This window comes from Bos taurus, chromosome 24, assembly GCF_002263795.3.
Source record: "Bos taurus isolate L1 Dominette 01449 registration number 42190680 breed Hereford chromosome 24, ARS-UCD2.0, whole genome shotgun sequence".
Taxonomy (NCBI): Eukaryota; Metazoa; Chordata; class Mammalia; order Artiodactyla; family Bovidae; genus Bos; species Bos taurus.
Window position 1 is genome coordinate 30,497,922 of NC_037351.1, and position 136,385 is coordinate 30,634,306.

Here is a 136,385-nt window from a genome sequence, read left to right on the forward strand (position 1 = left end):
TAGAACAGGAAATAAACACACACACGATGGTCAATTAATTTATGAAAAAGGCAGCAAGAATATACAATGGAGAAAAGGTAGTCTCTTTAATAAACGGTGTTGGGAAAACCAGACAGCTACTTGTAAAAGAATGAAATTAGAAATTCTCTAACACCATTTACAAAGATAAACTTCAAAATGGATTAAAGACCTAAATGTAAGACTGAATACTACAAAACTCCTAGAGGAAAACACAGGCAGAATACCCTTTGACATAAATTGCAGCAATATTTTTTGGATCCGCTTCCTAAAGCAAAGGAAACAAAAGCAAAAATAAACAAATGGAACCTAATTAAATTTAAAAGCTTTTGCCCAGCAAAGGAAACCATCAATAAAATAAAAGGACAACCTGCTGAATGGGAGAAAATACTTGCAAATGATATGACCAATAAGGGCTTAATATCCAACATATATGAACAACTCATATAACTCAACATCAAAAAACAGCAGAAACAACAAAAAACCCAGTTAAATAATGGGCAGAAGAACATTTTTCCAAAGAGGAAATGCAGATGGCCAACAGGCATATGAAAATATGCTCAACATCACCAGTCATCAGGGAAATGCAAACTAAAACCACAATGAGATATCACTTCACACCTGTCAGAATGGGTATCACCCAAAAAATCAAAACAATCACCCAACCCACAAGTAACAAATGTTGATGAGGATATGAAGAAAAGGGAACCCTCATACACTGTTGGTGGGAATGTAAATTGGTGCAGCCAACTGGAAAAATGAAGGTTTCTCAAAAAGCTAAAAATAGAGCTACCATATGACCCTGCAATTCCACTCTTGGGTATAGATAAAAAAAAAAAAACAACCCAAAATGCTAATTTAAAAAGATACATGCACCCCAATGTTCATAGCAGCATTATTTATAATTGCCAAGGTATGGAAGGAACCAAAATGTCCATCAACAGATGAATGAGTAGAGATGTGGTATGTATATATGTATATACACACAATGGAGTACTACTTAGCCATAAAAAAGAATGAAAATTTGCATTTGCAGTAACATGGATGGGAGGGCATTAAGCTAAGTGAGATAAGTCAGAGAAAGACAAATACCATATGATATTACTTACAAATGGAAATCTAACTAGTGAATAAAAACAAAAAAGCAGCAGCCTCATAGATACAGAGAGCAAACTAGTGGTTACCAGTAGAGAGAGGGGAGGGGAGACAGGGTTATTATAGGATTACATGAAATCATATGTGTGAAACTTCTGAAAATTGTAAAACACTAAAGAACTATAGAATTGAAACTTTCAGTTAAAAAAAGACAAAAACAAATATAGGCTTTGAAAGAATGTTAAATTCACCTTTTTAAAGAGAAGAATCTTATAGATATCCTCAAAGAGATAATTTAAAAGGTCCATCAGTCATATTAAAATTAAACGAATAAAATGGTGAATTTTATATGTAAAGCATGTCCCAATAAAGTTGCTTAAACACAGTAAATAGATGGAGAATTTCTGGCACTTTGCTCTTTTAGTTTTCATCACGCAAAGTAAATATATTATGAAGGCAGAGAGCCTCAAACGTCAGTGCTTAAGGGGATCAGGCAAGGGATTGTGAGCTTGTGCCCTCACATCTAAAGTAGACAGCCAGTGGTTTGACTCCAGAAGGTCATCACACAAACGCGTACAACTAATGACTCCAGATCATCTAATTTTTCAAAAGAACTGGAAATATACTTTTGTGAATTAAAATATTGGCAGCAACATGTGAGTCACAGAGAATTCACTTAAGAGATCAAATTGGCACCAGGGCCACCATTCTGCAAACTGAATGGAGGAATACCTTGGGTCCACTGTGTTTGTCCTTTTGTGTGTAAGATCTACTCCATGACCCAAAGTTTAAAATGTATAATAAACATAAATTTGGAAAAAGGAATAGCTGTGTAAGAAAACTTTGATGAGTCAAGAAAAGCTTTTGTAATGAATATGCATAGCTTTCATTGTTGAGTCAAATACCATGCAAATTTACAACTATGTCAAAGAAAGTGATACAGGAGCTTGGATCTGAAGTGAGGTTCTAGAATGCTCATTCTCCAGAGTAACAATCCGAGCCAAGAAAGATTCACTGCCCAGCCCCCAGCTTCATGGGCGGACTTCCAGAGATGTTGCCCAAGTCAGTGATTGTGCAACGTTATTCTTATAATAAAATAATTATTTTAATGAAGTATTTGCAATAATTTTAAACATCTGATCAAGAAGATTATACACAAATATGGGAGTGTGCTGCACTTTACCAAAAAATAAAGCTAAGCATTTAAATATACAAAAACAACTTTAGGTACAGATCTCTTCTTAAAGGACTTTTTTTAAACATATACATAATTTATAGCATTTTTACATAATAACTTGCTGAAACAGAAAATGTGGCCAATTTAAAACTTACTACAGTACAGAATATGGCCATAACAGTCCCAGAGGGAAGAACAGGATGAAGAATAACATACTTGAGGTGTTTTTTTTTTTCCCCTGAACTCTTTTTCTAAGAAGCACAGCTTCCTCCCCCACCCCCTTTTTTTAAAAAACCTTCTTTGGAGGATTTACTGACTCTTTCTGTATGTGATTCTAACTACAGTTATTATTTTTTCACCAGCTACATGCCAAAAAAGTCGAATTAAAAAAAAAATAGAGGGTTTGCTTTGAAAAATGTCAGCCTCCTCTTTAGAGGAGTATACATGTAACATGCTTCTCATAATATATGCAGAGCCAAGATCTCCAAGAGTAAGATGCTGACATTACTTTTTGTGTACAGAACCCAAAATGGAATCCATTGTTAAAAATTTCTAATCACTGATTAGGATTTTTTTTAATTCAACAAGATGCTTAAAACTTAGGCTAAAAGAGTTTATAAAACTATCCTTCTTGAGATTTGAAGCAATACACAAAACAAAGAATAACTTTCTTTTGAAATACTGTAATTTGAAAATGTTTGACACATTTTCCTTTTTGGTTGGGCTGTGATTTTTGTTTTTTCCCTGTTAACAAAACATGTATGGGCTGCTTTGGAGTTCCAATTTGATCTGCCTCCTCTTAGGTGTATAAAGCATCAGTTTGGAGGCAGTACCCCATCATTCCTTCGTAAACTATCTTTTCCAATTTTCAATGAGGTATACCAGCAGCTTCAATGTATAGCATCCTTCCCTGACAAGGATGTCCCCTTGGTATCAGAGCAGCACGTAGCACGTAGTGACATGAACCAGGGAACCTCGGGCACAAACTATCACCATTTATCAATGTTTTGACATCAATGGGTCTCAGCTGACCAAAGTCACCACTGGGCCTTTCCCTGTGGCTTGTCACCTTCAACCACAGAAGGTGACTGTCATAGTTAGCTTAGCAACTTCTGATTCCAGCCCAGAAAACCTAACGCTTTGAGTCAGGTTCCGTGTAGGATGAAATACATACAGTTTTCTGGTAAGTAAAGACTCCTCTTGTCCCCCTGCATCTCAGTGCAGGATGTAACAGGGAGAGACACCTTACCTGTTAACAAGTGAAGCAGGCAGTAACAAACAAAGCCTTGCTGTAATTAAACACGTACGAAGGCAGAGGCCTACTACGGTGTAAACCGTATGTCACAACCACTTTTCAGGAGACAAAGCTGAATCCTAGTCATTAAGAACCTCATGGGATATATAAGCACGACTTAGTAAAAGTTTATAACTGTAAACAATGGTCTCCCCTACTGGTGATTATTTTCTAGAAACTGAAATGTGCAACAACGCTCTCGACATCTTCTTTGGCAGTAAGTAGCAAGGGTCTGGATGACGGGGCTGTGGTCACTTCAGGAGGGCCAGGTATAGAGCTCGGGAATACTTCATATCCCTCTCCTGCTCCATACAGAAGATCAGGTCCCTGAGGCAGATTCTCGTGATTCTTGGACGAACCAGCTGCTTGCTGGCTGTCAGACTGGACGTCCCAGAAGCAAACAGGTTGTCTTTTAAACCCTAAACAAAATAAAGGGAGAAGCAAGTATAAAGTAAGCCATCTTTCAAAGAGAAATCTGTCAGCTCAGCAAGAGGCTGCTCTCCTCTGGCTCCTGAGTTCGGTGCTGGAGGTCACATCACGATGGAGCTCAACCAGGTCCTCCAGCACTGCAGGCTGTCAGGGGAGCCGCAGCCGGCACACCTGCTTCATGCCCTCACTCTCTCTCTTACCTGGACCACAGCCAGAGCCTCTTAACTGACTTCTCCACTGCACTCCATTCTTTGCCCACACAGCAGGGCTGACCGTTCATTCAAGGTCTTAGAAAAACTTTTGGGAGTGCTGGATGTGGTCATAACTCCACTGTGGCGATGATGTCACTGGCTTGTATTTGCGGAAGAAACTTTCAGATTACACATTTCAAATGTGTGCCATCTTTTGTATGTCAATTATAAAAGTAAAAGTCTCACATGACTCAGATCCCACCACTCCATGGTTTACAAACCTTCAAGGTCCCTCTCTGTCCGGAGTAGCTATCTGAGCACGTGGTATATATACTCTGAGAGCTACACTTCTGCACAGGATTCTCATCTTTCCAACAATGCTGTGGCTAGTTACCTGGGTGCTGTCCCCACTAAGTAAATGAGGAACCTGACCTTGGATAGGTTGACACAACTGTTTAAGGTCAGACAGCAACACTGAGCAAAGACTCAATTCTTAACTTGGTCTAAAGTGAATGCTCTTGGTCTGTTCTGTGTTGTGCTGCTGCTTAGTCACTTAGTTGTGTCCAATTCTGCGACCTCACGGACTCGAGTCTCCCAGGCTCTTCTGTCCATGGGACTTCCCAGGCAAGAATATTGGAGTGGGTTGCCAACTCCTTCTCCAGGGGATCTTCCCAGACCAGTGATTGAACCTGCATCTCCTGCCTTGGCAGGTAGATTCACTGTGTCACCTGGGATACCATATCAGGTACAAACTCATTACCTGCTTCCCTTTAGCCTTACTTCTCACTGCCAAGATCAGCAAAAGGCCATTCCAGACCAATCTACCTATCCTTTAAGACTCACTTCAAATGGGTCTACTTGCCTTCTCCTTTCCTGCAAGAATTCTCTCTGTGGCAACTGCTTTACACTGTAATTTGTACATGCCATACACACTAGATTGTAAGCTTTCTGAGGACAGGAACTATTATTTCTATGTCATCTAGGGCTTAGCCAAGTACACAGGACAACATAGATCATCAGCAATACTTTCTCAATTGAATGTACTGATTTAAAATAGAACAATCTCCAGTGTGAGTTCTAAATGTCATTCAAAATAGAATGAAATCCAGTATTTCTGTATTAAGATATTAAATTCTCTTATCAGTATGTCTATACATCACTATTTAAAAAAAGACTGAAGAAATAAAAATATAGAATACTCAGAATAATTTGGCAGAAATGAAATCTTTTATTCTCTCATTCTTTTATTTATTTTTACTATACTTTGTTTCAAAACCATCTCAACTGGAATAGCAACTCTCCTTTCCCTCCTCAGAAGACTTTCTTCTAAAGGAAAGCTATATACCTAACATGGGAAGTGAATCTGATGGTTCCATTACTAAATTTTTATAACCATCAAATTTTAATTATTACCTCTTTCTGTTTTTGTTTTTTCTTCTTTTATTTTGATGGAAGGTAAAGAAATTCCCTTGAAGGTCTCTAAAACATTATGGTCAAAGCAAGTCAACTTAATTCCATACATGTTCACAGAATGACTGACAACATTTTATTTCACAAATAAACTTTCCTTCAAAGATACTATTCCCTTTCAAAGGCATATGATATCACAATCACATTTCTATGCTCATTAAGTTAAACTTATTCAGAAGCATTCATGAAACAAGTTTTGGAAAGTCCTGATTTTAAAAAAAGAACAAGATTACTCTTGGCTACACAATTGCTTGGTTACTTCTCCTGGAGACCCTCTATGGTGTAGAGCCTGTCTCTCATCACCTTTGCAGGTGTCTTGGTACAAATCTGTACAAATACGAGTGCCAGCCTCTGTAGCTCTGACTAAGCATGACAGTCAAGCACCAGCACATCACTCTTCCCTGCTTTTAGAGCACTGCTACTTAGAGGCCGTGTAACAAACATGAAATCTTAACTCTTGTAAATTATCACCGTCAAAATATTCAGGTAAGATTTTTACAGAATGGGACCACCAACTCAGCTTTGAAACGCTGGATAAAAGTTCACATTAGGACGAAAGTTAATGAAACACATGACTGAGTGGCAATTTTGTTGTATATAGGAGTTATCTGTTTAGAACTACAGCACATTTAACTAGGAGCATTTTTCATAGCCAAAGATTAGACATGCTGAAGCTGAATCTGTATGTTTACAAATGTTTCCTACCAAGAATTCACCAAAAATCACCCATGCAGTGTTTGACATGAAATTTAAATGGTTAGATGGATACACTAAGTCTTGGCAATTTCATTTCTATGTAAATATCCAGAAATATATCATGTCTTTTGATAAAAAGACATGTATGAGAATGTGTGCAGTACCATTCATAATGGCCCTAAACTAGAAACAATCCAAATGCCCATGAAGAACAGAATAAACTCTGGACTATGCACACAAATGGAATACTACATAGCAGGAATAAACAGATTAACATGGACAAGTCACAAAAATGTTCAATGAAAGGGTCTAGGTGCAAAGGAATACACACGGTTTGATTCCATTTCTAGATTTAAAAACAGGCAAAGCTGTAGAAGTCAGGACAACGATTCTCTTTAAGGGAGAAGAATGGTAACCAGAAAAAGGGGACAGGAAAGGTTTGCTGGGATTCTGGTGATGTTCTCTTCCTTGACCCGAGGACTGTCTGCATGGGTATGTTCATGCTGTGAAAATTCAGTAAGCTAACCTATGATCTGTGTACTTTTCTGCACTGATGGTATACTTCAATAAAAGAATTTAAATTGCTACCCAAAGTCTTGTGTATGCAATAAATAAAAAGGGAAGTGAAGAGGAAAAAGAGGACAGAAAATAAGGCAAAATTATTAAATAGAAAAGAAAAATGAAGGAAAACTAATCATCTGGGTAAGGAACAAAGGGGTCGCAGTTCATGTTGGTCACGTGAGCAGCCTGAAGGATCCCCGGGAAAGAGCCACATTGCAGCTGCCAGCACAGGGTTGAAAAGGAGGTCATTCCAACAGGATGCCGCAGAAGGCCTGAGGCAATGTTATAAATGAAACAAACCCCAAGGGACATGCAGTAACCCAACAGAAATGTCTTTTATAATTCACAGCTCTATGAAGGTGACAGCATTCTCTTCTCCCAAACCAGTGGCTGGCTTGGAACTTGAAACCAGTCTTTCTTGAACTTAGATACAAATATATAACAACTTTATTCTTAGGCTGATGATGTGGGAAAATCCACAGTCTGACTTGTCAGCTTCCCACTGACCTGGCCAAGAACAGTCAACTACCTCTTAATTATCCACGGTAAGGAGGGTGGAACCCAGAGTTGTAAAAACTCAAAATCTGCCCTCACCATCAGTTTTCATTTTCTTCTTTCTCACCAAGTCTTTTTGCCCAAAGTTGTCTAGGACTGATTTCTGGTTATGCTATTCAGTCAATGCCAAAGAACACAAATGTAGTTAGGAGACGAGAAGTTGTAAGAAGGAAAAAAAAAAAAACCTCTTGGGACAATGTACTATTTGTTTCTGAAATAGAAGGTTTTCCCAATCGACTTTCTACATGAAGATACTCCTTAATTTGTATTCTTCATTTAGATGAAAAGAGGAGAAAAGAGAAGATGAAATTCAATGAAGATGAAAGAAATAATTCACTTACTAAGTGTACAACAGATGTTTTCAGAAGCATAACCAAACCTAAATGTAAGCATTCTCTAAAACTTCCAGGTCAATTAAGTTAGCCTGCATTTAGTTCAGTTCAGTCGCTCAGTCATGTCCGACTCTTTGTGACCCCATGAATCGCAGCACACCAGGCCTCCCTGTCCATCACCAACTCCCGGAGTTCATTCAAACTCATGTGCATCGAGCGGTGATGCCATCCAGCCATCTCATCCTCTGTCGTCCCCTTCTCCTCCTGTCTCCAGTCCCTCCCAGCATCAGGGTCTTTTCCAGTGAGTCAACTCTTTGCATGAGGTGGCCAAAGTATTGGAGTCTCAGCCTCAGCATCAGTCCTTCCAATGAATATTCTTCATTAAGTTGTTCAATTATATCAGTAAACAAAGTTTCATATTTTTAGAGGAACTTTTTTGATCTAATAAGGAACACTTGAACACTGTCAGTTATCAATAAGTAATTAAAAATAACCAATTATGCATATTTCTCAATACAGCAGGTAGGTGCTGTGAGGTAAAACTTTTAAAAGTGTCTCTACCTATGTTTTCTTAAATGATGTTACTGCTATACTAGCGAATTCTAGCCCATGTACTAATTCAAGTCATCTGGGGGACTTCCTGGGTGGTCCAGTGGTTAAGAATCCATCTGCCAAGGCAGGGAACATGGTTTTGATCCTGGTCTAGGAAGATTCTACGTGCTGTGGAGCAACTAAGCCTACATGCCACAACTACTGAGCCTGTGCACCCCTACGGTCCGTGCTCTGCAACAAGAGAAGCCACTGCAATGAGAAGCCCGGACCCTGCCTATATGCAGCAATGAAGACTCAGCAGAGTCAAAAATAAATTAATAAATAAATGAAAAAATTAAAATACAGAGGAGGATTGAATGGTGGTGCATATAGGTTGTCTCCTCCACAGTAACCTCAGAAAAATTACTTAACTTCTCTGTGCTTTAGTTTCCTAATCTGCAAAACAGGAATAGTAACTGAGATTATAAGACTGGCCTAAGGATTAAATAGCAACAATGCCTGGCATACAGTATATTCTCTATAAATGTCATTTGTCAGTTTGGAGGCACTGTTTGTAAATTGGAAACAGTGTAACCCTAGTTCCAAGATCTTTCTTGCACCCCCTAGTTAAATCCAATTACACGTTCCTGCCTAAGTCCTATTCTTGTAAGTCCTGGTTAAAGAAATATCGATAATTTGTCCTGCCACCCCATCCGTGTCCCTCTTTGTGAAAATTTTAAATTTAAGTTGAGCTTTGAATGCTTAAAGCTACAAAGGAAACTAATGGGTATTACAGACATACAGCAAGTGGATGAAGGATGTGCCCTGGGACAGGAAGGTTTTCATGGGCTCCTCACATCAAATAGTGGAGGAGTGGCAGTGCTGCCTTACAGAACCAACCAGGTGTATCAGCGCTATCTCCACAAGCCAATGTCCATTCCTTCCATTCTAGTCTCTGAATCGTAAGACCAAGAAAAACACAAACATGTCCTTGAATCTTAACAGTTAACCAGGAACAAAAGCTGGACATTTGTACCAGAAGGCAAAGAGCCATTATATTTCTCAGACTCTCTTGATCTTATTCTAACCCCATGTCACCATGGCAGCTCTTAAGGGATGACTCTAGTCTTAAACTTTAAGGAAAAATAAGAACCAGACGTAGGGAACAGCGAGTGGAAAGCAGATCTGGCTCCAGAACAAAAACGAAACACCTTCTAAGTCTTGGAAGCAAGGATAGATAAAAGTGTCCTGGATGTCTAGCTTTCGTGTAACAAGAACACTGAAAGTCTATACTAGAAGGCCTGAGCTTCCAGGCCTGAAGGGCAACACGGAGCAGAAGTTACGGATACTGAGCCGCGTTGTTGCCTGCCCTCTGCTGGTCAACAAGCAAAACTCTTGAAGTAATAGATCCTTCACCTCTATTACATTTATTTCAGAACACAGACAACCCTGCATGTTAATTTCCACCCTAGAATTTTGTCATCTCTAAGTTTCTGTGTTTCAGCAGTCTTTTACAGAAGTAATATGTCTAAATGGACTGATGTGACACGTAATCCTGGGTTCTGAATTCTAATTCTGGACTTCCACTGTGGCTCAGCTTGGTAAAGCTGAATTCTAATTCTAGCTGTGCAATTATGAGAGCTATAAAGACAATACTGGTTGCCCTGTGCTAATAACCACTCTCATCTTTACCTCCAAAAGAACACCGTCTTAAATTCTAGACCTCATTGTTCAACTTCCTAATAAAGAATGCGGCAAATCATTTTTGTTGTTGTTTAGTCACTCAGTTGTGTCAGACTCTTTTGCGAGTAGCCCGCCAGGCTCCTCTGTCCATGGGCTTTCCCAGGCAAGAATACTGGAGTATGTTGCCATTTCCTTCTCGAGGGGATCTTCCCAACCCAGGGATCAAACCTATGTTTCCTGCATTGGCAGGTGGATTCTTTACCAGAGGCTGGGGAAGACAGCTGTAAGTCATTACTTCTCCTGTTTTCCTCTTCTCTTTCTCACTTAAAGGAGTGGTAAAACCATTCACCTCCAATGCCTAAGCCAGAAAACTGGGTGTCACCCTCAAGCCTACCTTCTATATCCAAATTATCACTTCTTATTAGTTCTACCTCATTAATAGTTTCCAAATAATCCACATCTTTCTACATTTTCACTTCCATGCCTGAGATTACTTCATCAGCCTTCTAAGAAATCTTCCTATTTTCAGTATTAACAGTGTTCACACTGCAATGAGAATGATCTTTCTCAAATAAGTAATCCGGTAATACCATTTTCCTATTTAAAGCACTCCAGTGGCTAAAAATCTTCTCCAGGACCAAGTCCAAGTATCTAACCAAGACACAGTCAACCATGAGCATGACAAAGCTTCTCTCCACATTTTCATCTCTCATTTCCTTTTTACTACTCAAACTATTGATCATGCCATAGCATGTGTTCTCCAGTTTGTTTGAGAGAGTTACTTCTCTCCTCTTGGGATTCCTTCTCCAATCTCTGTCCAACCCTTGTATCACAGCACTTGACTAAGTTCTTCAAGACTCAACTCAGGTAACATGTTTTTCCAGTGTTACAAACACACTTAGCCCTGGCTGAGATGAGGGGCATCTCCCGGGGACTTCAGTGCTCTCTACTTTACCATCACATGTGTTCAATGCAACACAACTACCTAATAACTTGCCCACTCACTGGAAAGGAAGGATTTTGGACTTGTGAATATTTTATATATATGGCACTTAGCTGCTATCCAATCAACATGTACACTTCTGCACAAAGATGACTCAATAATATCAGTTATGTGAATGACCAGAACAGTGAAAATGAGCCATACTATGGGCTTTTAAATCAAGATCCTGCTGCTATTCTTACCTTTAAGCCAAATAAATCTGGGAGAACACCTGAAAGGTAAAGTCTTTTGATGACTTGTTCTTCTACATTATTCATCCCCACAAAGCTGCCACCAGACGGTATTTACTCAAAAGGCTATTTTCTGTCACTTTCTCCAAAGAGTCAGCAAGTCTTCAACCCACCAAGTAATACAACACACAAGAACAGCAAGCAACCAAATAAATGTCAATTCTGAAAAGTGGTAACTTACTGCAAGCTGAAAAGCCTGTATCAGTAGGATTTTCCTCTTCATACTCTGGTTATTTTCTTTAACATTTAATTAAGACACTTATAAAGTCCTCCAAAAACTCAAGTAAACTATGTCCAGAAACAAGTTTTATCTATTATTCTATGAGAATTTCTTTAAAGGATTGCCAGTAAAAGATTTTTCTTTCAGAGCCAGCTTTAATTTTATCCTTTCAGGATTGTAAATGTTTAAAAAAAAAAAAAAAAAAGCTACAGTATCTGTAAGGATTGCTGTGCCTCACAAGCAAAGATAGGTTTACCAGTATATTCAAATGTATTACTAGTAGCTTTGTTTAATTGAAACTCTGGTAATTCTAGAGTTGACTAATTGCATACAGACTGACAGAAAATGATACTAGAAAGAAATGAATTTACAGGGAAAATGAAAGAGCACTAGAAATGATAAATGTTAAAAAGCTGTTTTTATTTTCATAAATTCTTTAAGCGATATATGACCAAGTAATAACAATGTACTATGGAGGTTAAAACATACAGAAGTAAAACAGGTGAAGACAAATAACACAAAGGAGGGGAGGGATTTATATAATGGAATTCTACAGTTAAAAGGTTTTTACATGGTATGTGAAGTGGCATTCATTCAAGATTGAGTGTAAGCAGTTAACAATATTTACTGTACCTTTAGACAAATCTGTATAGCAACCATTAAAAAAAAACAAAAGAGGTATAGTTAAAAAGTTAAAAGAGGATATAGAATGGTATACTAAAACAATACTTGATTAACTCAAAAGATGAAAAGAATGGAGAAACAATAACAGCAACAAAAACAAGGACAAACAAATTAGCAATATGGTAGACTCAAATCAGCAGTAGCCACAGGACTGGAAAAGGTCAGTTTTCATTCCAATCCCAAAGAAAGGCAATGCCAAAGAATGCTCAAACTACAGCACAATTGCACTCATCTCACCCACTAGTAAAGTAATGCTCAAAATTCTCCAAGCCAGGCTTAAGCAATATGTGAACCGTGAACTTCCTGATGTACAAGCTGGTTTTAGAAAAGGCAGAGGAACCAGAGATCAAATTGCCAACATCTGCTGGCTCATCAAAAAAGCAAGAGAGTTCCAGAAAAACATCTATTTCTGCTTTATTGACTATGCCAAAGCCTTTGACTGTGTGGATCACAATAAACTGTGGAAAATTCTGAAAGAGATAGGAATACCAGACCACCTGATCTGCCTCTTGAGAAATCTGTATGCAGGTCAGGAAGCAACAGTTAGAACTGGACATGGAATAACAGACCGGTTCCAAATAGGAAAAGGAGTATGTCAAGGCTGTATACTGTCACCCTGCTTATTTAACTTCTATGCAGAGTACATCATGAGAAACGCTGGACTGGAAGAAACACAAGCTGGAATCAAGATTGGCGGGAGAAATATCAATAAGCTCAGATATGCAGATGACACCACCCTTAAGGCAGAAAGTGAAGAGGAACTAAAAAGCCTCTTGATGAAAGTGAAAGTGGAGACTGAAAAAGTGGGCTTAAAGCTCAACATTCAGAAAATGAAGATCATGGCATCCGGTCCCATCACTTCATGGGAAATAGATGGGGAAACAATGGAAACAGTGTCAGACTTTATTTTTTTGGGCTCCAAAATCACTGCAGATGGTGATTGCAGCCATGAAATTAAAAGATGCTTACTCCTTGGAAGGAAAGTTATGACCAACCTAGATAGCATATTCAAAAGCAGAGACATCACTTTGCCAACAAAGGTTCGTCTAGTCAAGGCTATGGCTTTTCCTGTGGTCATGTATGGATGTGAGAGTTGGACTGTAAAGAAGGCTGAGCGCCGAAGAATTGATGCTTTTGAACTGTGGTGTTGGAGAAGACTCTTAAGAGTCCCTTGGACTGCAAGGAGATCCAACCTGTCCATTCTGAAGGAGATCAGCCCTGGGATTTCTTTGGAAGGAATGATGCTAAAGCTGAAACTCCAGTACTTTGGCCACCTCATGCGAAGAGTTGACTCATTGGAAAAGACTCTGATGCTGGGAGGGATTGGGGGCAGGAGGAGAATGGGACGACAGAGGATGAGATGGCTGGATGGCATCACTGACTCGATGGACGTTGAGTCTCAGTGAACTCCAGGAGTTGGTGATGGACAGGGAGGCCTGGCCTGCTGTGATTCATGGGGTTGCAGAGTCGGACATGACTGAGCTACTGAACTGAACTGAACTGAGACTCAAATCCAATCACAGTAATAACTGCATTAAATGTAAATGAACTCAATTGTCCAAATAAATTTTCATACTGGATACAAATTCAAAACTCAATTACGCACTACTTTAGGCGGCACTAATGATAAAGAACCCTGCTGCCAATGCAGGAGACGAAGAGATGCAGGTTTGATCCCTGGGAAGATCCCCTGGAGGAGGGCACAGCAACCCACTCTAGCATTCTTGCCTGGAGAACCCCACGGACAGAGGATATGACTGAAAGGTCTATAGGGAGGCAAAGAGTCCACGACTGAAGTGACTTAGCCCTAGCCAAGAGAAACCAGCTTTAAATAAAGACACAGATAGGTTGGAAGTAAAAGAACGGAGAAATGATAAATCATGAAAATACTAAGCATAAGAAGTGCTGGTGTGATATATGAATTTATCTCAACTAAAAATACAAACAAAAAAATTTTTTTTAATAAAAATACAAACAAGTGGCACAGTCTGATAAGTCAAACAAACAAGTTGTAGTAAACATTTCAGTAACAACTTATATTTACTGTTTTCAAAACTGTCTACAATTCTTAGTAAAAATTGCGTAAATAGAAATTCAAGAACATATTCTAACTAGGTACTGCTGCAATACTTAAGGCAGATACACTGTTTTCCATGAAAACCTGGGTTTTAACTGACAACATTAATTGAAAATCTGAATATTTTATTTAGGAATATTTCACAGAGAAATTTAGGGTTATTTTAACTAAGTAAATACTTGTATTACTGTTTTCTCTTTTCTTTATTCTTGTGTTTTTATGTTTTTTTCTCTCCTTTACTATCTTTTAAAGGGGATTTGGGAAGGATGAAAGATAAACCCATAATGTGCAATTCAACTTATTTCACAGGCAGTCCCTGAAGATAGCTGATAAAGAGTCAGCCTTTGAATCTCTGGAAAATTTTAAAGATCCAACTAAAATTCAGATTTATGTTTAAGTCATTTATGAAAAAGAGGCAGATTTGTTAATGAAAGTGTGAACAAAATTAAATGTGAAAAAATATACCTCAAAACATAAAAAGCTTCTTTATCTAAAATGATACATGCTCTCAATTCTAATGTAGCTACATGATATTTATAGAAACAAACCTGTTAAAATATCTAATTCTGTTTGTCCCCTAGTAGATTTTAAACTGCTGTGTTCCCCGAATCATTTCATGCTTAATATTTCAATTCTAATCTACCTACACCCTCAAATCATGAAAACTAGTAAATATGGTAAACAAAATAACATCTATGTAAGACTGATTGTTCAAATACCCTGAAGAATTCAACTCGGTTGTCTGTTTCAAAATACACCCATTTCTAAGGTATGAAAAAAACTGTCCATAAATTATTTTTAATGCTTAAATAAAATTTCAAAAATCCAAGTATTCTCCTTATAGGCTATCTTAGAGGTTGTTCACACTCCTGCACCATGTTCCATACATAAACAGAACCTCAACCTTTGAAGAGGGCAGAGAGAAGTGGCATAGATACAATAAATGAAAAGTTGCAGAAACTGGAACATTTTGAAATGTCTAATCACATCTGTTACTAACAAATGGATGGGAAAATAGGCATTCACGCAGTGGTGGAAACTGGCATAAACTTCTTGGAAATTAACATGGAAATATTTATTAAAATTTAAGATGTGAATATCCTTTGACCCAGAAGTCCCACTTCTAGAAATCAAGTCGGCAAAATAAATGGGTACATGATGACAGAGAATGCTAACTATTTATAATAAACAAATGAAAATATTTTAAATGTCTATCAGTGGATAACAGAATTGGCACAAAAGTATATAACCAACACAGGAAAATGTCCATATACACTGTTTCACAAGTTGTAAAATAGTACTTTTAGGATGATCCCATTATAGTGGTTAAGAGTACAGACAAACATCAAATTTTTTGATATGTATCTGGGGTTCTCTACTTACTAACTGTGGAACTCTGGAAAAGTCATCTTCCTTATACCTGAATTTTTTCATTTAGAGAAAATAATAGTAGAGGAGTTAACAAAAACTAACAAAGATAATACATTCTAAGTGCTTGATAAAAGTAAACTATAGTTATTAATATGCAATTTGTGTGTGTGTGTGTGTGTGTGTATATATATATATATTTGATCATAGGTATGGAATTGCGAATACCTGATAGATTTTCATCTATGAAAATGGCAAGTTGATAGGGTTTAACCTAATATATGCATGGATATTTCTGGAAAGGGTAACTCAAGAAACATGAGTTGTTTTTAATACTTTTATATCATTTTGACATTTTTCAACATGATCAGAGTTAACACTCCTTCTCCCAAATAAAAAGCTATTTACTCTCGCAGACACAGGAGACCTCTTTCTTACCCCCTCAATCAATAATCCACCTTTTGATTATACTCTTCTGGAAATTGTTTCTTCTTCATTTCATAAGAAACTTGTAGGTACTGGAAAGGATCTTAAGAGATTACATACCTAAGTAAACTTAAACTAGTTTAAACAATGGAAGAAAGTTACCACTGAAATCTGCCTAATATTACATTCTAAAGAGCTTTGGTTTTAATAATTCTATATAACTATCCTTATATAAAGGTGGGAGGGAATTGAGAAGAAAAGTCAAGAAATGAAAACAAAATCATATTTTCTGACAGGTACAAAGAAATCTGTGGGCACTCTGTGTTTGAGACCACAGGCCTAGTGCTTTGAAAGCCCTAGCATGCTCCGTGTTGAAATGATTCTTTTATTTTAAATTTATTTATTTATTTACTTGGCTATGCCAGGTCTTAGTTGTGGCACGTGGGATTTAGTTTCCTGACCAGAGATTGAACCCAAGCCCCCTGCACTAGAAGCTTGGAGTCTTAGCTCCTGGACTACCAGGAAGTCCCTGAAATGATTCTTGGAAAAGTAGTAATTAGGAATTCTCCTAATTCTAGTAATAAAATCCAGAAATTCCCTAACCATCTTCTCCGAAGACAAAGCAATGGAACCCATCTCACTCTGCCTCCTGATGTTTCCTCTTATCTGACAGACACACACGAACCACCATAGTTCCATTTGTTCTTGGACAGAACACTTTCTGGTACCATCATTACCTTTCCAGGATGTTCCACCTTTCCCAGACTTCACTTGTGGCTATGAGCAGGAAGTTGCTGCTAAGTCCTTGTTTTAAAAAACAGGTACATTGTTACCTGGCACTTAACTAGCTAATTTTCACTTCCTTGAAGGGGCATACCAGCAAGGAACAGAAATAATGGGAGGGGGACAGGAAATACTGTTGTTAGGATTAGCATGGAGGGAAAAAAATGGCTACCTATCACACAGATTTCTTCAGAATCTCGGAGATAGTTCTTGGGGTTCACTAAGCTATTCTTTCATTGAATAGGTGCAGGCATCCTAAGACACTGAGGTGTTGTTATTTAGTGTTGCTAAGTCATGTTACTCTTTCCAATCCCGTGGACTGTAGCCTGCCAGGCTCCTCTGTCTATGGGACTGTCCAGGCAAGAATACTGGAGTGGGTTGATATTTCTTTCTCCAGGGGAATCTTCCCAACTCAGGGATCGAACCTGCCTCTCCTACATTGGCAGGTGGATTCTATACCACTGAGCCACAGGGGAAGCTCAAGACACTGAGGATTTAATATTATATCACGAGGAAGGGAAAATGTTTGTGCCACTATGATTCTGGTAAATTTTTTCTCAGGTATATTCAAATTAGTAGAATGCTCAAGTGATTTCAGGCTATCTATGAAGTGATTCGGAGAAGGCGATGGCACCCACTTGGTGCCAGTACTCTTGCCTGGAAAATCCTATGGACGGAGGAGTCTGATGGGCTGCAGTCCATGGGGTTGTGAAGAGTCGGACACGACTAGGCGACTTCACTTTAACTTTTCACTCCAAGAACCCACTCCAGTGTTCTTGCCTGGAGTCTTCTGAAAATTCCCTTCCCTCTCCATACCCTGTTGCCCCTCAAATCAAAGTACTCTAATACTTTAAACATCAAATTGGAGCTAAAGAGAAGGGTAGGTTGCTACAATAGATACTATCATAAGACTCCCAAGTTCTGAACAAAAAAGTTCCAACAATATCTATACCAAACTGTTACGAAACACTATTTGAAGTATAGTATTTTTTCAAAAGTTCAACTCTAAATACACATAAAAATTAATATAACTTTTTCAGAAATCACACTTCTGTAAGCTATGGCATGAAACATTCTTGCCAATGGAATTCAATACCCTATTTCTCTTTCCCTTTTTTTACTTACTGTCATATTCCTAATGCTTAGAACAATTCCTGGCATATAAGCAGGTAAATATGGACTCCAATATTTCTTTTTTTAAAAATTTATTTATTTGTAATTGGAGCATAATTTCTTTATGGTATTGTCAACATACTATTTTAAAATGGTCCTTTCTCACCTTTTTTCCCCTATACGTCTACTCACAAAATACTGCAATGTGATGATTTCTATTATTAATGTTACAGAGAGACCATTAACCAATAAACGGTTAACCATACAGATTTACAGTTCTGCTGTAGAATCATTTTATAGGTTCTGTCCAAATAAAATTTGCTTGGCTAATAATATTTAAAGAATCCTTGGTTTAATAATAGTTACAAGTCTGCTTAAATGAAATGCCTTATTTTGAAGGTATACACACTTAAAAAGTACAATAAAGAAGAAATGAATTTTAGGGATGTACCTTTAATACCTGGGAGAAATAGAAAAACTGTTATTCTCTGACATTCATTTCTGAATTAGAATTCAACTGTGAAAAAAATATATTTGTCTGAAAGCAATTCTGATTCAATAAAATTTATATTTATTACTAAGCAAAGTTTCAAAAAAATCCCTTCTCTTACCCTAAAATCTTCAAAATTTTACAGGGCAGTACTCTAACCAGCTTCTAGACAGAAAGAGTATACACTTATCTATGTGGCAATAATTTCTTTGCTTTGTTTAGCAAACGAACACTCTTTAAAGAAACACATATTAGGCATATAAATACTATAAGCACCATGTAGTCGATCTGACATTTTAACCACTTAATCTTAAAAGAAATACCAGCATTTTCAAGCCAATGTGTTAGAAGGTCAAAACAAAATCTATCTTTATTTTCAACAAAATAAATATTGTTACGATGGCTGGATCATTAATAAGTTAGGTTAACTATTTGAAAGTATTGCTAACAGACAAATCAAGGGAGAAGTCAAAAAGGAAATAAAAATATGCATAAGAACAAATGAAAATGAAAACAACAATCCAAAACTTATGGGATTCAGTAAAAGCGGTGCTAAGGGGAAGGTTCATAGCAATACAAGCTTACATCAAGAAACAAGAGAAAAATCAAATAAATAACCTAACTTTATACTTAAAAGTAACTAAAAAAAGAAGAAATGAAGAACCCCAGGGTTAGTAGAAGGAAAGAAATCATAAAAATTAGAGCAGAAATAAATGAAAAAGAAACAAAGGAGACTAAAGCAAAAATCAACAAAACTGAAAACTGGTTCTTTGAGAAGATAAATAAAATAGACAAACCATTAGCCATACTCATCAAGAGAAAAAGGGAGAAGAATCAAATCAACAAAATTAGAAATGAAAATGGAGAAATCACAACCAACAACACAGAAATACAAAGGGTCATAAGCAACTATATGCCACTAGAATGGACAACTTGGAAGAAATGGATGAACTCTTAGAAAAGTATAACCGTCCAAAACTGAACCAGGAAAAAAAAGAAAATCTTAACAGACCTAACATATACACAGAAATTGAAACTGTAATAAAAAATCTTCCAATAAACAAAAAGCCCAGGACCAGATGGCTTCACAGGTGAATTAGACCAAAAATTAAAAGAGCCAACACCTATCCTACTCAAACTCTTCCAGAAAATTGCAGAGGAAGGTAAACACCCAAACTCATTCTATGAGGCCACCATCACCCTAATACCAAAACCAGACAAAGACACCACAAAAAAAGAAAACTACAGGCCAATATCACTGATGAACATAGATGCAAAAATCCTCAACAAAATTCTAGCGAACAGAATCCAACAACATATTAAAAAGATCATGCATCATGACCAAGTGGGCTTAATCCCAGGGATGCAAGGATTCTTCAAGATTTACAAAGCAATCAATGTGATATATACACCACATTAACAAATTGAAACATAAAAACCATATGAATATCTCAATAGATTCAGAGAAAGCCTTTGACAAAATTCAACACCCATTTATGATAAAAACTCTCCAGAAAGCAGGCACAGAAGGAACATACTTCAACATAATAAAAACCATATATGATAAATCCACAGCAAACATTATCCTCGATGGTGAAAAATTGAAAGCATTTCTCCTAAATTCAGGAACAAGACAAGGGTGCCCACTCTCACCACTATTGTTCAACATAGTTTTGGTAGTTCTGGCCATAGCAATCAGAGAAGAAAAAGAAATAAAAGGAATCCAGATTGGAAAAGAAGTAAAACTCTCATTGTTTGCAGATGACATGATCCTCTACATAGAAAACCCTAAAGACACCACCAGAAAATTACTAGAGCTAATCAATGAATATAGTAAAGTTGCAGGATATAAAATTAATACAAAGAAATGCCTTGCATTCCTATATACTAACAATGAGAAAACAGAAAGCAAAATTAAGGAAACAATCCCATTCACCATTGAGATGAAAAGAATAAAATACTTAGGAATAAATCTACTGAAAGAAACAAAAGACCTGTATATAGAAAACTATGAAATACTGATGAAAGAAATCAAAGATGACACAAATTGATGGAGAAATATACCATGTTCATGGATCAGAAGAATAAATACAGTGAAAAGAGTATACTACCCAAAGCAATCTACAGATTCAATGCAATCCCTATCAAGCTCCCAATGGTATTTTTCAGAGAACTAGAACAAACAATTTCACAATTTGTATGGAAATACAAAAAACCTCGAATAGCCAAAGCAATCTTGAGAAAGAAGAATGGACCTGGAGGAATCAACCTGCCTGACTTCAGACTATACTACAAAGCTATGATCATCAAGACAATATGGTCCTGGCACAAAGACAGAAATAAAGATCAATGGAACAAAACAGAAAGCCCAGAGATAAATCCACACACCTATGGACACCTTATGTTTGACAGAAGAGGCAAGAATATACAATGGAGAAAAGACAATCTCTTTAGCAAGTGGTGCTGGGAAACCACCTGTAAAGTGGTCAACCACCTGTAAAAGAATGAAACTAGAACACTTTCTAACACCATACACAAAAATAAACTCAAAATGGATTAAAGATCTAAACCTAAGACTAGAAACTATAAAACTCCTAGAGGAAGACATAGGCAAAACACACTCCGACATAAATCACAGCAAGATCCTCTATGACCTACCTCCCAGAGAATGGAAATAAAAGCAAAAATAAACAAATGGGACCTAATTAAACCTAAAAGCTTTTTCACAACGAAGGAAACTATAAGCAGGGTGAAAAGACAGGGTTCAGAATGGGAGAAAGTAATAGCAAATGAAGAAACTGACAAATAATTAACCTCAAAAATGTATGAGCATCTTGTTCAACTCAATACCAGAAAAATAAATGACCCGATCAAAAAATGGGCCAAAGAACTAAACAGACGTTTCTCCAAAGAAGACATACAGATGGCTAAAAAACATATGAAAAGATACTCAATATCACTCATTATCAGAGAAATGCAAATCAAAACCACAATGAGGAACCATCTCATACTGGTCAGAACAGCTGCTATCAAAAAGTCTACAAGCAATAAATGCTGGAGAGGGTGTGGAGAAAAGGGAACCCTCTTACACTGTTGGTGGGAATGCAAACTAGTATAGCCAATATGGAGAACAGTGTGGAGATTCCTTAAAAAAACTGGAAATAGAACTGCCATAGGACCCAGCAATCCTACTGCTGGGCATACACACTGAGGAAACCATAATTGAAAGAGAACACGTGTACCCCAACGTTCACTGCAGCACTGTCTACAATAGCTAGGACATGGAAGCAACCTAGATGTCCATCAGCAGATGAATGGATAAGAAAGCTGTGGTACACAATGGAATATTACTCAGCTATTAAAAAGAAAGCATTTGAATCAGTTCTAATGAGGTAGATGAAACTGGAGCCTATTATACAGAGTGAAGTAGTCAGCAAGAAAAACACCAATACAGTACATTGACACCTATATATGGACTTTAGAAAGATGGTAATGATGACCCTATACATGAGACAGCAAAAGAGACACAGATATAAAGAACAGACTTTTGGACTCTGTTTTGAGAAGGCAAGGGTGGGATGATTTGAGAGAATAGCACTGAAACATTTATATTACCATATATGAAATAGATGACCAGTCCAAGTTTGATGCATGAAACAGGGCACTCAAAGCCGGGGCACTGGGACAACCCAGAGGGATGGGATAGGGAGGGAGGTGGGAGCGGGGTTCAGGATGGGGGACACATGTACACCCATGGCTGATTCATGTCAATGTATGGCAAAACCCACCAAAATACTGTAAAGTAATTAGCCTCCAATTAATATAAATAAAAATTTTAAAAAGTACTGCTAATCCAAAAAAGAGATTCTTTCTAATCCAAGGACCTAAAATTAATGGAGGAAGTAAAGTTATTCAGGACTTAACGTTCCAAAGACATCACCTAAGCAATATATATACAAAACACAAACATGCAAACATTCTAAATCTTTAAGTAGGTTCTAAATTACCATATAGGTATCTATACAGTCTATATTAATCTAAGAACTGATTTCATACACTTCAATGCACAGAAGTAAATTAAGGAGAAATTAAATACTCCAAAGTAGCAAATTTTAACAGTCCCCCTCCCTTAGACCTAATAGGCTTATGGAATAAATAGTTGGTTCTAAATGATAATTGGTACTTGTTGCTTTTTGCCAGAGTAACACCCGGAGACGGTGGCTGATGCTATTCAACTCTAGCAAGACTTCTGAGAATATTAAATGTAAATCTACATAGAGGATAGTTTAATATATAAATTGTACAACTAGAAAGATTTTTGAAGGATAAGAGGGAGTTTTGCATAACAAAAAAAAAGTCTAAAGGAAGAAGGTCTAAAACAAATTTCTCCAAATTTACTTTTGTTGATTCATTATCAACAAAAATGATAAGCTATGAATGCTGAATGTTCTAAGTTTAATTCTCTGAAATTTATATTTTTAAAAATTGCCACTACTTTATGCAGCGTTCCAAACTGAAAGCTCTCCCCTTCGGTACTAGAAAAACCTGCATTTGAGCCAAGGATTTACTCCTCAAAGAGCAAGACTCCACCCCACTCCCCTCTGGGATTTTATGCTTATTCCAGCAAATTCAGACCAAACAGGTAGCATTTCAGGTTTCCATCTATAAAGAAAGAGGCAGACACTAAGTAGACCCTCAATTTTTAGGTACAGAGTAATAAAAATATAAATGGTTTCAAATATCAATTTTGTGTTATTTGTGAGAATAAAAAAATCAAATTGTTAAAGGGTTTTTAACAATCCTGATTCATGCAATTTAAGCGACTGGAGGGGCAAATCAATCAGCAGTCTATGTAAACACTGAAAGAGCATATAGGAAGGTTCTCTCCAGTTTCCCATTTTTCAAAGAAAATTGCCTTTAAAGTTAAAACACCATGAATACAAATCAACACAAAAAAGTAGTTTTCAGCTAATTTCAAAATAAGGATTGTACTAAAATGTCACCAACTCATTAAAGAAATGGACATTTTCAATTCAAGTTGGATTACTTAAAGTACTGGCTGTTTATAGTTCAGAAAAAGTCTGACAACGATCTAAGTTAAAAATACAGGAATAAAGGGGAAAATATATGTGCCTAAATTCTCAAAACTGAAGAAGCACCAAGGAAACAAACACTTCAATATATTTATAGCCAAGTTAGAACATATATCTGTTTTGAAATCTAAAAATTAAAAATTTAAATTTAAATTTCTATTAAATAAATAAAAATTAAATAAATTTCCATTTTAATACTGATATAAACTGATTTTTTTTTAATCACCGTTTTGAATATCAATAGTACATTTCATTTCTGCCCCCTGTAACCTATAGACTTTCTCAGATTCAAACATACAATAAATGAAAAGTACTTTACAATCTCTGATTATTAGAAACCAGGAAACCTTTAATGTTTCTGAGATTTGTGACAAACTCAAATGACACATAAAAATGAAGCTTTGAAAAAATTAATCAAAAAGTAGGGCAGGAACTCAGACATTCCTGTATCTTTCTCAAAGGAGTTATGATATTATAAAGAATAACTACGTGGATGAAGAAATTTACAAATAACTGTTCTTGCCAAAAAGAAAAAAGTATGCTAACGAGGCCATATTTATAGGAATGTGCTTAATGATGAAAGAGCATGCCCCACTTTTAATAAAATATTTGCACACCTTTATATACAAATAGACCAATAATAAAGGACAGTGGGTTGTCCTGTGGTAGAGAAGTAGGAACATAAAAATTTCTACTGGACTAGTTTTACCATATTTTTAAAATATACTAAGATTTGGAACCTCAAGGTCACAAAAAGACAAATACTGTATGATTCATTCCACTTACATGAGGAATCTAAGTAATCAAATTACAGAATCAAAGTAGAGTGTTGCTTACCAGGGGCTGGGAAAGGGGAAGATGGGGAGTTATTCAATGGGTATAGAGTTTCAGTTTTGCAAGATGAAAAAGTTCTGCGGGTGTGGGGTGCAGCAATGTGAATATGCTTACCACCACTGATCTGTGCACATAAAAATGGTTGAGATGGTTAAGAAAAAAGATTTGGCAGCAATACATAAATAATCATAAACAGATAAAAATAATCTATAAACAGTAGACTGGTCCCATGCACTTATATGCAGCTACTAGCCACGTGTGCCTATTAAAATTTACATGAACTTTTTAAAGTTAAAATTTCATTTCCTCAATCACAGTAGCCATAGCTCAACTGCTCAACAGTCGTTATGTAGCTGTTGAGGGCAGCTCAGACTCCGTAAGTGTTCATCACAGGAAGTTCTATTAGATAGCACTGGGTCAGACTCAAATATATACGGGAATTTGTATTTGACACAAAACTGTCTGTGATAAAGGTGGCACAACCAATCAGTGGGGAAAGAATTACCGAGGAAACAGAGTTGGGACAGTCTGCTCGTCTGGAGAACGAGGAGGAGAAAGCGAGTAAAGCTAAAAGCAGATCTCACCCATTATTCCGAGCAAACTCTGAATGAATCAGAGACTTATACTTTAAAGCTGAAATGATAAAAGGACTAACTCATAAGTCTAATTATTAAGAAAGGGCTTTCCAAACACAATGGAATTCGAGAAGGACAAAAGAAAATGACTGATTTTTTTTTTAATTTAACAAAATACAAACTTTCATATGAATAAAGCCCAGACAAACTGAAAAAAAAGTGAAGGGGGGTGTGGAGTGTTCCATTTTTTTAAATCTATTAAAAAATATAACATAGGGGGGAGAAAATAAATTGAAAGTGTCAATATACCCATGAAAAAATTGCTCAATTTCACTTGGAATTTAAACACTATTAAAAATTGCACTTCCAGTCATCGGATGGAAAAGATTATCCCCAGGGTTAATGACTGTGTGGAAAAACAGGCATGAATGGATGCAAAACCTGATACAAATCATTTAGTGGGCAATTTAAAAATATTTATCAAAAGTGAAAAGCAACAAATAATTTATGGGTAAAATGATACTGAATCTAGGATTGTGTTGAAAATAACCTGAGGAGTAAAAAACTTACCTGAGAAAGTTGGTGCAGATATAAATAAAACAAAATTTGGCATAAAATGATAGTAGTTGCATGGGGATGGTAAGTATGTAGGGGATTCATTATACTACTCTATCTTTGAATATGTTTTAATTTTTCCAAAGTTGTTCCTATCATGCACTCTTTAACCCAGGAATTTCATTTTTAGGAATTTAGCTTATAGATACACTGAACAAGCACAACAGTGGAAGTACAAGGACACTCTCTGAGGTAACAGAAGCCATCTGGAAGCAACTAAATTTCCATTAAAGAACTGGCTAAATAAATTGTTTATCTAAACAAAGTGATGTAACATACCTTTAAAAAAATGGAGGTAAATTATATGAGAGAGATTATGGAAAAGGGGAAAAGTATCAAGAGCAGAACAACAGATACAATTTGATTGCATTTGGTAAAAACAAAATCAAATGTGAATTTGTGAAGGCACATGAGATACACATCTATATTCATAATAAATTCTATGAGGATATGTGAGAATCTGAACGGTGGTTACATCTGGTTGGGCAGGGGATGGGGGACTAGAAATCTGGGAGGGGGAAACTCATCTTTTTCAAACATTTTTATACTATGAATTTTTTTGCATGTGAACGTATTATATCCATTACATTTTTATTAATAAAAAGAACTAGACTTTTAAAATCTCTCCTCTACAGAGATGACTATCATTTATCAGGAACTGTTAATGTTTTGGGTCAGCTGGGAAGAGCTTGTCCCAGAGCACATTTAAGTTTTATAGAGCAGAACAGAGGAGCCACAGTTTCTTTATTACTGACCCAACTCAGGGCTCTTTCTCACTCTTGTATCTTAGCCCCAATGACCAATCTGAAAATCTAGCATTATAGATTCATTAATCTAGAATAATCGCTCTAAAGATGTAAGATCCTTCCTTGGTGTTAATCAAACAATTAATGATATTTACTGAATATATATTAATATGTACCTGGTCCTGTGGGAGATTCAAAGGAAAAGGATTACAGTCTTGCTCAAGAAGTTCATAATCTCTCATAATAAACCGAAGAGAAAATACTCATGTGAGGAACAGAGAACGGTTAATGCCATGCAAACACATTACATGCAGAGAAAAAGAGAAGTTAGTGTGGGTACGCAGAATAAAGTCATGGTAGAAAAAAGAGGGCAGACTTGATCTTAACAGATGAGCTGGATTTAGACACCCAGCGAGGAGAAAATTATATAAAACTGCCTGGAAGAATGTACAGGAAAAATCTGAGATAGTGAAACTCAGTATGACCAGTGGTGGGGGACGGGAAGAAGTATAAAACAAGTAGTAAGCTGGAGGAAAGTTCAAGGTGATACATATTTTTACGAACAAGCAAAAATTAAGATTTTATAAAATAGGCAAAGGAGAGCTTTAACCAGCATTTGGCAGCAATAGTGTGCAAGGCAGAGTAAATTATCTGCATTCTTTGTTTCCTTTAGGCCTGCTTTTTTGACATGACAAATAAAAGGACAAACTTTGTTTCCATACCTCACTTCCAGACCCGGACTCTAGTGGTCTCTTCTTCCTTGGTCCAATAGCCGCAAGAGCTGTGAGATTAGCATCTCTCTGCTGTATCTGTGCAAGCTCCAACTGTTGTAACTGGAAGACAGAATTAAAAAAAAAAAAAATCGGTGTTTACACACAGCCATGCTCAGAGAGGGGAAAGAAACTGACCACTAAGCCCACTTCTCTGTTCTTTCCCAAATACGTGACAGTGCAAAATAAGTATCAGATCAAAATAAGTATCAGATTTCCCTGACAGCCAAGTGTACATCATATTCTGATTCCTTTCCTCTGATAAACTCTTTAGTCCTGAATCTCTAAACAGAAGAGGCAGAATTTAGGTAAGGAAGAAGTACAGAATAGAACAGAAGAAAGACATCTAGAGCTTAATCTCTCCATAAGTTTAAGCACAGATAAGAAATGCCTAAAGAGTTAAGTTGAACCGTAAACTGTAGTGAAAGCGGCCAAACTACAGTCAAACTTTTCAGATTAAAAGTGAATTACAGTTGACCCGTGAACAATGAATGTGGGGTTAGAGGTGCTATCTATGCAGTAGAAAATTTACATGTAACTTATAGTTGGCGTTCCATATACCTTATAACAAACATATAACTAAATTAAAGAATCTGCCTGCAAGTAGGAGACGGGGTTCTAACTCTGGGTCAGGAAGACCCCCTGGAGAAGGGAATGGCTCCCCACTCCAGTATTCTTGCCTGGAGAATTCTATGGACAGAGGAGTCTGGCAGGATACAGTCTATGGGGACGCAAAGAGTTGGACATGACTGAGCAGCTAATACACAACGCATAATTAAATTTACATATAACTTATAGAGGTTTCTGCATATCTATGTATCCATTAACTCAATGAACTGCAAGTCATGTAGTACTAGGTACTCAGTGAAAAGAATATACACTTAAGTGAATCCACACAGTTCAAACCTGTGTTGTTCAAAGGTCAACTGTACTTAAAAATGGATAGTTTTTATGTATTATAGGAAATAGTTGTATATGATTTACAAAGCACTTCCTTAACATTAATTCATTTAATCCTTACAATCACATTGAAAGGTATATATTGTTATAACAACATGAAAAGTATACCTGTACTTGTTTTTTAAACTAAGGGAGACAGTGAGGCTTTAAAGAGGTTGGGAAAACATCATAAAGGTCACACAAATAATAAGTGATAAAAACGGAACTCAGAGCCATAAAAACCTTTTCAATATATCACACTTTTTATGGATTTACTCTATATTTATCTTCACGTGAAAAATTGAAAGTGAGTGTACTGCTATTACTATGGTTAACCAGAATGATGAAATCTACAAGGTATAATTTTTTGATATTTGGGCACTAAGCTGTACACAGTATCTATCAAAGATGTTCTATTAAGGTAAATAATATAAGTGAGAAATAAATGCATGAAACACTGCATCATTTCACCAAGGCAAGTGTCAAACGGTATTCTTTTTTTAAAAAGAAAACAAAGTAAAGAAGTCAAAATAAAATATCACTACACAGATCCTTGGGCTTTTCCAGAAGAGAAATAATGTTCAATTCCTACCAAAAATCTTGTTACTGTGGAGAAAAAGGGAGAAAGAACTAGGTAGTGATTGCTAGATAAATATTCAAACAAGATCAGACTCCAAAATAGTCAACTGAAGTAACCTACTGGGGAACCATAAATATATCCTGAGAGTATTCTTCTAAAAGAGCACTAACCAAATTTTTAACACTGAAAAAAAAAAAAAAAAAAGACCAGATAAAAGCAGGAAACAGTTTGGGATGAAGTAGGCCATCTCAGAGAGATAACTTCAAATTACTTTATAATATCAAAGGAAAGACAAAGAACAAGCCAGTAAGCTATAGGTAACTGAGTCTAACAAAGCTGAAGAAAATGAACTAGGAACCACTTCCCTTTTACTCCACAAATCACAGGGCAGAAATCCGTCCTGTAAACTATGTATTTACGTATATATAAACTGTTAGAAGGAGAAGGCAATGGCACCCCAATCCAGTACTCTTGCCTGGAAAATCCCAGGGACGGGGGAGCCTGGTGGGCTGCCGTCCATGGGGTTGCACAGAGTCGGACACGACTGAAGTGACTTAGAAGCAGCAGCAGCAGCAAACTGTTAGAAAACTATTTTCGGGAGTTGTAAACTATCTTTTGTTGAGGCTGGTCTTACAGTTTTAGAGTCTGATGCTGTCACAATACAGAACTTCAGGGTGACAAAATACAATTTTAGCTAATCTACCTGCAGCACAAATCAAACAACAAGCTATATTTTAAAGTCTTTCCCTGTAGAGAAATGGTATCTGCAAGACAGTCACATCAAACAGTTTTAAAATTGACCTCTGTCATCAGATTCCTCTCCCTATAAAGTAAAATATTTTCTCTCTGCAAATTATACTTTGGTTTTCAGAAATCTCACACACAATGCTGTAGAAAATTTTGCAAAACTCTTAACAAAAATAGAAACTGACCATAGTTTGGTGGGTCCTGTATTTACAATAAACTCTTAAACTCAATATATCGTGGCCAGCACAATACACTGTGGATGAAGACATGTAAACTTTCTGTGTGATAAAAGCAGTCACTGAATTAGAGGTTTCCTAGTGGAAACAAGATTGCAAGCGACATGATTATTTACACAGAAAATTTCAAGGTAGTTATAAAAAACAAAATTAAAGAACTTCCCAGGACTAATAATGAGTTTAAGCAAGGCTACAAGATGCAAGTCAATACACATAATAATCACATTTCTAAATACCATTAAGGTAAAGTCAGAAACTTAAATTTTTAAAAATGCTGCTTAAAATAGCTTTCCCCCGAATGAAATAAGTATATATCTAATACATACAGATACTTGTATGCTATAAACCACAAGATGCAGATGAAAGAAATAAAAACAGATAAATGGAGAGATACACTGTGTTCATGGACTGTAAGATTCAACAATCCGTGGACTGTAAGAAACAGTAAAGGTTCAATTCTCTCCAAACTGACCTTCAAACAACGTAATTCCAATAAAATTTTTTTTTGTAGATATGTATAAATTGATAGTAAAATTTATATGGAAAGTGAAATCAGAATCTAAATCAATTTGGGGGGGGGAAGGAATAAAATTGGAAGAATTACACCATGCAATTTTAAGAATTACTTATATAAGGCTATAGTAACCAAAATAATGTGGTTTTGACAAAGGAATGGGCACAGATTAATGAGACAGGATAGGGAATCGAGAAACAGATTCATGTAAACATGGCCAGTTTATTTTTGACCAAGGTGAAAAACAACTCAATTGAGAGAGCAGTTATTTCAACAAATTGAGCAACTGAACATTCACAGGCAAAAAAAAAAAAAATGAACCTTGAACCTCACACATTATACAAAAATTAACCTCAAAATGTAAGATCTAAATTTTTAACAAAAAGTGTAAGGAAAAGCTTTCATGACTTATGGCCCAGCAAAGAATTCTCAGCCACTGACAGCCAGAGCAGGTCTATTTTTTTTTTGACATCAGATCAGATCAGATCAGTCGCTCAGTCATGTCCGACTCTTTGCGACCCCATGAATCGCAGCACGCCAGGCCTCCCTGTCCATCACCAACTCCCGGAGTTCACTCAGACTCACGTCCATCGAGTCAGTGATACCATCCAGCCATCTCATCCTCTGTCGTCCCCTTCTCTTGCCCCCAATCCCTCCCAGCATCAGAGTCTTTTCCAATGAGTCAACTCTTCGCATGAGGTGGCCAAAGTACTGGAGTTTCAGCTTTAGCATCAGTCCTTCCAAAGAAATCCCAGGGCTGATCTCCTTTAGAAGGGACTGGTTGGATCTCCCTGCAGTCCAAGGGACTCTCAAGAGTCTTCTCCAACACCACAGTTCAAAAGCATCAATTCTTTGGCGCTCAGCCTTCTTCACAGTCCAACTCTCACATCCATACATGACCACAGGAAAAACCATAGCCTTGACTAGATGAACCTTTGTTGGCAAAGTAATGTCTCTGCTTTTGAATATGCTATCTAGGTTGGTCATAACTTTCCTTCCAAGGAGTAAGCGTGTTTTAATTTCATGGCTGCAGTCACCATCTGCAGTGATTTTGGAGCCCAAAAAAAATAAAGTCTGACACTGTTTCCACTGTTTCCCCATCTATTTCCCATGAAGTGGTGGGACCGGATGCCATGATCTTCGTTTTCTGAATGTTGAGCTTTAAGCCCACTTTTTCAGTCTCCACTTTCACTTTCATCAAGAGGCTTTTTAGTTCCTCTTCACTTTCTGCCATAAGGGTGGTGTCATCTGCATATCTGAGGTGACTGATATTTCTCCTGGCAATCTTGATTCCAGCTTGTGTTTCTTCCAGTCCAGCGTTTCTCATGATGTACTCTGCATATAGGCTAAATAAAGAGGGTGACAATATACAGCCTTGACGTACTCCTTTTCCTATTTGGAACCAGTCTGTTGTTCCATGTCCAGTTCTAACTATTGCTTCCTGACCTGCATACAGATTTCTCAAGAGGCAGATCAGGTGGTCTGGTATTCCCATCTCTTTCAGAATTTTCCACAGTTTATTGTGATCCACACAGTCAAAGGCTTTGGCATTTGACATGTTTGACTTCAAAAAAATTAAAAATTTTTGCTCTGTAAAAGACAGTTAATAGAAAGAAAGGACACACTATTTTTCTCTTCAATTTATATGCTTTTTCTTTTTTTGCCTTATTGTACTAGCAATATAATGTTTCCATTAGGAAACAAATCTTGTACTAGCAATATAATGTTTCCATTAGGAAACAAATCTTTAGAAGCAAGCATTCAGACTTTTGATCATTAAGAATGGTATTAGTGGGAGAGTTTTAACAGAGGTCCTATATCAGACTGAGAAAGTCTCTACTATTTCTAGATTGCTTAGAGTTTTATTAATAATGCATGGTGAAATCTGCAAACATAGATCTGCCTCCGGTGAAATGGTCACATGGTTTTTCTTTCTTGGACAATTATTACGTTCAGTTCAGTTCAGTCCCTCAGTCAAGTCTGACTCTGCGACCCCATGAACCGCAGCACGCCAGGCCTCCCTGTCCATCACCAACTCCCAGAGTCCACCCAAACCCGTGTCCATCGAATCGGTGATGCCATCCAACCATCTCATCCTCTGTCGTCCCCTTCTCTTCCTGCCCTCAAATTTCCCAGTATCAGGGTCTTTTCAAATGAATCAGCTCTTCTCATCAGGTGGCCAAAGTACTGGAGTTTCAGCTTCAACATCAGTCCTTCCAATGAACACCCAGGACTCATCTCTTTTAGGATGGACTGGTTGGACCTCCTTGCAGTCCAAGGGACTCTCAAGAGTCTTCTCCAACACCACAGTTCAAAAGCATCAATTCTTCTGTGCTCAGCTTTCTTTATAGTCCAACTCTCACATCCATACATGACCACTGGAAAAACCACAGCCTTGACTAGATGGACCTTTGTTGGCAAAGGAATGTCTCTGCTTTTTAATATTTTATCTAGGTTGGTCATAACTGTCCTTCCAAGGAGTAAGTGTCTTAATTTCATGGCTGCAATCACCATCTGCAGTGATTTTGGAGCCCAGAAATAATAAAGTCTGACACTGTTTCCACTGTTTCCCCATCTATTTCCCATGAAGTGATGGGACTGGATGCCATTTCTGAATGTTGAGCTTTAAGCCCACTTTTTCAGTCTCCACTTTCACTTTCATCAAGAGGCTTTTTAGTTCCTCTTCACTTTCTGCCATAAGGGTGGTGTCATCTGCATATCTGAGGTGATTGATATTTCTCCAAGCAATCTTGATTCCAGCTTGTGCTTCTTCCAGCCCAGCGTTTCTCATGATGTACTCTGCATATAAGTTAAATAAGCAAGGTGACAATATACAGCCTTGACGTACTCCTTTTCCTATTTGAAACCAGTCTGTTGTTCCATGTCCAGTTCTAATTGTTGCTTCCTGACCTGCATACAGGTTTCTCAAAAGGCAGGTGAGATAGTCTGGTATTCCCATCTCTTTCAGAATTTTCCACAGTTTATTGTGATCCACACAGTCAAAGCCTTTGGCATACTAATTTTTGAATACTGAACCAGATTTGCCTTGCTGGGATAACTGCTTCTTGGTCAAGATACATTATTTTTAGGTATCACTAGATTTGTTTTGCTAATATTTTCGTGAAGATGTTTACACTTATGTTCATGAGGCATATTGATCTATACTGTTGGCTGGTATGCAGATTAGGTCAGGGTCACATATGACAAGTGTGTAGCTCGAGTGGGAACAAGAAATAAACAGAAGAATATGGGGTTGCTTTCCTGAGCTCCTCCCTTTCTACCTCCTCTTCCCGGTAATTCCTGGTTCCTTGGGGCTCACTCCTCTTTTTGTCTCTCTGGCTATAAGGCTGGGGCTTTAGTTACTCTTCTTGGCCATGTAGTTCTGTGACTGTGTCCATGTCTAGGATCAAGCAGCAAGTATGAAAACAGAAACCAAAAGCTTACTAGGCAGAATCAGAGGAGCTATCTTGCTAGTTATTAGCCTTTATAATTCAACCTCAGCTTTCAGGAAAATAGTATATTCCACATAATCTCAACTGGACACTTTCCCCCTTACACTCAAACACAGTTCTTTATATACTGTTGAAAAGAAATATAATATACTATATTGATATAAGATTAAGAACTTTTTCCCCAGTTCTTACTCTTATATTCTTTTTTTATTCTCAACCTCTGGAAGGAAACCACTCCCCCAACACACACATACAAAATTGGTATGTTAGTTAGTTTTTGGAAACAGACATATCCATGGTCAATCTCAGGCTTATATTTAAAAGCCTGATGGCATCTTTCTTAAAGGTCTCCATAGCTAATGTTTTTAAGCTACTGGTTTTCCCTCTAATACCTCACCTTTCCCTAAATTATGACAGCTTTATAATACAAGCAGAGTATGTATTGTCACATTCATTTTAAATACAAGAAAATGGGTAAGTTTAAAGAGGTCAAGTGACTTTCCCACAGTGAAATCGAGACAATGGTAGACTGAATCTAGCATCCAAGACCCCTGACTCCTACCTCAATGCTCCCTCCGCTATAATACATACATTTTCCCACAAAAGGAAAACATGTCTCTCAAGACACACAGATCCCATATTCAAAATTAAAGATGCATACTCCCTTCTGAAGAAGCTCTAAATAAAAAATAAAATGTCATCTTTTTCACGTACACCAATCCAGAGATACAACCAAAAAGGTCTCTTGTGAAAATATCCATTAAAAAACCTACTGTAGCTTTCCTGTGTCCAAAAGAACCAAGTGAATGGTAACTGGATGGGGCCTGAACTGTGCCAATTCTCAGAGTCCCCAAATCATAGTATTTAATTTAACCTTCTATGACTATGCAGTCAATGGGAAAAGAAAAGTGATAGATTTTAAAGGCCACCTTCTTTCTCCTCCTGGACCAAGGATTATAAGTGTAGTCTCCAGAGCAGCAGCAGCAATTGCAAAATCAGTGGAAATTGGTCAGAAATGTGAATTCTCAGGCCTCACCCAGGCCTGCTGTATCATAGGTGCCTGGGACCCAGCAATCTGTGTTTTAACAAGTCCTCCAGATAATTCTTATGTATACCTGAGTTTGAGAACCACTTAGACTACCAATGCTTTGAAACACGGCAATTCTGTTTCTCTGCTATGTATACAAGTTCTTTATAACTTGTCATTTTAAGAACACCTTCTCCATACTACATTAATTTGATTGCTAGAATGTACTTTTAATGACAAATTTCATTTTGCCCTGTTCAGTGTTCCATGAATTTTGACTCCTGTAGAACTAGCATAAAGTTTAAACACAATTTGCTATAATTTAACAGTTAGCTTTCACCATCACATTTCATTGACTCCATATCTTTTAAAATTTCATTATAAAAAAGTCCCTTACCCTTCTTGTACCTAAATAATATATTTTCTAACCAGTAATGAGTCTTATGAGTCAGTATTCTATTTATTGCACAATAATGTTTTATGGAGAATTGTATTTCTTATAGTTCTTCTATCTTATACAATCAAAAACCCCAAGTACTTCAGGGTACTGTTATGCATTTTAATCATTTAATACTTATTTTTGTAGTTTCCAGAGGTAGCACTGTGAGACTAATGTGCCAGTAGCTACATGTCTTGCATTCCTTTTTCTTTCTTCTATTGTCTGATAACAAATGAAAATGGGAATGCTAGGAATTGTTATACAGAAAATGAATTCTTTGTCTCACTCTGCACAGATGTACTGAACTCACATTCCCACAGGAGAAAGAAGATATTTAAAAGGAAATAAGGGTCACAATATATATAACAAATGTTTAAGGAGTCAGGCTGTTTGAACTCCAAGGTCAGATGGCTTGCTCCATAGAATTCTGGATGATGTGGTAAGAAAGGAAAACACTGAAGGCTAGATGGTAATCTAGGACACACAGCACACATTTCAGACAAGTCTGCAGATGCACTGAACAAAAATGCCCCTGCTTGTTTGAAGTCACAATCTGGCAATTAGTAATCTATTTAAAACCTTTCACAAACGGACAGTGAAATGGAAGAATGTCAGTACTTACATTTTTGTAAAAGTATCTAAGGGAATAAAAAAGCCATCACAATTTAAAAGTGACCATATTTAAAATATAAACTTGCAATAAAAAGAGAGGACACGTATAATGATGTTTTTCTAGGAAAAAATAGAAAACAGGAAAAAGATGGCCCCGAAGTTGCAATTAGAATTCAAGAGGGAAGGGATATAGGGATATATGTATTTTTATGGCTGATTTGCATTGTTGTATGGCAGACACCCACACAACACTGTAAAGCAATTATCCTCCAATAAAAATAAATTTAAAGAAAGTTTGATATCCACAGCCATTTTAGCCAGACAACAAGGTTTTCAAATAGACAGATAACCTGTCAGGTCAATAAGAATAGAATGTAGCAGGAGCTACTTCACTGGATTGAGATTAAGCTGAAGGCAAACCCAAAGGCAGCCTACTTTATTTTTATTTGGCTGCACTGGATCTTAGTTGGGGCATATGAGATCTAGTTTCCCCAACCAGGGATCGATCCCAGGCCCCCGGCAATGGGAGCGCAGGGTCTTAGCTACTGGACCACCAGGGAAGTACCCAGTTTACTCTTTTTTAATGTGCTGAATGAGAATGACAAAATTGGAAGAAGTCAACAGGAAGGATGAAAAGAAATTAGACACCTTTATAAAAACCTGCTCAATTGAACACAGTTTGTCGAGAAGGAATGCATAGATTCTAAAACTGTATTAGAGACAAGAAAACCAAGGGGAGAAATGACCAAGATCAAAACTCTAGCCCTTAACATCTAAAAGCAATCATGAAGTATAAGCCTATGTACAAAGGGGACTCAAGCTGTGCTTTAATATTTATATGACAGACATCATTGCTGAAACATTTCTCAGGATCAATAAAGCCTACAGCTTCTTTAAATAGTTTTTTGGAGTTGTATATTTGTAAGATACGGTCATTAATCTATTTCCTGTGCCCAGCTTGGTAGGTAGGTAATTACCTGGAAAAGGAGACCAAAGCAGTTTTAATTGGGAAACTGGAAGGCATCTGTACTAATTTTCGTGACTGGACAGTGAAAACTTCCTAAACAGCCAAATACTAAAACATTACAAAACCAAAGCTTTATAGTTTATACCAGTGTGATAACAATTAACACATTCCAAATGATAACCTTACAAATGACGATATAACAATTCAACTCTGTAAGGCAGGGTCTGGCATTGAACCTGGACTGGCATCTCGTTTTAGGATTTATTAGCACAATATTTTCAAAATAAAAAATACAGATGTGAAGCACGCTTCATATTTTTTTTATAATTGAAAGGAATTTAATAAACTAAATTTCTGTATTTTGTAGCTTTTCCATATTTACCTTCAAATTTATTAAATAAATATTTGAAGTGGTAAACTTCAAAAAAAAAAAAAAGACAGGGTCAATGATTATTGCAACCAAACAAAATACGGTGTTTTGCTATATTTAAAATGGATAAACAGTAAGGACCTAGTGAAGAGCATATGGAACTCTGTTATGTGGCAGCCTGGATGCAAGAGGAGTTGGGGGAAGATGGATACATGTTTTTGTATAGCTGAGTCCCTTTGCTGTCCACTGAAACTATCACAACATTGTTAACTGGCTATATCACCAATACAAAATAAAAGTTTTTTCTTAAAAAAATATGGTATATTTGATTCTAAACTAGAGGCCCTAAGAATATTAGTTATCAAGAGTTCTAGGGGGCAAAGGGATGACAAAAATGACAATATTTTACTTTTATTAAACATTTGCAACAAATACAGGGTGGCCCTGTTCTTGGAACCGGGCCAATGTATCTGATTCTTTTTTTAATCAAAGAGGATTTAAAATAGCAAGCAACCAGAAAACCTTCCAAATATTTTGGAAAGAAAATATACAGTCTTTTAAATCTTGCTAGGAAAAAGAAATAAATGGAGCCGCGAAAAGAGTGGGGAGAAAAAAGAACAGGTTTGCCACCACCTGCTCTCATGGAGAAGTTTTTTTCTCCTTCATATTTGCTTTTAGACTTTTTTTGAAAAATCCTATCCAACTATTCATCCCTCAGGGAATTTAAAACACACACACACACACACACACACACACACACAATTAAAAGAAAAACCAACCAACCAACCAAAACCACTCCATATAAATTTGAAGGAAAACTGAATCTACTCATCCAGAGGTTTGAAGGTTTATAAAGGAAGAACAGACAGGATAAGGCCTTTAATGATAAAAGGGTAAGATTTCTGATACATATTTTCCAAAAGTGGCTGGAATTGGAAGCAAGATAACCATCTAATCCGTCCTTAATGAAAACAAAGAGGACCACACATGATTCAAAGCAACCACAGAGTGTCCATCGCCACAGAATCCACCATCAAGCCAGGCTTGCTGAAAGAGTATAGGTATAGTTCTTGTGGTTCCTTTTTTCAGGTGATATTTTTAGGTAAATTTTCCACTGGAAAGAAATGAGTACCAGAAATCTTTTTGTTGTTGAAATACAATGATTCTGGTTTCAAATCAATTTTAACGTTCTCCTTTCATAGTTCTCTTCACCCCAATCCAGAAACTCCTCCATCCAGAGTTCACGTTTTCTTCCTTTTCTGTTTTAGTGAACACACACCACATTGATTGTAAGGATCTTACTAGATTTCCATTTGTTTTGCCTCAGCTCCTACATTAATCCAAACAATAAGGGCCCTTAAAACATTCATAAATAACCTGCTGCTGCTGGCACCTAGGAGCTGAGTGCAGCAATGTTAAGCAACAACAAATTTCATAGTTCAAGAGGCACAGTTAAGGAAAAAGGTTGCTCAGGAAATCACTCTTATTTAGCACAAAGATCCTTAAAAATTGCATGAAATCAGTCAAGTAACTATAGAAACCAATTTCTTCAGCTCCATATCACACGTCTCACACCTCAATTGTCTTTATTATCGTCTGCTGTCAGATCCTTAATCAGAAATGTGAACAGGCTTGATGATTTATTCAGCAGGGAAAAGAAATCTGTAGGTCAAGTGAAAAATTTCACACACACACACCCCCACACCCACACCCACACCCACCCACCCACCCACCCACCCATCCATCCACACACACCCGATCTTCAACCTTAGGTACTTTCATTTCCTTCTGTTCTCAGCAGCTCTGGGGGCAACTCCAGTGAGATCCAATATTAAGGCTCAATTAAAATAAGCTCCAATTAGTGGAGCTTTTTTCTCTGGGGCTAGAAAAGTCAGGAAATGGATATTGGGAAATGTAAAAAGTCAGCTACTGAGAGGAGGCTGCAGACATAAATGAACTTATTTGTTGATTTCTACAGTTGCTATGCAGAGGCCTCTGGGAGTAAAAGCTTAACCAGTCTAAGCTATAAACTAAAACCCCTGCAGCTAAACATGAACTGTGAGAAACAAGGGCTCCATTCCAGAACAGAAAACTGCTGGGCCCAGAAAATTAAAAGCCAGAGGCGTTTTCCATTTAAAACTAAATCCCAGTACCACCTCCCAGCCAAAGAATTATAAGCAGTATCAGATTTACAAAACGAACAATTACCCTGGAAAAATGTAGCCTATTGTACAGTCCCAGATGCTAAATCTCAGAAGTTTCTTTTTTTCTTTTTTTTTTAATCCCACATTATATTCCTCCAACTGGGCTGCTGGAGTTTACAAAGAGCCATTTCTAGACAGGCCTAAGCCTTGAAAATAAATTTTAAAAAGAGAGCACATAACTCATTGACCTCATTTGAAGCACTGCCCTTGCCTTCAGCAGTTCCTGTCCTTCCCCAAGGCTTCGGCAAATGGTATGCAACAGCAAAATAAACCCTGACCTAATTGCCAGGAGAAAGCTGCCAACCTTCCCTCCAACACAAAGACAAGCATGGTAACTTGAAAGTCCTACCTCTTTGGCTTTCTGCTTTAATCTCAGCTGTTCTGGATCTTCTTTATTGGAACGACTCTATCAAAGGAAAAGAAAATTTTAATAGAAATTACTAGCATCTAAACACCATAGTTGCCGTTAAATATTTACTAAATGACAATTTTCTCTTGTGATTGAAAACCTTAGCTCTGGGGGAAAATGCCTCAATCCAGTCCCGTGCTCCCCCTACCTCCTCCCACCTCATCATCTGGGCTGGCTGCTGCGGTTCTAGCCTGGAGGAAGTTTATACAGAAAATGATGCTAACAATGTCGGTCAGGTCCAGTTGAGGCATGACGTTGTTCTTGTTGGAACACTAAAAACTGAAAAATGGATGGTACAGAGGAAGGCAAGCAAAGGAGGATAACTGTTAGCTTAAATGAATGAAAACAATCAACACTGGCTAATCCTCAGGTGAAGCCATTTTGGTAAAACATATGGTATTTCAAAGACTATTACAATCAAGAAACTGATGGACTTTGAACTGAATTTCTCTCTCTTCAAAAGTGTAATTTTTAAGAATTAAGGAAGAAATACACCACAGTGTTTTCACTAGAATATGTTATCTTCTTTGGATTCTCTATTGCACTTAGTTGAATGCTCTGCCCAAGTAAAAGTTCAAAAACTGTTTATTGAATGTTTCTTTCCATGCTAATTCAGTTCAACATTCCAAAAATGAATAATTTTAGAAGACTGCTATAAGAAGAGAGCTACCTTCTACATGTAATGCTATGTTGGATCAAAAGGTAAGGAAGGAATTTTATTTTTGACACCTTGGACATTTGTCTGCTGAAAAAGACACTATGGACAGGTGTATCCTTTTTCTCATTCTAACAAAATTACCTAATTCCTTATAAATCTGAATATTTATTCTAAAAAGTGAAACATTAGCTAACTAAAGATAGGCTAACAAAATAAAAGCTAAATGTATTTTCCTAATTTAATAGAATTTTGTTAAAGGAAAATACTAGAAACTGTTTAGATTTGAGTGCCTTCTAATTTTAAACACCTTAATAAGGTGTTAAACACCTTAATAAGATTCTATTCAAAGTAATTTTTTCTTCACTTTGTGTCCAATCTAATAGAACAACTTCACTCCAACTGAAACTAAGAAAACTCCTTTATTATTATATCTACGTTAGGAGAGAATGAGTATGTGTATGTATGTATTCACACAAAAACATGTGTATATGTGTGCATGTACATGTTTGTGTATATAACACTTTGTCTCAGTATAAAACGGGCACATTTTGTTATCAAGTTTTTGTGAGTCAACCAACATTTACTGACTACCCACAGTATGTATCCTACTTGACTTGCCACTGTTCTAGGCCTTGGAGATACAGAAATGAGATGACAAGACAAAGTCCCTGCCTAAGAAGATAAAAATAATAAAATTCACAGAAATTAAACACAGCTGTGAAACACAAAATATTTACGATGGGGAAAAATAAAAAATGACTGAGAATGGTAAGTGCTATAAAGAAAACAGGATCATGTGATAGAAGCGGGGAGTACTTCTACAGCTAGAATGGGACAGAATCCATCGCTAAGGAGTGAAAACTGAGTGGAGATCTGAATGACAAGCAGGAGGCAGCCACACAAAGATCTGAGGGAAAACACCCCAAGCAGAAAGCAGAAGTCACTGCAGAAGCCAAAAAATGGGAATCTGGTTGGCACACTTGAGGAAAACAGGAGGCTGCTGCGGCTGGATACCAGGGGCCGCCTTGCAGGCCACGGTAAGGAGTTGGGGTTTGATTCTTGTTATAAGAAAAAGCCACTGGAGGATTTGAAGCACGGGTGTGAGATGCCACCGACAAGACACTTTTGAAAGGCCCCTGGAGGCCGTGTACAGGGTGCACTGAAGGGACCCAAGACTGGAGGCACAGGAACACAGAGCAATTAGGAGACTGTTCTAAGACAACTGTTGTGAATACAAGACTGGACAGAGATGAGGATGACTTGAGCCGGCATCAGAGCAGAGAAGGTTACAGTAAATAATTAGATTGAAACATATGTTGGGGGCAGAGCCAACCACATTTACAGAAGGACTGGACACAGGGTGTGAAGTAAAGAGAGGAGTCAGGGATGACGCCTAGGACTGCGGTCTAAGTAACTGGAAGGATGATAGTTCCAACTTTCCGAGAAGGTCAAAACTGCGCTAGATCTGGGGAAGGGAACTCAGCGATCACTTTTGGATGCCTCATCAGTAGTCTAGGATACAAACCTAGAGAGCAATGAAAGCTCACTGTGACTGGAGCTGAATGAGCGAAGAAGGGAAAATCACGAGGCAAGGTCAGAGAGGGAGGTGGGTGCCACTTAAAATTTGGTAAGAAGTTTGGATTTTAATTTAAGTGCAAGGGGAAGCCACTGAAGGAATTTTATGCAACAGAGACACACACATGATTTGTTATGAAAACATTATCCTGACAACAGTATGAAAAATGGATTGTAGAAAGAAAAGGATGTTAGTTAGAAGATATAGATGTTCAAGGGCAAGATGACTTAGAGTGGTGACAACAGTGATGAAGACAGGGTGATGGATACATTTTGGGAACTGAATAGGAAGTGACTGGATGCAGGACAAGAAGAGAGGAAAGGAGTTAACAATGACGTCCTAGGTTTCTTGGCTTGAACATCTGGGTGAGTAACAATGTCATTTACTGGGTAAGAAAACCTGCAAGACTACAAGGTGAAAAGAAGGGAAAGTGAGAGCAAATATAATATACTACATCCAACAAGAACTAAACAAGTATTTAATAGTTTATAACCTTGTTTACAGCACAGTAATTGGAAATAAAATCCCAATAAACCACCTCGTTACAGAGGCTGCATGCTTGCTTATAACACTCACAGGCTCAGGAAAGAGCATCTGCCTGTCCCAGCTGCCTTTCCCAGTGCAAGAGGGGTCAAAAATGGGGACTGAGACTGTGGGCAGTGAGAAGCTGCTCAGTCACACAGCTCTGGTGCACCCTGACACATGAAGGTGTAGACCAGAGGCCAAGAAAGAAGGGAGATGAAGGGCTGTGGAGGCTCGCCAAGGCATGGGCCAGCAAGCATGGCAGCCAATTGCATGTGCCATGAAATGAGGGTAGGGATAACAGTGGTAACAGACAGAAGAGTCAGTCAACATGGCTGCTTGAAAGATTAGTTACATTGATCAAATAAGTAAATAGCAAATATAAGTAAATATATCAAGGATAATGAGAGCCAAGTTTCTGACTACAGAGTAAATATTTATAAACATGGAAAGGTTAAGGGTAAGAAGAATCCTAAGATATAAAATAGTGTCAAAGGTATTAATATAAAAAATTATAGTTTTATAATATAAATTTATGGTTTTATAACATACACACACAGAAAAATACTTATTGATCTGTGTGTTTATATGCATATGTGCACATATATACATACCATACATATACTTCCTACCTCTGTCTATTTGACAGGGTCTACATGTAATAATACCCTCTGAGCAAGGGGCACACGGTAGGCTCTAATCTTGTTTCTGGGCATTATCTTCAACTGAAAAAATATAGGCTTCCTGGGAGAAATGACTGATTCTATGGCTGGGGAAGATGAATGAAAGCTGGGCCTGGAGTATCTTGTGCCTGAAAGTAAGGACATGTTCAGTGAATGATGTTAATCAGACAAAAGAACAGAGGTGCCAGCTGGAAGGGTCTCCCACTCAAGAGATCTGAGCATCAGAATAAATCATGACAATAACAGGTTACAACCTGTTGAATCAAACAGAAATCTGAGAGGCCATACTGATAAAAATGAGTGAATGAATGAGAGAAAGAAAAGCTCTTCCATAGAAGACAGTACCAACAAATGTGGAAGACGTGACAAGAATAAAGAATCACCATTTGGCAGCCATCGTAGATGTAGCTGATTCATAGATATCATCTATAGATGCTAATGTTGCTAAGTGGAGTTTGATAACATATGGGATTATTGGTATAATCCTATAATACCTTTCTACAAAAAACTAATTGATTACAAAGGGGAAAAGGGCAAATTTAAAATAGAGAGAACTGATCAAGGTTGCCTTTTGAAAGAATCAGCTGAGAAGAACACAGCATCATTTCTATGTATGTATAACCACCAAGAATGCATGACCTAAATCAAATCGCGAGGAAACACAAGATGAACTCTGGTTCAGAGTCACCTATAGAAGGAAAGGCCTGTACTCTTGAAACCTGTCAAAGACATGAAAGGAAAAGGGTGAGGCGATCTGAAAGAAGGAGTCTGAAAAGAGATGACAACTGGACAGACACACATAGCTGAACGGGAAAATGGACCTTGAAGGAAAAAGATTTGAGGCAGCCGGTGAAAGCTGGCTGGGGTCTAAGGATTTAGATGGTCGTGTCATATCAGTCACATCCTGACTTGGAAGGTTATACAGAAGACTGTCCCTGATTTTCCAAACACATGCTACAATGTTCAGGAGTGATGATGAGATGTCATGTCTAAAGCTTGCTTTCAAAGGTTCAGAGAAAGACTAGAGAAAACAGTACGAGAAACCTCTGAATTGAAAGAGAACAGAAGAAAAGAATAATGATGATGGGAGTGTGTACCTGTTTCCAGAAACAGTGGAGATGGAGCAAGTACACTAAAATCTTAAAAATGGGAACCTCAACTGAAAAGGAGATGTGTTGTTCTGGCAACCTTTCTGTAAGTATGGGATGATTTCAAAATAAATAAACTTTTAAAAACTATTCCATTTTAAGAAATCCTTCAGAGACATCTAATGGCCTAACAAAACCAAGACAGTCAACCAATGATAAAGCTGATTCTGACCTCCTTGCCAGGCCATGTTCACTCATAAATCACACAGGATCTTACCTTGGCTGCTTTAAGTAACATTTCTCTTTCTTCTAAATCCTTTCTCTGCTTCTCCAGTTGATCTAGCTTTTCAAGAAATTTGAGCTGTGATCTGGTGTCATTAGACAGGATGTAATTTTCACTTGCCTGGGGAAAAAAAAAGTCTTCTGATGATCCAAGGCAACACATTCTACATTAGGTCTTGTTATAAATCAACTAAAGACAGTTACACCAAGATACATAGGGAGGTATATTTTTAGGACGTAATATTTTATTTCTGCTAAACGAACAACAAAGCAAGTATGTTAACCATTCTTAAAATCTGAGAGGCAATTTAAAAAGAAGTTTGAAAATCTCTCAGTCACGTCCAACTCTTTGCAATCCCACGGACTGTAGCCCGCCAGGCTTCTCTGTCTATTGAAGTCTCCAGGCAAGAATACTGGGGTGGGTTGCCATTCCCTCCTGCAGTGGATCTTCCTGACCCAAGAATGGAATCTGGGTCTCCTGAATTGCAGGCAGATTCTTTACTGTCTGAACCACTAGGGAAGCCCTCATTCTTAAAATGTGAGAGGCGATTAAGCAAAAATTTCAAAGAGCTTTCCTAGTAAGCTTCATCCAGAGGGGAGGAAAAAGGAATTAAGCCCAGTGGATCCTGATAGTAGGAATAGAAAGCAAAACAGTGTATTGTTTACCTATCATCTAAATCTTTCTAGTTAAACTACTGTCAATCTCATCAGACTTTAATGATTAATTAAATCTTAGGCCCATAAAAGATAAAAAAAAATAATCACCTCCCTGAAAAACATACCAAAGATGAAAGTTATCACCTTTGCTTCTGTTGCTGAATTGGTCTAACTTTGACAAACAAATGCAACTTCTATCAAAAGACAACATAAGATCAAATGGCAAACATTAAAATCCTAAACCCTGTTGTGAGGATTTCCTTAAGCTATGGACTTGGGCAGAAACTTCCATAAATTAGAGTTATAACAAGAAGTGTAATTATTAATCTTCAATGTTCCATAAAAGGATAAAGTTTACAGTTTCATTTATTCTGATATGCTAAAGTATAAAACAGTGCTTTACAATCTAAATACTTTATTTTCTTCATCTGATAATGACCACCCGTCTCTCTTAATATTAATACACATATGCTTGTTGGGATGGGGGGTGACTTCCTGCCATCTATTCATCTCAGTAATTCAGACATCTAAGCTATAGGAGGGAGACTGTATAACAGGAAAACTGAATGTTTTTAAACATTTAGTCCAACAGTCAGTGCCTGGCTTGGAAATCTGGTTACCGTACCATTCCCATCTTTGTTTTATCCCATGCTCATGGCTGATTCAATTAACTGGGACTGAGAGATTTCATATGCCCAAGATTCTTTTTAAATTAAATTTTTATTGTTGGTATTTAACCAGATCAAAGGAGTATTACATAGTATAACGAACAAGGATGTATTAGTGCTACTTATTTTACTTTGTGTTTAATACAAAGAAGAATTCTCAAATGTTTTTTAAAGTTAAATAATACAAGATAGAATATGGAATACATTATGGGCCAACCATAGAGGCATAAACAAAATAACCAGTGGTTTCTTAAATACTTCATTTTTACCATTTTTGTGTTCATACACTCTGGAGATAGTTTACTGAGAGGATTTAATTTAAAAGGACAACAAATGCTAAATTAAAAAGGGGCAGAGACTTTCTAAATTTGAACCCAATCTCATTTCCATGCTAAGATTCCTTCTCTCTCTCTCTCTCTCTTTCAGCTCAGTGCAACTACCTCTTGCTTAATGCACCCTTCCTTTACTCTTCCAGATCCTAAACAAATGAGTGTCTTCCCTATTTCTACTGAGTCTCTAACTTTATTTAAATAACAGTAACCCCAATCTTATCATGATCCCTCCTGTCTATCCAGCTGGTCTAACTGAAGTCTTCTTGGATCACAGAGGAGGGTGGTTTAGTAATGAAAATACAAGGACTCAGACCAAATGATAACATCATCAAGTGAATCCCATCTAAAGAAAGCACTACAGCCCCTTTCAACTGGAAAACACTGAAGCTTTTCCACAGCCACCGGCACTAGAAGACTCTTAATATATCTTCAGTGGGGAAAAACCTGGCAGCAAGATCAGAAGCTTTGCATGTGTTTACTTTCCACCTCTTTATTTAAATTTCAATTTATGGACTATGATTAATTAGAGAATTATATCTAACCAAGTGAAAGATTATCAAAAGTAGATGGATTTCAAATCAAAAGCAAAATCCCGCCATCTCTTTTAATAAAAGTAGCTCATTGTTATGAAATTCATGGAGTAAATTTTCCCACACTGTACAGATAAAAACAAATCCTATCAGGATGAACCAAGATATAAGGACAAGGCTCAATCTGTGACAAAAAGGTTATTATAATCAGAGTCTACAAAATAAGTATAACTTTGAATTAGATCCAAAAATAATTAAATGATTATCATTTCTATTTAAAGAAGGATGATCATGCAGCTGCCTTTCTATATGCATGAACTCACACAGTGGCATTAGCTATATTAAAGAGTAAGTGTGGAGAAAGGCAGAGGAGGGGAAAATCAATCAGGATAGACAATATTAAGGCAGAAAATTAAGGAGGTATTAGCTTAAAGCTAAGTTACTGAGTTTCTAAGTGGAGTAGATACTATCCATTTTGCCTGAGGCAACTAAATCTTTGGAATATGTGCTGCTGACGTACCTTACAAGAACTACTCCATCTGAAGGTAATACATAATAAAGCTTTGGATGGTATTTGGGATAGTAAACATTACATTGGAAATTGTAATGGAAACCATTCCATTACAATCAATCATTGGAAAAATTCTATCCCATACTAAATGTATATGCTACATTTTGTACAGAAACTGCCTACTGTAAATGAAAGTACACTCGTGTATCTCTGAAACAACAGGGTGAGGAAAAGGGGAGAATTCAGAAAGAGACAGTTTTACAACAGTAGTTGAAGTCTTTAATACCTTACTTTCAATACTGGATTGAGTAGTTAGACAGAATAGCAATATGAAAACAGGACTAACACTACAAACCAACTAGATCTAACAGACATACCGAACACTCCTCCCCAACAACAGCAGAATACACATTCTTCTCAAGTGTGCATGGAATAGCCTCTAAGAATGATCATATGTTAGGCCACAAAACAAGCCTCATACATTTAAAATGACTGAATTGTGCTAAGAATAGTCTCTGACAACAATGGAGTGAAGCTAGAAATCAACAGAAGGAACACTGGAAATTTCACAAATATGTGGAAATTAAACAACATACTTTTAAATAACCAATAGATAAAAGAAGTCTCAAGGGAAATCAGAAAATAACTAAGAGATAAATGAAAACAAAAACACAATGTACCAAAACTTATTGAATGCAGCAAAAGCAGTGTTTAGAGGGAATTTTATAGCAATAAAGAAATGCCTACATTAAAAGAGGAGATTGTAAATAAGTAACCAACCTTATATCTTCAGGAAACAAAATGAGAAAAGAAAGTAGGATCATTATCACTGACCTTACAAAAATAAAAAGGATTACCAGAGAATATTATGAACAACATTATGCCAATAAATTAAATAACCCAAAAGAAATGGACAAATTCCAGCAGTACACAGAAATAAATACTGACATTCGGGGTCTTTTTTTCCTCATTTTTTTCTGATGACATTTAAGTCAGTATAGCAAATTCTCAAAAAAGATTTACGCAACTATAAACAGTTCTCTCAAAATTCTAAATGAAGCAGAAAGGGGAGAAAATAGAATGATCTCCTCCAGGAAATTAGGATATCATGACAATGACCATTCTTGCAAACTCAAAACCTTATAAGGTTACCCATGTACCATGTTGTATAAAATCTAGCTGTGAACATTTCTTGATATGAGGGGAAAGGTTATCTTTTTCTCTTTTAACCTTCATCAACCAATATATTTGTTCTCCATCAAAACCATAATACAAATAAATTTAGTGCTTTTATCTTGATGATGGCAAGTGATCTGGTTCATACCATTTGGTTCATAAGATAAGGCTATTCGTGCATGTAATTTTTTTAAAATAAAAGTCCTCAATGCAATCACTTAACTCACTGAAAAGAAACGGGAGTTGCCAGCAGAGTACGGATCACTGAAGAGAACACAGCTACCCAATATTTCTTTCTAACACATCCTCCCCTTTCCAGTCAAGAGCTTTAGGAAGAGAAGCCTCAGGCATAACAGATGCGTATTTCAGTCTACACTAACACAGAAGCTTTGGATACTACTGAAACTCTGTTTATTTGTCATGTAAACATATCTAAATAAGGCACATTAGGAATGAGAATTTGATTTTCTACCAATATGAATTATGTCTCAACCATTTCCTTGAAAAGTGTACCTAGAATATGAATCCATAACAAAAAGCTACCTTTAACAGAACAAAAAGGAGAGAGAAGAGCTTGGTTTTCTCTAATGATTTCCTTTACCTTGTAAGTTGTCATTCGATGCTGAGCAATTGTAGTCAGTTTTTCTAGAAGGCCTCGTAATCGCTCCTGTGTTGCATGGGAGATCAAGTTCACAGCATCAGAATTAAGTTCCGTAATGTCATGCTTTTTACCTGTGGAAGCAGGGAAAATCCATTACGTGTTTTAGTAGAGGCTGATAATTGAAATAATTAGCACAGCAGGTATTCTGTTCCCCCTGGAAGTCATACCCATTACGAATAAAGGTTTGGAGATTATGATTTTCCTGGTAAAGTCACAACTTCAAAGATCTTAGACATTACATTAATAAAACCTAGCCTGGAGCCTCAGAAAATATAGACATTGTTTCACTTAGCCTCTAGAATCATTCTCCTTGCAAGGTCATTTATAGGACAAAGTTAATAAGAACACAAATCAAGTCTAGTGTTCAGGGAGGAAAATGGTAACTGCAGAAATTAGTGCTGTATTCTGTTAATTTTAGTAATTAAAAAAATAGAAAATTACATTTTGCCCTGTTTGACACTGTTAGCAATTTACAACATTTATTTCCATGAATTCAGATTGTGAGTCTCTGTTAATAACTTGTCTACATGACACACCTATACTTTTTGTACAATACCAATCATGCTTACTTTGCACTAACTCATGTTCTATAAATTGACTTGATAATTAATTTACAAGTTGAAATGAGTTCAAAGCCTCATCATTTTACTCATCAATTTTAAAAACTTCTCTTTCACTATATCTCTTTCTATAAATAAACCAAACTTCTATTCTTCCTTCTGCTAACTAGGAAGAAAGTTTCAGGAAAACAATTTAGACCACATACCCCAAAACGAAGCTTACTTATAAAACAACCTCATCAGTATTTAAACAGCAGTTCTCCAGCTCAGTGAAACCACCTGTATCATCAGAGATGATAACCCTAAAGATATACGCAATTACATAATCTCATCTAAATGAGTTTTCTAAGTGCTATTGTGTTTGTTTTTAACATATGCATTTACACAAACTTAAAAATATAATACTTAACTTGCACTCTATCTGAAATACATTCTTATATATTCAAAGTGTGAATAAGGATTACAAAAAAAAATAAGCTTTAATTTAAAAAGCCAACAAATCTTAAATACATTGTTTGATCATAAATGCTGCCATAAGAAATGTTGAACTTTAGTTCAAAACATGGGCTATGTTAAACCAGACAGAAAAAGAATATAAAACGATTCAGCTTCATCTGTACCAAACCTTCAAAATGTAGTTCATTACTTTGTAGCAAAACTGAATTCATCACCAATATATGATTCAAGGAAGGGGAAAAAACTGGAAAGTCAAATCTACTTTAAGTCAGCATAAATAAATAGTGGGGCCTTGTATAGCAGCAATAATACAATTTCAAAACAATCCAATAATTAAAATTATAAGCAAACATGGGTATATAAAGGATGACATGCCAGTTGATACTTTAAGAAAAACGAACATTTAATAATATAGTGTCTGGGAAAAAACTTTGAAAATAATTGCATATATATAAAACAGAAGCCTAAGTTAAAGAAAAATCCATATTTCTAAAATACTAAAAATAAACAAGTGTTGGGAGTTGCAAACAATTTCAGGGCTTAGTGAACAATCACATTTTCTAATATCCTCACTAAACTGATGATAAAACATGACAGAGTTCCAAAGTTAAAGTCTCACTTTAAAATAAAACACTCTCTTTGGTAAAGTTCATTAACTGATTAAGGAGATCAAGTTGGTGTTCAAAAGCTTACTATGTGATTTTACAGAAAGTCTGTGTCATTTAATTTAGGTAACTGACAAAAAAGGAAGAACACTGGCATGTTTACTCCCCTACCACATCCAAGTAAGAAAATCTTCCTCCCCAAATTCTTTGGGTTAATTTATAACTCCTGTTATTAAAAAATGATCTTGGTTCTGACCTGTTCTGTGAACACGAAATTTTATTATAAATGAAGAACATTCCTAGAAATATATAACTCCATTCACTCTATGGTTTTTGTTTTAAAAGCTTAGGTAATTGAGAGGGAAGAAGTTTTGCAATTTTCCATCATATTAAATGACAAGTTTGTGTTTTATCCCTAAGAACTGAAAATACAAAGACTTATCCCCAGAATTCTTGAAAGCAGAGGTTAGCAAGCTAAATCTGGTCTCTCTTTATAGATACAGTTTGATGGGAATACAGTCTTTCGTATTTGTTCACATATTGTCTACAGCTTCTTTTGTAATATAACAGTAGAGGTGAGCAGTTGTGACAGATTATATTTGCCCACAAAGTAGCAAACATTTACTATCTGGTCCTTTGCAGGAAAAAAAAAACCCAAAAACTGTCAATCTCTGTCCTAAAAGATCAAAAATGTTCTTTCTATAATAAAAGTTCTCCTGTCACACAGTCTAAATCAAGCTAGAAATAAAATTTAGAAGGGGGCAGGGTATTGATAAAATTAAGTACGAATCTACTTGTACTCCACCAGAGTTCTAAATAATTATGTGGCTAAAAGCCGTTAAAACACCAGCAAATTTCCCAAGCCATCATAGAAAGGTATGTGCTCAGGCTTAATCCCAAATTAAGGAACCGCCTCCTGTACAGTACAAAACAGAATGCAGTGAAGAAAACGAAAGAGAAAGAAAGAGAGGAGTGGGGAGGAGAAAGAGGAAGAGGGAGGGCTGGAGAAGAGAGTAGTCAAACAAAACACAAGCAAACAGCAAACAAACATTTTACCATTAGCTTTTCTGAACTCCAATCCTTTTGAACTAACGTAAATTCTGAAAGTGAAAGAGGAGAGTGAAAAAGTTGGCTTAAAGCTCAACATTCAGAAAACTAAGATCATGGCATTTGGTCCCATCACTTCATGGGAAACAGATGGGGAAACAGTGGAAACAGTGGCTGACTTTATTTTGGGGGGCTCCAAAATCACTGCAGATGATGACTGCAGCCATGAAATTAAAAGACACTTACTAAAGCTCTCACTATTTGCAGATGACATGATCCTCTACATAGAAAACCCTAAAGACTCCACCAGAAAATTACTAGAACTAATCAATGAGTATAGTAAACTTGCAGGATATAAAATCAACACACAGAAATCCCTTGCATTCCTATACACTAATAATGAGAAAACAGAAAGAGAAATTAAGGAAACAATTCCATTCACCATTGCAACAGAAAGAATAAAATACTTGGGAATATATCTACCTAAAGAAACTAAAGACCTATATATAGAAAACTATAAAACACTGGGGAAAGAAATCAAAGAGGACACTAATAGATGGAAAAATATACCATGTTCCTGGATTGGAAGAATCAATATAGTGAAAATGAGTATACTACCCAAAGCAATTTATAGATTCAATGCAATCCCTATCAAGCTACCAACAGTATTCTTCACAGAGCTAGAACAAATAATTTCACAATTTGTATGGAAATACAAAAAACCTCGAATAGCCAAAGCGATCCTGAGAAAGAAGAATGGAACTGGAGGAATCAACCTACCTGACTTCAGACTCTACTACAAAGCCACAGTTATCAAGACAGTATGGTACTGGCACAAAGACAGAAATATAGATCAATGGAACAAAATAGAAAGCCCAGAGATAAATCCACGCACATATGGACACCTTATCTTTGACAAAGGAGGCAAGAATATACAATGGATTAAAGACAATCTCTTTAACAAGTGGTGCTGGGAAATCTGGTCAACCACTTGTAAAAGAATGAAACTAGAACACTTTCTAACACCATACACAAAAATAAACTCAAAATGGATTAAAGATCTAAATGTGTAAGACCAGAATAAATAAATAAATAAAAATGAAAAAAAAAAAAATAAAAGACACTTACTCCTTGGAAGGAAAGTTATGACCAACCTAGACAGCATATTCAAAAGCAGAGACATTACTTTGCCAACAAAGGTCCGTCTAGTTAAGGCTATGGTTTTTCCAGTGGTCATGTAGGGATGTGAGAGTTGGACTATAAAGAAAGCTGAGGACAGAAGAATTAATGCTTTTGAACTGTGATGTTGGAGAAGACTCTTGAGAGTCCTTGGACTGCAAGGAGATCCAACCAGTCCATCCTAAAGGATATCAGTCCTGGGTGTTCACTGGAAGGACTGATGCTGAGGCTGAAATTCCAATACTTTGGCTACCTGATGCGAAGAGCTGACTCATTTGAAAAGACCCAGATGCTGGGAAGGATTGGGGGCAGGAGGAAAAGAGGACGACAGAGGATGAGATGGCTGGATAGCATCACTGACTCGATGGACATGGGTCTGGGTGGACTCCGGGAGTTGGTGATGGATAGGGAGGCCTGGTGTGCTGCAGTTCATGGGGTCGCAAAGAGTTGGACACAACTGAGCGACTGAACTGAACTGAAATTCTACTTTTTCAAAATAAAAGGATAACATATACTGAGGTGAAAAAAGTGATAATTTGTACAGCATACAGTAGGAGCTCAAATATTTACTAAGTAATTTTTAAGTAGACTTAGAATATATAACAGCAATGCATTTTACAGTCCTTAAATATACCATGGATGTATCAAACATCTGAAACTTTCACAGTTTTGTGTGAAGTCTCTAACACAGAATGCAAAGGTTCTTACTCAAGCATACTAAAAGGTCACCGGTGCTGGCCCCTCAAGTTGGACATGTGTGAAGGAGGAGAGTTAGTCTCTGGCAAGCCCCTGCGTCAGGACACAAGAAACGAGAAGACACACACACAACAGTGTCTCTTCAATCTGTCTCTTTTTCCAGTTACCATTGTGAATTTGCTATTAACAACAAAGATGTTTGGCTCCAGAATAAAACAGGTATGTTCTCTACCATTTCCTTTCACATACTTCAGGCCATTTAACAACTACTGGCCAGAGAGAACCCTGATATTCTAGTTTCGCTCTTTTACCGTAAGGATGGGTTTGAGTTCCAGGATGGAGATGAGGAAAAAGGGACTTAATCTCGTTGGCTATTTCTTTGTTTCATAAACACAAATTTGTAACATAAATTACATGCCTAAAGGCCAACCAAGGAAGAACAGCACAGAAAAAATATATATATCATAAGTATATTTATATGCTTATGATATTAACTACTACCTATACCAGAAACCACAGGTTGTATGATTTAAGTTATTTGAATAATTTTTAAAATAAAATACTTCTTTTGTAACACCCATGAAATCTTGATTACTTCCAGAACTTGTTTTAAGCTTCAGAGTTTCCAGAAAAACCAACCCAGGCTATCTAACTCTTGATAACATTTTCCTTGGATCAGACAGTCTTATCAGGTCAATAATCGTACTCACCAATGTCTAAAATTCGCTTTTGTAGAGCTCCAATGAAAAGAAACGGTTCATCTTTACAGGACTGAATGAGTGTGCCAACCAATTCAGAGTTTGTTGCTAAGATGCAGGCGTTTTCTTCACTGAGGTTGACCCCTGCCATGGAAGTCACATCATTGATGTCATCTTCATCTCTAATATAAAAAAAAAGGAAAGGTTTTTGATGGTGGTGGTGGTATGTGAATGAGTGATTTCAAAGAGCAAGGAAGTGTAGATCTCTCCTTACAACTAAAGACATTATCTTACTTAATTTATCCAAGCAAGAGAAGAAGTGAGGCATGGCTATCCCTCTCTGTCAGTCTTTAAAATTAATTGGTATCTCTAACCACTAGTACATTTAATATCAGAAAAATGGATCACAGACACCTTTGTCTCCTGGTGCCCATCTCTCCCTCTTGCAGTTTAGTAAATAGGGTGCACTAAGAGGGATTTGGTCCAGTGCTCTGTAACAAACTAGAGGGGTGGGAGCGAGGTTTGTGGCGGGGGCAGGGACAGGATCCCCACGGCCAATTCACGTTGATGTATGGCAGATGTCAAATCAATATTGTGGAAAAATTGTCCTCCAATTAAAATAATTTTTTTCAAAAAAGAGGGATTTGGAAGTTAGTCTAAGTTATCCACAAACTGTCTCCAATGAAAGACAATGAAATAAAAAGAGGCTTCTTTTTTTTCATCCAAGATGATTAAAAAACCCTGAAATATCCCCAGTGCCCTCCACTGGTCCACTGAGGAGGAGAAACCCTTCGATCCTGAAAGGTCCATACCCATGAAAAGGCCCTTGAGAAGAATCTCTCTAGACTAGCTATTCTGAAACTACATGGTTAAAACTAGCTTTGTTTTTCTGCTTCAGACTTTTGGTGTGCTCCATCTGTACCAACTGAATTATTAAACCACCTCCTCGAGCAAATGGCTGCAAAGGGCTAATATTTAAGATATAAAATTATACACACATATGTAAAAGACATACATATAAGAACACAAAATATGTTTGTGCTCCTTGCATTGTGCCAGCAAAATTAAATAGTTGCTTTTATCTAATAGAATTGCTACATGGCTATGGTATTAAGATGAGTATATTATGTTTAAGGAGAGAGAAGAGAAAGACCAAAGAAATACTAAAATTCTAATGGCATCCTTAACACTATATGTAATAAGAGGCATGTCACTGACCATAACTCAAGTACTGATGCATAATAATTTACACAAACATGATTCTATAAAAAAGATATTGCTTCCTTCTATTTATTGCATGGGCCAAATGATCTATCATATAGTTTCATATCAATAGATTTGAACCTCCTTGTAGTAATGCATTTGTGTACAAAAGAGGGAAATAAACTATACCAGTTAAGTGTTTAAGATATGAAAGCCTCTGGTGTTCAACTTTAAAAAGCAGCATGTTAGGGGTAAGAGAGGGAGAGAGACCTCACTCACATAGGTATAAGTGATTCAAACTAAATGAAAGAAAGTTAAATGCTAGACACAGCAGTTTCAAGTGAAGAGAAAGAAATATGGTTCCACAATCTGAATGGTATATTTAATAGCCTAACCTATAAACTGTGTCTTGGTATTAGGGAAAAGAAAACTTTTAAAATTAGTATCTCAAATCAACCAAACAAAATATACAATATAAAGAAACTGTGTAAAAGTGGTTGGTCTTCATCTTATCAAATGTCACAGAGGTACTGTCAGAGGTATGGGATGCTGAGAATGGTTCTAAGAACTAATTTACCACCTATGTAAACAAAGAACTATTCCAGAAACATCTGAACACTTAAAGCTTAAATGTAAGTACAAAAGAAACTGTAAACCTAAAGATGGACCAAGATCCAAGTTAAAAAAAAATATTTTAAAAGGTCTGAGTAAAAAATACTTTTTAAAAATCAAGTATCAAGAAAATGGAAAAACAAGCCATAGACTGGGAGAAAATATTTGCAAAACACATATCTGATTAAGGACTGTTATCCAAAATATATAGAGAACTCTTAGAACACAACAATAAGAATACAAACAGATAGAAAAGTGGGCCAAAGACCTAAAAGACAACACACCAAAAAGATGGCAAGCATATGAAAAGATGCTCCACATCCTATGTTATCAAGGAGATGCAAATTAAAACAATGAGATACCACTACACACCTATCAGAATGGCCAAAACCCTGAACGCCAAATGCTGATGCGGGTGTGGAGAAACAGGAACTCTCATTCATTGCTGGTGGGAACGCAAAATGGTACAGCTACCATGAAAGACAGTTTGGCAGTTTATTGCAAAACTAAACATACTCTTACCATGCTGCTGCTGCTGCTAAGTCGTTTCAGTCATATCCGACTCTGTGAGACCCCAGAGATGGCAGCCCACCAGGCTCCGATGTCCCTGGGATTCTCCAGGCAAGAACACTGGAGTGGGTTGCCATTTCCTTCTCCAATGCGTGAAAGTGAAAAGTGAAAGTGAAGTCACTCAGTCGTGTCTGACTCTTCGTGACCCCATGGACTGCAGCCTACTAGGCTCCTCCATCCATGGGATTTTCCAGGCAAGAGTACTGGAGTGGGTTGCCATTGCCTTCTCCGTACTCTTACCATATGATCCAGCAATTATACTCCTCCATACTAACCCAAAGGAACTGAAAATTCACATCCATACAAAAACCTGTACATGGATGTTTCTAGCAGATTTACTCCTACTTGTCAAAACCTGGAAACAACCAAGATGTCCTTCAGCAGATGACTGGACAAACCGTAATAAATCCAGAAGTGGAATACTGTTGAGGACTAAAAAGAAATGGTACCATACCACGAAAAGATGTGGAGGAAACTTAAATACACGTGATTAAGTGAAGAAGCCAAACTGAAAAAGCTACATACTGATGAGTCCAATTATATGACATTTCGGCAAATGCAAATTATGGAGACAATAAGATGACCTGTAGTTGCCAAGGGTTAGCAGAAAGGGATGACTAGGCAGAAAACAGAGGACTTTTTAGGACGGTGAAATATATAGTATCTGTATGACACTATAATGGGGGATATATGTCATCACACGAAAATGTAAAAACCCACAGAATGCACCACACAACAAGAGTGAATTGTAAAGTAAACGATGAACTTTGGTTGATAATGATGTCTCAATGCAGATTCATCAATCATAACAAATAGACCACTCTGGTGGGGGATGTTGGTAATGATTGAGGCTGTGCATGTATTAGAATTTTCTACAACATATCAATCAATTTTCCTGTGAACCTAAAACTGCACTAAAAAACCATCTATTAAAAAAAGAAAAAAGAGGCCAAGTACATTCTATTAAAAACTCTGTTCACTCCTAAACAGAACCTGTTCACTCTGAAATAGAATCCCAACCAGTTACTTAACACCTTTAGGACAAAATTTTCTTCCTCTAAACAATGAATAACTTTGATTAGGGTACTTTCTAACGTCACTCTCAGCCACTTAAAAGAATAAGGGAGTTCTCTTTGGCCAAGGTGTATTACGAAATGGGAAAAACTAAACAAAACAAGGTATAGAACAGACTGTACCTTGGGAAAAAAAATACACACTTATATGGGCATAACTTCTATGGGCATATCTCTGGATACACAAGAAATTCATCTCTGGAGGGGGAAATTGGGAAGCATGAGTAGGAAGAAGACATTTTATATCATATCATACTCTTTTTCTACAGGCTTTCCAGGTGACACTAGTGGTAAAGAAACTGCCTGCCAGTGCAGAAGACATTAAGAGATATGGGTTTGATCCCTGGTCAGAAAGATCCCCTGGAGTAGGACATGGCAACCCATTCCAGTATTCTTGCCTGGAGAATCCCATGGGCAGAGGAGCCTGGAGGGCTACAGTCCACGGGGTCGCAAAGAGTTGGACACAACTAAAGTGACTTAGCATGCGATCTTTTCTACCCTTTGAATGTTGTACTATATACATGGATTACTCAATCAAATGGTTAGTGATATTTTAAAAATAATGTTAATAAACAGAGAAAAAAAAACTGAAGACAGAGAAATATAATGATGTTCAGAACACGGCCTCATCCTTCCCTTAAAAAAACCCCCAGACTTCCTTAAGGTATACAGCACATGGCCTTTACACACTTGCACACAGCATGCCATGGTCACAACGTCAGCTGTGTGCCAGGTCCACCGGCCCTGTACACTGCACCTTGCTTCCATAGGTGAGTGTTCCCACTGAGCCCCTGCTGAAGTCTCACATACAGACTCGAGAGACCAGTACCAGGCCTCCTGTTACTAGCAGTCCCATGCACAGTATTAGAACTGAATGTAATTCGTCAATGAAGAGACTGTCCCACGTCTTTCAGAATCTTCTTGCAGCGCTTCTCTGAAATCAGCAGGGAGCTAACCACCCTATAAGATTTGTTCCTGCCTAGCCATCACTGCCCCTTCTTTTTGGCCCCAAGCTGAACACAGCTCCCTCTAGTTCAGCTCTCAGCTGCTATGGTTACAGAGGGCAGCATGAAGAGAGGGAGAGCCTAAGCAGGGAAGAGGAAAGGGTACCATGATCAACAGTACCCGAACCATTTAAAACTTCCTCTAGGAGAGGAGGCAGACTAAAGGAAAGCAAAGACAACACAATGTCATAGCAGCATTGTTGATAAGGCTAAAAAAGATAGGCGAAGGCAGTAATAAAGGCTTTGCTGCTGAGGTATATTTGTGATTCTGGGTTGGTTTAATTTTAGAGGCAAAGAAAGTGAGAATCTCTGAATCATGTCTTCAAGACCTCTGGTCTGATGCAGTATATTTTTTAATGAAGGTGTTATGAAAGATATAAGCCTGTCTTGTTCTAAAAGACATACAAGAAGGGAATTTAGCAGTGAAAGGCTTCCAACTCAAGATTCTGTCGGGTCAATAGGCTGCTATGCAAAAGTTAAAGAAGTATTATCCAATCACCTGGCTTGCATTCTGGCTTCTGAAACTGATGTAATTCTTCAGCTTTTAATAAAGTTAACCACTGCTTGTGCCTACCTTTTAAAATCTCTTCTGCCCTCTTAAGATTTATAATAGCATCAGACTAATTCTTCTCTAGTAGAAAAAAATCACATTACTTTCCTGTTACAAAACATTTCATGATCCCATGAACTCAACCTGATATTCAAGGCCTTCCAGGTAATGACCTTAACTTAGCACACTCTTCCCTCCCATTTCTCACCATCAAATAGCTCATACTGACCCTGGACTTTCTCAGGCTTTTCTCCCTTTCTTGTTCTAGTCTTCAGCTCCTTTTGCTTATTACGTTTCAGCTGCCAATGCCCCATCCATATTCCAGATCGACTTCAATTGCCTACTTTGGAAATGTTAGTTTGTTTTCATACTTTTAAAGTGTCTGTCCAATTGCTACAACTTTTGAACTTCTGAGGGTACATTCTTTTCATTTTAAGATCAAGTTCTTCCTTTACATTACTAATCCCTGGTAGAATAAGGTTACCTTCAATATTCTTGTTTCATCACCTTTGAGCATAATCTCTGCATTACCTACTACAGCCAGTATATAAACTCACACAACATCCTGCTTACTCTCCTTTTATGCTTTTTTAAAGGTATTTTTCCCCATGGGAAATCATCTTTCTTCTTTTTAAGAAATAGAGCATAGGATATTGCAGTATTTCTCAAACTTTAGTGACTTTAGGAACTACTTCAGAGTATATTCCTTCCCAGTTCATTCTGAATGTAAGAACAAAGATAATTTTTCCTAAATAGCATTTTACTGTAATAAAATTTGGCTAATAATTTTGAAAGCTTTCACAATCACATCTCTAAGTCTTCATTCATGTAATTTCGCTGTGAGGAATATTTAAGAACCTAATGTCTAATAAGATTTAGCATAAAGGCAATTCCTCCAAGAATTTTTTGTTGACTTTAACCCTAGATTTAATCTGCACAGCTCAGAAGGGTGCTTCTTCTGTCTCCTGTTGTTCCAAGATTTTATCACCACAGATAGTTTTCTAAGTCCTTCCTTGGAATGATTAACCATCTGTTATTATGTATAAATACATAATAAAACAATTAATTACATATGAATCAAGACAGAGCACATGTTTAATCTACACTAGAGAATCTGATTCCTGCAATAAGAAGAAAATGAGACATTAAAGTTGATGGAGTGATATCTGTACAAACAGTATGTAACCTTGTCCTATGTTATTTTCTAAGTGTCTTTTAAGGCAAATTAAAAAAAAAACACTTAACCTCTAGCTATAATGCCTCCTAAGTTATACATGTATACATAAATATCCACATATATATAATATGCATCCACAAATACTTTATTATCTCTCTAAAATATAAGGATTCTAAAGAAAAACTTTAATCATAAGACAGTATCACCTCTTCAAAAAAAATTGACAATAACTTCTTATGATCATCAAATTTCCAGTTTCCAGTTTAAATAAAGTTAACTACACAAACATGCAGAGGTACTGTAATATTTGTCACTTCTGCTTCTGAAATATAAAGAATAAAACACGAATCTCTGGCACCCTCTGGTGTTTAAACACTATATAGCTCCCCTTATTTATCCCAGATGTACCGACAAGCACAACAGAAAATATGATTTACTCAGGGAAAAAGTCACAAAAATGTTATTTTCACTTAAACAAGTAGTTTTGAAAATACAGGCGGTTATCACTCTGCTATTAACCTCATCCAGTTAACTCAAGACAAGATCAAATACCATACACTATAACCTCCTCTTACCTAAATAGAGTCTCTTACCTAAATAGTCTCTTGCCTAAACAGTAAATGAAGTGAAATTAATACTAAGTATCTGAGAAAGCAAACTTAACAAAAAGACATCACTATAAAAAGATAAGCATAAAGTCACATATGAACCAAATAACTAGAACATACTATACAAAAATGAAAAGTGCATATTAGAGCTAAAATAAAACTTATTTTAAAATAGATTATATCTAAGATTATAGATATGCCTGTTCTTTTTTGAAATTCATTATTTCAACAAATTTTTGAACGCTTATTATGAACAAGGCACTGTTCTACACATTAAGCACACAATGGTAAAGTTACAACGAACTCTGAGAGAGACTGGGGAGTATAAAGAAGGGTAAACAAATAGAGTAACTTTAGATAAGTGCTTCAAGACAGCAGATGTGACTGAAAAAGCTACTTTACAGGGTTGGCCAAACAAAGACTCTTTAGTCAGATAATTTTTAAACTGAAATATTAATAATAAGTGCTATAAACAGAAACTTTTAAACTGGATTGGTCCATATGAAGATGGGGAAAGAAAATGCAGGAAATAACCACATCTAGAACACTGTACAGTGGGGCCTGACTAGTGTGTATGAGGAACCGAAAGGAAGGGAGAAAACTCCCGGGTCCCTAACACCAAGAGAATGCCATGCCTGTAACACTCTGCCTACTTCCAGTTTTCCTAAATGTGGGAAAGAATCTTATCTTGCTTATGCCACTATTCTTCAGTTTTCTGTCAGCTACAACCTTATTGAACTCTAACAAATAGAACTATGGTTCAAGGTAATCTCAACAAAAAATTTTAAAAGAACTGCCCTGCTGATTTTGAAATTTATGTGTAAAAGAAGAACAAGTCAAGACATTTTTGATAAGAAAGGAATAGAGAATTTATCCAGATATAAAAATAATGAAGTAAGATAACTGAAAATGCAAAAATATTAATACAGAAATGAAACAAAAACAACAGTAAAATGAAATTCTAGAAATATACCCTTGAACAACTGGGGTTTTACTGAAAGGTAAAGGAGCATTTGAAATCAGAAAAGTAAAGATGAAGAAATCTTCAGTAACTTGTTGACGTAAGCAATCCAGCCAGGAAAAGGTTATTTCTGCTTCAGCTATTTATACAGTTAGAATCAAGCACTACTGATGATTTTGTAAAGGTCTACTGCATATAAGGGGTGTGTATAGATATTTTGGAAGAAAATACAGAAGCTCCTCATTATGAGCTCAGGATAGGAAAAGATTTCTTAGAATAATGCAAAATTCAAAAGTTATAAAGGAGGAGACTGATAAAGCAAGTTTTCTGATTTAAAATCTGCGAATGGTGACACTTTTCCATCAGGCATTAAGTGGACTAGATGTACCCATGAGAAATTACTGGCATTCTAATTTAGACAAGTTTAAGAGTTTTTTATTCCAATGTTGGCCACACAGAAGTTGTCAAAAAGTATCAGTAAAAATAAGCACTGAGCACACTCTAAAGGTAGAACTGCCTCAAGGGCAAATGCCTGAGGCTGACACTAGTTTTCTGGCCTCTGTTAGAGTGGAGAAAATAAGTCAGGTTCACCAGAGCACATGCTAGTTCAGTTCAGTTCAGTCACTCAGTTGTGTCTGACTCTTTGCGACCCCATGAATCGCAGCACACCAGGCCTCCCTGTCCATCACCAACTCCTGGAGTTCACCCAAACTCACGTCCATTGAGTCGGTGATGCCATCCAGCCGTCTCATCCTCTGTCGTCCCCTTCTCCTCCTGCCCCCAATCCCTTCCAGCATCAGAGTCTTTTCCAATGAGTCAACTCTTCACATGAGGTGGCCAAAGTACTGGAGTTCAGCTTCTGCATCAGTCCTTCCAAAGAACACCCAGGACTGATCTCCTTTAGAATGGACTGGTTGGATCTCCCTGCAGTCCAAGGGACTCTCAAGAGTCTTCTCCAACACCACAGTTCAAAAGCATCAATTCTTCGGCGCTCAGCTTTCTTCACAGTCCAACTCTCACATCCATACATGACCAATGGAAAAAACGTAGCCTTGACTAGACGGACCTTTCTTGGCAAAGTAGTGTCTCTGCTTTTGAATATGCTATCTAGGTTGGTCATAACTTTCCTCCAAGGAGTAAGCGTCTTTCAATTTCATGGCTGCAATCACCATCTGGAGTGATTTTGGAGCCCAACAAAATAAAGTTTGCCACTGTTTCCACTGTTTTCCATTTATTTCCCATGAAGTGATGGGACCAGATGCCATGATCTTAGTTTTCTGAATGTTGAGTCAACTTTTTCACTCTCCTCTTTCACTTTCATCAAGAGGCTTTTGAGTTCCTCTTCACTTTCTGCCATAAGGGTGGTGTCATCTGCATATCTGAGGTGACTGATATTTCTCCTGGTAATCTTGATTCCAGCTTGTGCTTCTTCCAGTTCAGCGTTTCTCATGATGTACTCTGCATAGAAGTTAAATAAGCAGGGTGACAATATACAGCCTTGACATACTCCTTTTCCTATTTGGAACCAGTCTGTTGTTCCATGTCCAGTTCTAACTGTTGCTTCCTGACCTGCATACAGATTTCTCAAGAGGCAGGTCAGGTGGTCTGGTATTTCCATCTCTTTCAGAATTTTCCACAGTTTATTGTGATCCACACAGTCAAAGGCTTTGGCATACTCAATACAGCAGAAATAGATGTTTTTCTGGAACTCTCTTGTTTTTTTGATGAGCCAGCAGATGTTGGCAATTTGATCTCTGGTTCCTCTGCTTTTTCTAAAACCAGCTTGAACATCAGGAAGTTCACGGTTCACGTATTGCTGAAGCCTGGCTTGGAGAATTTTGAGCATTACTTTACTAGCGTGTGAGATGAGTGCAATTGTGCTGTAGTTTGAGCATTCTTTGGCATTGCCTTTCTTTGGGATTGGAATGAAAACTGACCTTTTCCAGTCCTGTGGCCACTGCTGAGTTTTCCAAATTTGCTGGCATATTGAGTGCAGCACTTTCACAGCATCATCTTTCAGGATTTGAAATAGCTCAATTGGAATTCCATCACCTCCACTAGCTTTGTTCGTAGTGATGCTTTCTAAGGCCCACTTGACTTCACATTCTAGGATGTCTGGCTCTAGGTCAGTGATCACACCATCGTGATTATCTGGGTCGTGAAGATCTTTCTTGTACAGTTCTTCTGTGTATTCTTGCCATCTCTTCTTAATATCTTCTGCTTCTGTTAGGTCCATACCATTTCTGTCCTTTATCGAGCCCATCTTTGCATGAAATGTTCCCTTGGTATCTCTAATTTTCTTGAAGAGATCTCTAGTCTTTCCCATTCTGTTTTTTCCTCTATTTCTTTACACTGATCGCTGAAGAAGGCTTTCTTATCTCTCCATGCTATTCTTTGGAACTCTGCATTCAGATGCTTTTATCTTTCCTTTTCTCCTTTGCTTTTCGCTTCTCTTCTTTTCACAGCTATTTGTAAGGCCTCCCCAGACAGCCATTTTGCTTTTTTGCATTTCTTTCCCATGGGGATGGTCTTGATCCCTATCTCCTGTACGGTGCCACGAACCTCTGTCCATAGTTCATCAGGCACTCTATCTAGTCCCTTAAATCTATTTCTCACTTCTACTGTATAATCATAAGGAATTTGATTTAGGCCATACCTGAATGGTCTAGTGGTTTTCCCTACTTTCTTCCATTTAAGTCTGAATTTGGCAATAAGGAGTTCATGATCTGAGCCACAGTCAGCTCTCGGTCTTGTTTTTGCTAATGTAGTGCCAAATCCTCCCTGGTTCCTATGAGACACAGTTACAGATCTTTTCTGGAGTAAAGCAAACTCAGCTGGCTGTCAGGTTTAACCTGATTTACCCATCCACTGAGCAAGGATGCAGAACAACTGGAATAAATTCTCATACTTTGTGGTAGGACTGTAGATGGTACAACCACATAGGAAAACAAATTGGCAGCTTCTTATAAAGTTAAACATAAACCTACTAAATGATTCAGCAACTCTGCTCATATATTTACACAAGGGAAAACTTATGTCCATACAAAGACTTGGATACAGATGTTTCTAACAGCTTTACTCACAATAGCCAAAAACACGAAACAACTTGAATACCCACCAGTGGCTAAAGAGATAAACAATTCAGTGCAAACAACCACAGTGCACCATACAGTGGAATGCTACTCAGCAATGAAAGGCAACAAATGACTAATGCACGCAACAACACTGGGTGTGTTTCAGACACATTATGCTGAGCAAAGGAAACCAAGCGAAGAATACACATTATACTATTCTACTTATTTAAAACCCTAGGAAAGAAAAATCAACAATGATAAGAAGCCAGTCAGGGGTTGCCTAAGGTATAATAAGGGGACTGTCTGGGAAGTATCACAAAGGAGGCTTTCAGGGTGTTGAAAATATTCTATGTATCTTGACTGAGGTACTTGGTACATGAATTTAGTCTTTTGTCAAAACTCACTGCATTGGAAGACAATGACGACTGTCTAGGTCACCATCTTTCAGCATTTACTTCCCCCAAGCAATACAGAACAACAAACACCACAGCCTCAGCACAACGTGAAGACAAAGAATATCCAAACTTCAAAACAAGAATAAATGAAAAAGCAAAACAACAATTTCCAGTGCACACTTTCTTGTCCAGTGGCGACTGATTCCTCAACTCACTCACCCTATCTCAAAAGGTTTTGGACAAAAGCAGATTGAATAAAAATTGCAGGAGAGAGACCAGAGAACTAGTCGCAGAATAAAGGATGAAATATACCAGTGGCAGGAAGACTAAGTACATCCCAAGTCAAAAAATACTAAAGAGGTGTCCTGGTAGATCAAAGCATGGACCACATTCAACTAATTTCATCCAAACAAGAGATGACTGAGAAAACTCCAGAGAACAGACTGAAGGTGAGCATTTTAATATAAAAGTAGAACTACAACTAAAGTATTGGTGGGGATGAGGAAGGGGGATTAATGTACAGATACTTACATACTGTGACAAATAATGCAACTAAAAATGGGAGCATATAAAGAAGAAAACAGAATATCCACACACAGATTTTTAAGTAAGCAACTGGTGAATTTTTAAAGTATCGATCCAAGAAGGACAAACATAAAACTGTAAAACTTTGAGAACAAAGAACAGGAGAAAATTTCTATAACCTTTGGTTATATAAGCATTTCTTATATAAAACATGAGAAGCATAATCTGCAAGAGAAAAAATTAATGAACTGGGCTTCAGGAAAATTAAAACTTTTGCTCTGTGAAGGATACTGGTAAGAGAATGACTTGGATCTTGAATATATATAAAGAACTCTAAAAACACAATCACAGAAAAACAAACAACTCCAAAGAAAAATGGGCAAAAGATCACTTCACCAAAGAAGGTAGTGTTAAGGATAGCAAATAAGCACAAGAACAGATATTCAACATCTTAAGTCTTTAGGAAAATATAAATTAAAATGACAGTGACAATAACCACTGTATACTTAGAATGGTAAAAGTCAAAAGAATTGGCAATAACAAGTACTAAAATTGGAGTGGAACTCTCCTCATTGCTGGTGGAAATGAAAAATGGTACAGCCCCTCTGATAAACAATTTGATAGTTTCTTAAATAGTAAAACACATACTTACCTAGTGACCCCATAATACTACTCTTAGATGTTAACTACAGAGAAATGAAATCTATGTTCATATAAAAATCTGTATGGAAATGTTTACAGCAACTTTATAGAATCATTTAAAAACTGGGAACAACTCAATGTCCATCAACAGGAAAACAAATAACCAAATTTACATTCAGGTAATGAGTACTGTTCACCAGAACAAAAGAGCAATCTTCTAATAATCAAAATGATGTAGATGAATCTTAAACACATGTTGAGTGAAAAAATCAAATGCAAAAGAGTAGATAATGTAATTTTCCATTTATGTAAGGTTCAAGAATGGACAAAAATGATCTTTGGTGATGGACATAAGAATAGTGGCTGCCAGAGACAAGAGTTGGAAGTAACTGATTTGAAAGGAGCATAAAGATGATGGATATGTTTAGCATCTTGGTCTGAATTAAGATTACACAGGTATACGTTTGTCAAAATTCATTGAGCTCTACACTTAAGATCTACGCACTTTACTACTTATAAATTATATTCAAAAGCACTGTTAGCTTTTTCAAAAGGCATCATTAAATTTATTTTACATAAGTATTATTTTGTCATCTCTTTTATGTTTTTAAAAAGAATATTAATTTCTTAAATCAGGCAAAATTTTGATCATTTAATTTCTTTACCTGAAGGATATTGTTCCATTCTCTTTTATTTTGTTTTTCTGAACAGATGATTGAAGTGACAGAATTTTATTTCCTGGAAGGGTAACTTGCTTTAGAATGGAAGCTATAAAAACAAAAGAAGAAAGAAAAAGTAAAATGAAAAAAAAGCAATCATACCACATTAGGGAAAAATTCAGGACAATAGCTATTTTCAGTGCATATAGAATAATCAAAGAAAATTTCAAAGCTTTCTAGATTTAAATTCAAACATTACAATTAATTTATTCCCTGCAAAAGAAATCACAAAATCAAGACCTCTCCATTTCTTTTTATATGTTCCCCAAATTGTGTAGAGAATTACCAGCATTACAAAAATACTATGAAGAAAAGGTGTTACTATGAAGAAAAGGTGTTACTATGAAGAAAAGAAACATGTTAATACTATATCTTTTGTATTGGTAGATTTTAAAAATACATAAAGACTTATAATTTGTAAGACTGACTTCCAAATGTAGAGAAAAACGCACATTTTTAATAAAAGAAATAAGGCAATAGCAAAATTTATAAGTTAAAAAAAGTACTGTATTTACTAGTAGATTGTTTTATCTAGTTACAAAATACCATGAATGGTGTTGATTTAATCTAAAACAACATACATCCCTAAAAAGTGGCTATGTACAAAGAATATAATAAAGCTATTTTCCATAGGTCTCAACTTAAAAGAAATCTCTCTTCTCTGAATATAATGGTGAAAAAAAAAAAGCACAGAAACCTGTCATGTTCCAAACCCAACATGACGAGGCAGAAATTAGTTATTATCTACCTTGAGAAAACTGACTGGTAGGTATTGCAGTGCTCACTGTCACCTTCTTCTGTCCAGGTTTCTGGATGGTCAGTGCTGGGGAATGGGTAAGAGTGGTCACTTGTTTTGCAAGGCCTCCTGAAGGCTGCTGGACTACCTGAAACAATGAGAACTATGAATACAGTCCTCCAACTAGACCTGCTTTAGAAAAGAACAAACTTGCAACTGTAACAAGAGAACAAATGACTGTCCTCACTTAACCATACATACCTTTACCTTAGCATCAGAAGAAAGCCTAAAGTTTAAATTTGTATGCGGTAAATTTATTTAGCTCAAAACTGAAAACCGTGACCATCTCACACTGTAATTTTCAGAGTGGAATTCAAACTTATACACAGCTCAATTTAAATCTCCAAATAGATTTTATTTTCATCCTTTTAACTTACCATGGAAAATTTCAAAGATATACAAAAGCAGAGGGAACAACAACAACAAAAAAAATGAAAACACCTATACCATTGTTACCATTATTATAGCTTCAGCAATGATTAATTCTTGACCAATTTTATTTCATCTCTATCCCTACCCACTTCTCCCACTCTCAGTTATTTTAAAGCAAATCTCAGGTATATCTTTTAACCCATAAATATTTCAAAATATACCTCTAAAAGATAATGACTTTCAATCAGTTGTTTTTTAAAAGTATCTGAAAGACAGCAATGCTAAAGGCATTCTCCAAGATAATCAAGAAATCCACAGGGTGAGGGTTGGGGATAAAAGAAGAGAAATTAAAATAATAACAGAGCCTTATTTTTAGCTTCAAAGAAGGAAAAAACACAGTTCTTTCACTTCAAAGAAAAACACAGTCACTATATATTTGAGCCAGCTATTGATAGTGAACTATTTTTAAGTCCTCAAACTCATATATGGCTAATATAAATGATCTAGTTTCATAACAATTCTGGAGGTATTTACTTTATTCTATACGCTGGGCTTAATTGCTCAGTTGTGTCCGACTCTTTTGCAACCCCATGAACTGCAGCCCATCAGGCTCTTCTATCTGTGGGGATTCTCCAGGCAAGAATACTGGAGTGGGTTGCCACGCCCTCCTCCAGGGGATCTTCCCAACATGGGGATTGAACCCAGGTCTCCTGCATAGAAGGCGGATTCTTTACCGTCTGAGTCACCAGAGAAGCCCATAATTTATTCTACATTCTTTTACAAATAAAATTAAATCTAGTGCATATTACTAAACAAGAGTAACTTACAAGAAATCCAAAATGTCCCAGTAAATAATCATATAGGAACTAATGCCCCTAGAGGAGAAATACAAGTTGGAATAATTCAATTGTCATGATTCTATGAGAACTGACTCTTGAAAGAAAGAAAGAACCCTTGAAAATAAAGATGTATTTCAGTTGAGATCATACTTCTATATCCTCAAGTTCTAGGAATCAGATTTAAATTCTACAAAGTAATATACATTCAGAGTCTCATGCATTCAGATGAAAACTCAAAACAAATACTAACAACTCTGACTTATCTCCCTATTGTTTATTCCCTTCCCTACTATCTTTTATTTGGTATTCTTTTCATGTTTTGATTATGAAAGTGAAGTGAAGTTGCTCAGTCGTGTCTGACTCTTTGCAACCCCACTGTCAGTAGCCTACCAGGCTCTGCCGTCCATGGGATTTTCCAGGCAAGAATACTGGAGTGGGCTGCCATTTCCTTCTCCAGGGGATTGTCCCAACCCAGAGATCGAACCCGGGTCTCTTGCATTGCAGACAGAGAAAGGCAGTAATAAAATGTTATTAGAAATTTGAGTTAGTCTTCAAACTACTTTTGATACTTTCTCTCTCTCTCTCTCTCTCTCTATATATATATATATATATATGTATATAATGATAATTACAGCATAGAGGCTGGCCCCTAAGGTGAATGGAGGTTCCAGGCCTCTAGGGGACCAGCCAGGAGGCATGGGGTAGGAAAGCCAAAGGAACCCAGCATCAGCATGTGACCATGGCACAGAGTAAGTGGGGAGGTGAGCCTTCACATGGGCTCCAAGACCAGGGCTGTGCATGGCCCAATCTAGGCCCAATCCAGTGCAAGTTCATGTATATGGCAGGAGGCAAATGCGCTGACTGATTTAACAATCCTGGATCCCCATCGTTCCTTGTACTAATGACTGTAACACCTGGGAGCATATGCGCAGCATATTCCTGCACACTTGCTGAACAAAATAAAATACGAGTGAGAAAATATAAAACAATTCAACAGTGTTCTTTCAAAGAAAGTACAGTTTTAGACTCTAATATAAGGCATATAACAGAGACTGATATTAAGAGAGATGGAAATTGGTCCAAGGATGATAGATCTGCTCCTACTTGGCAAGCCAAACAAAGAGCTATTATTAGAAGAGTCAGTGGTTCTGGGGGTATGCAGGTAGAGAAAGACTGGGAAGGGAGAGAAGGAATCTTCAAGGTGATGGTAACACTCTGTATCCTGAAAAGCAGATTTGAGTTACAGAGGTAAGCATCGTCAAGGGGCTTCCCTTGTGGCTCCGAGGGTCAAGAATCTGCCCGCAATGTGGGAGATGTGGGTATGATCTCTGGGTTAGGAAGATCCCCTGGAGAAGGGAATGGCAACCAACCCCAGTATTCTTGTCTGGAGAATTCCATGGACAGAGGAGCCTGGAGGGCTACAGTTCATGGACTCTCAAAGAGTTGGACATGAACTAAGCCATTAGACTAACACTTTCACTTTCTCTTAAGCATTGTCAGAATTTATCCAATGATAGATTTAAATTTGTGCATATCACAGTATATACATTTTAGCTAAAAACAAGAAAAGAGTAAAGAAATATTGATTGGCAGTTAATGATATGCACATTAATATTAAAATATTTTAGGAAGATGCCTTTGAAATGTATCAAAAATTAAGATAATTGATGAATGGATAAATCAAGTAGAGCAACTGTAAACAGTAGAATCTAGGTGGTTGGTATACAGTGTTCACAATAAACCTCAACTTCGCTATGTTTGGAAATTTTCATAATAAAACATTTTCTTGAATAAAAAAAAATAAGACAACATATACCCTGTAAATATAGTTTCAATAGTTTATTTTCTGTGAATTCTGATGTCCCCGTATCAAAATAAAACCTAAAAAAATATATATTCTTCAAGTAAATTTAAATGAGCTGGCATTAATCAACCTATGTTAAGACTATTGTTATGTAAACTCTGACTAAATTATAGCCCATGAAGATTTTTCTATGCAATTCCTAATTATATATGGCAAATAGATGGCAGTAGGCCTTACTTGGACTCAGTCTCTTCACCCAAACATTCATTATTCCTATCTTAGTGGGATTACAATCAACAACTGAATTCTACCTCTCCTCTCACTCTTTTGCTGCTGCTAAGTCGCTTCAGTCATATCCAACTCTGTGCGACCCCATAGACGGCAGTCCATCAGGCTCCCCTGTCCCTGGGATTCTCCAGGCAAGAACACTGGAGTGGGTTGCCATTTCCTTCTCCAATGCATGAAAGTGAAAAGTGAAAGTGAAGTCGCTCAGTTGTGTCCGACTCTTCTCGACCCCATGGACTGCAGCCTACCAGGCTTCTCCCTCCATGGGATTTGCCAGGCAAGAGTACTGGAGTGGGGTGCCATTGCCTTCTCTGTCTCACTCTTTTAACAGCATGCAAAAAAAGGGGAGAAAAAAAAAAACCCATAAACTGATAACTCAAGTCTAGATCTAGGTCAGTCCAATAAGAAACTGAGAATGAACTACTTGACTCAATAAAACAATAATCCTTGTTTTGTTTCCTACACATTATGATTCTCCTTCAAAATAATTAGTTACTATGAGACAAAAATACTATTCAACAACAACAAATCTTTCCTAATATTCTAGATTAATTTATTTTAGATCAGTTTCACTTCAGTGTAATAAAACTGAAAATTACCACATTGCTGCTGCTGCTGCTGCTGCTAAGTCGCTTCAGTCATGTCCGACCCTGTGTGACCCCATAAACAGCAGCCCACCAGGCTCCCCTGTCCCTGGGATTCTCCAGGCAAGAACACTGGAGTGGGTTGCCATTTCCTTTTCCAATGCATGAAAGTGAAAGGTGAAACTGAAGTCGCTCAGTCGTGTCCGACTCTTAGCGACCCCATGGACTGCAGCCCACCAGGCTCCTCCATCCATGAGATTCTCCAGGCAAGAGTACTGGAGTGTCGTGCCATTGCCTTCTCCAAATTACCACCTTAATAATGTACTAATTAGTTGTTTTTCTCTTATACCCACAAAACAATAGTAGTTGGACAATGATTTGTTGAATGTACATGGCCACTTATCAAATGTCTACAATTCTGTAAGAAAGAAATGCAAGTAATACAGTCACCTGGGGAAATATACATCTGAAATAAGGGAAATATGTATGATAAAACTAAACCCTGCAATGGTAGGTTAGGAAGCTTCTTACAACTTAAAAGTGTGACATTTAAAACATCTTATCAAGAAGGAAGAAAATCTATAGAATTCTTCAGAAAAATCTGTACAAGCTAGAAAAGGATAAAGTACTAACGGGAATTTTTAAATTCATGATTATTAAAGGAAACAAACCACACAAACTTTTACACCTGACACTGAACAACAGTCACATTTGCATTGTTCAGACCATTACTGGAGACTGCATCCTGAGTTTTAGGACCACAGATTTGATCCAGCGAGGCATTCTCACATTGTAAATAATTATTCACCATGTTTCTTATAAGCTACATTGATTACCGTCTTGTTTCTAGCACCTTGAGTGTTTTCCTCCTCGCTTCAACCCAGGATTAAACTGGACTATGGTTTGTAAGGAATTCACTGATGATATTCTTAAACTACCTGAGTAATACTATTTCAAACCTAAGTAATACTAATTTTCTAAATTAGTTGATTTGAAAGAGCATTCAAGTTCAATCCTCTCTGTGGCATTACCATATAGAACAGCTTATGCTGTTTTGTGCCCCAGGTAAAAATCTGCTGTAAAACAGATTACAATGCATCTTCAGAGTCTAGCTGCTCTGGTTTTTGCTGTTTTAAACAGGAAGGTAGGAATACTGACATTAAATCTGTTGACTAAAATTGAAACAAAGGCCAAACAAGAAAGCAGAATTCATAAGAAAACTAAATCATTGCCATTCTTTTAAGAATGAAAGTAGAAGTTTAAAAATCCCTAAAATTTACCAATGGATTTTGTTACATTTTTCTTGATTGAAATAGTTTCTAATGTATAACAAGTCAAGCTTATAAAGTGTAAATGCTGTCAAGATATTATTGTTGCTTAGTTGCTAAGTCACGTCCAACTCTTTGTCACTCTATGGACTGTAGCCTGCCAGGCTCCTCTGTCCATGGGATTTCCTAGGCAAGAATACAGGAGTGAGCTGTCATTTCCTTCTCCAGGAGGAGATCTTCCTGACCCGGGGATCGAACCTGTGCCTCCAGCATGGCAGGTGGATTCTTTACCACTGAGTCACCTTGCAGGCCACAAGATATTATTACCTGACAGTTTTCTGTTTCAAGACATTCTAGAAACCTATAAGTTCTTGCCATGAGCACCATAATCTAATAGGAAAGACAATGGATTCTACTTTGAGATCTATTGCTTGTTGAGTACCAGCAGATTGTTCCCTTAAAATTCTGGGATTCTTAGTTTTCTCCCTGTCTTACCTTCATCAAAATTATTTCAAAATCCATACTGCATACAAGATATGTTTTTAAAACTCTATGTAGCTATGGAGTGTTGTATCACTTAGAGGTGGATATGCTACAGATTTTCAATAAAGATGAGCACTAATTCAAGAATCAGCTATGACACAGAGAGAGGATCTCCATTCTCTCCAGTGTTACCAAAAGTGACCTTCCACTGGGGCATTTAGGGTCTCCATTCTCTTCAGTGTTACCAAAAGCAACCTTCTGCTGGGGCATTTACGGTTCCAGCACCTCCCAAGCCTGGCTGTTCAGATAGATGTTTAAGAATCACTGCTTCTAAAGAAGATTTTATCTCTTATATTAAATTCAAACACCCAAGAGAAACATAATGAGGCAGGTACATTTTTCCACTTGAAAATCAGAGCCAGAGTAGGAAGGGATGAAAAAAAAAAAAAGAGTCTGACTACTGTCCAAACTGATCTTTCCTCTTTCATTCTACACCTTCATTCTACACCCAAAGTTTGCCCTCTGCCTCAAAGTCCATCACCCACAGATACTAATGTTTTGTCCTGATCACATAAACAAGGCTGAGAAGTTTACTTAGATTTTACTACTCCAAAAAAGCAGAGAACACTAAAACAAAGAGACTCAAAACACAGCCGTTAACATGGAGGTTTATAAAGAACAGGTGCAATCAAAAAAAAAAAAAAAACAGTTCTGTTACAGGACAAGGTAGGTGAGAACTTATTTTAAAAAACATAATTTTCAATTAATTCACCATGTACTGTCTCCTACAGCTTAACAGTACTTTCAGTCTTCTGATAAAACTGGTCTTGAGTAAGGTTTATCTAAACACAAATAGATAAACAGCTCAGATTTCACCCAAGTTCTTTTACCCAAGAACTTCCCAACTTACACAGTTCCGGAGAAAACATCACTTCTTACTCATCTACTCCCCTCATTGTCACCTTCTCTCCTTAGCAATTTTTAGAAGAAATGTTACCATAACATCACCTATGTATTAATAACAAGCCTACCAAAAATATCTAATCTGAATCTAATCTTGAGGAAAAGATTACACAAAAGGATATTCTGAAAAACAACTAGCACTTAAAATTATTACAACACAATGAACAACCACAAAAGGCTAAGAACAGTTCTAAATTAAGGGAGTCTGAAAAAAAAAAAATGACAAATAAGGGTAATACGCAATTCTTTACTAGAAACAACATCAGGAAGCAAACTAGCCAGGAACTTGTTGGGACAACAAAGGAAATATTGTGCCTGTAATAACTTCCCATGCGTGGTAGTACGTTGCAGTTACTGCAAAGAAAAAGAAACCCTTTTCCTTAAGAGATACATGGTATTTAATGGTGCAAAGTCACAATTTCTGCAAACAACTCTTAAATGGTTCAGGAAAAAAACTATGTGTGTGTTTGCGCCTGTGAACAGAGGGGAAAGAGACAAAGCCAACATGTTCCAACGTTACCAACTGATCAACAATGGTCAAGGGTACACAGGGGTTGATTTTACTAGTCTTGCCAGTTTTCTGAATGTCGGACTTTTTCTAAAGAAGAAACTGAGGAAGAAATGAAAAGATACTCACTAGTTGTTTGACTTTAACTGCCTGTGGGATACCGGCTGGCTGCGCGAGCACGGGGCCCGGCTGCGCGAGTTTAATTTGGAGTGGAGGGCCAAGGACGGGCTTGTTGGACGTGGTCCCAGAGGAAGTAAGAATGGGTTTCACGGACGGAATGCAAACAGCTGCTGCTGAGGTTTTTCCAAAAGGTACCGAGGGGAGCGCCAGCGTCACTGCTGTCCCGGAGACAACCGGCTTTTCAGGCTGCAGAGAGACTGCTGTCACCGTGTTCTGCAGGGATGTCACCAGAGGTTTTGGAGTCTGCAGCACGACAGTTCCAGCTGTTGTCCCTCCAGGCACAGCAGCCGGACCCACAGAGTGAAGAGTCACGACTCCAGTTTTTGCTCCCTCTGGACCAGCAAGTGGTTTCAGAGTTTGTACGGACACAACTCCAGGCACCCCTGCTTCTGAACCAACAACAGCAGGCTTCTCAGCCTGGATGGAAGAAGCTGCCGTTGTTACCACGGGAGAAGGCGTTGATGTCGTGGGACAGGTAGTAGTGACCACCTCGCTAGAAGTCTGCTGAACACACTGCTGAATAAAGCTCTGGGCATTGGGCATCAATTGTCGTAAGGCAATCACACTTTTCTAGAAATAAGAAAGGAAAAAAACCAGCACTGATAACCGAGTAAGTGAGCTCTAGTAAAATAGAACTACTTTGTGTGTCATATCTTGACAACACAAAAAGTATATCAATGTTTCAGCTGAGGAAATCTGTTATCAATCATTTACCTTCTGTCAATATCCAGGATATAAATAAAGCTCCAAAGTGCTTCATCTTTCAATTCATAAGTATTATGTCTCAGTATTAAGCTTATAGACCATAGTATCAATTTGGTATCAAATATTAAAACACTTTATCTTACTTATTTGTATTTATCTAAACCCCATTAATAGATCACTCATAACTTCAGTATCTACAAGTTTGTTTACAGGACAGCAGAATCTTAAAAAAACGTTTTTGTTAAATAACTTTCAGACTTTGAACAGAAACAGTCTTTACATGAAAATAAAATAACAGAAACAAGGACAATTTTCTTAATTGAGCTAGAGTATTTTCTGACTGGATTTAAAGTTTGGGTCTCTTTGTATCTTGCTGAAAAAAATAAAAACAGCTTAAACTAAAAAGTAGAAGGTTCTCCCTTTTCATCCCTGGGATTTTTATTTGCTTTTGTTTTTAAGTTAGAAAAAAAGATAAAAAAGGAGAAAGCAAGTAGACTATCTTTTGGTGAATTCTTGAGCTCTTATGGAAGATTTCCATGTTTTGGTACTTAAATTCAGTCAGACCACCTTTACTTAAGAAGCAAATGAGAACTTTACTTAAGAAGCAAATGAGAACTATGACCCCTCTTTCCTTCTTTTCCTTTCAGTTACTTCTTTTACTTTTTTTAATTAAAAAGATTGAAAAAATTTTAAACTGAAGATTTTCAATTATATATCTATAAATAGTATCAAAGGAAAGAAAGTTTCTCAACGTTATTTTCTCAAACTGTAAAAACGGGAGAAAATAAGCTGCTTTGAAAATACATGAACATAGGAAGTGATGTGATTAGTTAAATTTAAGTAAGAAATCAAAGATGGAGGAGACCTGGGAAAAACACAATTGGAAAGACATGTTAAAGTAATATGACTTAAAGAGATAGCAATAAAAATATGTATGTTAAATAAATACAATATGTATGCTAAATTATCTCTTGATTATCTGGCCAGAGTTAAGCTTAAATGCCAAATCCCTCATCCCAGTGCACCATCCAACCACCAGAGTGCTCAAGGATATGAAAAAAATATTCTCAAGAAAAAAAAATGGCTCTGTTACAGTCCTTAGAAAACTATACAAAATGCAAATACTTAATGGTAATATTTGATAACTTCAAAGTAGTGTTTCATAGGCTATAGAGTCAGGCTAAATTCTAGGCCTGTGTGTTTAATCAAAAGTTAACTTGAACAATTTTCTCACCTCCAAAATGGAAAATTAAATCCAAACAATGAAAATTAAAAAAAAAAACAGAAGTAGCTAGCAAAGCACAGAACACATAGTAGGTACTTACTTATCCCCCATCTTCTCCCCTACAGTGTCTCCAGAGTATGAAACATAGACTCATGTTACACAGTGTCAGTGTCACAGAGTACCTAGAGCTCACAGACCTTTTGCACTGAAAGCACCTAAGGAAGAACTGCTGCCGACTTCCCAATCATGAGGGCTACCTGGAAATGTTATCTGATGTTCAGCATCATCTGACGTTCAGCACTGTGCTAACTCTTTAATCTTCCCTTCCCAGACCAAGACTGCTCTGGCTAAAACACTCTCAGTTCAGATCACCTATCTGGCACCCTCCTAATTAACATGGTCAGCCTCCTGGTGACAATTTCCACTATCTTAATAGCCTTCGGAAACAGTGGTGCCCCAACCCCTTTCCCACTCTTCTTTCATCTCCACGAGGTCTCACTCCTCTCCCCTAGACAACCATGCCAAATTTTTCTAAAGGCAACTCTTCATTCTGTTATTTCAAAATGTATGGGAGGACTCTTGGTTTACTATAATCTCAGGTCTTTAATAACTTTATAACTTTCAAGTCAACTCTTTTCCAGACACTAAATATACAAAAGGAACATAATTTTTCAACCTGCCAACCAAAGCTCTTGTTATCAAAGATAACAAAGATATCAAAGATATTGTTCTCCATCAAAATCTATTTAATTCAATAAATCTTAAGAGAATGTCTAACATTATAAATTAATTTTTAAAGATAATAGCTTTCCCTAACCCAAAATATAACAGTTTTCCCACTAAATTTGGCACCACGAGGTTGACTATTTCTGACACTAAGAAATAATAGGACAAAGAAGAGACCCTACTTTTTTTAAGTTAAGAATCTTTCAGGATACAAGCATTAAATAATATAATCATTAAGTTATATTCATGAAGATGTTACTTTTGTTTTCTCAGCATGTTCCAATCCAAAGAATATGGATTATAAATGTGCTTTACAGATTACAACAGCCCTAAAGGTTTCTCCTACTGTTACTATCTTCATATTAAGTTGCTGTCATATTGAAATATTCAGATTTTAAATTACTTTAAAGTAATCAAATCCAAACAATTTCTTCAAAGTAACACATAACTTTACCTTAAGGAAAGGAACTAGGTGAGGCTGAGGTGAAGACTTGAGTTCAACATACAGTTGTCTAGTAAACTCTTCTGCTTCAATTTTTGCATCCTGAAGAATAGGAAAAAGAAAAATACTTTTAGGTTTACAAATATTTTACAAGAGGAAAAGTGTGTAATTCATGACTGGAGATATAGCAAGCTTCTAAAAGCGATAAAGTCAAAGTCTATCATTAAATACAGGTGGGTTTTTTTTGTCCCCTACAAAGTGAATAAACAGATGCTTTTTTCATATAGAATACAATGAAGCAATTATTATTATTTTTTAAGATCTCAGTAAGCAAAGTGAAAGTGAGATGAGAGCTGGCTAAATGGCAAGGCGACAGTATTAAGACCACAGTTTGTTAAGAACAAACTAAGAAGTAAAAACACAGGAGTCCTACATTACTTAGGGCAGAAAACTGAACAGTCACCTGGTGTGGGGCTTGGGATTTTGTTTTGGTTTACCTTTCCAATTTTTAAATTACTTTAACTGTGACTAGACTATATTTCTAGAATGCTATTACAAGGCCACAATAATATACATGCCATTGTTTCAAAGGGCTTAGGAACTCTTCCATGCCACTTTGGATTCTAAACATTGCAGGGGTCTATGAGGTCTAAATTATTCTCACATTAATAACTAATCATTTTTGGGCCTTTTTCACTGTGCTGAGATTTGCACCAATGGTACAAAAGCAACACTGAATAAAACTGCTGGCAGTTTTAAATATCTGTCATATTCTACATTGCAAAGCAGGTGTGGTAAAAAAAAAAAACAAAAAACAGAACCAGTTCCACTTGAAAATGTCTTCGACCAAACAGTAAAATTTAATTTTACCAAATCCCAACACTTTAGTAGCCATCTTTTTAAAATACTGTGTGTAACCTAATGGGAACCACACACAGAGCAGGCCAAAGTAAGATACTCAAGGAAAAGCACTTTTCCAATGAGGTGCTAGCTGAATTAGCTGTGTTTTGTTGGTTTTTTTTTTTTTTTTTTTGGTTACCGGAAAGAATATCAAACCAGCTGTGGTTATTCACACTGGGGTATTTTGAGAGACATTATCTCAAAAGGAAAAAAACAAATGAACCAAACCTGTCATTGTAAGGAAACAACTGTCAGTTTTGGCTGCTAATGATAAAAATCAGAGCTCTCAAGCCAAAATTAGAATTTTGGAAAATGTGTAACCATAATCCTGAGTTTGATAGCTTCTCTGTACTGAAAAAATCTTCTGATGTGATTATTAGATTACAAGTATGATTTTTTGATATTTAAAAAAACAGATTTGTCAACATTTGGAAGATCTATACAACCCACTGAACCAGTTATTTTCCAGATGACCAAATGTGAGCTGTTTCAAAAATCATACATGGTTGAAAGATCCATTCAAGGTACAAAATAAACCAGTGGACTATAAAGAATACCTATAATGATCTGGAGAAACGCTCTCAAAGTACTTTCTCAACTACCTCTTTCCATGAGGCCAAATATTCCCCACATAAGTTTATCTGACCAAAAAAACAAAAAAGTCAACCTTCTCTCCAAAGCTGTCTTTAGGCTAAGAGAAGCAAGACTAAGTAATACACACACTGCCCTCTGGATCCCCGTGTTCCGTGTGCGCAGAATCGCATCCAGATTCAACCAGTTAAGGATGCGGTACTACAAGATTTACAACCCGTGATTGGTCGAATCCGCAGATACGGAGCCCACAGACAGGGAGGGTCAACTATGGGACTTGAGCATCCGGGGATTTTGGTATCTACAGTGGCTCCTAAAACCAAACCCCATCGATACAGGGCAATGACCGGATAGACAAGATTTACGACTCTAAGGTTTATATCATTACAGAGCTTTCAAGAAGCAAAAGTAAAGTTTATCCAAATATCCATTTAAGATAAACTTCATTTAAAAATATTTATTTATTCCCCACTTAAAACCAGTTGTGTAGATTCTTACAGAGCTTTTACTGTCCGAACTTACCAAAAGTTGCTCTACCAACTTCTTCACATTCTGCCCCATCTCCGGGGACTGGGATCCACTACATGCTAGTTTTATTAACATTGCGAGGAAGTTCTTACATTTCTTCACATTTTCTAGCATCGTCTAAATACAGAAATACAAACAGTCACAAATGTTGGCTAGAAAACAGGATTCAAGAAAACGTGTAGAACGCTTGATTTATGTATGGTGCAAGTGAGACCTTACCGGAGAAAGGTTAGCCTGAGCAGAGGCTGAGTTCTCTGTTTTGAGATTGAGCTCATTTGAGGGGGCAGATGCTGTTCCCAAACTTGAAGGCTTCAGGGTTGTTACAGTATTCACGGGCTTTACAGGAGTAACTGTGACCACGTTAGTTGGCACAGCCACAGACTGAAATTGAAAGCAGTAGACACTGAGATACGCATCACTACGCTATGCTATGTATCATGTTACTATGCTATGTATCATGTTCACACTTCAGACTACAGATGGATCTTGACTTCCTTGCTTTTGTATTATGCTCTACTAGTCTAAGGCAATGTAAAATCATTTACCAGGTCTGGACTCTAGTACCTCTGGGTTTCATTCTCACCTATTTGTAGGTTTCATTTCTGGGTTTCATTACTACCTATTTTTCACTGACACCCAAGCATCCACTTCAGGTAAGTTACTTAATCTTGCTAACCTTCTTGATTCCTGTCCGTAAGAAAACAAGGATGGCAACGGTACCTACTATCTTGGGATTGTTTTTAAAAAACAGTGCCAAGCGCACAGTCCTTACACATATTAATATGTCTCCAAAAAGGATCTGAAATAGTAAGTTTTTATATGAAAATACAGACTTTCCTATTCTACAATATTCTGCTTTTTAGTAAGTACAAAGCTGTGAGATCTACTGATCATCTTATATTCAGATAAGCTGCTTTTATGTAGACTTAATAGAGAAGTAATATTTTTGAAATTTGTAATAACAAATATTATGTGATTGTGTTATTTTCACATGGAAAAGAATCTCAGGTGTTTCTTCTAGCTTCTATTAAAGGAAGAGGAGTAATTACAGCACCACCTGCAGGATAAAAAGTTAAATACAAGGAATCACAGATTGGGTATTATTTGAGACAACCATATTGAGATAAAGTACTATGCAGTTTCCTCTGAATCCTTTTGGAGATTTTCTAATAAACTTTTTTAGGTTTACAGACAGTAAATACATACTCCTTCTTCAGTGAATGTTTTGTACTCTGCCATTAATTCTCTGTACTACTATATTTAAGAAAGTGATGTTGAACTTCAGCTTTAGGACTGATGAGAGAAGTTCCTCGGGGGGACTACTGTCCCTTTTCCTTATGAAGCAAAATAAGGCAAATCTCAGGAGGAGTCCTATTTTTTGTGAGTAGAAGCATTTATAGCGTTTCTACTTTCCTTGTCAATATTTTATCCTGTCCCAGCACAAAATCTGTCTTTTGTAACTCTTTCTAATATAGCTACTACCTGTACCTCACCTGATACTTGCACCTCTTAAGAGGCATGGAGTCACACGATCCCAGCCTGACACTACGTGTAATCACACTGCTATAATGGGTGAACTGTGTTAATCATTAACTTTGCATATGCTGGACCAGGCGGGAGAAGGCAATGGCGCCCCACTCCAGTACTCTTGCCTGGAAAATCCCATGGACGGAGCAGCCTGGTAGGCTGCAGTCCATGGGGTCGCTAAGAGTCGGACACGACTGGGCCACTTCATGTTCACGCATTGGAGAAGGAAATGGCAACCCACTCCAGTATTCTTGCCTGGAGAATCCCAGGGACGGGGAAGCCTGGTGGGCTGCTGTCAACGGGGTCGCAGAGAGTCGGACACGACTGAAGCGACTTAGCAGCAGCAGCAACAGACCAGGCAATGCTATTGCCATGCTTTTCAAGACCACACTGGCACTGATAGGCATGTTTAGGGGACAGGAGAGAAAAAAGCTTGGGTATATGTGAAATAAATTGTGAAAAATCAGTTACACATAGTCAGTGAAATGAACTGTATGCAAATTTAACAGACTACAGAGAGTCATCCAGGTTCTAGACCCTCATTTCTTAAAAAAATACCTAAAATTGGGATCATAATAAACTTGTGGAAAATTCTGAAAGAGATAGGAATACCAGACCACATGACCTGCCTCTTGGGAAACCTGTTTGCAGGTCAGGAAGCAACAGTTAGAACTGGACATGGAACAACAGACTGGTTCCAAATTGGGAAAGGAGTATGTCAAAGCTTTATATTGTCACCCTGCTTATTTAACTTATATGCAGAGTATATTATGAGAATCACTGGGCTGGAAGAAGCACAAGCTGGAATGAAGATTGCCGGGAGAAATATCAATAGCCTCAGATATGCAGATGACACCACCATTATGGCAGAAAGTGAAGAGGAACTAAAGAGCCTCTTGATGAAAGTGAAAGAGAGTGACAAAAGTTGGTTTAAAGCTCAACATTCAGAAAACTAAGAACATGGCATCCGGTCTCATCACTTCATGGCAAACAGATGGGGAAACGGGAAACAGTGGCTGACTATTTTTGGGGGCTCCAAAATCACTGCAGATGGTGATTGCAGCCATGAAATTAAAAGACACTTACTCCTTGGAAGGAAAGTTATGACCAATCTAGACAGCATATTAAAAAGCAGAAACATTAGTTTGTTATCAAAGGTCCACCTAGTCAAGGCTATGGTTTTTCCAGTAGTCATGTATGGATGTGAGAGTTGGACTATAAAGAAAGCTGAGCACCGAAGAATTGATGCTTTTGAATTATGGTGTTGGAGAAGACTCTTGAGAGTCCCTTTGACTGCAAGGAGATCCAACCAGTCCATCCTAAAGGAGATAAGTCCTGGGTGTTCATTGGAAGGACTGATGTTGAAGCTGAAACTCCAATACTTTGGCCACCTGATGCAGAAAGCTGACTCATTTGAAAAGACCCTGATGCTGGGAAAGATTGAGGGCAGGAGGAGAAGGGGACGACAGCGGATGAGATGGCATCACCGACTCAATGGACATGAGTTTGGGTAAACTCTGGGAGTTGGTGATGGACAGGGAGGCCTGGCATGCTGCGGTCCATGGGGTTGCAAAGAGTCGGACATGACTGAATGACTGAACTGACTGACCTCTCGGAGTGGACACAGATATTATTCACTAATTCACTGATATTTCTATTGCTTTAGCCTACCACTAAGGAGTGACCCAGTTTAAAATATGCATCAGTCTAAATTAAGAAAAGTTATGCACGCACTACATGGAAAGAGCAATGGTAGAAAAGAATGAAACAACACATATATACATCATTTTGGAACAACTACATGTACTAAATCTTTAAGAAATAGATACAATTTAAAAAACTGATAGGATTTCCCTGATGGCGCAGTGGATAAGAATCCACCTACTAATGCAAGGGACACAGGTTTGACTCCTGATCCAGGAAGAATCCACCTGCTGTAGAGCAACTAAGGCCACATGCCACAACTGCTGAGCCCATGTGCCAAACTGCTAGAGCCTGTGCTCCTAGGGCCGGTGCTCCGCAACAAGGGAAGCCCGCGCACCGCAGTGAAGAGTAGCCCCTGCTTGCCGCAACTAGCGAAAAGTCCATGCAGCAACGAAGACCCACCCAGCATGTCCAAAAACAGATGAATATTTTTCAAAAGGTAAAAGAAATGATATACTCAAAGTACTGCAAAAGAGAAAATCTTTCATAAAATAATCTTATAAATTCTTCAACTTCGTATTTTCCTGGTGCCTCAACATCCCACAAACAGGCTATGAACACCTTGCCCAGGTGACCCCGTGTGATAAGGCTGGTCCCTCCTACAAGTTCTCTTTCTGCCCTCCTGACTGTGACCTAGTGCCATTCAAACACACCAGTGAAATTCAATCCATACGAACTCTCAACAAAGCCACTTGCCCCCAGGTCCTCATTCTCTCTCGGGATACCACCTGTTTGGATAAGCCTGCCCCAGGTCTCCTCCCAAATGCCCCCCTGAATGGTGTGCCATGCCCCCTCTTCTAAGACCTGCAGTATTATAAATCTCTTTCACTTTCACATACCTCCCTGTGGTGGTATTTGGTGTCCACATCTGACTGATCATCAAAACAAAATCCCCTTTTAAGAAACATAATTACTTCTTACAATACAGAGCAGACATCAGTAGGCCTAAATTCATGCTCTTTGGCTCAATGATCTCCTTAGAATAACCCAAGTTTAGGGGGAACCTAGAGTTTGGGACAATCAGCACAGAGGTAATAAAGAACAGTTTCCAGAGTCAGACAGAGACCTTGACTCAAATGGCCCTCTGCTACATATTAGCAGAAATCATGCAAATTTCCTAACTTCTCTAAACCTATTTTCACACACATAAAATGGAGATAATACTTCCTCATAGAGTAGTCACAGGACGAAATGAAGTGAGGTGAGGGATGTAAAACACTTAAAGTGGTCAACATATTAAGTGCTCAATAAATGGTAGCCATTATTAGGGAAAAGAAAAACTATGTTTAAAATCAGATTCACTGCTCATCATCTCTGTTAGAGGAAGTAATATCGTTAAACAATTTTGAAACCTTAAACACCAAGTTTAAGCATGGGATTTCATATAACATGTTCCAGAAAGATGTCCCTTCTATACAGCAAAGGAAGGACAACAGTGGTCCCATGACCATGGGATCCACTGATTGTGTCATATCTGGCAGGACCCAGAAGCTGCCTGCTTAGTTTAGAACAGCCTGCAGAAACCAGGTGCAGTGAGAACTCAAAGACAATACTCTTTGAAGACAGAATTCCATCCTCCATCTTCTAAGACTTAGGTGTACTCACTGAATCAAAAAATTTTATATGGACAAAAACAAGAAAAACCAAAAAATCAGAGTAGAAGGATGAATGGATCTACTTACTATTACTCCCAAAAACCCACTGGGGGCCTCTGTGCTTTCCGTTCCTGCCCACAGTGCGCACGCTTTCACCAAAGAACGTAACAGGAGTCCCAAGGAAGTAGACACTATGGCTGCCTCATGGGGACTTCAAGGTCGCATTATCTACCAACCAGCAGGAAAGAGAATCATTACCATGACAGGGGTAACAGACCTGACATCTGGCATAGGGAGGGTTCCTTTTATACAGTGAAGGTCAAGGAGTTTATGCAGTGAACGGGTGATTCACTTACTGGCTCTTGGTTATTTCCTTGTCCAATTATGGCGATAAATGGACAAGTGCCACAACTCTTGCCTAAAAAGACTGTGGTAGGGCTTCCCTGGTGCGGAGTGGTAAAGAATCCACCTGCCATTGCAGGAGACATGGGTTTGATCCCAGATCCAAGAAGATCCCACATGCTGTGGAACTAAGCCCGTGCACCACAACTGTTGAGCTTGTGCTCTAGAGCCCAGGGATCCCACCTACTGAGCCCACGTGCCACAATTATTGAAGTCTACACACCCTAGAGCCTGTGTTCCACAACAAGAGAAGCCACCACAATGAGAAGCCTGTGCACCACAACTAGAGAGTTAGCCTCCATTCTCTGCAACTAGAGAAAAGCCCACACACAGCAATGAAGACCCAATACAACCATAAAGAAATAAATAAACTTCTATTAAAAAAAAAGACTGCAATTTGGACCTCAGATCCCTCAGGGATAAAAGTCTGATCACACTACCAGTTAAGACCCAACAGAATTTGTAGTTAAGAATGGGAGGAATCCAGAATGGATGGTGGACGGACATAATGATGTCAGCTGCAGCGGTGGGGACTTTCGTACACCTTATTAACTTCCTCTTCTCTGCTTCCCCAAGGAAGAAACCTATTAGAATCCAAGGAGAGTTGGTTTCCAACATGTATGAGGACATAGGTCCCAGTGCTTCAAAGGAGGAGACTGCGATATACCATCACAAAGAAAGATGTGTGTCATCCTAGCTGTTGCTGCTGCTGCTGCTAAGTCGCTTCAGTCGTGTCCGACTCTGTGCGACCCCATAGACGGCAGCCCACCAGGCTCCCCCGTCCCTGGGATTCTCCAGGCAAGAACACTGGAGTGGGTTGCCATTTCCTTCTCCAATGCAGGAAAGTGAAAAGTGAAAGTGAAGTTGCTCAGTCGTGTCTGACTCTTAGCGACCCCATGGACTGCAGCCCACCAGGCTCCTCCGTCCATGGGATTTTCCAGGCAAGAGTCCTGGAGTGGGGTGCCATTGCCTTCTCCAAGGGGATGCTATTTAGGAAGATGATGGTTGTCAGTTCCTTCAGAATCTCTCACAGCTACAGAGCATTACCTTGCCATGAACACAACTCTCCCTGGAGAGTCCACATCCAGTGAATGATCACAGACGGGGAGTTGTGGTTCACCCAACCAAGGTGGCACTCGGTGAGACAACTCTTGACAGGCCACACTTGCTCCAGAGTTCCCCATCAGGGTGGCCAAGGCATTACTGAGCCTGCATTTAGTTCAAACTCCTATTCTCCTTCCCTTCCACAGCTATCAATCCTTTATAAACATCCCAGACACCAAAATTCTGTCCCAGCACCTGCTTATAAACCCTGGGACACATAAACATTAGACACACCTTGTATTAATTTAATACATTCAAATAAACATGATATTCCAAGAATATATACCATGTTCATCTTGTGTTTCCCATACTTCCAACAGTTTCCAGTTTAGTAAGTGTCCTTATATATCAGTGGATTGTTCTCTTCAGGAAATAGCTAACAACAAATAATAACAAAATATGAAAATATAACCAGGGTGCACATGACCACAAGTCACAACTTACTTGCACTGGGGAAGGCTTCGGAACAGAGGTTACCACAGTAGTTCCTACTTGTGCCAATTGTTTAACAGGTGCCACTGCCACTTTCTTGATTAACTGTGAACTAGAATTCTTGGGGAAGGGGGAGATGATAGAGAGTCATCAATATTAGCAATTTAAAATCAATCAGTATTATAGCAAACATCCAAACACTTTACCACAACAAACTTCTTTGTTATAACTTGCTTTATAATCTTATGAACTTTATGCATATTTTCTACTATTAGCCTAACTAGTAAATTGTTACTAGGGCTTCCTGATGGCTCAGCAGGTAAAGAGTTGACTTAAGATTCCTAAATATCACAGTATTTCAGCATTAAAATCTTTGAATTTTACTCTTTGATTCTCACAGAAAACATATTCTTTTTTTTCTGTCATTTCCATTGCTGATATCCTTTCAGTCTTTTAAAAAAATATCACTAATTAAATTTTTTTATTGTGATATAATAGAAATATAACATTGCATAAGTTTAAAGTGTGTGATGTGTTGATTTGATACATTTATATAATGCAATATGATTCCCTAACATGAATGGGAATTTATATAATGCAATGATTCTGTAACATTCACTAACATCTACATCTTATCACATAATTATCATTCATTGTTATTGAAGTATAGTTGAGGTACAATATTATATAAGTCTTAGGCTTACAATATATTGATTCCTAACTTTTAAATGTTATACTCCATTAATAACTATTTTTAAATATTGTCTGTTTTCCCTGTGTTGTACAATATATCCATGTAGCTTACTTACTTTATACATGGTAGTTTGTATCTCTTAAATCTTCTACCACTATCCATGCCCCTTCCCTTTAGATTCTTATTTAATATGTGATTATAAACAAAAGTCTGCTAACCTATCTTCTCAACCCATAGCAAACAAGAAAAGGAAGGAGTAGCTATCACTGATACAGAAAAAGAGAAAATGACTGGTTAAGCACCTAGAATCAAATTAGGGGAGCACAGAACACAGCGGGTTGGGAAAGACTGGCAAAGATGATATTACCACAGAATACAATGAACCTTTTTATCAGGATGAGCCTGATTCATGAAGACATTACTATACTACATTCTGTATTTTCTGTTTAACCAAAGAAAGATGCCCATAAAAATATATTTTTTTAACTCTGACACACACAGGATAAGCTTTAGATATCTAGAAAGATAATCATGTATGTAAAATAAATCACATTTTAACAATGCCAAGTTAGGGGGTGGTCCTAAGATGGCGGAGGAATAGGATGGGGAGACCACCTTCTCCCCCACAAATTCATGGAAAGAACATTTGAACGCTGAGTAAATTTCACAAAACAACTTCTGAATGCTGGCAGAAGACATCAGGCACCCAGAAAGGCAGCCCATTGTCTTCGAAAGGAGGTAGGGAAAAAAACATAAAAGATAAAAAGAGAGACAAAAGGGAGGGACGGAGACCCATCCCAGGAAGGCAGTCTTAAAAAAGAGAGAAGTTTCCAAACACCAGGAAACACTCTCACTGGCGAATCTGTGGTGAGCCTTGGAACCTCAGAGGGCAACATAACCGGGAGGAAAAATAAATAAATAATTAAAACACACAGATTATGTGCCTAAGGCAACCCCCAGCGGAGAAGCGGTGCAGAAGCCTGCATCCGCCACTAGCAAGCGGGGGCTGGGCAGGGAGGCGCCCTCTGCATTGCTTAGAGTAAGGAACAGGCCTCAATGGCCCGAGGGCAATCTGAGGGAACTAACTTGAGAGAGAAAACCAGACTGTGGGATAGCTAAACCGTGAAAAGCCCTAATCTAAAACACTGCCAGGCCCGCTCACAGGACTGAGCAGAGCTAGCTGGCTGTGGACAGGCCCATCCCCCGCCGGAGACAGGCAGGCGAGAGAAGCCAGAGCCGGAAGGGGGCAATCGCAGCCCCAGAGAGGCATCATCTACCAAACTACAAGGAGGCTTCGTTGCTAACCAAGACTCCTTGAGATTCTGGAAGGTCGACATCCGTCGGGAGGGTCGCAGCCAGAGATCAGCTCCCCAGAGGAGACACAGGGCACACCTGAAAAGGTGCGCCCACTGTACACCCAGAAAACTGAGCACCTGGGACAGGGGAGGCAGTAAGTCCCAGCTCACCAAGTACCTGGTCACCTGAGCCGCTCGGACCAGGGAAGGGCACAAAACGCAGGGCCAATCAAGTCTGCGCCTTTGTGGCATACCCGAGAACCTGAACCTGAGCAGCTTTGGCCTGGGAAGTGCACTCAACCCAGGACCTGCCTCAGACAGTTCCTGGCAGAGCAACCTAGAGCCTGAGCAGTGTAGAATGGGAAAGCACACACGCCCTGAGTTGGGGCATACCCAGTGTGGCCGAGACACTGGGAGCACTCCCCACAGACACCAGGGATATTTGTCTGCAGTGTTCCTCCCTCCCCACAGCACGACTGAAGAAGTGAGCCTAAAAAAAGAGACACCACTGCCCCCTTGTGTCAGGGTGGAAATTAGATACTGAAGAGGCCAGCAAACAGAAGCTAAAATAAACAGAGGGAACCGCTTTGGAAGTGACAGTTGCAATAGATTAAAACCCTGCAGTTAGCATGGACTACCTAGGAATGGGCATATAGATATTGAGAAGTGTAAGCCAGATCAAGGAACTATCTGAATATGAACTGACCCTACACTGTCCACAACGACACCAGAGAAAGTCCTAGATATATTTTTACTATTATCATTTTTTAAATTAAAAAAATTTTTTAATTTTTAAGTCCTCTATTACACCTTTAATTTTAATTTTTATAACCTACTATTACTTTGCAAAAAAAAAGGACCCTATTTTTAAAGCAAACTTCATATATATATATTTTATAATTTTTGTGACTTTGTTCTTTTCTTTAATATTGTATTTTTCAGAATCTAACCTCTACTCTAGATTTTTAATCTTTGCTTTTTGGTATTTGTTATCAATTTTGTACCTTTAAGAACCCAATCTTCAGTTCCCATTTTTACTTGGGAACGAGATTACTGGCTTGACTGCTCTCTCTCCCTCTTTGGACTCTCCTTTTTCTCCACCAGGTCGTCTCTATCTCCTCTCTCCCCCTTCTCTTCTCTACCCAACTCTGTGAATCTCTTTGTGTGTTCCAGACGCTGGAGAATACTTAGGGAACTGATTACTGGCTGGATATGTCTCGCTCCTTTTGATTCCCCCTTTTATCCTCCTGGCCACCTCTGTCTCCTTCCTTCCTCTTCTCTTCTCTGTATAACTCCATGAACATCTCTGAGGGATCCAGGCTGTGGAGCGCACATAGGGAAGTGATTACTGGTTAGCTTGCTCTCTCCCCTTTTGATTCCCCCTGTTCTTCTCCTGGTCACTTCTATCTCCCTCCTCCCTATTCTCTTCTCCATGTAACTCTGTGTACCTCTCTGGATGTCCCTTACTGTGGAGAAACTTTACATCATTAACCTTGTATATGGAGAAGTCTTCAGGCTACTGTAAGAATATGACTGAAAACCAGAGGCAGGAGACTTAAGTCCAAATCCTGAGAACACCACGGAACTCCTTACTCCAGGGAACATTAATCGATAGGAGCTCATCAAACGCCTCCATACCTACACTGAAACCAAGCACCACCCAAGGGCCAAGAAGTTCCAGAGAAAGACATACCATGCAAATTCTCCAGCAACACAGGAACACATCACTGAGCTCCAATATACAGGCTGCCCAAAGTTACTCCAAACCCATTGACATCTCATAACTCATTACTGGATACTTCATTGCACTCCAGAGAGAAGAAATCCAGCTCGACCCACCAGAACACCGACACAAGCTTCCCTAACCAGGAAACCTTGACAAGCCACATGTCCAACCCCACCCACAGTGAGGAACCTCCACAATAAAGAGGAACCACAAACTACCAGAATATGGAAAGGCCACCCAAACGCAGCAGTATAAACAAGATGAAGAAAGAGAGAAATACCCAGCAGGTAAAGGAACAGGATAAATGCCCACCAAACCAAACAAAAGAGGAAGAGATAGGGAATCTACCTGATAAAGAATTCCAAATAATGATAGTGAAAATGATCCAAAATCTTGAAAACAAAATGGAGTTACAGATAAATAGGCAGGAGACAAAGATCGAGAAGATGCAAGAAAGGTTTAACAAGGACCTAGAAGAAATAAAAAAGAGTCAATATATAATGAATAATGCAATAAATGAGATCAAAAACACTCTGGAGGGAACCAACAGTAGAATAACGGAGGCAGAAGATAGGATTAGTGACATAGAAGATAGAATGGTAGAAATAAATGAAACAGAGAGAAAAAAAAAAAAAGAATTAAAAGAAATGAGGACAACCTCAGAGACCTCTGGGACAATGCTAAATGCCCCAACATTCGAATCATAGGAGTCCCAGAAGATGAAGACAAAAAGAAAGACCATGAGAAAATACTTGAGGAGATAATAGCTGAAAACTTCCCTAAAATAGGGAAGGAAATAATCACCCAAGTCCAAGAAACCCAGAGAGTCCCAAATAGGATAAACCCAAGGTGAAACACCCCAAGACACATATTAATCAAATTAACAAAGATCAAACACAAAGAACAAATATTAAATGCAGCAAGGGAAAAACAACAAATAAAACACAAGGGGATTCCCATAAGATAACAGCTGATCTTTCAATATAAACTCTTCAGGCCAGGAGGGAATGGCAAGACATACTTAAAGTGATGAAAGAAAATAACCTACAGCCCAGATTACTGTACCCAGCAAGGATCTCATTCAAATATGAAAGAGAAATCAAAAGCTTTACAGGCAAGAAAAAGCTGAGAGAATTCACCACCACCAAACCAGCTCTCCAACAAAGGCTAAAGGACCTTCTCTAGACAGGAAACACAGAAAGGGTGTATAAACTTGAACCCAAAACAATAAAGTAAATGGCAACAGGATCATACTTATCAATAATTACCTTAAATGTAAATGGCTTAAATGCCCCAACCAAAAGACAAAGACTGGCTGAATGGATAAAAAAAACAAGACCCCTATATATGTTGTCTACAAGAGACCTGCCTCAAAAGAGGGGACACATACAGACTGAAAGTGAAGGGCTGGAAAAAGATATTCCACGCAAATAGAGACCAAAAGAAAGCAGGGGTAGCAATACTCATATCAGATAAAATAGACTTTAAAACAAAGGCTGTGAAAAGAGACAAAAGAAGGACACTACATAATGATCAAAGGATCAATCCAAGAAGAAGACATAACAATTATAAATATATCTGCACCCAACATAGGAGCACTGCAATATGTAAGACAAATGCTAACAAGTATGAAAGGGGAAATTAACAATAACACAATAATAGTGGAAGACTTTAATACCCCACTCACACCTATGGATAGATCAACTAAACAGAAAATTAACAAGGAAACACAAACTTTAAATGATACAATAGACCAGTTAGACCTAATTGATATCTATAGGACATTTCACCCCAAAACAATGAATTTCACCTTTTTCTCAAGTGCACATGGAACCTTCTCCAGGATAGATCACATCCTGGGTCATAAATCTAGCCTTGATAAATTCAAAAAATTGAAATCATTCCAAGCATCTTTTCTGACCACAATGCAGTAAGATTAGATGTCAATGACAGGAGACAAAAACTATTAAAAATTCCAACATATGGAGGCTGAACAACACGCTGCTGAATAACCAACAAATTACAGAAGAAATCAAAAAAGAAATCAAAATATGCATAGGAACGAATGAAAATGAAAACACAACAACCCAAAACCTGTGGGATACTGTAAAAGCAGTGCTAAGGTGCCGGGAGCCGGTGAGGCATTCCGCTCGTGACAAAGGTCATGAGGAAGGAGGCTCGGCATACGCAAAGGTGGGATGGAGCCTCAGGAGTCCGCCCGGATATTCTCGAGCATTTTCCCCCAAAAAACCAGAGTCTGCCTACTTTATTGCTTTGTGCTCTCACCTCTGACTTTACTGGGGGCTGTCCCCTACCACCATCTCGCTCTCTCTGTCAAAGAGTTAACTTACAGCTCCAATTAATAAAGTTCCTGGGCAATTAGGAGTGTTTAAATCCAAACCCTTCAGATGGCTCTCTAACTCGCCTGACAAGTTTACCCGGACTCCTACAGCTATGCATACGATTGTTTACAGTCTCCCAGCCTCAAGAGGCATGGGAAGCTTAAGATATTCAAATAGCTTAGAGCCTCTCAGAGAGTTAGAAACTGTCAGAATAAACTAGTAAAGGATTTCATTGATGAGTCAATGCTTGTTGCCAAGTTTTCACATCCCCTGAATTGTATCCTTGAATATGTATTGATTAATAGTTGGTATGTAGAAAAAATAAGTAGTGGCCTTGGTGTTAGTAACTTTAGACCCTTAAGGTAATAAATTCTTTCCTTTGTTGTAAACCCATTACACATCCACCCTATAGGAATGCAATTTTATCTTCGGAAGATGGGGCCAAACCTTAAAATAATTACTCTTAGAGAAAATAAGTCTTTGTTGATAAGTCCTTGTCAAGAGTCATAAAATGTTAATAGGCCTTCTGGCCAGAAGATGATGTAAATCACCTAAACCATTTGTATAGGATAAATTTGCAGGAAAGAAACCCTGGTTTTTGATAAGAATCAAAGACTGCTGACTTTGAATCCCCTATTATCCTCTATGTGTAACTTAGGGTATAAAAGCCCCTGTTAAAAATAAAGCTACGGGCCTTGCTCACCAACGCTTGGTCTCTCCATGTCATTCTTTCCTTTAACTTCCGGCTGAAGTCTCCATCTGGAGCGTGGATATCCTCTGCGACCACTTATTTGCCTGGGCTTCTAAGACCCACTCGAGAAGGTGTCTAAGGTGGGGCACCTTCCGCTATTCGAGAGGGCGCCTGCGGCCTCCATGGTCAGAGCTAACCTGGTGTCATGGGTTATATTGATTTTCCGCGTAAACCAAGCTACTCAGCCTCTTTTCTCCACTGAATTTTCCTACTGAGCTATCCTCATTCTATTACTCTTTATATCTCTAATTACCATTTGAATAGGTTGCCGACGCCGTCTCCCCTTTGAATACCCTGGATCAGCCGGGGCTGGTCCCCGGCACTAAGGGGAAGGTTCATAGCAATACGGGCATACCTCAAGAAACAAGAAAAAAGTCAAATAAATAACCTAACTCTACACCTAAAGCAACTAAAAGAGGAAGAAATGAAGAACCCCAGGGTTAGTAGAAGGAAAGAAATCTTAAAAATTAGGGCAGAAATAAATGCAAAAGAAACAAAAGAGACCATAGCAAAAATCAACAAAGTCAAAAGCTGGTTCTTTGAGAAGTTGAAGAAAATTGACAAACCATTAGCTAGACTCATCAAGAAACAAAGGGAGAAAAATCAAATCAACAAAATTAGAAATGAAAATGGAGAGATCACAACAGACAACACAGAAATACAAAGGATCATAAGAGACTACTATCAGCAACTATATGCCAATACAATGGACAACGTGGAAGAAATGGACAAATTCTTAGAAAAGTACAACTTTCCAAAACTGAACCAGGAAGAAATGGAAAATCTTAACAGACCCATCACAAGCACGGAAATTGAAATTGTAATCAGAAATCTTCCAGCAAACAAAAGCCCAGGTCTAGACGGCTTCACAGCTGAATTCTACCAAAAATTTAGAGAAGAGCTAACACCTATCCTACTCAAACTCTTCCAGAAAATTGCAGAGGAAGGTAAACTTCCATACTCATTCTATGAGGCCACCATCACCCTAATACCAAAACCTGACAAAGATGCCACAAAAAAATAAAACTACAGAACAATATCACTGATGAACATAGATGCAAAAATCCTCAACAAAATTCTAGCAAACAGAATCCAACAACACATTAAAAAGATCATACATCATGACCAAGTGGGCTTTATCCCAGGGTTGCAAGGATTCTTCAATGTCTGCAAATCAATCAATGTAATACACCACATTAACAAATTGAAAAATAAAAGCCATATGATTATCTCAATAGATGCAGAGAAAGCCTTTGACAAAATTCAACATCCATTTATGATAAAAACCCGCCAGAAAGCAGGAATAAAAGGAACATGCCTCAACATAATAAAAGCTATATATGACAAACCCACAGCAAACATTATCCTCAATGGTGAAAAGCCAAAAGCATTCCCCCTAAAGTCAGTAACAAGACAAGGGTGCCCACTCTCACCACTACTACTGAACATAGTTTTGGAAGTTTTGGCCACAGCAATCAGAGCAGAAAAAGAAATAAAAGGAATCCAGATTGGAAAAGAAGAAGTAAAACTCTCACTGTTGGCAGATGACATGATCCTCTATATAGAAAATCCTAAAGACTCCACCAGAAAATTACTAGAGCTAATTAATGAATATAGTAATGTTGCAGGATATAAAATCAACACACAGAAATCCCTTGCATTCCTATACACTAACAATGAGAAAACAGAAAGAGAAATTAAGGAAACAATTCCATTCACCATTGCAACGAAAAGAATAAAATACTTAGGAATATATCTACAAAAGGCCTATATATAGAAAACTACTAGTGAAAGAAATCAAAGAGGACACTAATAGATGGAGAAATATACCATGTTCATGGATCAGAAGAATCAATATAGTGAAAATGAGTATACTACCCAAAGCAATCTATAGATTCAATGCAATCCCTATCAAGCTACCAACAGTATTTTTCACAGAACTAGATCAAATAATTTCACAATTTGTATGGAAATACAAAAAACCTCGAATAGCCAAAGCAATCTTGAGAAAGAAGAATGGAACTGGAGGAATCAACCTGTCTGACTTCAGGCTCTACTACAAAGCCACAGTCATCAAGACAGTATGGTACTGGCACAAAGACAGAACAAAACAGAAAGCCCAGAGATAAATCCACGCACCTATGGTCCACTTATCTTCAACAAAGGAGGCAAGAATATACAATGGAGAAAAGATAATCTCTTTAACAAGTGGTGCTGGGAAAACTGGTCAACCACTTGTAAAAAAATGAAACTAGAACACTTTCTAACACCATTAAATGTAAGGCCAGAAAATATAAAAATCCTAGAGGCAGACAGGCAAAATACACTCTGACATAAATCACAGGAGGATCCTCTATGACCCACCTCCCAGAATACTGGAAATAAAAGCAAAAATAAACAAATGGGACCTAATTAATATTAAAAGCTGCTGCACAACAAAGAAAACTATAAGCAAGGTGAAAAGACAGCCTTCAGAATGGGAAAAAATAATAGCAAATGAAGCAACTGACAAAGGATTAATCTGAAAAACATACAAGCAACTCCTGCAGCTCAATTCCAGAAAAATAAATGACCCAATCAAAAAATGGGCCAAAGAACTAAACAGACATTTCTCTAAAGAAGACATAGAGATGGCTAACAAACACATGAAAAGATGCTCAGCATCACTCATTATTAGAGAAATGCAAATCAAAACCACTGTGAGGTACCATTTCACGCCAGTCAGAATGGCTGCAATCCAAAAGTCTACAAGCAATAAATACTGGAGAGGGTATAGAGAAAAGGGAACCCTCTTACACTGTTGGTGGGAATGCAAACTAGTACAGCCACTATGGAGAACAGTGTGGAGATTCCTTAAAAAACTGGAAATAGAACTGCCATATGACCCAGCAATCCCACTGCTGGGCATACACACCGAGGAAACCAGAATTGAAAGAGACACGTGTACCCCAGTGTTCATCGCAGCACTGTTTATAATAGCCAGGACGTGGACCTAGATGTCCATCAGCAGATTAATGGATAAGAAAGCTGTGGTACACATACACAATGGAGTATTACTCAGCCATTAAAAAGAATACATTTGAATCAGTTCTAATGAGATGGATGAAACTGGAGCCTATTATACAGAGTGAAGTAAGCCAGAAAGAAAAACACCAATACAGTATACTAACGCATATATATGGAATTTAGAAAGATGGTAACGATAAACCTGTATGAGAGACAGCAAAAGAGACACAGATGTATAGAACAGTCTTTTGGACTCTGTGGGAGAGGGCGAGGGTGGGATGGTTTGGGAGAATGGCATTGAAACATGCATATTATCATATGTGAAACAGATCGCCAGTCCAGGTTCGATGCATGATACAGGATGCTCGGGGCTGGTGCACTGGAATGACCCAGAAGGATGGGATCGGGAACACAGGTACACCCGTGGCAGATTCATGTCCATGTATAGCAAAACCAATACAATATTGTAAAGTAAAAAAAAAAAAAAGCCAAGTTAATGAAATATTACAGTAGATTTCTAATTTTTTAAAGATAACTCCTATATGATATAGATAAAAATGAATACTGTAAACTGTAGTGTTAATGTCTTACCACAAATTAAAATTGAAATAGAATGGTTATTTTCTTCCCATTTAGAGATGCAAATAGCCCTTTGAACATTCCCTTGAGGACAACAAAATATGAGTATGAAGATTAAATTTTATCTTGATAAAATTAACATGTTCAAGGAAAGTAGCTTAATTCAAACAGTTGAGCAGAATGATCTTTTATATTATTTTTACTGGCAAATACATACACACTTATATGAAGATAATTGCTAGAAAACTAAGAAGGATGAAAAAAACATTAATGTATACTACCGGCATGGTACAGATTTTGACGGTTTGCGTATTTGCTGGTACAGCTGGCCTTGAAGTTATGTTACTTGTGGTCTCAGTTCTTGTTACAGCTTGCTGAGGAGATACCAACATCAGCTGACCACTGTTACTTTTGATCAAAACGGTTCCTATAGTTAACAGAAAACAAAATGTTAGCTAATAAATGAAGCATAATCTTCACGTTTTTTGTTCTCTCATTTCTTTCAATGCTGTAAAATGCTTTGATTAAGTGAATAGTTAGGAAATACTGAATCCCATGTCTACTAATTACAATATATAATACAGAAAAATGTTGTTACTCAAAGCTATTTAAAATATTAAAAGTCTAAACGTATGGATGAGATATTCCTGAAAAAGGCAAAACACTTTCCTCATGACATCAAACTATTTATAAAGCTACAGTTAAGACAGTATGGTAACAGTACAAGACTATGCAAACTGACCAAGGGAATCATATCAGATCAGATCAGATCAGTTGCTCAGTCGTGTCTGACTCTTTGCGACCCCATGAATCACAGCACACCAGGCCTCCCTGTCCATCACCAACTCCCGGAGTTCACTCAGACTCACATCCATCGAGTCAGTGATGCCATCCAGCCTTATCATCCTCTGTCGTTCCCTTCTCCTCTTGCCCCCAATCCCTCTCAGCATCAGAGTCTTTTCCAATGAGTCAACTCTTCGCATGAGGTGGCCAAAGTACTGGAGTTTCAGCTTTAGCATCATTCCTTCCAAAGAAATCCCAGGGCTAATCTCCTTTAGAATGGACTGGTTGGATCTCCTTGTAGTCAAAGGGACTCTCAAGAGTTTTCTCCAACACCACAGTTCAAAAGCATCAATTCTTTGGCGCTCAGTTTTCTTCACAGTCCAACTCTCACATCCATACATGACCAATGGAAAAACCATAGCCTTGACTAGACGGACCTTTGTTGGCAAATTAATGTCTCTGCTTTTGAATATGCTATCTAGGTTGGTCATAACTTTCCTCCAAGGAGTAAGCGTCCTTCAATTTCATGGCTGCAATCACCATCTGGAGTGATTTTGGAGCCCAACAAAATAAAGTTTGCCACTGTTTCCACTGTTTTCCATCTATTTCCCATGAAGTGATGGGACCAGATGCCATGATCTTAGTTTTCTGAATGTTGAGCTTTAAGTAAACTTTTTCACTCTCCTCTTTCACTTTCATCAAGAGGCTTTTGAGTTCCTCTTCACTTTCTGCCATAAGGGTGGTGTCATCTGCATATCTGAGGTTATTGATATTTCTCCTGGCAATCTTGATTCCAGCTTGTGCTTCTTCCAGTCCAGCGTTTCTCATGATGTACTCTGCATATAAGTTAAATAAGCAGGGTGACAATATACAATACTCCTTTTCCTATTTGGAACCAGTCTGTTGTTCCATGTCCAGTTCTAACTGTTGTTTCCTGACCTGCATACAGATTTCTCAAGAGGCAGATCAGGTAGTCTGGTATTCCCATCTCTTTCAGAATTTTCCACAGTTTATTGTGATCCACACAGTCAAAGGCTTTGGCATAGTCAATAAAGCAGAAATAGATGTTTTTCTGGAACTCTCTTGCTTTTTCCATGATCCAGCAGATGTTGGCAACTTGATCTCTGGTTCCTCTGCCTTTTCTAAAACCAGCTTGAACATGTTGAAGTTCATGGTTCACGTATTGCTCAAGCCTGGCTTGGAGAATTTTAAGCATTACTTTACTAGCGTGTGAGATGAGTGCAATTGTGCTGTAGTTTGAGCATTCTTTGGCATTGCCTTTCTTTGGGATTGGAATGAAAACTGACCTTTTCCAGTCCTGTGGCCACTGCTGAGTTTTCCAAATTTGCTGGCATATTGAGTGCAGCACTTTCACAGCATCATCTTTCAGGATTTGGAATAGCTCAACTGGAATTCTATCACCTCCACTAGCTTTGTTCGTAGTGATGCTTTCTAAGGCCCACTTGACTTCACATTCCAGGATGTCTGGCTCTAGGTCAGTGATCACACCATCGTGATTATCTGGGTCGTGAAGATCTTTTTTGTACAATTCTTCTGTGTATTCTTGCCATCTCTTCTTAATATCTTCTGCTTCTGTTAGGTCCCTACCATTTCTGTCCTTTATCGAGCCCATCTTTGCATGAAATGTTCCTTTGGTATCTCTGATTTTCTTGAAGAGATCCCTAGTCTTTTCCATTCTGTTGTTTTCTTCTATTTCTTTGCATTGATCGCTGAAGAAGGCTTTCTTATCTTTTCTTGCTATTCTTTGGAACTCTGCATTCAGATGTTTATATCTTTCCTTTTCTCCTTTGCTTTTGACCAATGGAATAGAAAATCCCAAATAGCCTCCAGATATGTCATATGAAATTCTTCTAAGAGTACTGCAGATCAGTGAGAAAAAGAGCTACTATATAATTAGTTACTTAAATGGAAAAGATGAAATGTTCCACACCATGCACAAAAACCCAAGGACATTAAGGATACAAGAATAAAAACTTTTAACCTCTTAAACAATGTAGAAAACTGTCATTCTGAACTTGGAACAGGGAAGGATTTCTTAACTAAATAAACTTGATACATACCACTATATTTTTAAAACTTTTGCTTAGCCAAAGATACCATGAGGTAAAAAGACAAAGCACAAAATAGGAAAGAAAAATTTAGTTCACATATATTCGAAGAGTGAACATCCAAAATGCACAAAAGAAACACAGATACCAATGACAGGGAAAGGTAAATTAAGACCACAGTGAGATATCACTTTATGTCTACCTAGGCAGACAAAAATTAAGAAGTCCATTGACAATATTAAGTGTTACAGAGATGTGTAGCAACAAAAACTCTTAAAATCTTAAAGCTGGTAGTATAGTTTGGTACAACTGCTTCATTTAACTCTACACGACTGTGCCAAACTGGTTCCCATTTGCATACCCTCTAACCCAGTATTTCTATTGTAAGAAATTCTTATCTACGTAAGTAGTAGGCACAAGCAAGAACAGTCATAGCTGGAGTTCCATTCCTGGACACGAAGAGCTCCATAAAGCCATTCCCCAGCAAAACAAGCATAACTGGTAAAAATTATTTTTAAAAACAACTATTTAAAGTCTTCAGAAATTGCCCAAAGGCATACAGAAAATGACTAGACAATTTATTAAAAAGAATCTACTAAAACTCAGTAAGAACAACAAGAATCTGTGGCATCTGAACCATGACCCACCCCTCTGCCTTCTCAGTTCAGGCAATGTGGCCAACGGAGGGTGTCCCTCTCTCCCAAGCTTCCAGTTGAGGGCTATGCTACTTTTCAGGGACAGCATCTTGCATCTCTGCCACCTCAAGCTGAATACAGAAGAAAATAAACTGGAGACAAGTGCATCCAAGGGTTTCCAGGCTTCTTGTTTTACTCATCCCTACTCATAAAGGGAAGACTCGACTGAGAATACTTGGGCCGCCATCACCCTCACCCCAGCTCTTTCATGGGGTGGGAGTTCCATGATGGAAGAGATAAGCAGAGCAGACTAGAGGTCACCACCCAAGCCCAGTTCTCCACTTCTAAAGCAGAGACATCACTCAGAAAGAAGCATGCCACTGTCCTGAGTACCTGCTCCAAACATCTCCCAAGAGAAACTGACTTTATTTCAGAGTGTGGGAAAGGTCAAACTAAGGGCATTCTCAAATACAATGAACAATTAAAAGAAAGGGTTCTGATATCTTCCTAAAAGATACAAGCTATGCTAAGTCACAGGTCTACCTCTGGTCTACCACAGAGAACAAGATAAAGAAACAACTAAGAAGGGTCCTACTGGGGTCAGAACCTCAATGACCTCAGAAACTACTTCCCGTAGATGAGTCCATATTTAACTGAATTGGACTGTGAAGCTAGTTAGGCCTCAGGGTGCTGTTGAAAACAAGAAGGTACTGGCAGTGAGTGGAGTCTAGGCATGATACCAGCAGAGGCAGAAAGCTTAACAGAGCTATCAGAGAAAGAAATAATCGAAAAGGGCCCTGCTGAAACCTCTGTTATCCCAGGGAGGCTGTGCTTATGCCAAAAGCTGTATCCTCTGAGGGAAACAGATTTCATTAAAATAGTTCAGCCAGACACTTAAAAAACAAACAACAATAATCCACTCAAGGGAGTAAAAAGTCACTCTGTTAACTTCTAAAAAATATTCATTTATTCGCCTGTGCTGAGTCTTAGTTGCGGCATGTGGAATCTAGTTCCCTGATCAGGGATTGAACTTGGGCCCCCTGCATTGGAAGCATGGAGCTTTAGCCACTGAAAGTGTCAATATATTAGTTTTAATTTAAAAATTATAGGACATGCAAAGAAAAAAGAATGACACATGGAGAAAGGCAGGCAACAGAAACCACCTGAGTGAAATGAGATGTTAGATTTAACAAAGACTTCAAAGTAACTGTTATAAATATGTCAAAAGACCAAGGGAAATCATGCTTAGAGAAGTAAAGGAAGATATGATGATGATGATTCTGTCATTAAGTAGAGAATACCATTAGAGAAACAGATATTACAAAAAAAAAAAATTCTGTAATTATAAGGTACAAAAACTCAAATAAAAATTTCACTAGAGAGGATCAAGAGCAAACTTGAATGAGCAGAAAGATAAGTCAGTGAACTTGAAGACGGTTCAATAGAGATTACACAATCCAAAGAATGAAGAGAAAAAAGAATGAAGAAAAATGAACAGAGCTTCACAGAAACCTGGCACAGTGACAGGCACATCAACACAGGCCTAATGTGAATACCAGAAGGAGAGGAGGGACAGAAACGGGGAGGGAGGGAGAGAAAGGAGCCGAAAAATATCCAAAGAGATAATGGCTAAAAACTTCCCAAATTTGGTGAAAAATAATCTAAACATCAAAGTAGCTCAACAAACTCTTAAGTTTTGAATTGGTCAAATGGTTCATTTGAGTTTTCATAAGATGGAAAAACCTGAACAAACTTTTTGGTCAACCCAATAAGATAAATGCAAAGACACATCATGATAAAAATGTACAAAGATAAAACCTTGAGAACAATAAGAGAAAAATATATGAGAGAACTGCGTTAACAGGATTAACAGCTAACTTCTCATCAGAAACAATGGAGGCCAGACATCAGGAGTATGACATATTCCACTTGCTGGGGAAAAAGAAAAACAAAAATAATTATCCACCAACAATCAGATATTCATTGAAAACATCTTTCAAAAAAGGAGACAAAATAAAGACATCCTGGATTGGAACTGACATATACACACTATTATACATAAAATAGATAACTAATGAGGACCTACTGTATAGCACAAGGAACTCTACTCAATACTTTGTAATGGCCTATATGGGAAACAATCTAGAAAAGGGTGGACATATGTGTAGGTATAACAGATTTACTCTGCTGTACACCTGAAACTTACACAACATTGCAAATCAACTATACCCCAATAAAAAGTTAAAAAAAAAAAAGACATCCTCAGATAAAAACATAGAGGACTGGGTGCTAGCATCAGACAGAAAACACTAAATTAAGTTCTTCAGACTGAAAACAGACTACAGAAAGTAAATCCCTGTATTTTAAGAGAAGGATAATTTAAAGTAATAGTTTTATAACCTTCTATCTAAAGACACTGAGAAAAAACTAAACAAAAATGACAGCAAGCAGACAAAAGAAAATTAATAAAGATTAGAGCAGGGTCAGGAGAATCAAGAATAGAGAAACAACTGAGAAAAAAAAAAAACCAAAAGTTGGTTCTTTGAATAGATCAAAAAACTGACACATCTTGACCTAGATTAACCAAGAAAAAAAGTAGAAAAGGCTCAAATTGCTAAAATTAGGAATGAAAGAGGGGATATTACCACTAATCTTATGGAAAGAAGGATTCTAGTTGAATGCTATGACCAATTATAAACCAATAAATTAGATAAATTACATGAAATGGACAAATTCCTAGAAACATAATAAACTACTAAAACTAACTTAAGAAAATGGACAACCTGAATAGACCTCTAACAAACAGACTGAATGAATAATCTAAAATAGTATCCACAAGATAAGCTCAGTTCCCCATGGCTTCACTGATGAATTCTATCAAATATCTGCTGCTGCTAAGTCGCTTCAGTCGTGTTGGACTCTGTGCGACCCCATAGACGGCAGCCCACCAGGCTCCCCCTGTCCCTGTCCCCGTCTCCAGGCAAAACACTGGAGTGGGTTGCCATTTCCTTCTCCAATGTGTGAAAGTGAAAAGTGAAAGTGAAGTCGCTCAGTTGTGTCTGACTCTTAGCAACCCCATGGACTGCAGCCTACCAGGCTCCTCCATCCATGGGATTTTCCAGGCAAGAGTACTGGAGTGGGTTGCCATTTCCTTCTCCATATCAGGGCTTCCCTGGTGGCTCAGAGGTTAAAACGTCTGCCTGCAATGCGGGAGACCTGATTTGATCCCTGGGTTGGGAAGATCCCCTGGAGAAGGAAATGGCAACCCACTCCAGTGTTCTTGCCTGGAGAATCCCACAGATGGAGGAGCCTGGTGGGCTATAGTCCACGGGGTTGCAAATAGTCGGACACCACTGAGCAACTTCACTCACTCACTCACTCTCCATATCAAATATCTAAGGGAAAAAAATGCTAGGTCTTCATAAATTATTCTAAAAAACCGAATAGAAAACATGTGTCAATTCATTCTGTAAGGTCTGTTTTACCCTCATATTAAAACCAAAATATCCTATGTATACCAATGCAAAAATTCTCAACAAAGTACTAGCAAATTAAATTCAGCAACATATAAAAAGTGTTATACCCTTGATCAAGTGATACTTATCTCAATATGCAAGGTTGGTTTAAAACTCACAGCTAGCATCATACTTAACAGCGAAAGACTAAATTCTTTTACCCTAAGATCAGGATTCCTGAGATGAGGAACATGACAAGGATGCCTACAATCACTACCACTTAACATTATACTGAAAGTTCTAACCAGGGCAATGATACAGGAAAATAAAAGGCATCCAAAAGAGACAGTAAAACCATCTATTCACATACATCATGATCTTGTATATAAAAATCCAAACACCTATGAAAAAAAACTATTAAAACTAATAAATGAGTTCAGCTAGGAAGCAGGATACAAGATCAATAAAGAAGAATCAACTGTATTTCTATACATTTCCAATGAGTAATTGTAAACAGAATTAAGAAAAAATTCCACCTACAATAAGATAAAAAATAATACACTTTAGGAATAAATTTAACCAAATAAGTACAAAAGCAATATCTGGAAACTATAAAATGTCATTTAAAGAAATTAAAGATCTAAAATAAATGGGAAGACATCTCATGTTTGTGGACTGAGAGACATACCTACTTTGCAAGATTGTTAAAGAGATCAAATGAGACAATACTTCTGAGCAAATTCATGAATTTTAAAGTTGTCAGTAGTAGTTGTTATTAATGCTGTAAGGGTAAATGTGAGTCAAAGTGACTTCACAGCCCTTGAAATCCAAACTATGGCTGGTACATATGGTGAGCACTGAAGGTGAAAGTTGCTCAGTTGTGTCAGATTCTTTGCAACCCAATGAACTATACAGTCCATGGAATTCTCCAGGCCAGAATACTGGAGTGGGTAGCCATTCCCTTCTCCAGGGGATCTTCCCAACCCAGGGATCGAACCCAGTTCTCCCACAGCATGGGCAGATTCTTTACCAGATGAGTTACCGGGGCATTGGTGACCACTGAAGACAACTGCCAACACTTTCCATGGTGTCCCGGAGTACTGGGACAACCTTGGGAGCAGATGATCATGTAATATCCCTCTGATAAAGCTGGGTGAAAACAAGAACCTCAAGTTTATTCAGGTACTGATTCAGAATTCGAGAAAGATGCAAAACCCACACCATGTCTCAGCATGAAGGAGTTGATAAAAAAGGATGTGATCCATTTCACCAGCAACTTTTACAAACTTCTGTACAGTAAGACTATGGAAGCAGAATTTATGAAGCACAGTTCATAAAAGAACTGTGACATAAAAGAAGCAATCAAGTCCTTCCTCATCACTCTCAAATACATGATAGAAGAGGCACAGGATACCAAAAATACAAAGAGCCACAGTCTGGTCTGAATCCCACAAATTCATAAAAGAGAAAAGACTGAAGAGATTAGCAAAAATATTCCACAGAATAATCTTCAGGGCTTTGCTACAGTTTCTTTCATTTCCTCACAATGCCCCTCTTTTTGTTTCCAGCTCCTGCTCCCAAGAAAAACCTGTGGTACATATGTACATTTTTAAAAAATAGTTCAGTTTACAGAGGAAATTTTGAAGTAAAGAGAAAGCAAACACAAAGAATTCATTACCTTGGAAAAATCAGAGCTGACTCCTAGGTAATTTAAGTATCTTTGAGTAATCCTCTGCTAATCCTTGGCCTATAAAAGAACTAGTACAAGACTGATAAACTCTTTAAAACATTACTTTAATCAGTGTCCAAGTGTTATTTTAATCAGTGTTTCTATGTCATACCTCAGGTTATCAGTTATCTTATTGTGCACCCAAGAGAGTGCAAACTGAGTATGCTCTTCTGCTACACTTGAGCAGAAATTCCAAAAGCTGCTCCTCAAAGTACCATCCTACCTCCTAAGTAACTCCTAAAGACAATTTATCTCCTCTCTTTTGTGGATGTTTCTCCCACAGCATGGGCTTCCCTGGGGGCTCAGCAGGTAAAGAATCCGCCTGCAATGCGGGAGACCTGGGTTCGATCCCTGGGTTGGGAAGATCCCCTGGAGGATGGCATGGCCACCCACTCCAGTATTCTTGTCTGGAGACTCCCATGAACAGAGGAGCCTGGTGGGCTGCAGTCCATGGGTTCGCTAAGAGCCGGACACGACTGAGTGACTAAGCACAGTACAGCACTCCCACGGCAAAACAAGTGTTAGCGTATTGCATACTTAAGCTGTGGTCCTGGCTTGCTGCTCTTTCGCTCTAGCAAGTTTCAGTTTTGGTTTCTCTGTGTAATAAAAAGATTAGGCTCTAAAATTCTATAAATCACCTTTTAACATTGCTACTCAGGAGGCATATTATACATGCACATCAAGTGGTAAGCACAGTGCTGTGGAAAGAGTCAAACAAAGCTGGATTCAATTTCCCTCTGTTATCTAGGAGTTGTCTGGCACTGGACGAATTATTTACCCTTAGAGAACTTTTTCCTTATTTGCTATCTATTTTGACCAACAAACAAAATAATTTAAATGTATAAAAAGAGGCCAGTGATATAATATTGTATGTCAACTTTACCTCAATTTTCATAGCACAGTATGTTCTCAGTAAGTGATCGGGTCCCTCTCACCAGCAAGTTCCCACTTTTGAAAGTTTTCCTCTCAATACTTTTTGATCATTTCTAAACAAACTTCGGTGACTGGATAGGAATTTCGTTTTTAACATATCAGGAGTACTTCATCTAAACAAATTCATAACTACTTTATAAGAGGGTATGTAGGGTGACAATTTAGAACCAGCAGAAAATATATTCAGTGGAACTGCTTGATTGAAATGTACAGGAGCTGCCAGGACATCCTGGCACAGCAGAAAACCACATCAACGAGTCCGTGAGTCCCAGCATTCAGAAGGCCAGTACTGTCTTCCAGAGATGACTCCTAAGCCACAGAGGTTGGCTTATTTTCTTTTAAACCTCCAAGCGGACACAGTCCTAGGAACCAGTACAGATGAGGTGGATCGTACAGCCATAGAGTATGTGACTGGAAACCTAACTTACTGTGTGATACTGAGCAAAGTATTAGTGTATATTTTAGTATTCCTCTTGTAAGATTTTGTTTATTTTACCAATTTAGGGGAGACCTCAAAACTATATATGAGTAGCAATGTTGACTAAGAGCACTTTGTGAGCACACTTGGGTTTGCTTTTTGTTGGAATTTGTAGACAGTGGGAAACTGACATCAGGTCTTTTGAGAAAGATAATTTTTCCAACAGCACAGTAACTCTGTTTAGAAGTTAAGAAAGAAAAAAAGCAAGCCCTGCAGGGACTGGTTAGTAGGAAGCAATGTCCTACAAAAGACTATAGTCTCTGTCCACCTAGCTCCTGTGTTCTGTACAGGGTTAATTAATGATGATTCTCTTAATAGATGATGTCCTTCCAGAACATTAAAAAAAAAAAAAAAAAGTATCCAGTGGAGCACACAGTCTTAAGTATAAGTACCTCCTGTACCATACAGAACTAAAACACAAGTTCATCATAAGTTAAAAACTAATCTTTCCACAATGTTCCTGACGGAAACAGAACATTAGTTACAAAAGAGGCCTCCTCATTCTGCTAAGGGGAAACTGACATCATGTGAACCAAAAGGTTTCCATTTCTTTACCACCTTTGCTGGTCAGAGCTCCCACTGCTGCTAAGCAAAACACATAGAATACAATAAAATTACTAGCAGAATTTTTTTCCAAAGAGAAAATGTGCCTTTTCCTCCCACAGAAATTCCAAGTGACTTTCACTGGAGGCAAGAAAACAAGATAAAATACTTACACACCTTCCAGCATATTTACAATATGTAAGTCATCACAAAGCAAAAACTTTGCCTCAGTCAAGAAAAACAGCCCTACAGAGCAAACTTTAGTATAAAAAGTAGTCACAGGCTCATTAACTGCAGAAATTCACACATTGCTTCACAAATAACCTTCTGGCTCTGACCTGTCAACTCTGGCAGGTTACAATCATCACACCTCTTTCTAGTAAACTTATTTAGGCTTGCTTCAGTTTAAAATTCTCTTTCGGTCTTAACACATAAGAACCTTTTAAAAACACTTTTTTTTTAAACACAGTAATCTAAGTATGTGGATATAAAAACTGATCTTTTCTCCATACGAAATAAAACTTGAGCGAATCTCTATCTTCCCGAATCTAAGAGCCAGTGCCTCAAAGGCCCTCTCGAACATGCTGCTCCAGCTTTTACTGTGGCCCCTTAGACAAATCACTGCCCCGCAAAGTCGAGACGTTGAAAGGTTCTCTGGGCTGAGTGTTTTGGAACTCCCAGAGACAAGGCGCGATCGGCTGCGACGTTTCCCCTGTCACAGCCGGCTGGCCCGCTAAAGCTATCAAGGTGAGCCACGTACCTGGAGGAAGCTGCAGATTAGCAGGCAATTGGATTGTGGTGGTGTTGGGGGCTTTCACGGCGACTATCTGAGGAGATGGTAGACGAGGGCCGTTGCTGAGTTTAGGAAGGGCACTGACAGGGGCCACTTTGGTCACCAGGGTCCCCACGGGGGACCGCAGCGGCTGGGACGCCGAGGACTCTACGCAGACACTGACAGGAGCCTTAGTCACGGCGCCCAAGGCCACCGGAGTGCTCTCCACCCGGACGGGCAGAGCCGCGGCGGGGGCCATGGTCACGGTCCCGGAGGCGCCCACACCGGCTGGGGGAGCGGCGCCGGCCGGCTCCGTGAGGCCCGCGGGCATCCCCCTAGGTGGATCAGCGGCAGCCGCGGCGCTGCCGTTCCGGGAGCAGAGGCGAGAGGAGGCTTGACAAGCGGCCGCCGACTCCGGTGCAGTTCCAGCTCCACAGCATCGCTAGGGAGAGGCGCCGGGGCCGCGACACAGGAGTCAGTGACCGACGCCGCGCTGGACAGCGGGACCCCGGCGTCCCGGACCTTCCTCCCGTCCGCGCGGCCCCGCCGGCTGCCACACCTGCTCGGCCGCTCGCCGCTTCCTCGGCGGCGCTCACACGTGCGCCGGCTCAACCCGGCGCCTCAGCCCCGGGACCAGAGGCAGCGGAGTCCGGCTGCGCGGCTCCCGGAAGGGCGTCACGTCGGCTCCCACCTCCCACCGAAACTCGGCGCGGCGAATCCCCCGCCAGAAATTTCAAACCTACGAACCCAGAGCGCCCCGAAGCCCCCTACGCGCGCTCCGCACGGCCCCGCCGCGCGGCCACGCCAGCCATGTTTATATAGCCACGCGGAGACCTCGCGCACGCGCATAGGGCGCCGCCGCCGCCCCGGGCTTCCCCCGGAATCCGGCCGCGTGATTGGCCGCAGACTGGAATCGCGCTCGTGACGTCACTAGGGACGGCTCCGGAGGGCGTTAGACTCTTCCCCGGAATCCGGAGGAAGGTGGGGCCAGTTGCCAAAAATCCACCACTTGGGAAGGGCCGACCGCACTTGGAAAACTGCGGTATCCGCGTTCTGCTTTCTCCTTGCAGTCTCCAGTTGCGTGTTCCTTGAGGAGCCAAGACTGTGTTTCCCACAAGCTTCTACTTTTTAAGGAAACGATGTGGAGGACCGATTTCGGAGAGCAGTAACAGTAAGAACTCAGTCACGCTTCCTCAGTGTTTTTCTGCGGGTTTAGCTCCAGAAGCATCGCTAGAATGAGCTTTACGTTTGACACTTCGGGGAAAAAAAAAAACCTTAATGTCCTTTTTTTTTTTTTAATGTTTAAGCGTGGCGTATAATTTTATAGTTGGTAAAATGTGTTTATTTTCGTATAATTAGAGTTGAACTGATCCAAGAAAAAAATATTTTTCTTCTCGGAGCTGCTCTACCTGACTCTTTATCACCTCTGCTGCTGCTAAGTCGCTTCAGTCGTGTCCGACTCTGTGCGACCCCATAGACAGCAGCCCACCAGGCTTCCCCGTCCCTGGGATTCTCCAGGCAAGAACACTGGAGTAGGTTGCCATTTCCTTCTCCAATGCAGGAAAGTGAAAAATGAAAGTGAAGTCGCTCAGTCGTGTCCGACTCTTCGCGACCCAGTGGACTGCAGCCTACCAGGCTCCTCCGTCCATGGGATTTTCCAGGCAAGAGTACTGGAGTGGGGTGTCATTGCCTTCTCCCCTAAACGTATTTAAATTGTTTATGTGTCTGTCTGCTTCAAAACTGGGACAGTGTCTTTTGATTCCTGTATCGTCACATTCTAGTGTTTAGATTTTAAGTGCTGTGTTATTCTTTGAATAAATCAAAAGTGTGTGGTGAATGAATCAATAATACAATCAAATACGGAAAAACTTGCCCCTTAGATCTAATCAGAGAAGATGCCTTGATTTCAGGCTACTGTCCTCATAACTTTGTGTTTTTAGGAACCTGCTCTATACTGAATGAGATTATAAAAGGCATCCTGACCTTTGCAGCTTCCAGTTCTCACCCTCCTAGTCTGTTCCAGAGAATAGGATCTACTTCCAGTCCAAACACGTCAATCGCTGAGTTTGTCTTCTCCCGTTATCTCAACCAGTCCAAATCAAGAACCCTTCTTAAGACCCAAATCAATTGCACCCTTCCCCACTTTATGAAGGCTTACTTGATCACTTACCTTATAGAAAACGCCAAGTGGAGTTGAAGAGAGGAAAACCTGATTTATTGAGTACTTCTTGTGTTCTGGTCACAGATATTTACATTTCCTTCTTGCTTTCTTCCTTTCCTCTTCCTTTTTAAAACAAAAACAAAAAACTTCATTTTACTGGCTTGAAGTGAAGTCCCTCAGTCGAGTCCGACTCTGCGACCCTGTGGACTGTAGCCCACCAGGCTCCTCCGTCCATGGGATTCTCCAGTCAAGAATACTGGAGTGGGTTTGTACTGGCTTAAAAAAACTGCAAAGGAGTAATTTATCCATGAAGCTGGGGATCTAACCAGTCTATTTGATCCCAAAGCACATCTCTTCCCACTGCTCCACTAGTGATTCTTGTATCCTCCACACACAACTCTTGGCAAAATACATTGCACTGAAAAGGTATTTAGTAAATATTTGCTAAGTAAATGAATTAAATGGAGCCATGCAACATTTCTGGAAAAGGAAATGGCAACCTACTTCAGTATTCTTCCCTGGGAAATCCCATGGGCAGAGGAGCCTGGTGGGCTACAGTCCATGGGGTTGGAAGAGTCGGACACAACTTAGTGACTAAACAACGACGATGCAACATTTTCAGGGAAGCAAAACCACCTAGTGGATATGAATTTTAGACCTGCTCTTTCCACAGTGGACAAATTGTTCAGCTGAAGAAAGAAAGTCTCAGAAGTTTGCCCTGCGAACTACCCTTTTCTAAAACTCCATTAAACCCCACCCCCAATTCACATACTGTATTTAGGTATGTAAATAACTTCTTTCAAGTTACAAAGAGACCTGACTGAGGAAGTATACTTTCTCTTTAAGGTGACCTTGGACATTTCTTTTTTAATTGTTTACATTTGCTTGGTAATTTGCTGCACTAATGGGAGCTTTAATTTTCTACTTAAAAATTTACTGCTCTTTACCCAGTTCTAGTAACTACAATACTTGTCCTGAATTTGGAGTTTAGCAATAATTGTGTTTATTACATTTCCTTTCTATAGAAATTTATCATAATAAAACAGTTCATATAGTGAGGCAAAATGCATTCTATGTAAGAAAAGAAAAATGTAGGGGGGAGATTGTATCTTGATTTTATTAGATACAACTGAGTGACTAACACTTTATTAAATTTAGCTGTTAAAGTATTTGTGAAATTAAAGATGTTCAAATTCAAATTAAAGATGAAAAAATCCTTGTTCATTTGCCTTAGTCCAGTGTACTAATTCCATTCATGAGGGTTCCACCTTCATGATTTAACACCTCCCCAAAGCCCCACCTTACTAATACTATCACCTTTGGGCATTAGGATTTCAAGATATGAGTTTTGGGGAGTTACACATATTCAGATCATGTGTGTATGTGCTCAGTCACTCAGTTCTATCCAACTCTTTACCACCCCATGGACTATAGGTTGCCGGACTCCTCTGTCCGTGGAATTCTCCAGGCAAGAATACTGGAGTGGGTTGCTGTTTCCTCCTCCAGGTGATCTTTCCAACCCAGGGATCAAACCCAGTTCTCTTGTGTCTCTTGATTTTGCAAGTGGATTGTTTACCAGTGCGCCACCTGGGAAGCCCTTGAGTGTGAGTGAATGTTTAGTCACTCAGTCATGTCTGACTCTATAACCCATGGACTGCAGCCCACCAGGCTCTTCTGTCCATGGAATTCTCCAGGTAAGCATATTGGAGTGGGTTGCCCTTTCTTCTCCAGGGGAACTTCCTGACCCATGAATCGAACCCAGGTCTCCTGCATTGCAGGCAGATTCTTTACCTGCCAAGCCATCAGGAAAGCCCTTAGCACCTTCTAAATGAGGGATTAAGTCATTTATTGTCCAGATATTCTGCTTATTAACTCAGGTGATAAAACTGAACAAATATAAAATCTATGTTCTGACTATTTTACTATTTTACATACTGCATACATGCTTAGTTACTCAGTTATGTCGAACCTTTTGCAATCCTATGGACTGTAGCCTGCCAGGCTCCTCTGTTCATGGGATTTTCCAGGCAAGAATACTGGAGTGGGTTGCCATTTCCTCCTCCAGAGGATCTTCCTAATCCAGGGATCATACCTGTGTCTCCTTCATTGGCAGGCAGATTTTTTACCATTGAGCCATCTAGGAAGCCCTATAGTTATCCCCTGGAGTGGCAAATGGCTACCCAGTCCAGTATTCTTGCCTGGAAAATTCCAATGACAGAGTGGCTTGGCAGGCCACAAGTTCATGGGGTCACGAAGAGTCCGACATCACTGGGTGCACGCGCGCGCACACACACACACACACACAGTTACCAAGTAGAAGGTGTCAATTATTGGCCATTTGATTTTCCAAGTACCTACAGTCTCCACAAAATGAGTAGAAGTTTACTACTCTTTAGGATTTAAATAGGAAACCTTCTTTATTTGTGAAATGAGATCAGCTGAAAAATCCGCCTAAGAAAACATAACTATTTGACTAAAATGGCTATGGCCTCACCTTCAAAGTGTGCCAGAAATGACTGTGCGCCTTCAAGTTCTGTACCTTGAGCCTAGTCCAGTATCTGTGTTTTGCATCAGATGGTTGACATACTTTCTGCAACAGAACACCACTGTGTCATTCCTATCCTCTTAAAGGAATGTGGCTCACTCTCTTTCTGTTTTGGTCTTGCCATACGGCTTGGAGGATCCTGCCCCCCACCCTACATCTCCGAGACCTAACCACTGGACCACAAGGGAATTCCTGCTCAAACTGTTAAAGAGTTTTGACTTAATGAATAAATTCAATTTTGGGTGGCTTCATTAAAGGTTAATGAAGTCTGAGCCACTTTTTAAGATTTTTAGTATTTGAAAGTCAAGCTCCTCGAAAAATTGGATACAGCTGAATGATCCTAACATAAGAAATCTATTCACACTATGAAATATTAATCAGCATTAAGATATATACTTTTAGAGGTGCATTTATGAGAAAAATGATCATGGCATGTAGTTAAATGAAAAAAAGAGATTGGTATACAAAGTATGACTCCATTTTTTTTGTAAATTAAAAAACATTTGTAACCAATAAACAGATATATGCTCAGAAGAAAATATAGAATATACACCAATCTTGTTAACAGAGGACATCTCTATTTAGGGATAGTCCAAGTGGTCGTTTTTAAAGAAATTTCTCTCGTATGCTCTAATTTTTTTAAACAATGAATGAATAATATTTACATAATCAAAAATTAACGCAGACTTAAAGTATGTATTCTTAGTAACACTTGAAATCTGTAAACACAGTTAAGTTCTCCCTCATCTCCTGTCCATAATATCCAGTAAACTTCACTGAATTCACAAAGCTGGGCACCTTCAACTGGCCCCATATACAACTACGGTAGCTTCCCAGATGTCCTAAACTTTCTCTCAGCCTTTCTCTCATACTTCATTGGTATGAAAACCAATGCCTTTTCATACAGTGGTTCACCTCCCTTTAAAAGCCCTCCCCATCTGAAACATTCTACCTGGTCAATTCCAGTATACCCTTCAACAGGCTACAGCCTGCACTGGATGAATTCAGTGCCTCTTCTTTGCCACAGCACCTTACCATCGTACGGACTACGTTATTGTCTGAGTTGTTCTTTCTGTCTATGCTCTCTCTCTAGATTGTGAACTTCCTGGTAGCTGAGACTCTGTCATGTTCATTTCAGAACTAGAAGAGAGTATCGAATACATGGAAGAAAGACAAAGATTACTTCTCCGACTCTATCCCTAGACTGGCCACTAGGGGCAGAAATTCCATCTTGTCTGTGTCTTCCTGGTGTCTAATCAGGTTAATACTTCAGCTCTGTGTACTCAGGCTATACTATCTTTGCGTGCACGTGTGCTCAGTTGCTTTAGTTGTATCTGACTCTTTGCAACTCTTATGGACTGTAGCCCGCCAGTTGCCTCTGTCCAAGGGATTCTCTAGGCAAGAATAGTGGAGTGGGTTGCCATGCCCTTCTCCAGAGGATCTTCCCAACCCAGGGATCAAACCTGCGTCTCTTTTGTCTCCTGCATTGGCAGGCAGGTTCTTTACCACTAGCGCCACTTGGGAAGCCTATACTTTCCTTGGCTTAATTTCTGTCTTTATATGACTTCCAGATCTATCTATCTTTGGCCCAGTTTCTCCCTTTTCCAGACTTATGTAGACAGCTGCCTACTGTCTTCACCTGGATGTCCCACAGGTTCAAAGTAAATTTATTATGCCACCTGCAAACCTGCCTTTTCTCCTATGATCCCTTTTGCAGTGAACCAGTGAATTGCTTTCTAGTTCCCTAAGATTTAAAATTAGAGTTTTTGAGTTTTCCCTCTTTTTTCACCCTGTTCAGTTAGTCTTAGATCTTGTCAGTCCTGGCGTATCTATAATATCTCTGTAATCCATCGACTTCTCTCATTCGCACCATCACTCTTAGTTCATACCCAAGTGTGTTTATTTAAATTATGCTAACTGGGCTCGCTTCATGCCTCCAACCGTGGCTTTCCATTCTCTTCTCTGGTCTGTAGTAAGAGAGATTATCTTCAAACTATTCTTGACATTGTAGTTATTATCATCATCCTTTGATTTAGAACTATTTTTCTTTCTTACTAAAAGGAACCAAAAAGAAAACAATATCTATTTTTAACTGCTTATAATTTCATCATTCTAGCTGAATTCTCATTTTTGCATATTACTTTCTAATCCTTATCCATTGTATGCTTGCTCCTATGTGAAGGACAAGTATGATTTTTGTACACGATTTAGACCTTATCTTTGCCTCAATAATTTTCCATGCCTAAACATTTAAATCAAGTCATTTGCATAATTCCATACTTCTAAAATGTCTTAATGATTGTTTTACACATAATATTTATTAAATAAGAACACATCATTGTTTGTAAGTATAAGTACAAATTATGATAAAGGCTGTGGAAGAAAAAGAACAAGGTGCTTCAGGACACCTTAATGGACAGGATCTAATTTAGCTCAGGAGTTAGAGAAAGAAGCGCTCCAGGAATTAAAGAATACCTATGAGACTGAACTGGACTTTGCTGATGGCTCAGATGGTAAAGCGTCTGTCTACAATACAGGAGACCCGGGTTCAATCCCTGGGTCGGGAAGATCCACTGGAGAAGGAAATGGCAACCCACTCCAGCACTCTTGCCTGGAAAATCCCATGGATGGAGGAGCCTGGTAGGCTACGGTCCAGGGGGTCGCAAAGAGTCGGACACGACTGAGCAACTTCACTTCGGTTTATGAGACTGAATTAGAGGAATAGTGGCCTAGATGACCTTTGGATAGGCCCAAAGGGGCTTGACCACCTTCAGGGCTTACAGGTCATGTGATGTACAAATGAAAGCAATTCAAATATTTTAAGCAGAGGAGTAAAATTAATTAATTTACATTTGAAAAATTTTTATTTGGCAGTAATTTCAAATTTAGAGAAGAGTTGTAAGAAACAGTATTTACAACTCCCATATCCTCTCCATATGGAGATCCACCAGTTTTAATATTTTGATTTGTTCGCCATTTGTTCAATCTCATTAAGTATAAGTGTGTGTGTGTATACATATATAGTAAACATACACACTCAATCCTCATTACTCACACATTCTGTATTTGCAAATTTACCTACTTGCTACAATTTATTTGTACCCTCATGGTACTTTCAAGGTCTACTGAAGACATTTGCAGAGCCAGGAAAATTTTAGTTGCCAAATGTGCACATTCCCAGTTGAGCTCAAACACGGTGGTGCTCTGCCTTCTTGTGTTAGCACTCCTACTGTGAGCAAGTATCCTTTTTGGAGTCTGTTTAGTGCCATGTTTTTCATATTCTTGTCCTTCCTGTTGATGGTGTCACTGTTTAAAATGCCCAGGCACAGTACTAAGCTGCTGCCTCGTGTCCCTGAGCACAGGAAGGCTGTGAGATGCCTTTCAGAGAGAATTTATGTGTTAGAGATGCTTCATTCAGGCATGAGTAATAGTGCTGTTGGTTATGAGTTCAGTGTTAATGAATCAACAATGTATATTAAATAAGGTATCTTTAAACATGGGCTTCCCAGGTGGCACTAGTGGTAAAGAACCTACCAGCCAACGCAGGAGATGCAAGAGAGGCGGATTCAGTCTCTCAGTTGGGAAGATCCCCTGAAGAAGGGCATGGCAACCCACTCCAGTGTTCTTGCCTGGAGAATCCCATGGCCACAGGAGCCTGGGAGTCTACAGTCCATAGGGTCACAGTCAGACACGACTGAAGTGACTTCGCATGCACACACGCAGAAACAGAAACACACATAAAACAAGTGTCATTAAACACAAGTGTATTAAACAAGTGTCAACAAAACATATTGACAGGTGGAAAAAAAACATAACTAGAGGCTTACAGGAACTTAACTCTGTGTTTCCCCAAGGCACAATTTTTTGAGTATTTGCTAATTCAGTGCTCTGCAACTTAATAGAACATAATCACTGCAAATAATGAAAATCAACTCTATATACACTTTTCGCCTGAACTACTTGAAATTAAGTTGAAGATGCCGCATTACCCCCAAAACACTTCAATTTATAGTTCCTAAAAACAAGGATTTATATAACCACAGTACAATGAACAAAATTAGGAAACTTAACATTGATACAACTATTTAGTCAATAGATCTTAAATCAACAGATCTTTTTCAATTTTTGTCAATTTCCCAATATTGTTCTTTTATAGCAAGTTTTTTTCTAACCCAGGATTCAATCCTGAATCATTGACTGTGCACAGTTTTATATCTCTTTAGTCTCCTTCAATCTAGAGCAGGTTTTTTGCCTTTCTTTTTCATGATTTTGCCATTTTTTAAGAGAACAGGCCATTTATTTTGTAGAGTGCCCTCAGTTGGGTTTGTTTGTTGTTTCCTCATAAGCAGATTCAGGTTATGCCTTTTGTCTGAAATACTGCATAAGTGATGTTATACACTCTGTGTCATATTAGGAGACATGTTATGTTAGTTTGTAATAATATAATAACAATTACTCTGCATATGAAGCACAAGCTGGAAACAAGATTGCCGGAAGAAATATCAATAACCTCAGATATGCAGATGACACCACCCTTATGGCAGAAAGTTAAGAACTAAAAAGCCTCTTGATGAAAGTGAAAGAGGAGAGTGAAAAAGTTGGCTTAAAGCTCAACATTCAGAAAACTAAGATCATGGCATTGGGTCCCATCACTTCATGGGAAATAGATGGGGAAACAGTGGAAACGGTGGCAGACTTCATGTTTTTGGGCTCTAGGATCACTGCAGATGGTGACTGCGGCCATGAAACTAAAAGATGCTTACTCCTTGGAAGGAAAGTTATGACCAACCTAGACAGCATATTAAAAAGCAGAGATATTTCTTTGCCATCAAGGTCCATCTAGTCAAAGCCATGGTTTTTCCAGTGGTCATGTATGGATGTGAGAGTTGGACTATAAAAAAAGCTGAGTGCTGAAGAATTGATGCTTTTGAACTGTGGTGTTGAAGAAGACTCTTGAGAGTCCCTTGGACTGCAAGGAGATCCAACCAGTCCGTCCTAAAGGAGATCAGTCCTGGGTGTTCATTGGAAGGGCTTATGTTGAAGCTGAAACTCCAATACTTTGGCCACCTAATGCGAAGAGCTGACTCATTTGAAAAGACCCTGATGCTGGGAAAGATTGAGGGCAGGAGGAGAAGGGGATGACAGCGGATGAGATGGTTGGATGGTATCACCGACTCAATGGACATATGTTTGAGCAAACTCCGGAAGTTGGTGATGGACAGGGAGAACTGGCATGTTACAGTCCATGGGGTCGCAAAGAGTCGGACACGACTGAGCAACTGGACTGAACTGAATAACAATTACAGTTTACCTTAAATTTGATCACTTGCTTAAATTAGTATATGGCAAGTTTCTCACTGTAAAGTTAACTGTTTTTCCTCTTTGTAATTAATAAGCAGTGTGATGGAACATATTTTGATATTTATATCTGTATAAATATCTTGTTTTTCATCAAGCTTTGCCCTATTAATTTTAGCATCCATTAATGACTCTTGGCTGAGTCAGTTATTACCGTGATCACCACAGAACTTGTTGTTTGTTGTTGTTCAGTCACCAAGTTGTGCTGGACTCATCAAGACCCCAAGCCTGGCAGCATGCCAGGCTTCCCTGTCCTTCACCATCTCCGGGAGTTTGCCCAAGTTCATGTTCATATCCATTGCATAGGTGATGCCATTCAGCTATCTCATCCTCTGTTGCCTTCTTCTCCTTCTGCCTTCAATCTTTCCCAGCATCAGGGTCTTTTCCAATGAGTCGGCTCTTGGCATCAGGTGGCCAAAGTATTGGAGCTTCAGCATCAGTCCTTCCAATGAATATTCAGGACTGATTTCCTTTAGGATTGACTGGTTTGAGTCTTCTCCAGCACCATAGTTCAGAAGCACCAATTCTTAAGCACTCTGCCTTCTTTGGGCTTCCCTGGTGGCTCAGATGATAAAACATCTGCCTGCAATGCAGGAGACTCGGGTTCAATTCTGGGTTCGATTCCTGGGTCGGGAAGATCCCCTGGAGAAGGAAATGGCAATCCACTCCAGCACTCTTGCCTGGAAAATCCCATGGATGGAGGAGCCTGATAGGCTACAGTCCATGGGGTTGCAAAGAGTTGGATACAACTGAGTGACTACACTTTCTGCCTTCTTTACGGTCCAGCTCTCACAACCATATGTGACTACTGAAAAGACCATAGCCTTGATTTTATGGACCTTTGTTGACAAAGTGATGTCTTTGCTTTTTAACACACTGTCTAGGTTTGTCATAGCTTTCCTGCCAAGAAGCAGTCATCTAATTTCATGGCTGCAGTCACCATCTGCAAGGATTTTAGAGCCCAAGGAGAGGAAATCTGTCATTACTTCCACTTTTTCCCCCTCTGTTTGTCATGAAGTGATGGGGCCAGATGCCATGATCTTAGTTTTTTTTAATACTTAATTTTAAGCTGGATTTTTCACTCTCTTCCTCCACCCTCATCAAGAGGTTCTTTAGTTCCTCTTAACTTTCTGCCATTAGAGTGGTATCATCCATAGTGATTTTTAAAAACTCACTTCTTCTACATTATTGTTTGACATTCTGTTGAAAAAAGTAGTTTTTCTGTTTCACTTAAGTATGTATCAGCATGGATTTGTGCATTCCTTTTTAGTCAATGGGCTGTGATCTGTGTGATGACTTTCTTTGATTCTCAAAACTGTCCCAGATTTGGACAGTAAGAACTCCTTTTTAAGGTGATTCCTGTATCCTTTTGAGGTATGTCCATCATTTTCTGAGTAACGTACATTCCTAAAGACCAGTGAAGTTCTTGTGTGGAAATGAACTTAGAAAAGGCAAACAAGGCAACAGAGAAACTAGTTGAGTGGCTGTTTCAGGTGAGAGTTGATGGTGGCTTGAAACAGCGTAGTAGCCGTGGGCAGATTTGAAATATATGTTGATGATAAAAATCTGTGGGTGTTAGTGGCAAATTGAGCCAAGCAACTTAGGGAGTGAAGTGTTAAGAGTGACTCTCACATTTATAGCTTGAGATCCTGGGTGGATAGTGATTGCATTCACAGTAATGGGGAAGATTGGAGATGGCAAAGATCAACAGTTCAAGAAAGATTTAACAGAACTTGAAAGTGAAATAAAAACTAGGTTTTATATTACCTTTCTACCTGCACTTCATAACACAGTGTAGGACTGGATGTTAGCATGGAAGGAAAGCAAGTACGGTTAGGAGAGAAGAGCCCATATCAAACATCAGCATTTCATGGTAGCATAGGAAAAAAAGGCCAAAAAAGTGGAACTGGGGAAGGAGGAGAGAGGCTGGAGAGATAGGGGGAAAAAACAAAAAGTGTGAAGTCAGGATACCAAGGCAAAAAAAAAAAAAAAAAAAAATCATCAAAACAGGTGAAGTCAAGAACCAAGGGTTGAACTACATGAAATGCTGAGAGGTCAGATTTCAGTTTGGCTCTTCTAGAATGAGGCTTGATGAAATGAAGGCTCTTTTGTTGTTGTTCACTGCTATATACTTAAATATGGGCCAATGCCTGACCCACAGTAGGTGTTTCATAAATATTTTCAACTGAATGAATGGATTTGTAGATCATGTGTTTTTGTAGTCTTATTGCATTGGTGAGATATGATCTCCAAGGGAGTGTCGAATAATAACAATGATATGCTTCCTAGTCTTGTTCTCGATGTAATATTTCCTCATGTGGTTTGTTTGATGTTTGCCTCTACAAAACAAAAATTTGTGGTTTCCTGCGTACTTAAAATGTTCCATGCCCTCCTCCTACCCACCATATGCCCCTCCTCCTACCCACCATATGCCCCTCCTCTCCCTCAGTGTCCCCAGAATAAAACATAGACGTGAACTAGAAGTCGCATCGTGATGTGCCCACTGGTTGGCATCACTCCTAGCTACCACCGTCCTTTTCCCACACCTGACTTCTTGGATGCCAGGCTCCTCTCGCCAGGCAAAGAGGTGGGGGAAGAACTTGCCCAAAGAAGTCTTCTATGACCCTCTCCCCAGCAAACATCCCCACATCCTCTTGGTTGATCCTCCTGCTAGATTCTCCTGGTATCTTCCTTACTTCCCAGTCTTCCCTGTGGACTCTAAGTTTCTTTCAGAAACTTTACCATTTAAGTTGCAGTTTCTGACACAGTATGATGAGATTTTTGTGGTAGGAAGGAAGGAAGTCAGGATCTCAGGCAAAACTGAGCTTTCACCCACCACCTCTGAGTTTGTTCCAGGTATCCTTCCCAGAGAATCTTCTCTGCCTTCTAAGTTTCACCAAATCCTTCCTTATAGCTTCCTTATCATGTCAAGTAATCCCAGCTGATGTATTTTACATTTGCCTGCCAAGCAGGAGGTGAGGGTTTTGATCCCTGGGCGGGGAAGATCCCCTGGAGAAGGGAATGGCAACCCACTCCAGTATTTTTGCCTGGAAAATCCCATGGACAGAGAAGCCTGACAGGCTACAGTCCATGGGGTTGCAAAGAACTGGACACGGCTGAGCGACTAAACCACCACCGCCACATTGTTAACTTTAAGGAGTGGTCTCTTTTATTTTTTTAATGAAAGTTCTGGATGAGAAAAAAAGGTTTCAAGTTTTCAAGAGTTAAACATTTTGTCAGCCTCACCTACAGCTTTATATACATTAGATCTGTGTTTAAATTCAGATATGCAATGTGCATTAGTATGGCAAAACAATGAGAAGGGACTTCCCTGGTGGTCCAGTGGTTAAGAATCCACCTGTCAGTGCAAGAGACATGGGTTCAGCCCCTCGTCAGGGAAGATTCCACATGCTGCGGTGCAACTACGCCCATGCACCACAACTACTGAAGCCCATGTGCCCTGGAGCCTGGGCTCCCCGACCAGAAAATTCACCACGAGAGACCCACCCATCACAACTAGAGAGTAGCTGCAGCAGCAGCAAAGACCGAGCACGGCGATAAAAATAAATAAATACTGAAAAAAACAAAACACGGAGAAGACTTGAAATAAAGCAGCTGTTTTCAAATATTTGTATCTCAGGAAACATTTATACTATTAAAACTTTTTGAGGACCCCTAAAACTTTTTCTCTGTATGGATTTTATCTGTCAATATTTACCATGTTAGAAATTAAAATGGAGAAAATTATTTATTTATGGGTCCATTTAAAAACACCATAAAAGCCTCATTACATGTTATGTTAGCCAGGGTCCATTCAGAGGACAGCTATTACTCAGCTAGTTGAAGAGGGAAAATGTAAAGAATTTTTAGCTTCTGGAAGGTGGTTTACTACTGAAAGAAGTAGAGCTGTAAGCAGTGATCCCAAGCCTTTTTTGCACCAGGGACCAGATTCATGGAAGACAATTTTTCCATGGACTGGGGGTGGGAGGAATGGTTTCAAGATGATTCAGGGCATTATATTTATTAATAGTGCCCTTTATTGTTATTACATCAGCTCCATCTCAGATCATCAGGCATTAGGTTCCTAGAGGTTGGGGACCTGTGCTCTAAGGCATCCTTAGAGTAACAGGTGCAAAAAAAAAGCATCTACTTCCTCCAGCTAGAGCGAGAGTGGCCATTAAAAGACCCAGAGATTACCAGAGGAAACTCCCTGTGGCTGAGACTCAGAACTCCTCAAAGAGGGCATGGAGCACACATCCTGGCAGTGATGAAGAAGCTTGCCAGAGGAAAAGGGCCACTGTTGATCTGTGCATTCATGCATGCTCAGTCATGTCTGACTCTTTGCGGCCCCATGGACTCTAGCCCACCAGGCTCCTATATCCATGGGATTCTCCAGGCTAGAGTACTGAAGTGAGTTGCCGGTTCCTCCTCCAGGGGATCTTCCCAACCCAGGGATCCAACCTGCGTCTTCTGCATTGGCAGGTGGATTCTCTACCACCTGGGAAGTCCACCAGAATCCGCAAGCCTGTTGCTGTGGCTCTGCAGTGTGTCTTCTGCGCCCTCTATTGGCGAAGTTTGGCATTTCATAGCTGGCAAAGGAAAGATGTTTCCAGGGACCAGCTCTACTATCATGAAAAGGGGCAAAGAAAGGTGGATGTGTAAGAGGCAAGAAATTGATTATTATCACCAATTACCATAAATATTTGATATTTCATAAATATTTTAAATGAAAACTATAGTTTTCTTAGCCAGAGATGCTCACACTAAAGTGGAAGGTACAAGTATGAAACACTTATTAGACAGTATGAGACAGGTCCCAACAAAAAGCTTCTCACAGAAGTTGGGCTTCTAACCAGCCTGAGGAAAGTCTTCCTGGACCGGGGGTGAGTCATAAGAAATTTCCAGAGTCCGCTCCATCAATGAAAAGGAGAAGGAAAAAAGTTTTGAGGAAGCATGTGGGTACTCCCCCACCTCAGTCATACATGCAGCCCCTCGAAAGAGAACTGCTTTACGGATACAAAGGTCATCACAGGGTAGAACCACTTGTCCCCAGGCCACTGGCCACTCCTGACTGGACAAGCAACAGGAAGCTGGCCCAAAGGCAGCCATCCTACCCAGTGAAAGTGAAGTCACTCAGTCGTGTCTGACTCTTAGCAACCCCATGGACTGCAGCCTACCAGGCTCCTCCATCCATGGGATTTTCCAGGCAAAAGTACTGGAGTGGGGTGCCATTGCCTTTTCCAACTACCCAGGCCAGATGCAAAAATACCAGCTGGTGCGAACCCATTTACTCATGCAGAATTGCTGTTGGGAGCCTGAAAAAAGAAGAGAAGTTAACTATGGGAGCTGAAACTACAATCATAATGGAAAGAGAGGCGAGACGGGCCATAATGCATATGGATAAGCCAGAAGGTTATAAAGGAAAAGAAGCCATGAGTTAGCATAAGCAGTGCGTTAAAGAAAGAAAACGAGGCTGAGAAAGTCAGACAGCAAAGAGAGAAGAACAGATGTGCTGAAAGGAACTGATCGTATTCCTGCTTCAACATTAGAATTAAGATCCAAAAGCTCCTGACGCTGAGATTTCTAGCACCGCCATCCCTACGAGGCAAAATGGTGCTCTTGTTCCCAGTTTTATACTTCCCAGCAAGAGCCTTTTTTTCCTTGAATCCTTGCTGGAGTCAATCTTTGTTTCTTTTAGCCAAGAGATCTTAACTGAAGTGGGCATACAGAATGCATGACACAGTCAGCAGATTCTAAATACCAAGTCTGAAAAAAGGTGGCCTTCAATTGTCCTTGAATTCCTAGTGGAGATGGGCCAGCCTCATATATGTAATCTTCTCACATGCTATATGCATTTCAAAGACGGAATGATAGCTCACCAAACACATCATTTGGAGAACTTTTCAAAACTTCTTGCCTATAACTTTATTCCATTATCAACAAATACGGTATTATACTAAAATATGCCAGCAATTTTAAGTAAGAAACATGGAGACAACTGATACCTGATTTTGGATTTTTAAGTTGTAATATAGCTAAATGGCTGTCTAATATTCACTCAAATTAGTGTGTGTTAGCTACCTACTATAAGCTCAGACTGTTCTTGGCACTGGCCATACACTAATGAATAAAATAGACATGGAACTTACAATTCGGATGGGGGACAGTCAGTAAACACAAACATATTTCCGGTGTTAGGTCTTTGGGTAGTGGGAGTCCTGTTTTATAAACGATGGTCAGAGAAAACCTGCCCATACAGTGCCATTTGTGCAGCAAACGGAAGTACAGGTGCAAGCGGGCTTCCCCATTGGCTCAGCAGTAAAGAATCTGCCTACAGTGTAGTAGTCAGAGGAGACACAGGTTCGATCCCTGGGTCAGAAGGTCCCCTGGAGAAGGGAATGACAACCCACTCCAGTATTCTTGCCTGGAGAATCCCATGAACAGAGGAGCCTGGCGGGCTACAGTCCATGGGGTCAGAAACAGTCAGACATGACTGAAGTGACTTAGTGTGCACATCCCGGAGCAAGCCTTGCCCACAGGGCATGTGGGGAGAGTGCTCCAGGCTGAGGACGGTCAGCTCCAAAGCTCTGAAACAGGAATGTGCTTCTTGTTTATGAGGAACAGCAGGGAGGCCAGTGTGGCTTGAGGTGAATGAGGGATGGCAGGAATGGCAAGAGATGAAGCAAAGAGGTATGGGGAGGGTGAGGGGAGGCAGGTCTCATAGACCAGAGTAGGGCGCCATGTAGGTAGATGTCTCCTAAATCCTGAGCTACTCAGGCATAATAAGTACTTAGGTGATGCCAGTGCGTGTAGACATCATCTGGGGACTTGACAGAAAAGACCCATTGGCTCTACCTCAGACCGACTAAGTCAGAACCTGTGTTTTAACAAGATCCTAAATTTATAAATTCATTAAAGTATGAGAAATACTAGTTGGATTACGTTAGTTAACAAAGACTCTTTGCAGCCCCAAGGACCATGGTGTGCCAGGCTCCTCTGTCTATGGGATTCTTCAGGCAAGAATACTGGAGTGGGTTGCTGTTCCCTTCTTCAGGGGATCTTCCCAATCCAGGGATCAAACCTGCATCTCCTCCTTGGCAGGTGGGTTCTTTACTTCTGAGCCACCTGGGGAGTCTTTCATGAAAACATAGGAAACCATGATTAGCGCTTGAATTTTCAGTGTAGGGTTGATTTTTCTACTTCTGCAAAAAAACATCACTGGGATTTGGATGAAAATTGCATTGCCTCTGTAGATGGCTTTGGGTACTATTGATATCGTAACAATATTAAGTCTTCCAGTCTGTGAACACAAGGTGTCTCTCCATTTATTTGTGTCTTATTTCTTTGAGCAGTGCTTTGCAGTTTTCAGTACACAAATCTTTTGCCTCCTTGGTGAAGTTTATTCCTAAGTATTATATTCTTTTTGATGCTATTGTAAATGGAACTTCTTAATTTTCTTTTTGAATTGTTCATTGTCAGCGTATAAAATGCATCTAACTTGGGACTTTCCCTCATGGTCCAGTGGAAGACTTCGCCTTCCAATGCAAGGAGTGCGGGTTCAATCTCTAGTCAGGGAGCCGAGATCCCACATACTTGGAAGCCAAAGCAATATTGTAACAGATTTGATAAAAATTTTAAAAATGGTCCAAGTCCAAAAAAAAAATCTTTAAGAAAATGCATCTAACTTTTGGGTTGATTTTTTTTTTTTAATCCCGTGTCTTTGTTTTCCACTCCAAAGATTCCATTTGAAAAATGTTAGAACTAATAAGCATCTGTCAACAAAATTGATATTACGTCTTCTTTTCCAATGGTCAGTTCAGTTCAGTCGCTCAGTTGTGTCCGACTCTTTGCGACCCCATGAATCGCAGCACGCCAGGCCTCCCTGTCCATCACCAACTCCCGGAGTTCACTCAGACTCACGTCCATCAAGTCAGTGACGCCATCCAGCCATCTCATCCTCTGTCGTCCCCTTCTCTTCCCACCCTCAATCCCTCCCAGCATCAGAGTCTTTTCCAATGAGTCAACTCTTCGCATGAGGTGGCCAAAGTACTGGAGTTTCAGCTTTAGCATCATTCCTTCCAAAGAAATCCCAGGGCTGATCTCCTTCAGAATGGACTGGTTGGATCTTCTTTCGGTCCAAGGGACTCTCAAGAGTCTTCTCCAACACCACGTTTCAAAAGCATCAATTCTTCGGCGCTCAGCCTTCTTCACAGTAGATGCCTTTTAATTCTTTTTCTTGCCCAGTTGTTCGGACTAGAATGTCCTATACATTGGTGAATAGAAGTGGTGAAAGTGGGCAGCCTTGTATTATTCCTGATCTTGGAGGAAAAGCTTTCGGTCTTTGGCCATTGAGTATGATGTTAGCTTTGGGTCCTTTAAAAACACCCTTTATCATGTGGAAGAAGTTCTCCTCTGTTTCTAGTATACCAAGTTTTTTGGTTTTTTTTGACAACTGATACTCCAAATTCTTTCCCCATTTGCTAGCTTAAATGTAGATGTACACAAAAGTCTTGGGAGTATTTGAAAATGGCATGTTGAAGATGCCAGAGCCACAAAATGGGAGGACTCTTGGTTCCTGGATTTTTGCTTGGAGGATTGCAAGCAGCAATGGGATTTGTTACTGAGAAACTTCTGTGTGCGGTCATCTACTGTAGCAACTAGCATTGCTTCAACATATAAGCAAAACGTAATTTCCCAAATATAGTAAAAGCTCATACAAATTGATGTGGAAAAAGCCAAAACTTATTGGAAAAATTAGGCAAAGGATATGAAGGATCAATGAGAGGAAAATTCAAAGGCTTTTTTGCTGTTTAGTTGCTAAGTTGTATTTGACTCTATTGTGACCCCATGGACTGTAGCCCACAGGCTCCTCTGTCCATGGGATTTCCCAGGCAAGGGTACTGGAGGGGGCTGCCATTTCCTTCTCCAGGGGAGATTCCTGACCCAGGGATCCAACCTGCAGTCTCTTGCATTGTGGTACGATTCTTTACTGCGAAGCCACCAGGGGAAGCCCTCAAAAGGCATTTAGACAAACATAAAGATGTTCTCCCTGGAGGAGGAAATGGAAACCCACTCCAGGACTCTTGCCTGGAGAATTCCAAGGACAGAGGAGCCTGGCGCGCTACAGTCCATGGGATCGCAGAGGAGGACACAACTGTGCAACTAACTTTCAACTTTTCAAAGATGTTCTACATCATTCATAAGAGAAATGCGAATCAAAATTATTGGGGGAAATTTTTAAAAATAAAAAGTAAATAGATACTGAGATTCACCTATTTCTTAGCAAAAAAGTTTGAAGCACCATTGTTATCAGTTTGGGTTCAGTTAGAGAAGCAAAGTCACTGTGATAACGAATAAGCAATTTTCTAGAGGAAGTAGACCTCACAGGATTGTGGGAGTTGAGGGAGAGGTCTGTGCAAAGCTGCTGCCTCTGCAGTCAGCTCATTCTGGAAGTCAGGAAGATAAGCTGGATGTGAAATGGGGAGGATGAGAACAAGCTGTAACCCACGAGGGTATCTTTCACCCTCTGCAGGCTTGATGCTGCTGGTGACCTCTAGGAAAAGCTGGGGTCCTTTGCCATCAAGCTGTAAGCAAAGAATCTGTGAGCGAAGAATGTGAAGGAGGAGATTTGGCAGGATCTGGAGGAGCTAAGGTAGCTATGAGCCTGGATGCCTCCCTGCACCAGTAAGGCGAGCCAGCAAACCAGCATGCCTTGCAAGCTGCCCTAGTATCAGTGAGCTACTCAGAGCTCCTTCTCTTCTGCATTCAACTACTGTGCAAATTTCCCTACAGGAAATAAAAATTTGGAAAGTCATTCCAAGGTTAGCGAGTTGACACCATACAAAGCCAGTTCAACTAACAATGGGAAAGGTATAGTGGAGGGACCCTCACTCACTGTTAGGAGAAGCACACATTTGTATAACTGTGTAAAACACTTCTAACCCTGCAATTCTAATTCTAGTGATTTGCCCTGAAAATATACCTCTAATATGGGGAATGACAAACCAAAGTTCATTCTTTGCAACATTATTTGCAGTAGCAGCACCATGAACAGTAAGGTTCATCAGTAGAAGATTGGTTACGAGTCTTAACTTTACATCTGTACATTGGAAAGAATGTTCTTCTCATGGGAAGACAGCAAAGACACGTAAATGAAAAAAGTCAAAGTAAAGAACTGTATATACAGTGTGATACCATTTTCACTGAAAGAGGTATTCATGTTTGTATATGTATGGAATATCAACAGAAGTATACTGAAAATATCAGTGGGAACACACTGATAACATGGTTTGCCTCCAAGAAGAGAAACTTTGTTACTGGGGGACAAAAAGTGGATGGAGTATTTGACTATACAATTTGTTTTTAAATTATGTATCATGTGAAAGTAAAAGTCACTCAGTCGTGTCTGACTCTTTGTGACCCCATGGACTCTACAGTCCATGGAATTCTCCAGGCCAGAATATTGGAGTGGGTAGCCTTTCCCTTCTCCAGGGGATCTTCCCAACCCAGGGATTGAACCCAGGTCTCCCGCATTGCAGGCGGATTCTTTACCAGCTGAGCCACAAATTTATTATTATTAAAAATAAGAAATAATAGTATAAACATTTTCACTCAGTGAGACTATTACATGCATTTTTTATGTTGTTCATTTCTGATATACGCCTCTTGAAAGAAAATCTTGTTATCTCTTTTCTCCACTTTATGTAAAGCACAATGTACATTTAAAACTGTCCATTAAAACTTTAGTGAAAAGCCTTCTTTTAATTTTTAATTAGATGAGACATTTTTATGACCTGGTCAATAACCACTGAAGATGTATGTGGAGTCATGATAAATTGTTTAATTTGTCTAAAGGAATCTTAATATATAATTTATATATATATTCCATTAAATTACATACAGCATGGGAATACTTGGAATGAAGACCCCCTAGGGAAATATGAGGGTTTTTTTCCAAACTTAAGAGAGTATTTATTTCAATCACATCCCTTTTCAAAGATCAAGTAGAAGTTTACTTGGGGGCTTCCCTGGTGGCTCAGATGGTAAAGAATCTGACTGCAATGCAGGAGAACTGGGGTTTGATCCCTGGGTGGGGAAGATACCCTGAAGGAGAGCATGGCTACCCACTCCAGGATTCTTGCCTGGAAAAAGCTAAGGACAGAGAAGCCTGGAGGGTTACAGTTCATGGGGTTGCAAAGACTTAGACATGACTGAGCGACTAACACATTCAAATGTCTTTTGAAACTTACTGTGCAAACTGAGGGTCTGCTCATGAGAGAATGAGTCACGATTTCACTTCGGATGATGGGACCCTTGTCGCGTCTTCCATTATTTCACTCTCTTGATCGTCTTCCTCAACATAACCAGGAATGAGGGGGACGGAATTTTCAGAAAGGGTTAAGTGCTAACCTTAGTAAAGATGCAAAGTTGTCTCTGGAATATTGTAATCAACTCTTATTCCATCCACTATTCAAGAAATAAAGAAATATGATGTATCAAATACAGTTGAAGCCCTTTGTGTTCCCTTCTTGTCCAACCTTCCTGATTTTGCTTTTTATTTTTACTACATATAGATACACAGACAACACAATATGTTATAGTTACGCATGCTTTCCATTTTTTCTTAAACAGTGTGTTTAAGTATGTATGTTTAAAGGCAAGGTATGCGTGTTTAAACTTCCTTAAACTTTTTCTGCATTGAATGTTCTTTGGATTTACAATTGTGAGACACATAATAAGTATAGATAGTTGACATGTACAGTTTAGAGAATAATGAATCAACACACGCATGCTCTCCACCAAGCTTTGCAAAAGCCTCACTGTTCTTGTATATCCTCTCCCAGGATCCCAACAGAAGGACTCACTGTCTTGTCTTTTGCAACAACCCTTCCCTTGCTTTTCTTCAGTTTTACCTCACTGTGTCTGTTAAGCACTATGTTTAGTTTTGCAGTTCTTTAAGCTTTCTATAAACATTCCTATAAACATTCTATTTCTATAAAGATTCTATAAACACAGAGTACATTCTGTGTACTCTGTCACAGCTGGCTTTAGTTTTTAGTCAGTGTTTTGGAGACATATCCTTGTTGATACGTGTAATGGTAATGCCTTCTTTTTCCCTGCTGTTTGGTATGCTCCTGTATGAATAAATCATGATTTATTCAGTCATTCTCCTGTTGATGAGTATTAGGTTATTTCTAATTCTTTTCCTATCACAAGCAATGCCTTTGTTGGTGATTGTCTTTATGCACTTATAGTGGAGTTTTCTGTAGGCTGCATATTTCAGAGTGGAATTACTGGCTGAAGGACACATGCCTCTTTGACTTTCTAGATCTCACTACCTTGCTACCCAAAGCAGGTGTAGTAGTCCAGAGTCCAATAGCAGTATACTGGAGTTTCTTGGGCTCTAAATCTCACTGACACTTTATACAGTGTTTGTTTTTGCCAACTGGATGATGGCTGTGAAATAGGGTCTCATCACAGTTACAATATGTATTTCCTGGATTAGGGTAGAGCTTCATTTAATAAGCTCCTCATAAAGAGAAAATCGTTCAGGTGTCCTTTTCTGGGAAACGTTTGTTTAAATGGTCCATCCATTTTTCTGTTGCATGGTGTTCTTTATTCCTTTGAAACAGTCCTGTATAAACTCCAGATATACACCTTATATCAGTTACATGTTATGAACATCTTGCCCCATCTTGCCCCAGGGGGCCAGTCTTTTCACATTCTTTTTTTTTTTTTAATTTATTTACTTTTTAATTGAAGGATAATTGCTTTACAGACTTTGCTTGTTTTCTGTCAAACCTCAGCATGAATCAGTCATAGTTATACATATATCCTCTCCCTTTTGAGCCTCCCTCTCATGTCCCTCCCCATCCTACCCCTCTAGGTTGATACAGAGACCCTATTTGAGTTTCCTGAGCCATATAGCAAATTCCCATATTTACATATGGTAATCTAAGTTTCCATGTTACTCTTTCCATACATCTCACCCTCTCCCCATGTCCATAAGCTATTCTTTATGTCTGTTTTGCCATTGCTGCCCTGTAAATAAAATTTTTCTAGATTCCATGTATATGCATTAGAATGACATTTATCTTTCTCTTTCTGACTTACTTCACTCTGTATAATAGGCTCTAGGTTCATCCACTTCATAAGAACTGACTCAAATGTGTTCCTTTTTATGGGTGAGTAATATTCCACTGTGTATATGTACCATAACTTCTTTAGCCATTCATCTGTCGATGGACATCTAGGTTGCTTCCATGTTCTAGCTATTGTAAATAGTGCTGCAGTGAACAATGGGATACATGTGTCTTTTTCAATTTTGGTTTCCTCAGGGTATATGCCTAGGAGTGAGATTGCTGGGTCATATTGTGGCTTTATTCCTAGTTTTTTAAGGTTTTTATCTTATTTTATATATTTCTAATTTTATTTTTTATATTTATTTTATTCCTAGTTTTCCATGTTCTTTATGGTATCTTTTGATGTAGAGAAGCTTACATTTTCAGGTAGTTGAATTATCTATCTATTCCTTAAGTGTTAGCACTTTTTGTATCTTGTTTAGAACAAAGTCTTATCTTTTCCTGGATTCTAAAAGTTTTATGTGTAGGTCTTTAATTCATCTGACATCGATTTGTTTAAACAGTGTCAGGTAGAGATTCCACTGTCTTTCTCTCCAAATGGATGACCAGTTGTCCTGTCACCATTTATTGAAGAGTTTATTCTGCACCCACTGATATGCATTGCTTGCTGCCATAACCCGAGTAACCCAGCGAGGGTAGGTGTGTTTTTAAGTCTTTTTTGGGGGGGTCTCATCCTTAGTTTGCTCATTACCTGAACCAGTCCAGCTTTCTCCTGGGCAGCACTGACATCTGCTCAGATGCTTCTCTGATTCTCAAACCCTTTTCTGGTTTTGGCCTTAGGGATTTCCCTTTCTTCCTGTGAGTTCAGTTCTGCATTTAAAGGACATATACTTACATTTGTTAGATTTGATCTAGTGTTTGTTTCTTTGCCTGTAGTGAGAGAGTTTTTTTCAGACTGTCTAGTTAATGATAACCTAACGATGGAAAGAGAAGTTGTCTAGCTGATCCCCAGAACCAAATGTTTGTGATCATCTCAGTTTGAGGACACAAGGGAGAAAATGCACAAAGTGCTTGCAAACTGCATTTTTTCCAACAAAAGAAAACTGACATTTTAAATAACAATAACAATAATATTTGAGTATATTTTGGTTAATCGCTCAGTCATGTCCCTTTGCAACTCCCTGGACTGTAGCCCACCAGGCTCTTCTGTCCATAGGATTCTCCAGGCAAGAATACTGGAATGGTTTGCCTCCTTCAGGGGATCTTCCCAACCCATGGCTCGAACCTGGGTCTCCTGTGTCTCCTGTACTGCAAGATTTTTTACCCACTGAGCCAGGGAGAAGCCCCATATTTTGGTTAAAATGTCACATTAAAAAAAAAAATAGATATATGTATAAATCAGCAAAACCTGAACAAAACAATACTTAGATTTTTAAAGTAAAACAAAGCAATGGAGTCAAAAACAATCTGATGCTCATGCCAGTTACAGGCAGGATAAAGCCAATGAGATATAAAAGCTTTCACCTCTTACGATACAGCCTTGTGAGGAAGACTGGGCAGAAATGTGTCTATTTTGATGGACAGCAGTGATGCAAAGCGCTATAAGCATCAGCACTTTGGGCGTAAACCATGCAACGTGTATCATTAGAGGTGAGAGATTCAGTGAGTTAATATTTGCAAGGAACTCAAGACAGTGTCTGGCATGTAGTAAGCAGCGTGTGAGTGGTGGTTTAGTAAAAGTAAGGGGTGGAATTACAACTGAATCATTAGGATGATGTGTCCCGTTGCTCCCCTCACCCCACATCTAGGAGACATGGGACCCACACAACTGAGGTATGGTTCAGAAGAGAGTAATTAACATTGTATCCATGTACAGCCAAACACATCCAGAGGTCGAAAAGGCCCTGTCCTCAGATTAGAGGTGGAAATTGGGAGAGAAAGGTATCATCCCCTTTTTTGTTTATTAACAAAAAATACGTCTCGTTTCCTTTAAGGTCTAGAGTTGTGTGTTTTACTAGGGAAGATTTAAATGTTATTCCAGAAACTACTAGCAACATACTCCATGCTGCTGCTGCTGCTAAGTCGCTTCAGTCATGTCCGACTCTATGCGACCCCATAGACGGCAGCCCACCAGGCTCCCCCATCCCTGTGATTCTCTAGGCAAGAATACTGGAATGGGTTGCCATTTCCTTCTCCAATGCATGAAAGTGAAAAGTCAAAGTGAAATTGCTCACTGCATATTAAATCCACAGATTTAAGGGGAAATACACTTAAATATAAGGGAAATACACTTTTCATTATTCATATAACTCATAAGAATGGGCTTAATTATTTGGTACTGTGACCTCTTCAAGACAAGGACCATATCTTTTTAATTCCTGATAGCTCAGCTGGTAAAGAATCCACCTGCAATACAAGAGACCTGTGTTTGATCCCTGGGTAGGGAAGATCCACTGGAAAAGGGATAGGCTACCCAGTCCAGTGTTCCTGGGCTTCCCTTGTGGCTCAGCTGGTAAAGAATCTGCCTGCAATACAGCAAACTTGTGTTCAATCCCTGAGTTGGGAAGATCCCCTGAGAAGGGAAAGGCTTCCTACTCCAGTATTCTGGCCTAGAGAATTTCATGGACTGTACAGTCCATGGGGTCACAAAGAGTCAGACACGACTGAGCAACTTTGACTTTCACTTAGTATGAAGACGGAGAAGGCAATGGCACCCCACTCCAGTACTCTTGCCTGGAAAATCCCATGGACGGAGGAGCCTGGTAGGCTGCAGTCCATGGGGTCACTAAGAGTCCGATACGACTAGGCGACTTCACTTTCACTTTTCACTTTCATGCATTGGAGAAGGAAATGGCAACCCACTCCAGTGTTCTTGCCTGGAGAATCCCAGGGACAGGGGAGCCTGGTGGGCTGCCGTCTATGGGGTCACATAGAGTCAGACACGACTGAAGTGACTTAGCATAGCATAGCATAGCACGAAGAGAATGTTTGGTGAAGATGAGCAGTAGCTGAATGCACTTTCATGAGATGGCTTCCCAGGGCCATGTGTGGGCTACAATACATCCCTCTCTTCCTGGAGGTCTCCCCATTTTGACTTAACCAGAGTCTGAATCCACTTTCAGGGACCATGCATGCAATATGTTGACATATTCAACAATTACATGGTACCTTCCCATCACTCTATGTTCAAGAGGGGCAAAAGACATTAGGGAAGACATACAGATGACCAACAGGCACATGAAAAGATGCTCAAAATCACTAATCATCTGTGCTGTGCTAAGTCACTCAGTTGTGTCCGACTCTTTGTGACCCCATGGACTGTAGCCCACCAGGCTCCCCATCCATGGGACTCTCCAGGCAAGAATACTGGAGTGGGTTGCCATTCCCTTCTCCAGGGGATCTTCCTGACCAAGGGATCGAACCTGCATCTCTTTCTGTCTCCTGCACTGGTAGGTGGGTTCTTTACCCCCAGTGCACCTGGGAAGCACTAGTAAGTAAGGTCGCTCAGTCATGCCCGACTCTTTACGACCCCATGGGCTGTAGCCCACCAGGCTCCTCTATCCATGGGATTCTCCAGGCAAGAATACTGGAGTAGGGTGCCATTTCCTTCTCCAGGGGAACTTCCCGACCCAGGGATCAAACCCAGGTCTCTCGCATTGCAGGCAGATGTTTAACCTCTGACCAGGGAAGACCTGGGGAGCACTAATCATCACAAAAATGCAAATCAAAACCACAACAAGATACCACCTCACACCTGTCAGAATGGCAGTTATGCAAAATAAAACAAATAACAAGTGCTGATGAGAATGTGGAGAAAAGGGAACCCTGTGTACTGATGGTGGGAATGTGAATTGGTGCAGCCCCTATGGAAAACAGTATGGGGATTCCTCAAAAAAAAATTTTTAAAGTAGAAGTACCATATGATTAAGCAGTTCCACTCCTGGGTATTTATCCTAAGAAAGCAAAACACACACACAAATTAGAAAAGATATATGCACCCCTATGCTAACTGCAGTATTATTTACAATAGCCATGATATGGAAGCAACCAAAGTGCCCATCGATGGATGAATGGATAAAGAAAACATGCATATACCCACACACAATGGAATACTACTCAGTCATAAAAAAGAAATCCTGCCATTTTGACAATGTGGATGACCTAGAGGGTATTAGGCTAAGTGAAATAAGTCAGACAGAGAAAGACAAGTACTGCATTTTATTTATGCATGCA

General features: G+C 38.7%; 1 protein-coding gene across 1 annotated transcript; it reads right to left on the reverse strand.

Moving 5' to 3' along the window:
• Nucleotides 1-3,683: 3,683 nt before the first annotated feature.
• TAF4B (TATA-box binding protein associated factor 4b) lies at nt 3,684-109,350 on the reverse strand. Its single transcript, NM_001205844.1, has 15 exons — nt 108,995-109,350; nt 97,891-98,036; nt 87,229-87,336; nt 80,672-80,833; nt 80,447-80,569; nt 78,446-78,535; nt 75,285-75,905; nt 68,002-68,137; nt 67,200-67,302; nt 54,153-54,322; nt 48,840-48,970; nt 44,360-44,485; nt 39,496-39,552; nt 27,012-27,122; nt 3,684-4,003 (listed from the first exon to the last, which is right to left on the reverse strand). Exons 1-15 carry the CDS (start codon nt 109,335-109,337, stop codon nt 3,836-3,838), a joined length of 2,595 nt encoding a protein of 864 aa, NP_001192773.1. The 5' UTR covers nt 109,338-109,350; the 3' UTR covers nt 3,684-3,835.
• Nucleotides 109,351-136,385: the final 27,035 nt, after the last annotated feature.

Coding starts and splice junctions, on each gene's coding strand:
- TAF4B (NM_001205844.1), bottom strand. CDS start 109,337: ATGCCCGCGGGCCTCACGGAGCCGGCCGGCGCCGCTCCCCCAGCCGGT. Junction 67,303..68,001: donor TACCAGTCAGTTTTCTCAAG/GTAGATAATAAC, acceptor TTGTTTTTATAG/CTTCCATTCTAAAGCAAGTT. Junction 4,004..27,011: donor AGTCCGGGTCTGGAAGTGAG/GTATGGAAACAA, acceptor TATTTTGTTTAG/GGTTTAAAAGACAACCTGTT.